Source organism: Acomys minous (genome assembly GCF_964271855.1).
Source record: "Acomys minous genome assembly, chromosome: 18".
Taxonomy (NCBI): domain Eukaryota; kingdom Metazoa; phylum Chordata; class Mammalia; order Rodentia; family Muridae; genus Acomys; species Acomys minous.
Genome location: NC_140501.1, coordinates 13,397,282 through 13,541,460, shown reverse-complemented (window position 1 = coordinate 13,541,460; position 144,179 = coordinate 13,397,282). Strand labels below are relative to the sequence as shown.

At 35.0% G+C, this 144,179-nt stretch overlaps 1 long non-coding RNA gene across 3 annotated transcripts; it reads left to right on the top strand.

Moving 5' to 3' along the window:
* Positions 1-59,259: 59,259 nt before the first annotated feature.
* On the top strand, positions 59,260-133,946 carry LOC311589351. 3 transcript variants are annotated; one of them, XR_014776515.1, is made up of 6 exons: positions 59,260-59,353; positions 60,947-61,018; positions 88,239-88,380; positions 89,573-89,814; positions 102,046-102,101; positions 119,174-119,235. It is a non-coding gene; the product is annotated as an uncharacterized lncRNA (long non-coding RNA). The 3 variants fall into 3 exon arrangements; XR_014776514.1 differs by lacking the exons at positions 60,947-61,018; positions 119,174-119,235 and adding an exon at positions 133,651-133,946 and having other exon boundaries at positions 59,262-59,353; XR_014776516.1 differs by lacking the exon at positions 60,947-61,018 and having other exon boundaries at positions 59,262-59,353.
* Positions 133,947-144,179: the final 10,233 nt, after the last annotated feature.

Genomic DNA, 144,179 nt, shown 5'->3' with positions numbered 1-144,179 from the left:
TACAGGTGGTAAACCTTAAACCCCTACCCAGATCTAGCCAATGGTCAGAACATTCTCCACAGTAGAGTGGAGAGTGGGATATGACTTTCTCACGTACTCTGGTGCCTCACCTTTGACCATGTCCCCTGGAGGGGGAAACCTGGTGGTACTCAGAGGAAGGACAACAGGTTACCAAGAAGAGACTTGATACCCTATGAGCATATACAGGGGGAGATAATCCCCCTCAGGAACAGTCATAGGGAAAGGGAATAAGGGGAAAATGGGAGGGAGGGAAGAATGGGAGGATACAAGGGATGGGATAACCATTGAGATGTAACAAGAATAAATTAATAAAAAAAATGAAAAAAAAGAAAAAAATTAAAGATTTATAATTTGAAAATAAATATAATCAGACAGTTGTAAGCTACCCTCCTAAAATTCTTGAGAATATCACCATTGTGAGCATATATTCTGTTTATTGGTGTTCTTTGTTGTAGCTTTTGTACAACAGATGCCATCATTTGAGTAAAGTAAAGGCTTACAGAGTGGGAAAATGTAGTCCTTACCAGCTCTTTGTCCAACAGATGGTATCTAGACTCCACATGTGACTCAAAACTGCTAAAAACCAGGAAAATAAACAGCCCAGGAAGAGTGGCTAGTGTAATACAACAACAAATTATGATAAACACTGGCATGGATATGGGAAAAGTGATCACTTGTTCAATGTTATTTGGAGCTCACATTGTGCAGTTACTATGGAAAATAGTGCTGAGGTTCCTCAAAAAGCTAGAAATTGATCTACCATATAATCCAGGTATTCAACTCCTGGGTTTATTTCCAAAGAACTCTATACCTTACTGCAGAGATACTTACTACTGTTCATTGTTGTTTTATTTACAATAACAACAAAATAGATATAGTCTCACACATGTAGACGATGGACTATTATTATGCTGTAAAGAAATAATGAGATGGAAAAAAAAAAGGAAAGAAAGAAAAAGCGGCTGGAGAAATGCCTCAGTGGTTAAGAGCACTTTCTGTCCTTCTAGAGGACCTGGGTTCAATTCCCAGCATCTAAATGGCAGCTCACAAGTGTCTGTAACTCCAAGATATGACAACCTTACACAGACATACATGCAGGAAAAACTACACTAAAAATAAATAAATTATTTTAAAATATAATGTATGGTAGTGCAAGCCTTTAATCCAAATACTTGGAAGGTAGAGACAAGCAGACTCTGTGGGTTCAAGGTCAGCCTGGTTTACAAAATGAATCTTTGACAACCAAGGCTACACAGAGAAACTCTGTCTCAAAAAGAGAAATGAAAATAAAAATAAATAAAAGGAGACAAAGAAGAAAAAGAAGGAGGAGGAGGGGGAGGAGGAGGAGGAGGAAGAAGAAGAAGAAAAGAAATCATGATATCATTAGACAAACAAGAAAACTAGAAATAATCATTGTCTGTGAGGTAATAAAAATCAGAAATAACAATAACATACATTCTCTCTAATATACCATTGGATATATTTGTCTAAATTGCAGTATCCATATGCGGAGGGATATGGTGGTGATTTCAATGTAAGAAGAATACAAAGTATGTGATTTGAAGATAAAAAAATAATAATTACCAGGAAGAATTAGATAAAGTAGGGATGGCAGGGTAGAACAGAGGAGTAAGACAGGAAGGCTAACTCTGAAAGCCTTTGAAAATGCATATGAAAAACTGAAAACTTAACAACATAAATGCTTCCTAAAAATATGTAAATGGAAATTAGATGAAATTATCCTGTAAGAGATATGTTGCTTTCACCAGATGATATGCACTTTCAAACAACAAGTCCGGTGTGAGGTATGTTTGAACATATTTTGAATGGTTGATCAGTTCAAATGTCCCCAGAGACCTACAAACATCATGGGACATCTCCAAGGTAAAAGTGACAGAGCTGCTATATTGTTTGTTTCTAAAATTTCCTCTTAAAATACAATCATCAGATAGGTATTTCCCTGTGATAATGGTAATATTTTAAAATGATAACTAGTAAAGTTATAATTATTAAATCTATTTTAAATACAATAGTCAATTGACATTCTTAAATATGTTAAATATTTTTACAGTTTTAAGTTTTAGGAAAATTTTATACATCTTTATTAAATTATCTGTAATAGCACTGATATTCAAATACAGATTAGAAGTACTGAACCATGGTTTCACTTGTTAAAATATGTTTAATATGTTTTTATAAAATCCAGGAATCTTAATTGATTATATCAGCCACTTAGTAGTTTACTGAATATCATAAAAACCATTCATTACTTAAAATGGTAAAATAATGCAAAATACAGAATTATTCTTTCAAATGTCATCTAAATGAAATCATTTATAGAATTATTTTGATCATATTGTGATATAATTAACAAATAAAGAACACCTATGTATTCTATAACAACATTCTCTTTAGAGCAAACAATATTTGATATTAAGATAGTGTTATAATCTGTACAAATGTATACATTTTACAAAATTAAGAGATTACATAAGTAAATAAAAATTCAAAGAATTTTATTATACTCCCCAAAATACACAACAATTAAAGAGGTCACAATTTGGAAAACATTTTGCATATTAGAAAGTCCATGGGATAAGGAAAAAAGTATTCTCAACATCTCCTGGACCTAGAATCAATAAAGCCTCAGAAAAATCTGGCTTTGTTATATTCTGCTTCTGACTAACAAAAGCAATCTGTAGACCGAGACGAAATTGTGGTGCATTGGCTGCCTAAACAAATTGCAGAGGAAATAATCCAAGGTTCGCTTTTGGAAATGTTGGTGCTTTGTCTGAAGTTAAATGCAGTGAAACCTATTGCATTTTTGTCTTATTAAGTAGCTTCAAATGTGGCTATAAGGCACTTTGTTCTCACTTTATGGGGTCCCCTGGAGATATTCTATTGTTGCAAACTGATCTGTCTATGTAATGTTGTTCAGTAAATTTCCACTTACTACGATGAGGTGGGGGGGAGGGAGATTTTTGAAGTGTGCTTAGGAAGAAGGAAAGCAATTGTATTGTGCTTGATTTCTGTAATAAAGCAATAAAAATGACCCACTAAGTAATTGTTACATTTAATTTTGTACTTGGTCATTGGGGAATTAAAACTGGTTACCTGGAATTAAGATAAAAACTCTAAATTTTCTGAGGCTCTAAATTTGCTTCTAATATTCCAATAATTAGTTTAAATACCAATAATCATTTAAAATTACTTAAATTGAAAACTATAGATCCATTAATTGGACTTAACATCTAAAAGACGTATTTTAATTGAATAACAAGGATAGCAAGAGAATAGAAAAGTTGAGGGAAATTCCTGGGAAAAGAAGAGAAATAGTGTAAATGTCTCAAACTAAAGAATGGGAGACAAACTAAGCCCTGTGTGTTCGTTTTTTAATAAGGATCAGATGTTATTATTGTTGCTGAGACACTGTTTTCCTGTATAGATCTGATTAGTCTCAAATGAATATTATCCTGCTCCCACCTTCCTACTGAAACTATATGAGCTGTGTGAGCTGTGCTGCAACTGTAGCATGAACGTTCACACACAGGGTCACGGAAGTGAGAACTGAATCTTAGACTTTGTATATTCTGAACAAGTAATATTGTATGTCCTATCCCAACTTTACTCAGGCATATTCTACAAAATGACTCATTGGAGAACTCTATCATTCATAGTATTAGTAAAGAAAAGTCTGCTTTTTATACATTAAACCAATGAATGAATAAATGTTTGCAATTTATGTCTCACTGATCCATGTTTACTTGTAATTCCAATAATAACATCTCAACTAATATCCATATAAATGTGTGTGGTTCATTGAACTGCTTTATGCTTTTATATGCACCAAGTGAAGGTACACTAAGTAAGCAAAACGAAACAAATAAACAAAATACAAAAGAAAACATTATGTTAATTATCCCAAGTACTATTGCTTAAGAAATGATAGACACTGTCTTGGTCACGACCTCCTCACAGAATAGCTAAATTATTAAATACAAGAGACATGAATGTCCTTTCCTTTCCTCACAAACACAGTTAGTGGACAAACAGCCACTAGTACCCAAGCTCCTAGAGCATGATCCTTTGGAATATTATTCTTGGAGTTCTCTACTACCCTATTTGAACCTCTTTTCTCAGTGGGAACAAATACAAAAAGGAAGAATGAATTTGATTGAGAAATAATTTCAGTTACTAACCCAGGGACCAAGACTTTGAGAACTGCTTCCGTGGATGTTCTCTTGAGTAATGATATGTTATTTTGTTCTTTTTTGAATTATTGGAGTTCCAGTGTACAATACTCAAGGGCTTAGTCTGAAAATCCTAATGTAGTCATAATTATAATAAAAAATGATAAGAAACGGGGCTTTATACAACTAGTCTGGGAAGCAATGTGAAGAAAAATTAATGCTGTTGCATTTTTATTTTTAACCTTCTAGATATTATAAAAGAAAAAGAGAAACACATTCAGGAAAAGAATAGAGAGACATTCTAACAGTATGTTAAGGAATAATAATGGCAGAAGACATCCACAAGAAAACTGAGCTTAAAATCTACTTTATTGCCTGATTAATAAAAATAAATGCAATAGTTATCACTTTATGGAAATATTTACGAAAGTGATAAATTGGTGATAATAACTACCTTCTGAATTTTTATAGTTGCTTCCTATTTTATTTTTTTATTATTTCTCTACTTATTGATTTATTTATTTATAATCACTTTACAGTTTGATTCAAGCCCCTTGCCTCCTCTTTTCTCAGTCCTCCTTCATGCCTCCTTATTCTCCTCTCTCTTTCTTCTAAGAAATTTGGAGGTCCACAAGGAGTACCAACCCACCTGGGCACCTCAAGTCACTGCAGGCCTAAGTACATCCTCTTCCATTAAGGTCCGACACGGCAGCCCATCTAGGAGAAGGGTTTCCAGAGTAAGACAACAGAGGGGAGATAGGAAAGATTGTAGGTCAGGGGGATGGAAGACACCAGAAGAACACGAAACTGTGAGCCAAATAAGCAGGGAACATCAGTTCGTAGAGACCAAACACAGGGCCTGCAAGGGTCCACCCCAGCTCTTTAGTGTATGTGTTATTAGTTTTGTGTTTTTGTGGTACTCCTAAAAACAGGAATGGATTTATCTGTCACATTTTATCTGTTCGGGGGACTTTTTTCTCCTACTCTGTTGTCTTGTCTAGAGTGGATTCTGGGTTATTGCCATGTCTTATCATCTCTTGTTTTGTCATCTTTGGTTGTTGTTCCTGGAGATCTATTCTTTCCTGATGGGAAACAGATGGGGGTTGAATATGGAAAGCAATGGAGGTGGGGTGTAGGGTTTAGAAGGAGAAGGGAGGGGCCTGAAGGGAAAACTGTGATTCAGATGAGAGAAGAATTTATTTTGAATTAAAAAGAAGATAACATAGTAGAGCATATGTCCCTGTGGTGTGCTGATACATCTTCTGGGTATATTCCAAGGAGTGGAATAGCTGGGTCTTTAGGAAGCCCTGTTCCCAGTTTTCTGAGATAGCGCCAAATAGATTTCCAAAGAGGTTGTACTAGTTTGCATTTCTGCCAGCAATGAAGGAGTGTTCATCTCTCTCAACATCCTCACCAGCATGTGGTGTCACTTGAATTTTTTATCTTATACATTCTGAGGGGTGTAAGATAGAATACCAGAGTCATTTTTTTTTTTTCATTTCTCTGATAGCTAAAGAAGTTGAGCATTTCTTTAAGTGTTTCTCAGCCATTCGATATTTCTCTTTTGAGAAGTCTCTGTGTAGTTCTGAGACCCATTTCTCAATTGGGTTATTTGGTTTGGTGGTGTTTAATTTCTTACGTTCTTTATACAGTTTAGATATTAGACCTTTTTCAGATGAGGGGTTGGTAAAGATCTTTTCTCAGTCTGTAGGCTATTGCTTTGTATCTTGACAGTGTCTCCTGCCTTACAGAAACTTCTAGGTTTATGAGGTCCCATGTATTAATTGCTGACCTTAAGGCCTGGGCTGTTGGTGTTCTGTTCAGGAAGATGTCTCCTGTGCCAGTGTGTTCCAGGCTCTTCCCCCAAGTTTCCCTCTAAATGATTTAATCTCTCTGGTTTTATATTGAGGCCTTTAATCCACTTCAACTTGAGTTTTTTGCATGGTGACAAATAGGGATCTAATTGCATTTTTCCACATGTAGACATCCAGTTAGACCAGCACCATTTGTTGAAGATGCTATCATTTTTCCATTGAATAGATTTGGCTTCTTTGTGAAAAATCAAGTGACCAAGTGTGTGTGGATTCATGTCTAGGTCTTCAGTTTGAATCCATTGATCAACCAGCCTATTGCTGTGCCAGTACCATGTTGTTTTAATTACTATTGCTCTATAATACAGCTTGAGATTGGGTATGGAGATTCCTCCAGAGGATCTTTTATTGTACAAGATTGTTTTAGCTATTCTGGGTTTTTTGTTTTTCCATATAAAGTTGAGAATTGGCCTTTCAATGTCTTTAAAAAATTGTGTAGGTATTTTGAAAGGGATGGCATTGAATCTGTAAATTGCTTTTGGTAAGGTGGCCATTTTTACTATGTTAATTCTTCCAAATCATGAACAAAGGAAATCCCTCCATCTTCTCAAGTCATCCTCAATCTCTTTCTTCAGGGACTAAAAGTTTTTTGGAAACAAGTCCTTCACTTGCTTGGTTAGAGTAACTCCTGGATATTTTATATTGCTGTGGCTAACATGAAGGGTCTTCATAGGGGCCTTACTCATAATAGCCTGAATATGGAAACAGCCTAAGAGTCCCTCAGTATATGATTGGATAAAGAAACTGTGGTACATTTACACTATGGAATACTACTCAGCTACTGAAAACAAGGAATTTCCGAAATTTGCGGACAAATGGATTGAACTAGAAATGATCATAATGAGTGAGTTAACCCAGACAGAGAGAATCAAATGGTATATACTCATTTAATCTGGACACAAGGGGCATGTCCCATGAAAGTCTTCACTTATCAGGAAAATTGGGTAGAGGGGAGAACATCCTATTGGGACTGTAGACGAGAGAAAGATGGGAGAATGAGGAAATAGAAGGATCCAAATGGTCCTAAAAACCTATAAGAAGAACATTATGATGGGCAGATCTGGGCCCAGGAGTCCTGCCTAAACAATGGCACCAGCAAAGACTATTTGTGCGGTAAACATCGAACCCCATTCCAGATCTAGCCAATGGACAGGACATTCTCCACTGTTGAGTGGAGAGTGGGACTGACTTTCACACTAACTCTGGTGCTCCATATTTGACCACATCCCCTTCATAGTGAGGCCTAGTGACACTCAGAGGAAGGATAGCAGGCTACCAAGGAGAGACTTGATACCCTATGAGCATATACAGGAGGAGGTAATCCCCCTCAGTCACAGTCATAGGGGCGGGGAGTAAGGGGAAAATGGGAGGGAGGGAGGAATGGGAGGATACAAGGGATCGGATAACAATTGAGATGTAATATGAATGAATTAAAAATTTTTAAAATTAAAATTAAAAAAGATAACAATGGAAAATTGAGAAGAAACCTAGGTAGGAGTGAGTAGGCAAGATAACTGTAAAAGATCTGTAATGTCTGGATTCATATTTGTTTCATAAGATACTTATTTTCATTCTCAATATTTCATAGTTCACTATTAAAGCATTGAATGTAGTCTGAATGAAATCTGTCACCTCATTTACAAATAAAATAATTATGTAAGTGCATATTTATAAACTAAAAGTAAATATTATCTACTTATATATCTAAACATTATTTACTAAATAAGTTCTCTAATATTATTAGATAAAATATTTTATATTTGTGCATAATAAAATTGAGTATGAATGAACATATAGTCAAAATTATTTTTATTTGGTGGTGTATCTGTAAACTTCACACATATTGAGAAAATCATAATTTGAAATTTAGGTTTGACTATATACTCCAACTTGAAATCCTATTCTATCTTTTAGTGCATTATGAGGGAAGCTAGCATTCATTATAAGCCACTCTGTATTTTCAAGCTGTAAATATACATAAAAAGTATAGTGTTTAAGTATATGAGTGTTCATATTTTTAAAACTGCCTAGGAATATAAAAATTAGCATAATTTTCTAAAGCAATATTAATGCCTATCAGCTCTCATGATGATTTTATATAGACATATAGTTGATAAATTTGCATTGTGCTGCCATTAGACATTTCCTAGCTAAGAAGCCTGATAATTGTACTTTAATAATTTGTGTTATGTTTGGTACTATTTCAATTGTGCATCATATGGGAAGCCTGCTCTTTAGAATGAACACAGCTTTTCCCCTAAAGTCATTTGAATTAATGATGCACTGTGAGCTGTTTACACAGGTGTTTGTTTTCACAATTTAAATTTTGCAAAGGAAAGAAGCATACTGATCAATGCAAAGTAACAATCTGCAGTTGCGTCCGATATTTGTATTTCTACCATAACCATGGGCTTTGGGAGTCATTCTTCTATTTCTGGCCATCTGCATACCCTACTTAGGGTCATAAGCAGGTGTTTTACATCTCCTAAAATAATTCCTTTCTTTCCAGAAATACAAACCCAATAAATGTTAAGAAATAAGAACACAACACCACCTGCCTTTAAATATATCTGATTTGACCACAATCTATTTCCAAAAAACTTGGAAAAGGTTCTTTCAGTATGAGTGAGTGGGTTTTCCACTCAAGGTATTTCACATGCAACTGCATAAAAAGATTTTGCTCTTGTTTTGTTTTTTTGGATGTTACTATAAGCTACTACGGAGATGAAAATACAGGACCCCACTGAAGAAGAATAAGAAAGGCAGTTTTCTATTATTCATCACATGGTGACACTAACTTTCATAGTACTGTCAGGGCTGTCTGCTGTGAAATCTCTTTGTCTGGTTTGAGGTGAGATATTGTGTCCTGTCTTGCACTGGAATGGTCATAGTTACTTTGTTGGATCAAACTCAAGTTATTTGAAATACATCATATAACTCTTGTACTATAATGTCTTATACTGAAATTAGTGCATATAAATATCTCAAGTGTACTGAAGTAAAGCCAAGTAGTTAAATAAAAATATTTGAATAACTTTATTTAAGTAACATATATATTAAGTTTACCATAAAACTTCAAACTTCCTTTAACAAGTAATTTACCTTACTTTTTGAATCTGTATTTTCAATGAAAAATGGTTGTTAGTAAATTCTAATTTTATTTTATTGGTTGAAGATCTAAGGAAATGAGATACCTGATTTATATGGGGAGGCATTCCAGGAATTCCAGGTGCTTGCTGAACGGGTTCTTATTGTTGGTAAGAGAGTTGGACCTGTAATTGCCTGTATTCGTCAAGAAGAGGGTATGGATGTCCAGAACTCCAGGCAGAGAAGAGGAAGCCTTGCTTACAAAAGGAGTCCTCCATATTATTCCTAGGTCAGGGCTTTCTGGTTATGGTGATCATGATGTTCATCAATCTATCTGCTTTCCACCAAAGGGTACAAAGATAATAGAATGGTTGAAAATTGATGACCTTTCTACCACATGTTGCTTTATCTGTGATAAAAATACAATAGGTTATACATTGTCAAAATATGTTTTTCTTTTACCATTTCTTATTTGACAAAGAGGATGATGTTTTGTGAATTTCTTTCTCTTATAAAAATAAGAAAAGTTACTTTTTTTCTGTTTGTTTAGTTTTTGTTTTTCACATATGATTGGCTACATTCAGGCTTCTTCCTTTTTACACAAGATTATGGAATTACAAACCACCATAACTCTGTTAGAGAATTGTTAATCAGTAATTTTTATTGATTTTTATATAACATATAAATGAATGAATTCAGCATCATACTGACTGTATTTTATGCTGGTTTACAGTCTCAAGAGAACCATAACATACCTTCTAATGCATTCAAAAATAGACATTTGCTTCTGAATATTTTATAGCATTAGCTCCTTGTTATGGAGCAGAAGTACATTGAAGCTGCCATACTAGATTATCCAACACTTCATCTATTGAATCTCCAGAATAATCATATTCAAAGTTTTTAGGTTTTAGCCTTAAATTACATTTCTTCTAGCAAAGTAGAAAAATAATGTTTTCAAAATCGGACAATAGAAAATTGCATAGTTGGGATTATTTTAATACAATTTTTTTCAATTTTAAAGATTTTTATAACTTCTCTCGTATACTATGTCTGGACCACTTTCCCCTCCATTTCCTTTCGCCACCCTCAGATCCATTCTTTCTCATCTTTTCTTCAGAAAAGTGCAGGCCTTCCAGGGATATCAACCACACATGACATAACTAGTCACAATAATAGTCACATACTCTTGTAGCAAGGCCGAATGAGGCAACCTAGTAAGAGAAGAAGGGTCTCAAAAGCAGGAAAAAGAGCCAGAGACAGCCTCTGCTTCAAATATTAGAAGTCCCATAAGAACACCTAGCTGCACAACCATTACAAACATGTAGATGTCATATGTCAGACCCATGTGAGCTCCCTGTTTGTTGGTTCAGACTCTGAGAGCAACTATAGGCCGAGATTCAGTGAGCTGTGTTCTTGTGGTGTCCTTTCCCAATGTAGCTCCTACAATTCCTTTTTGCTTTTTTCCAAGGATTCCCTGGTCTATGTCTTATTTTTGGTTGTTGGTCTCTGCATCTGCTCTTATTGTTTGTTCGATGCAGCCTCTCTGATGATGATTAGGCTTTATTCTGTCATATAGCAGTGTGTGAATAGGAATCATTTTAGAGGTGGTTGTTGTTGTTGTTGTTGTTGTTGTTGTTGTTATTATTATTATTATTATTATTATTATTATTATTATTATTATTATTATTATTATATTTTGGCAGTTGTGTGTAGTTCTATCCAAGGTCTCTGGGCTATCCAGTCTCAGGTTCCTGGTCATTCAAGCCATGACAAGTGTGGCATCCTTCTCATGGGATGTGTCTCAAATTGGAGATACTATGCCACTTTTCCTGGAAGCTTTTCTTGTGGACAAGAGAAATCTTAGGCCAAAGGTTTTGTGGTTATGTGTTTTCCCAGGCCCACCACTGCAAGCCCTGACAGGTTAAAGAAGAAGGCTGGTTCATGCTCCATTCCTCATCACTAAGAGTCTCCCTTATGGTTAACCACATAGAGTCTAGGAAGTTTCAATTGCACTAGATTTCTCCATAGCCCCTGAATTGCTCCCTAATTCCAGTCTCTCCCAGTACCCTCTCCTCCACCCTCCTCCAACCTGATCATTCCTGTTCCTATGCTCACCAGCCCTAAGTCTATCTGAGAAATCTATTCTATTTTCCCTTCGCAGGGAGATCCATACCTTTCCCCCTTGAGACCTCCTCATTACATAGCCTTTCTCAGTCTGTGGATTATAGCATATGCATCCATTACATCTAACGTCTACTCATAAATGAGTATATATTATGTTTCTCTTTATGCATGTGAATTACCTAAGAATTATTTTTTGCCTGCAAATTTTATGATGTAATTTTTTAACAGCTGAATGATACTTCATTGTATAAATGTACCATATTTCTTTATTCATCCTTTGATTGAGAGACATCTAGGTTGTTTTCAGTTTCCTTCTATTATGAATAAAGGTGATATGAACATAGTTGATTAAGTGTCCTTATGGAAGAATAGAGTGTGCCTTGGGTATACGTCACCGAGTTGTATAGCTGAGTCTTGAGGTATATTCATTCCCAATTTTCTGAGAAACTGCCATTTTGATTTCCAAAGTGGCTGTACAAGTTTTCAGCAATGGAGTATTATTACTCTTGTGTGGTATTCTGGTCAGCATGAGCGGCTGCTTGTGGTTTTGTTCTTATCCATTCTGACAATTGGAAATAGGCTGTGGATGCTGAATAGTTTTTTAGATGTTTCACAACCATTTGATATTCCCCTGCTGAGAATTCTCTGTTTAGGTCTGTACTCAATATTTTACTTTTTTTTGCCTTTTTTCTTCCTTTCTTTTTATTAATTTATTCTTGTTACATTTCAATGGTTATCCCATCCCTTGTATCCTCCCATTCTTCCCTCCCTCCCATTTTCCCCTTATTTCCCTCCCCTATGTCAAGTTTCTTGAGTTTCTTTATATATTTTGGCTGTTGGCTGACATTCAGATGTGAATTTTGGGAAAATATTTTCCCAGTGTGTAGGCTGCCATTTGTTCTACTGACAGTGTCCTTTGCCTTATAGAAACTTTTAAGTTTTTTGAAGTTTCGTTTATTAATTGTCCATCTTACTGTCTCTCCCATTGCTCTTCTATTCAGGAAGTTCCATTCTTCGTCAATGTGTTTTAGACTATTTCCCACTTTCTCTCCTATCATGTTCAAAGTATATAGTTTTATATTAATATCTTTGATCCACTTGAACTTGAGTTTTGTGAGGTGTGATAGATATGGATCTAGTTTCATTCTTTAAGAGTCAGCACGTAAATGATTTTTTTTTACACTAAGAAAATAAGGAAATGCGTTTGTAGTTTCAGTTACATATTAATGAAAGCAGTTCATCTTCTTTTGTTTAACATTATTATTTTGGTTTTTTGATGTTTTAACAATATTATGATTTATTTATAGTATTATATACATACCATAAAATCCTTTAGTAAGTAAGCACTACCTAAAGAATCAAAGAAAAATAAATAGTATAGAATATCTTTCAACTTATTAGTCTATCAATTAATCTACCTACTAGCCATCTAAGTATATATCTTATATATTCATTTTCTGCATTTGATTTTATCATTGATTATTTGTTTCATATTGAAATAATAACAACATTAAGAATATGCTTCATTAACCAAAGGCTGAAAGTTGTCTATTCTTATATTGTAATAACTGATTTGTGTTTGGAAGATTTAGTACTAAAAGCAAATGTGTGAAAGATTACGTTTTTATGCTTCAGAATGAGAAAGATAACATAATAAATGGTGTGTATAAAGTAGCATAATTTAGATTGTGATCTTTTCCTTTTTAATGATTGTATATTCATACAATGTTTTAGTTACATAAAGATATTTTCTTTTAAGTGTATCTTGCACATTGTACATATTCACAGACGTTTCCTGGAATATAGAATCATTATATTGACTTATAGGCTATAATTTTTGCTAATTCTGTCTCATTGGACTTCATTACTACAAGATTATAAATTTCCAAAGGAATCATGTTGCCTTAAGTTTTTATTATTTGTTTTTATTGTAATGGGATGTACATTTTGTTTATCAAATGTATTCTTAAACCCTATATTTGTGTCATATTAATTTGGAATTAGTTAGGTTTCTGTATGGATGAGGTATGATTTCCTACCACTGAATTAGTAGGGTTTATTATCTGTGTAAGTCTCAGTAAATGTCTTACAGTATCAAAGGCTTGATCTCTATTACACTGAAAGTCTAATAGTGTTTGCAAAAGCATTAACAACTAATGGATTGACTGCCTATGAAAACTCAGTAAAAAAGCAATAAAAATAATTGCTTATTGTGAATAAAGCTGCTATGACCATAGTTGAGCAAGTGTCCTTGTAGTATCATGTAGCATCTTGAGTATATGTCAAGGAATGGTATAGCTGGGGCTTGAGGTTGAACTATTTCTAATTTTCTGAGAAACTACAAGATTAATTTCCAAAATAGTTGTACAAGTTTGCACTCCCACCAGAAATGGAGGACTGTTCCCCTTGTACCACATCCTTGCCAGCTTGTGATATCCCTTGAGGGTTTTTTTTTTCATTTCTTTATCCATTCTTCAGTTGAGGGTCATATACTGTGTTTCCACTCTACCTAACACCTGTCAGAATGGCTAAAATAAAAATAAAAACAATCAAATAAACAAACAAAAAAACCAGCACTTTGGAATACTACTCAGCCTTTCAAAACAAAGACATCATACAATTTGCAGGTAATGGATGGACTTACAAAATACCATCCTGAGTGAAGTAATTCTTACTCAGAAAGATATTAGCCATAAAGTACATGATAGCCAACCAAAACCTACAAATGTAACTAATGGAACACATAGGGGTTCATAGAGGCTGAACCACCAATGAGAGAGCATTTATGGGATGGGTGTAGTTCCACTACATATATGTAAAAGGCTTACAGATTGGTCCTCACACAGCACCTTTCACAGTAGGAGCAGAGACTATATCTGACTCTGTAATTTACCTTTGGGTCTCCTTCCCTTAACTGGACTGCCTTGTCTGGCTTTGAGGAGAAAAGGAGAGGGCATGGAGGGAGGGCAATGGTGGGGGAGTGATTGCAAGGAAAGGAGAAAGGGAAAGTTCTGATCAGCTAATAAAGTAAAAAAAATTAATTAATGAAAAGAAATAAAAAAGAGAAATCATCATTTAAAATAAATAACTTGGACGAAGGAAGGAACAATGATGACATGGTATATAAGAGATTATCATTAAAGAAAGTGAGCAGACTAAGAGACCATTGTTGGAAGAAAGGATGAGATAAAGAGTGAAATAAACAGGAGAAAAAAAGAAATTCAAATGAATGAAATGAGGTTGTTGCAATTAAAGGTAGAATGCAAAGACAAGGAGGCAAATTCAATCCAATCATCTAAATTCCTTTCATCACTCAGGTGGCTGAACATGCCAGGCCTCAATTTCAATCCAACCTAGGTTCTTTCATAAAAGCAATGGAAGAATAGATTAGAGCAGAAGAAAGCTCACACAATAAACTGAAATTAAATGTTAAATAAGGGAAAGTTTAAAATTTAAGAGAAGTTGGCCAGGAATATATCACATATTTCCTTACCTGGGCATGGAGAAAAGACCTATTTCTGTACAGCCTTATGTGCACAGAACATGAGTATGAGCCTGGCCATGTATGGCTCCTTGCTGGAGTAAGGCATTGATGCCTGTCCCGTTACTATGTGGTTCTGAGGGGAGGGTGGTTTGTAAGAATGCTACTTCAGTTCTAGTTGAAAGAGAGAGTGTCAGTCCAGAATCTGTCTCTAAGATTCTTCATGTGAGTGAGATTCCATTGCCAAATAATTTCCTGTGCTGTCTATTGAAGGGGGAGACATAATTGTATGCTCTGCCTTTGTGTTGTTCCTCACAGGAGTAGGACACGGGAACAAGGTCTATCCCTCTGTAATTGCCCATTGGGGCTAGAATGGGTAGCAGTCTATCTCTACGAGGTCTGCTCCTGTCTATGGTTTATATTTGCATCTGAGTGTATCCTGTGTGATTCATACTAAAAATTTCTCAATCTTTTCAGTAATATTCTGCAGAATATATCTGAGTATAGCTCAATGGCATATTCACTAGGGTCTCATTGTAAGACTTACCTAGTATATGGAGTTTGAACTGACATGATCATACATTTACAAGAGATTCACTAAGGCATTACAAATGATGACATGAACATGTTTCCTTGCCTCCAAACCATCTAGCTACTGCTTAAGAAGATTTTAGTTTGTTTGCCACTGTTTGTAATTAACTTTCATGCCTATGGTCCATGTAAATTAGAAGAAATAGTTTTTCCTAATAAAAGCCTTTCCTCATGAAGCTGGCGATGCTCCTATACATAATTTTTATTACCTACCCCTTTCTATGTTTCTATGCACCTGTCTATGTTTGTTTATTAAGTATCTATTAGTGAAATGACACTGGACTACTTCTCTATGAAACGATAGTTTCAACATTCTGAAGTTGCTTTGGCATTCAGAGAATAAATCTCCTACAATGAGGTTGACTTCTTAACAGACTTTTCCATGTCTAGCGTTTCTTTCATTTCATTGCTAATGAAGGAAAGTTCTCTTACCATCACCCTTGTAGAGTGATCTATTTCCAGGGCTCATAACATTTTAAAAATTGACTTCCTTTTCCAGAAACTATCAAATTCTGATAACGTTTTAGATGAGGGTGAGAATATGAGCCACCTCCCCTGTGCTGGGATCTGGTCTTTCTTGAGCTTTCCCAGGTGTTGCAGATGTTTTCACAATTACTGTGAGTTCACATATGCATGTCTCATTCTCAATGGAGTACACAGTTTCCTTGTAGATATCCATCATCTGTAGTTATTAAATTTTTTATGTCACCTTCTGATGCCTAAGTCTTGAGGGAAAGGTGTGATATAAACTTAATATTTAGGGTTAAACACTTTTATTTTATGGCATATTGACCAACTGTTTCTCTAATACATTATCATCTATCTAGTGCAAGAAGAAACTCCTTGGATTAGTGTGGAAAGGATTGGAACTTCAGGGTTTTTATTACTTTAGTATGTCTATTGTTGTCCTTGGTCAGCTCACATTTAGGCTGTCTTTTTGGCAAGTCTTTATAGGGGTAGCTTCTTTAATTCACAGGAGAAACAGTTACACACTAATGTCATGATCCTCTGGCTTTTATAGTCTTTCTTCATCCTGCTCTGCAATGATCCTTGAGCTTTACGTGTGGGAGTTGTTCCATATATGTATCTATTTAGGACTGAGCTACATAAGTGTGCACTTTGGTTGATTGTATTTTATTTCTAGTGTGCTCTCTGTTGAAAGGAGAAGTTTCCTTGATGAAGGGTGAAGCCTTCACTTATCTATGCTGCATTAAATCTGTCTACTTAGCAGAATGATAGCAATAGGTTTTTCCTTAGGACATGTAACCCATTTAGTCACACATTCTTGGCCTCATTGTCCTTGTACTGTATGAGTTTCAGTTCATAAAGCAGGCTTCAAATCCAATAAAAATTGATTAATTACCCTCTTAACATTTTACTCCTACTTTACATTTGTACATGCATATATTTTAGAAAACAAATTTTAACTGATATATGAAGGTATGAGATGTAATATGTTGAGATGCAATATACTTGTTGCATAATATTTAAGTAGGATTAAATATACATATTAAAACATCTATAATTTACTTATCAAATAATAATTAAAACTCTTTTATTCTGCTTTGATGAGATACACATTTCATAAATTTACTGCAATATCAATCAAATGAGAAAGTCAACTATATATTTATAACAATGAGATTTTGTGTTTATTATTTCTGAGGGAAATTTGGTATTGTCAGAAAATTACAAACTTAAGGCAATAAATATACACAGATGAGTTATTTTATGTTTAGATTTGCTCTAGGGGTATTATGGATGGTAAAGTATTATTCATTGAAAATATTTTCTCACATAAAGTTAATCATATTTTCACTGGGCTGTTCTTTCTCTCTATTTGACTTTTGTTAACAGAAAATGAAAAAATGCAATGATAATTTTTACCTTGTAGTCTAAATTCTTTGTTTATAGAAAAAAAGAACACTTTTTAGCATTGCCAATAGAAAGACATACTGAAAAAGCAATTCAAGTGGCTCTGTGATTCATGCTTCACATGACAGGAATCCCCTTTTTCTTATAGTGTAATGTCATAAAGAGTGAATGAGAAATATTTTAAGGTGACGAAAATTTTTTTCTTGGAGATAGGTATTTTATATATTATAAGTAGTACGTGTCATTGTAAAACTTACTTATCAAATGGAGTTTGAACTTGCCTTATAGTCCTTTTACATTTAGGACAAAGGATTCACTGAAGCTCGACAAATGATGACATGAGCATGTAGCATAGTTAATAAAACAAAAAATATAATATGTATGCTCTTATTTCAACAGGAAACAAAAAGATATGTATTCCAACCATATTGTTGGAAATAAGATTTGACAGGTGAGATCGCCTGAAGATTTTGGTTACACACAAAAGGAAAGAAATAAAGATGACCAAGCAAGACACGTAACAAAATTAGCTTGTCCATTCCCATGGGAACTGATTGAGATATATTGAGACATAAAAATGTCTCCATCCAGGACTTCAGCTATGATGGTCAATTAATATTTGTCTATTGAATCCCCAGGACTTATCATGCTATTCTTTTAAAAGGAATAATAAAAATTAATTTTTCATACAATCATCTTAACCAAACTGTTTTCTGCATAACCTACACATATATTAATACAAAATGAATACTACCTTTGAAAGTTTATATTGTTTTCAGAGTAAGAGGACCCAGATATTCCTATGGGGGGTGTTGGTTGTTTTTTGGTCATTCTACAGGTGATAGATGCTTGTTATTGTTTTAAAGGAGCTGGCTATAGGAATGACAAGTAAACATTAGATTATAGAATCTAATGTTAGACCAAAGAGTATTTATAAACCAAAGATATTACATTGGTAATCTCCTGTCTTAATGTTGTATAAACACTGCTCCCCAATTTTCCCCTGATATGCCAACAAAGCAGCTCATAGCCAAATGCTCGACAGTAGCATGAAGAGATCTGGACTTCCTACTGCTAGTCAGGAGAGGAAGAGTTAGAGGAGAAAAAAAGGGGATTCAGGCAAAGGAGATGCCCAGTAGACACCAGGAAAGAGAACAAGAACAGAAAAAAAAACTACAAAGTGCAAGTATCTCTGGGATCTAAGCTGGGAAATTAGCTTAGAAAGTTAAGAATAGAAAAAAAAACCTGCCCAATTCTTCTGCTGTACAGCTTGTTAACATAATAAAGTCTCAATTTGTGTGATAGTCAGTATAAGAGAGAAACTGAGAAATATACACAGTTTTTATAAAAATAACATTAACCTAAACCAAATTGGCTTCTCTTCATTTCTGACTGAATTTTTCTGCATGGCTTCAAACTATTTCTGGAAATAATTTTTAATAATTTTCTGGCTCCTCCTCATTCTCCGGCTCATTCTGTCCTTACCTTTCTCTATCTTGTTTTCTCTATAGCCTATCTTTGTACACTCTTTCTTGTATAAATGCTTAATAAAAACTCTCTTCTCCCTCTATACACTGCTATTGTGTAGTCTTTCTTTTGTATGCTACTCTAATAAGAAGTGGGCGTATAGCCAGAAAATACGTGGATATGATCTCTTTCCAGAGCACCCATGGTGCTAGACTGAAATTTCTGTATAATTGTTCTGAGTTTCCAGAGTAGTGTTCTCTATTTGTTGTAGCTCCATCAGAATGCATGCTATCACGTAGCCCCAGATTTTCTAGATAGATATCTGTGTCTCTGTCTTTTTTCCATTATATTGACACCCTTGTGAAGTTTACAGGACAAAGCCATAAACAGCAGTTCTAATTTATTCATTTGATAAGACTATTTTGCATCATAATGTTAAATTATACCTTTGAAACCTCCTATAAACTACAAGATATAATCACCAAATATTAATCAAATTTCACATAGAAAATATTACCATGTTAAGAAGTTATTGTAGCTGATGCAGTTGGAAACCTTTATAAGATGTGTTTAACTGAATACTACTTTTACAGAATATACTTTTATATTATATTTATAAATAATTTCATCAAAACGAATTATGTTTTATCTTCTGAAATAGATTGTGAGTAGCAGTTTAACAAAATGACAATTTATGAACAATAAGAATAGTCATTTCCCTCCATCCCCTAGACCTAGGTTTTGATTATATTAAAGTAACAGGCATGAATTAATTCCTGTGGAACTGACTTCAAATCTAATAAAGAGAGTGCCAGTTACCAGTCCTGCCACTGTTGCATCAGGGCCCATATCTTGCCTTACATGTTTATGTATGGCCAGGATGGGCCCAGGAGTAGTTGACTAACACAGAAGAATCTCGGTAAAGTGGGGATTGCTTTTATTTTTATTGTTGTTGTTTGGGAATATTTTGTCTTACATTAGGTTTGTTCTGCTTTTCATTTTGTTTTCTTAAATTAATTAATTTTTATTCACTTTACAACTTGACCATGTCACCAGCCTTCCTCTCCTCCTGGTTCCAACCTTCCTCCCTCCTCCCCCTGTCACCTCCTCTCCTACTCCTCAGAAAAGGAGAGTGCCATTCCCACCAACCTACCCCTGCACTTCAAGAGGCATCATGACTGAACATTTCCACTTCTCCTGTGTCCTGGCAAAGCAACCCCACCATGGGGAAGTGGTCAAGAAGATAGAGCACAGATTCAGGGAATGTTCAACCAATGCCTGGTCTTTTCCCTGATGCTATTAGTGATACTCTTCTAGGCTTTCAGAATGGAAACTAGCACAGCGGTACTCTAAGAGGCTCCACACAGTAGTGGATCAATACAGATGCTGAAAATCAAGGCCAAACATTGGTCAAATCACAGGGAATCTCTTGGAAATGTGGGGGAAAGATATAAGGACCTGGAGGGGAGAGGAGCTCCATAAGAAGACTAAGGGAACCAGCTAACCAGGGTCCAGAGCGGCTTGCTGAGACAGAAGCACCAGCCAACGACTATGCATGAATTTGAACGCTAGATAGTTTAGTCTTTCAATTAAGCTTGGTAGGTTAGGGGTTAAGATGTTTTTGAATCAAGATAGGTGTTTTAAGATAATAGTGATGAGATATGGTTGCTAGGAATCTCCATTCAGAAATTTAGACCCAACAAGATGGGAAAGATGTTTATTTCAAGTTTGAGAAATACAAATGGATTTGGCTTCTTTGTCGAAAATCAAGTGCCTATATGTGTGGATTCATATCTGGGTCTTCGATTCGATTCCACTGATCAACAGACAACTATGAATGTAACATTTATATAATTCCTGTTTATGTCGTGGTTATTCCTGCTGTCTTCAGTTTATTTTACTCATTTGTAACCATATAAATATATACATTAAAAAAGAAACATAGGAAAAAATTAAAGAACCAATTATTATCCTATTTTAAATGTCAAAATATTAATATAGATTTAAGATATTGACTATGCTGAGTAATATAGCCAGTAATGAATAAGCATTAAAATTATATGAAATATACATGATTTGTTTTTTCCCAAAAGAATGTTGGTGTGAAAATAATATAGATATTGCATGATAGTTAGTCTCAATGTAACAAGGGATTCCAGTATTGAATTTAACAACCTACAATTATGTGTCACATGTGATCAATAATGTAACACGTAGTATATGAGATATCACATATGTACTTTCACTATGGAATCTCTATCATTGAGTATTAACTCATAAAGAATATAGCAAGAACAGAAAATATTCCAATAGAAAATCTAGTGTTACAATGGAGTTAAAATATAAAATAATTGAATAGAAAATTGATTGATTTCATAAAAATTGTAGGTTCAAGAATTTATTGAAGAATAAAGCAAAGTAAAATTCATTATCAATACATGCTCTTATTGGAGGAATTACTCTAAATAGAGTAAATAATTTAAAAAATAACTTATATTTAAAGAATCATGATTGATTAAATATTAAAATATAAAAGTTCCTACAACTGCTTCAAGTTGTGAATGTAAGTATCAATCCTCATAACATTAACTTTATTAATGACATTGACTTTGAAATGATATATACGTTACTTGTCAAAACTATATGTTATTTAATTTTATCTTTTACATAAAATGGATACATATAAGTTTTGTAATGTGATGCATTTTCTGTTAAACAACTAAGTATTGCACATAATTCTGAACAGTTTAAAAAACAAGTCTTCTAATCTTTGGCATAGAGGAAAATATAGTTTATTTAATATAATCTAGTTACTCAAAACATATATAAATATACAAAATATTTACCCATAAACAGGTAAAGTAATTATGTTAGGTTTCTTAGTAAAATTTATGAGACTACACGAACCTTTGGTGTAGTATTTTGAAGTATTTATATTTATAGAGCCAAGATTTATGTAAGAGTTAACTCTATGAATCATTATTTAGTTCTACATTCTTTATTTGAAAGAACATAATTGTTTCTCTTGTGTAAATTGTTAGTTGTGGTACAAAATAAATTATATGAGTAAGGTGTGTCAATCATTAATAAATACCTATGTTGCTCTTGTACTAGGCTGGCTAAAACTGAATGACGTCTGTTGTCTTCAATAATATTATTAAACATTTGGAATTACTAAGATTAGCCATATACATTGACATTGAGTGATGGTCCATTATAAATGTGAAGAAAAACAACAACAACAACAAAATGAGGATGTCTTTAGCAGTTATTTAAATGAATTGAATGAACAATTCATATATAATTGAACAATTGCACAAATAAATTAAATAATGTAAGAAAAGATTTGTTTTGGCCATTACAAAGACATGCAAAAATCCTGCATATTTGGTTCTAATGTAGCAGTAAGATTAATGGATAATTTTCCAACATTTAAAAATGAGAAAAGAAAGCTCATTCATCACACACCATTCACTGTATATTTAAATATTATGTAAATTAGTAAAATCTGCTATATGACCAAACCCTAATATATTATGAATTAGGTGTTGGTAGTTGTATTTATAGAATGAGAATACTGCTGGAATACTTTTTACAATCCCTAGAAAACATGTCTTTTGAGCATGACTAGACAGTTTAATTTGCATTAATACTCCTGTAATTTAGGATAATTTCACCAATGATAATAAAAATTAAAATTCAAAATTATGATTAAAATTAAATCACAAAATATATGTGAGACCCATGTTATTACATAATTTTTTATAGTAATAATGGTCTTTTAATTATGAGCAAATTAATATCAAAAATACAGTATTTCTCTTAAGTGAAGGTACAATTATCAAACTTAAGTATAGAAAACTAATCATACTTTTGCATCACACAAAGAGTTATATAGGTAGTACATAAAAAAATTGTGGAATTACGACATTATTATCTTTTAACACTTACTAAAGTGCAATTCAACAAAACTGGCTTATGATACATTAGAATATATTAATTTATTTAAAGCTTGTGATTATATATAGTCATATATAATATTATTTATAATAATATATAATATAAAGTTTAAAATTAAAGATGACTGGCTGAAAAACAGCATCCTAAGAATGTAACTTCAGCATTCAGAATTTAGAGTAATAATAATTATTAGTTTGAGGTCACCTCAGCTGCACAGTGCGACCATATCTGAAATGACCAAGAAACTAAAAAATAAAAATGAAAGAGAATAATAAAAAAAAGAGAAATAGACAAATATGAAATAAAAAATAATGTGAGGTAGTAAGGCATACTAATTTTATAAGTAGTCAAGAAAATAATTCAGGAGTATTTCAAGGTAGAGATCCTGAGATATGATTTATTATTTACTTCATAACCTAAAATAATTTGTTTCATGTCAAAGTTTTTTGGTTTTGGTTAAATAATATTCTAATATGTTAGTAAGAATGCCATGTACTTTAATACCTTCTCAATGAAGTTCAATAGTAAATAAATATTTGTAGATTATATATAATAAGGTCAGTATGACACAGTATTAATTTATAAACATTATTCATTTTGCAATATATAATTTAATTTAACATTTCTACTTGATCATTATCTAATATGACCTGCAAAAATGTTCATTGAGGAAAGACATTTTGTAAAATAATGCATGTCAGTTGCCTATGAAATAAGGTATGCATTAATAATTTCTTACTATACAAACAAATGAAGTTTATAATTCTTTAAATAATAATAAAAAAGTTCGCTTCACTTAAACTATGTTATTAATCAGTCTGCAATATTTTTGAACCTTTAAATTTTATTTATTGTTTCTTTTTTCCAGTTTTGATAGCGTTTCAAGGTTACCCTGGAATCGAGCACATATTCCAGGCCAAATGCAAACTCATAGCAATCCAACAGCCCTGACTTCACAAGTAATTGTATGACAGATATGAGCCAAAACATCAGGCGTTAAAATAGTTACATTTAAAAACACAGCCCAAATGCAGGGCACAATGGTACAGGCCTGTAATCCTAGCACTCACGGACGCAGGGGCATGTGAATTTCTTTTACATCAAGGCAGCCCGGTTTACAAAACAAGTGTAGGACAGCCAAGGTTACACAGAGATACACTGTCTCGAAAAACCAAACCAAAACAAAACCAGGAAGACAACCAACCAATCAACCAACCAAACAACAACAAAAAAACAAAAACAAAAACAACTGCAGCCCCAAAAAATCTCCAAGAGAGAAAGATAGTTATAATTAATATTTTTAAAAACCACCTTTATATACATAGAGGTATATTCTCAAAAATGATTTAAGTCCATATAGGTTGCCTCAAATGATATCAATAAGATAAAAATGTCCAAATATTTATATTTACAGTATATTGATCCTACACAAATCTCTTATTACATTTGTTAATCATTATAGGTTTATTTTTTTACATGAAGGATACAATATATCTATATATGCTTGCAATATGCATGTGTAAGTATACACTACATGCATTTACAGCTTACATTGCTTCTGTTTTACATTATTATTTCATAAACAGCAAGTATGAATATGAGAGTGACGTAAGGGACTGCATAATGGGCAGTATTTTATCATATAATTAGTCTACATGGAAACATTCTTTCCCACTGCTTTTGTATTTTTTAATTGTCAAAATAAAAATACATCATTTTGTTGTTCCCTAGAGGACCAAAAGAGTAAGAAAATTATTTCTTAAAATGAGTTGGAGAGAATTGGGATGATCTTAATTAGTTTTATTTTAATAGCTACCAATTAAGGATACACTAACGCTCAGTAAATTCACATGGAAGGTTAATGGCAGGAGAAATGATTCGATTTATTTCCTAATTCAAACTCAGAAGTCACAGAAACTTTTCCTGTCTTCCGCTGATTGATGATGCAAATGCTTCAGTGACAATTCTTCCAGCCCATTAATGAAAAAAATGAGTTGACAGTATTTTATGTCATCTTAAAATTGCATCTAGAATGTTGTCATGTTTAACAATCATTAATATTTCAACATGAAAACATTTGCGTTTGAGTCATACTCATAAGCATTTTATTACAGCAGAGCCCATCAAGTTGCTCTACAAGAACAAATGAATGTAAAAGTCCTATTTGCCTAATATGTGTTCTTCTTTCTTCCTTAGTTAAAAAAAAAAAACCTACAGGATTTTCAGGCAAGAATGTATTCTCAAGGACATCTCTTAAATGTTATCATCCCAGCATCTCTATATTCTCCATATGGTTTTGGTAAATTTAGTAAGAGAATTGCAATTCAAAATATGATTTCTAGGAGGCAGCTTGCAACAGACACCTGTTATACAGTCTACTAATAGTAACATTGCTCTTGATGCTCACATGACTCACACTTATTCCTACAGATATTTGATCAAACATTTTTGTTATTTGTTTGTTTGTTTTTGTTGGTTTGTTTTCTGAAGCAGTCACAGATCCTTAGTATTATTGTGGGTTTATAAAAGTTTCTTTCCATAATGTTTTTAGAATCATGAAAATATCCTACATGCTATTTCTCAAGCTTTGTTGCTATAAGTGTGTTCAGGGAATTTCAAAGCTTGCAATGTTAAGCATTATCAGGTAGAGAGGATACTTAAATACTGACAGCAAAGAATCTAGTTGATTGATTCCAAATAAGAGCCAGTCTTTGGGTTGCACTGACGTGATATGCTCCATAGTCAGAAAAGTTGGGGAGTGTAATATCGATTTTAGAAATCAACTGGAAAATGTAGATTAAATAAGGTTAGAAACAGCCTCTACATCTTAACGCTATTAAAATAAAAACACAATCCCCAAACTTTTAAGGAATAGGAACACATAATCTCTAGGTCAGATATTCAGGTATAAATTTACTGAATTCTTAAGTGGTTTCAGAATTGTAGTCAAGAAGCCAAAGATGTCGATTTCATGTGTGGAAGGTTTGATAAAAACACCTTTTTCATGATATTCATACTGTTGGCACAATTCAATTACTGGTGTAATACACATTGATGACATTTATTTCCTTACTGCCTGTGATCTGAGAACTGCTTTCAGCTTTTAGTAGTTACCATATTTTTCAGACCCTAAAAGTGTGAGGGGAATAGGGTACACCTTATGGTCCAATTGCTGTCCATTCAGCATCAACAAAGAGATCACTTACCGATGTCCTCAGTGTGCCAGCCAAGGAAGAAAAGGTTCAGTGTATCCTTGGGAAGAGGAAGAGGCATGGACGATATTCCTGAAATCCCTTCTCACAAAAAGCTGGGTCTTCAACTGTGCCTGTCATCTTGCTTCAGGGAGCTGGGCAGGGGGAGTACAGTAAAATCCGTAGCAATAAGTAAGCACTAGCTATCACTTGTCCCTCCTTGATTCCAGTGGGGCCACGTTGCTATAAAGAAATTCTTATTGGGCATATGGGAGAAGACAGAATTGTTTATTCTGCATATATGAAAAGACAGATGGATTGAAAACGTATGGTTCAAATGTCCTGGAGGGCCTCTGAAAAAAATCTGCTTTATTAGTGCTTCACCAGTTCAGAGCACATAGTAGTGAAACAACAAAAAACAGATTTAAAGAGGTGAAGACTCATCTGGCTGTAATTCCTGTGAGGGTCTTACCAGCCAGTTGCAACCTCTCGATGTTTCAATCAACAAATCATTTAAAGTCTTTATGAGAAAACAGTGTAACAAATCAATAGCTTCTTGGCATCGTGATCTGACTCCAACAGGATGATTGAAGAGGCCCACTATCACTCAAGGTTGTGAATGGGTTAAAACATCATGGCAGTCATTGAAGGAGGAAATCGTTGTAAGATCATTCAAAAAATGTGGAATTAGCAATGCCTTTGGTGGAACTGAAGATAATATCATATATGGAGATAGCGAAGAAAGAGATACAAGTGATTGTTAGCAACTGAGCTTTCTAAATTCTTCTACTAGTGATGAGTTTTTAGGGTTTCCAGAAAGCTAGAAATGTGATAATGTCTCTAAGTTTCCTCCTGTTGAGTTAACACTGTTTAATATTAACATATTCTACTTTATTAAATATTTTATTATGCCAGTACTAATTTAGTTCAGAATATATTTTTCTTCTTTTACTGCTCTAAAAGCTGGGTGCATCTTATGGTCAGATGCATTTTATGGTTCAAAAATATGGTACCAAATTATATATTGCATAATACCTTTATTCTTGTAGGCAGCAGGCTATTGTTTTCCTTTTGTGTCAAACCTCTTTCATGCTTTTACCTGTAAGGTTAAAATCTTTAAGGTAAAGAAGAATTTATGCCATGGTTATAGTGTATTAAGTAGTCTGTGGCATTGTTGAAGTATATATTGTAAGGACAGGGTCTTTTGTGCCACTCTTTTAAAGCCTAAAACAGAAGAATGTTACATAGTGATGCACACAAGCACACAAGTTTTGAATCTAAGCATGTTTACGATTTTTTGTATATATACAGTGTTGTAAAATGTCAAACAACTGCATTTACTCTAAGTGTTTTTAATGTTTTGAGTATTTTAATTAACATATTTTTATGAAAATTAATGGGGGAAAGGTCATGAGATATTCAGATGCATCAAGATTAATGGAAATTAATATGGTCCATGTGCATCATTTTAATTAATGTGAGGGGATCAAACTACTGCTAATTCTGATGAGAAATCTGGTCTTCATGAGATTTTTTATTCATAAAAAGTTATAAATATTGTTTAGCAATGATGTGGAAAAATTTCATGTGAAAGAAATCAAAAGGATCTCTTTAAGAATGAGTATAAAAATTAAGATATACAAGTAAAGTTGTAACAATTGGGTTACAATAAATATACTAACAAAATTCTAGTGCTAGCCATTGGAAATATGCACACAACTACATTCACCCAAACTATATCACCCAAACACACTCAGTGACAATTTGTTTCTTAAACAAATTGTCTTAAGTAGTCTAAGTATTAAACATATATAAGAGACGTGAAAATGTCAATTTCTTCAGAAAGTCATTAGATGCTACAATATTTATTTGGTGACAAAAAAGATCTGAAATTACTTTCACTGTTATTAAAGTCTAAACATATCTTTTATTGGCAAAAACATGTATAAAAATGCATAGTTTTGTTTATTCCAGTTTTTGTGAAAGTAGCTTTACAATACTGCTTCTTTCACATTCATGGCAAAAAACAAAACAAAACAAAACAAACAACAACAACTAAAAAACAAAAGCCTGAGACTTACATGATCCCAAGGGTGCTGTCATCCAAAAACTGCATTCAGGCTTTCCATACAGAAAAGGGAAAACACATTATATTTGAAAGAGAATGCATTTTCTTTAATAAAGAGAAATGTGAAGGGCAGTGAGGCAGAGAGGAACAAATATGGTGCATTATCAAGCAGGGAACAGGGCAACAAGGATGATCTGAAGAAGAATAAGAAGAAAGAAATCAGATGGTATGCATATTAAAATTTTTTAAAAATAGCTTTTATTATTCTCTTGTTTATAGTTACATACACACAGTTCAGTTTATGAAGGACTGCAATTGTATTACAATCTTGAAATGTGGTGAAATAGGGTGGAACATATAAACAGTGGGGAATCATTAAGTTCTATCTTTTTAAACAAATCTGAATATAATCCTATGTAGTTGATAAAATATATCTTTCTTTTTTTCTTTCGTTCATTATTTCTGTTTTATTTTTTGGAGTTATCTAAGCAAGACTGAGGCTGAGACAAGCTCATTGCAAAGAATCAGCAAATCTTTCTTAGCCTCAGATATTATAGAGATTTAATAAGTGATTATTTGTGTCAATACTTTTAATACCGTTAGATGACTTTAAAGATATTCCAATTGCAATAGAAATAAAATATATTCATTTATATAGTATGCAGTTTTATATCTATATTATATTACTGTGCAAATGTAAAATTATTGTAATATTTTGAAATTTGTATGTTTTTAGAGAAAAGTTAGGGTGCTATTAAATACTTTTCATCAAATCTAATGCAGCCTCTAAATTGAATGACTCATTGTCCTCCTGTCCAGGAGAGGGGAAAATAAATGAGTCACCTTGTTTCAATATGTGAAGAAGTATCATCTCTGCTATTATTAGTCTCCATATTGTGATAGGAAAGCTGATTTTATGCACTGGAGCAAAACCCATGGCTCATAAACTCAACAGAGGTGAGTGAATTATGACAGTCTGGAAACACATTAATGAAATTCTGCAAACATCAGTATGGTACATTAGTCTTCATCACATTTGCCTTTATTAAATACATAGATAGATGAGTCCCTGTCATGTATGTCAATTGTTTTTCATTTTCAAAATAACCCAAGGAAATACAAAGGCACTGTGGCTTTTTAATCTATTTTAACAGCATATATGAATGATAGCATTTCATAGTTTAATGATGTAAAGAATATTCAGGATGTATTACCATGGCAATTTAACACTCAACACGGACCAATACCATGGAATGTACCAGAAAAAACAAAAACAGACACAGCCAAAAAAGTTCTCTGCCCTTAATTTGTGTTGGTTGATTACATTAAAGCCTGATGAAATTAAAAGGTCCTTTTCTTGTACACATTTTGGTTAGTGTTGTTTATTTGTTTTGAGACAGTCTCATTATGGAGTCCTGGCCAGCCTGTAACTCATGTTGTAGAACACCTGGCCTCAAACATACAGAAGTCTTCCTGTCTCTGCGTCATAAGTGCTGGAATTAAAAGTATGAGCCATCTCATCTAGTCAAACATGTTTTGAGACTGAGTTACCCATCAGATACCATGTAACTTAAGACTTCAGGAAATGCAAAGTTGGTAGTCTTTCTGAATGGCAAAATCCATGTCAACATTTGTGTATTAGAGGCATGGTCCTGAACTACTTATTGAGGTTATGAAAGTTTTGTGAATGGGTCCCAGATGAAGAAAATGGATCACTTGGGGCAAATTTGAATTTACTGTTGTTTATCTATTGCATTCTCTATCTCTCATATTTATCATAAATATGATGTCTGCTCTACTACTATATCATACACTCATCACCATGAGGATCCAAATTATATAAATTGTTATACTGTATTATATATCTTCTTGCTGACATTGTGTGAAATCTACTAGTATCAGTTTCAAAATCCCTTTCTTGGAAAAATACATGAAATAACTTAAAGGGGAAGTATTTTGCTAAAATTCTAAGAAGTCATTCAATTATAGTGGAGAAGTAATAACAGTAGAAGTAGCTCCTTTTAGGTTGTTGGAGGCAGATGTTTGCTCACATCTCAGGAGACTGGAAGCAGTGATATCAAGAGACACTAGAACAGAACAGTCTTCTGAAGTCCATTCACTATGACTCACTTTACCAAATAATCTGTGAATCCTAACAGTACATAAACTTTTCAAAACAGCACCAGCAGGTAGAGTTGGTTGTTAAGCATAAAAGATGGAGGTGGATTTTTCACATTCAGTGCAAAATGCATTTTACTTCCTGTTTCATTTCATTCATACAAGATCACTTTCATTTCCCTAGGCTTGCCAGCTTCATGGGTAATATGTTCAACTTACCAAATAGGTTTGTCCGTGAAGTGGGCTGACAAACACTTCAGAGGAATCTGACTTCAAGGGTGGCCACCTCACAGAATAATGAATTTAACTATAGGTTTGAGGATGTCAGGACACATACTGACAGAGATAGTGTGAGTAGTAGTAAAAGTATTCCTGTTTCAATATAGAGAGAAGCTGAGTTTCTTTATAAAATCACAAATAAAACTCTTTCTTGTCCTCAGACTACATACAAAATCATTTCTAGACAGTTAAGAAAAAGGTAAAACTTACAGTAAAATCTATAATATATTTCGTAAAGAAATAAAAAAGATAATTTGGTTAAAGGAGTTATTGCTTTAAATAAAAGTTTAAATGGATAATAAAGGTATAAAAGTAAAAGTTTAAGTATATACCATTTATAGTCATCTATTGACAAAAGATTAAATAAAATGAATGAAATAATATTACAGCCTAGAAAAATTATGTTAGTCATATAAAGAACACAGAGACATAATATTGATGATAAATGTCAATGTAGAATATAAAACAAAATATAGCATATTATTAAGGAGAATGTGAATGAATTGAAAGCATGTACAAGCATTATTAGATAGCAGCAATATTTGAAATTTTAGTAAGTATTAAAAATATTATATACATTACCATTCAGGAGGTAGTAACTAACAAATAGGATCAAGAAAGTATGAATCAATGGAAGGAAAAAATTTCTTAAATTACAGCAAACAAACAGGCAGACAGACAAAAGTACAACAATGCTGAAGGGATTACAATTCTAGTTATTAACATACATACATTAGAGACCAATGATACTCAAAATAATATATTGTTTATGCAAAAATCACATATGTAGACCAATGAAATGAAATTGAGTCTCAAACAGGATTATGCATAACCATAGCCATTAATAATGAATAAAGGTCCCAAAACATACTGGGTAAGGAAAAGGCCATGCCCAGATGTAAAGATATAAGATTAGATTTAATTTTCCTTTTTTAAAAAAATTATTAATTTATTCAGATTACAATTCAATGTTTATCCCATCACTTGTGTCCTCCATTACTCCCTCCATCCCTCCTTCCCTCCCCCTTTCACCCTATTCCCCTGCCCTAGGTCTATGACCTACAGGGATTTCCTCCCCCACTATATGGTAATAGGCTATCAAGTCTCATGTTGGTAGCTTGCTTATTCTTTCTTTGAGTGTCATCTAGCCTCCTCACTAAGGGGAGGTGGTCAAATATGGATCACCAGAGTTCATGACAAAGTCAGTCCCTGCTCTCCACATAACTGTGGAGAATATCCTGTCCATTGGTTAGATCAGAGTAGGGATTCGATGTTTACTATTGTAATGTCCTTGGTTAGTGCAATGGTTTGAGCAGAACCCTCTGGTTTTTGATCCACCTATCACGATGTTTTTCTTGTAGGTTTCTAGGAGCCTCTGGGTCCTTCTATTTTGCCATCTCCTATATTTCTCTTACCTAGAGTCTCAGTAGGATGTCCTCACATCTATCCCAATCTCCTGATAACTGAGGACTTTTGTGGGATGTGCCTTTTGGGCTAGTGCCCAATTATAAGTAAATATACACCATGTGAGTCTTTCTGCTTCTGGGTTAACTAATTCATGATCATTTCTAGTCCCGTCCGTTTGTCCACAAATTTTGGGATGTTCATAGCAGCCTTATTTATAATAGCCAGAAACTGGAAACAGCCTAAATGCCCTTCAGTTGGATAATAGATTAAAAAAAAACTGTGGTACATTTACACTATGGAATACTACTCAGCTATTAATAAAATAGGATTAGATTTGTATCTATCACCTAGAATAAGAAATAAGTGCAAGTGCAAGTTCTCCTCTCTCTCTCTCTCTCTCTCTCTCTCTCTCTCTCTCTCCCTCTCTCTCTTTCTCAGTTCCACCAGACCCAATCCTCCAGTATTATTATCAGCATTGAAACAAAATACCACCAGTTGCTTTTCATCATCCTGGCTCATGTTTTCTGTTTATTCCACAAAATGTGCAAAATTCTAAATGAAATTGACAATTTTCTTGATAGATACAACTTAACCAATGTTAAATCAATATCTCATAAACAATTTAAATGGAGCTATACCCCCTAAGGAAATAGAAGTATTCATTATATCAAAAGTTGATCCCCCTCAAACACCACACACACACACACACACACACACACACACACACACACACACACACAGCACAGGGCCAGAAGGTTTCAGCACAGCATTCTCTATCAATATGCTTCAAATTGCTCCAGAAACTTAAACACTGGAAACATTATTAAATTCATTTCATGAGGTCAAAGTCAGACTGAAACCCAAGCCAGAGACGTCAAAACATCACTATTTACAGATGATATAACAGTATACAAAAGTGACCCACAAAATTTTACCAGGGCACTTCTATAGTTCAGAAATGCCTTCAGCACAGTGGCTTTATACAAGATAACAAAAAAAAAGTATCCCTCCTATATAAAAATGAAAATAGCCACGAATAATAGAACATATCTTGGGAAAACTCTAACCAAACAAGTAAAGGACCTTATCAGACCACCATGGATTAAAGCATGAACTCAACAACAGAAACAAAAGAAAGCCTACAAACTAATGGAAACTGAAGAAAACTCTAATCAATGACGTCTGGGTAAGGGATGGAATTAAAAAAAAATTTAAAGACTTCCTAGAATTCAATGAAAATAAAGACACAGCATAAAGAAACTTATTGGACACAATGAAAGAAGTGGTAAGAGGAAAGTTCTCATCACTAAGAGCTTCATAAAGAAACTGGAGACATCCCATACTAGCAATTTGAAAGCTCAGTAACAAAAAGAAGACAGCACAACAAAGAGGAGTAGATGACAGGAAATCATGAAACTCAGGGCTGAAATCTATAAATTAGAAACAAAGACAATAATTCAAACACTCTTGATGAAACCAAGACCTGTTTTGTTTTGCTTTGTTTTGTTTTTGTTTTTTTGTTTTTGTTTTTGTTTTTGAGAAAATCAATAAGATAAGCAAGCCCTTAGCAAATCTGACTAAAAGGCAGAGGGAGCTTATTCAAATCAGCCAATCAGAAATGAAAAGGAAGTCATACCAACAGCAAGGGAATCCAAAGAACCATTAGGTCTTACTTCAAAAGCCTGTATGCCGGTAGGATTTGCTGAAGGAGGCAGAGGTAGGAGGATCTGGAATTCGAGGCCAGCCTGGGATACACAATTAAAAAAAGAAAAGAAAAAAAAGCCTGTATGCCACAAAAATATGAAAATAAAAATAAAATGTACAATTTTATTAAAACTTTTCATTTACCAAAATTCAACCAAGATCAGGTAAATAAATTAAATATTCCTATACATCTTGTGGAAATACAAGCAGTCATCAAAAGTCTCCTAACTAAAAAGAAAGCCAGGAACGGAGGGATTCAGCACAGAATTCTACCAGACATTCAAGAAGAACTAATACCAACTCTCTTCTAACTAGTCTGCAAAATAGAAACAGAAGGCACGTTACCAAACTCGTTCTATGAGGCCATGATCACTTTCATTCATAAACCACAGAAAGACCCAACAGTGAAGGAAATTTTCAGATCAATTTCCCTTATGTACCTTGATTCCAAATATCCAATAAAATACTTGTAAGAACACCTAAAAATTTTCCACCATGGCCAAGTAGGCTTTATCCCAGCTATGGAGCAGTGGTTCAATATATGGAAATCCATCAACGTAATATACCATATGACCAAACTGAAAAAAAAACCCACATGATCATCTCTTTAGATGCTGAAAAATCATTTGATAAAATATAATACCCATTCATGTTAAAAAGTCTTGGAGAGATCGGGGATCTAATGCAAAAACCTAAACACAGTAAAGGCAATATATAGCAAGCTTACGTACAACATCCAATTATTGGAGAGAAACTGAAGTCAATTCCAATGAAATCAGGGACACAATAAGGCTGTCAGCTCTTTCCATATCTCTTCAATATAGTACTTGACGTCTAACTAGAGTAATAAGACAACCAAAGGGCTAAGGATATACAAACTGGATAGGATGAAGTCAAAGTACAACTATTTACAGGTTATATGATAGTATACAAAAGTGACCCCAAAAATTCTACTAAGGAATGTCTATAGATCATAGATAACTTGAACAAAGTGGCTGGATACAAAATCAACTAAAAAAAATGAGTAGCCCTCCTGTAAACAAAAGACAAACTGTCTGAGAAAGAAACTAGGGAAACAACATGCTTCACAATAGACATTTTTTTAAAAAAAGTATTTTGTTGTAACTCAAATCAAGCAAGTGAAAGACTTTTATGAAAAAAAAAACTTCAAGTCTCTGCAGAAAGAAATTGAAGAAGATATCAGTAGATAGAAACATCTCTCATGTTCATTGATCAGTTGGATTAACATAATAAACATGGTAATCTTGCCAAAAAGTAAGCTACAGATTCAATGCATTCACTGTAAAATGCTAACATAATTCTTTAAAAACATTGAAAGAACAAAGTTCAACCTTATATGGAAAAGAAAAAAAACAAATATATAAGATAATTCTGTACAATAAAGGATCTTCTGGAGGTTTTTCCTTCCCTGATCTCATGCTGTACTATAGAGCAAGGGCAATAAAAACTGTATGGTACTGCCATAGAAACAGACTGATGGATCAATAAAATAAAACTCAAAACCCAGAAATAAACCCACTCACTAATGGCACTTGATTTTTGACAAAAAAGTCAAAACCATGCAATGGAAAAAAGATAGCATTTTAGACAAATAGTGGTGGTCTAACTGGATCTCTACAAACACAAACTCCCCCTCTCTTTTTACTACCAAATCTGAAGCTTCACTATTTTTTAAAATTTATTTAACAAATCACTTTAAATTAGGGGAAGCAAGGTTTACACAGGAACAAAAGGTATAAGTGAGGCTGTGCCAATCTGGTAAGCAAACAGATATTGGGGACTAGCAGTTACCATCAGAATGCATAGCACTAGACTAACCTTCAACAGTATATACCAACTTACATGCAGAAATTAGCGATATAGAACAGAATACCAAACAACATTTCATTGATCCAAAGGAGATAAGAAACTAGGAACCAAGAAAAGATGTTAAATATCACTCAGAATAGAAAATAGAGTGTCCAGTGGAAGCAGCTGAAGAGATGGATCCACTCTCAAAGCAGGAGAGTGAGCATGGAGAGTGTGGTGAGAAATGAGTGTTTAGATCAGATGTGGGGAGAGGGGCAGGAGAGCAGAGGGCTTCTGCAGAGAAGGGAAAATGTGAGCTGGTGCATCTCTGAGACAAACTATAGACATATAATTTGTAGGCTTTTGGGAAGGTATGGGGGTGACTCTAGCTCAGAATCCTAATAGCAGGGGTCATGGAGACTGAACAGACCACCATCTAACTTGACAGAACTCCCAGTAGAGGGAGAGGAACCCTACTACCCCCCATACAAAAACTTCAACCTCAAATTTACCCTACCCTAAAGATGGGCAAGGATAAAGATAGAGCAGAGATTGCGGGAATGTCCAACCAGTGCTTGACCCAACCCCAGACCTTTGACACTGAGAGCCAACCCTTGACACTGTTAATGACAGAAGCATACTATAGCTGTTCTCTGAGAGGCTCCACCTAGCAGTGGATACAAACAGATGCTGAGACTCACAGCCAAACTTTGTGCAGAGTTCAGGCGGCCTTGTGGAGGAGTGGAAGAAATAATCAAAGGATTTGGACAGGACAGGAGCTCCACAAGAACACCAACTGAGCCAACTAACATGGGCCAGTGAGGCCTATGGAGACTGATGTACCAACCAAGAATCAAGCATAAACTCAATCTAGGCCCCTTACACATATACTGCTGATGGATATAGTTTAGCCATCATGTGGGTCCCCTAGAAAAGGTAGAGGGTGTTGTCTCTGTCATGGACTCTGATGCCTGCTTTTAGATAACTTTCCCCTGGTGGGGGCTGTTGCATCAGGCCACACTGGAAGATATATTCAGTCCTGATGGTACTTGATATGCTGGTGTGGGTTGGTGGGGGGGGGGTTCCCCTAATCTGACAAGTAGAGCAGGAGGGATAAGGCAGAGAGGGAGAGACAGTGGTACTGGGACGAGGGGAAAGAAGGCATATGACTTAGATGTAAAGGGAATAAATAAAATATAAGTAAATAAAAAGAAATTTAAAAAAATAAATTGTACTATTATACCCTCTCAAAAAAGAGTCAGTAGTCAAATGATACTTTCAAAATGGTCAGTGATTCTGACCAGAGAGTACTAAAAAAAAAATAAATAAATATAAATAAATAAATAAATAATAAATAAATAAATGGTAATAAGATTCTCACTTTTTGTTCCTGTTTTTCACTAATTAATTAATTTGCTTTACAACTGAATTACAGCTGTCCCTCTTGCCTCTCCTCCAAAAACCTCCATCACACTTCTCCTTCCTCAACCCCTTCATTTCTCAGAGAAGGGGAGGTTCCCCATGGATGTCAAGCAACCTTGGCAAATCAAGTTTCAGTCGGATGAGGCACACTTCCTATAGCGGTAGAAGAGGCATTCCAGTAGGAGTAAAGGCTCACAAAGGCAGGTAACTGAGTCAGAGACATCTTCTGATCCAGTTGTTAAGGGGAAGATATGAACTCTAAGCAGCACCTCTGTTACAGATGTGATGGGGGGGCTAAGTTTGTCCCATGCTCTTTGATTGGTGGTTCAGTATCTGTGAGCACCTATCAGCCCAGCTTAGTTGATTCTAAAGGTTTTCTGTAGTGTCCTCGACATCTCTAGCTCCTTCAACCTTTCCTCCCCATCTTCCACAAGGTTCCCCAAGCTCTCCTTAATGTTTGGGTGTGGGCCATTGTATCTGTTTCCATTGGTTTATAAGTGAAGCATCTCAGAGTACAGTTGCGCTATGTTCCTGTCTGCAATCACAGCAGAGAGTCTTTAATAGTTTCAGGGGTTATCTCTCTCTCATGAGATGGGTCTAAATTTGGACCATCCCTTTCTTGGCGATTTCCTCACTTTCTGCTCCATCTTTACTCCCACACCTCATATAGAGAGGAAATATTTCAGGTTGAAGGTTTTGTTGGTGCATTTGAGTTTCCATATTTCCTCTGCAAGTCTTCCATGGAGACAGGAGGTGTCCATTTCAAGTTTTATATCCCTTATTGTTAGGATTCTTTACAAGAGTCACCCTCATATCTCAAAAGGTATTCATTGTCCATAACAATTATGAAAAAGTAAATGAAGTAGACTTCGGGGGTTTTATTTCACCCCAGTCATAATACTAAAGATAAACAAAAAATGATGAAAAACCAACACTCCCCAGTTTGTAGAATCTTCAAAAGAGTAAAAATTGTTATATGATATGACTCAGCTATACCAGTTCTAAAAATATGCTCAAAGAACTGGGCATGCTACTCCATACTTGTTCACTCATGTTTTTTCCTGTTCTATTCATTACAGGTGTGTAATGAAAACAATCTAAATCTCCTTCACCTTGTGAATAAAGAATAAAAATGTGGTATGTACATAATATCTAATAATGAAATCTGCAGGTATGTGAATGGAATTAGAAAAGATGATACTGGTAAGATAACCCAGATCCAGAGACAAATGTCATAAGATCTTGCTCATCTTGTATTTTTATCATCAAATCTTTATATGTGAGTACCTAAAATATATTAACCAGAAATGTAGTGAAGACTGTTTGAAATATTGGAAGAAGCATTAGTGAAGGAAATAGGATGGTATAAAGTTTGTGTGAAGTTGGGAATTTGAAGCTGAGAGATAGGCTTTAATTATAGAAAAAGAATGAAGTTATTGTAGAAGAAGGGATGGGATAATAAACAGAAAAGAGTGTCTTTAAATTCATAATTAACCATACTTAACTATCTACCTATAAATATTTATGTGTATATATATATATATATATATATATATATGCATATATATGCTATTCCCCACCCCCCCCAAGAGTCATAGATTGAGGAAAAACTCCAATACCAATATGATGAGCTGACTTTTCAGTTGTTGTTCAGGATTGCTCAAGAGAAAAATAATCATAACCTATTGTAATTACCCACGAATTTGCCCTTTCCCAGACTTAGAAGGAAATTCTATATTATTGAACAGACCTTGCACTTCAGGAGAAGGTGCAGAGCATGCTTGTTGAATTTGCCCTGAAAACCTCTTACATGACAATTTCTTTTTGTGGTAGTAGAAGGCTCAGTTCGGGCTTCCAAAGGGAAGAAAGTAGACAATAGTTCTATTCAGCTATGATTCCTGTGTACCAGGATAACAAACAGAATTTCTTGAAAATAATAATGATCCAATAGTAGCAGGCTTAACTTGATTGCAACCAATATCTGTATAATTAGACAGAAAACCCACTGTGGAGATTCGAATGAACATGGCCCACATGCACCTGTACAAAGCAGCAATATTAGGAGGTGTGATATTGTTGGAGTGGGTGTGGTCTTATTGAAGAAAGTGGGTCATTGAAGGTGGACTTTGAAGGTGGTCAAACCAGGAACAGTGTCACTCTCTCTTCCTTCTGCCTGCCAATCCAGATGGATAACTCTAAGCTATGTGTCCAGCACTATATCTGTCCACCTACTGCTATTACTTTCCCTATGATGATAAAGGATTAAACCTCTGAATTTCAAGCTATACACAGCATTTCACAGCAGCATAAAACCTGAGACAGAAGTTGCTACCCGCAACTAGGGCATTTCTGTTACAGGCTGAACAATTTCATTTGTTTGCTTGTTTTATTGAAGAATATGGATCATTTTGGGACTTTGGACTAGAAAAGCAATTGAACATTTTAAGTGGAGCTTAATGGGCCATAATAGGAGCATGGAGAATGGTGGTTCTGCGGGTGATTTAAACTGTGGGGCACTGACTCAAGAAACCTCAGAGAAGAAGAATATGTCGCCTAGAGATCTTTCTTACAATATTAGGGCAAAGAATGTGAATGTTTTTTGACCTTGTCCAAAAAGTCTGCCTCAGACTGAATTGAAGAGTTTTGCATTAGTTGAGTTTGCAGAGGAGATCTCAAAACCTCCCAAGTATTGACTCTGTTTTGTGATGAGTGACAAGGTCTTATGCAGATCTATAATGAAAAAGAGCAAGTTGAGCAAGGAAGAAATAAAAAATGTACAGTTTGAGGATGAAATGAACCCAGAATTTCTAAGGAGTTTTTTAAAAAGAGAGAGAGAAAAAAAGCTTTATGCTTAGTGGAGTGAAGGTGGTGGTGAGCTCAGAGCAAAATTCCCTCCAAGCTAAGCTTCCAACTTATAAAAAAAGAATGAAAGAAAAGGATCGGGGAGGCCATAGTGGCATACATCTTTCATCCTAGCATTCTGGAGGCATAGGAAAAAGGATCTCTGAGCTGGAGGCCAGCCTGCTCTGCAGATTGTGTTCCAGGACATCCATGAAACCATGAAAACAGAACCATGAAAAACAGAAAGCTAGTTAAAAATATATGTGAAAAATGAGCCATGTTAAAACCAAGCATGCATCAGAAGTTGGCAGCTTTGGCCACATTTTAGCTCTGGCTTTCAAGTCAAGGAGATTAGGAAGGGATTATGGAGTCTCTCTCTATTACTAAGAAAATCCCCTGAGGTCAGTCATATATGACGGGTGTCCCTTCATGGAGGCCAAGAGATGCAATTCTGTGATTCCTGGATTTCCTTAGAACCTCAAACTGTTGGAGATGCCAAAGTCATAGGATATATGCCCAGGAGAGCTTCTAATAGGGAGTGGAACCAGCCCAAGAGAGAAGTGTGTTGTAGTCACTAAAAATAAAAGGAATTGAAAATATAAAGAGTGCTTTGACATCAGACATGGAGATGCAGAATTTGAAGGTTTCCCTGCTGGTTTCTGGTGTTACTTTGGTCCAATATTTCCTCATTATGTTCCCTTTCCTCCATTTTGGAATGGGAATGAATATCTAGTTCCATTATACATTGCCAATATATCATCTGCTGTTTCATTTTGATTTTATAGATGATTTTATTTAAGAGATTGAATAAGTCTCAGAAAAGCCTCAGAATTTGGGCTTTTAAACAGTAGTATGGTGATAAACTTTGGAGACTTTGAATTTAAACTACAGGCATTCTGTATTATTATATGAATACAAACCTATGGGGGCCAGGAAGTGGAATGTGGTAGTTTGAATAGAAATAGAACCTATAGGTCAATAGGGAGTGGTGTTATAAGAAGGAATGGAGGTCTTGTTGGAGTAGTTGTGGCCGTGTTGCAGGAAGATGGTCCCTGGGAATAGGCTTTGAATTCAGATGCTCAAGCCACTCTCTGTTCCTGCTGCCCTCTGATCCAGGCGTAGAACTCTCAGATACCTTCCCAGTAGTATGACTGCCTGTATGCCACCATGAAGATAATAAAGTAATCTTCTGACTGTAAACCCACCCCATTTAATATTTTATAATAGGGGTTTCTATGGTCAGGGTGTCTCTTCGAAGCAATAGAAATCCTAACCAAGAGTATCCACTAGAAAAGAGAGAAAACATGTCTGGCACTAGAAACCCAGCCATCTATTCAGGGAAAGCAAAGAAATGGGTGTTGGAGGAGACCCTACAAATGCCAATTTACTAAACAAGCTTACTACACCTCTAACACACAGTCTTTGCACCCCTGCCTCAGAAATCATTAAAAGTGAAAAAGAGTAGAAAGATTGTAATGGCCAAAGAAACAAGGAGTTTGTTGTGAAATGTCAGAGGAGCTACAGCCATGAAGTATTACGCCAACAAGACAACCTAGATAGAAGGAGAACAGGAATGGCAAGAACGGAAACAGTAACATGGAGGGGAAAAGCTAATGATGTTTCAGCCATTGCAAAAAAGACCCATAGACAACTGAAAAATGGTAAGAACAGGAGAACTAGTCATTTTTAGGGAAGAGAACGTCAATTGTTATCCAATACCAAATGGCAAGCCCTGATACCTGAAGACTTACATGCAATATTATATGAACTGAACAGGTTGTACTTACTTAGACACACACACACACACACACACACACACACACACACACACTGCATATAAAACATAAAAATAATAAAGTAAAATAGCCCAATATGAGCAGGAGGGATCAGTTCATTGGTGCGGTTGAAATGAAGAAGAAAAAAAATGTGGAAATTATATAATGCATTATTACTAACTAACTAATGAAATGAATAAAATAAGGCAAGTGTTGGTTGTGCACCCCATTAGTCTCAGCACTCAGGAGGCAGAGACAAGTGGATCTCTGTGAGTTGGAGGTCAGCCTGTTCTACAGAACTAGTGCTTGGACAGCCACAAGTACACAAATATCCTGGGTTTGAAACCAACAAAAAACAAACAAACAAAAAAGAAACAAACTTTTAAAAATATTCAACCAACTAAGGAAAACAGTAAACATTTCTGACTGTATAAAAATCATATCATCCTTTTAAGTACTCAGATAATTGTATTTTCATTATTTAAAATGAAGATAACACAGAAAGATATCTACTATCATCTCTTATTCTTAGCAATGCCTTTTGTTTTCTATGATGAGCTTTATAAGCTGTTCATAAAGAGAAAGAAATGTTAAGATAGAAACAAATGCAAAATAATTATCTTCATTTATAGTCAATATGAGAAACAATTTGATTTCACTCCAATGTAAAATGATGAAAATCATAAGGTCAGTAAAGTCTTAGGTATGAAAATTGATTCACCCAAATAAATTAGACTTGCTTGCAAGAGTTATAATCAACTAAAAGGTAAGCAATTTAAAAGATAATTAAATCTGTCAACAAAAACATAAATTATATTCAGAGATATTTAAAGTACATTTAGCAGCAAGGTTATTAAACCCACTAAACCCAAAAGCTGAAGGTTAGAATAAATGGACGTATTAAGCATACAATTCAGTGGTGAAAGCAATATTTCAAAGATGAGGATTAATTTAAAATAATCTATAAATTATTTAATATATATTCAGGTATACTTAAATCATTTAAGAGTAGATAATGTGAGAGAAACTGTACAGGAAATTTGCATACATTAGCCATGTGTGAAAGGACAAGTCTCAAAGGAATGAGTAGAACATCTCAGTGTGTGTCTATGTTTCTGCATTTATTTTAGCATGAATAAGGTTAAAGAAATCAATGTATAAAACAAAGTTTTCTCAATCCATGGAAAGAATAATTTGAAAATCTGACTTGTAGTTTCAACTGCACTAAATGTGAGCAAAACAATTGAGATCAGAGTGCATAGTTCAAGAATTCAAAGAAGAGCATTGGAGAAAAAACCATGGAAAAAAAAAGAACTGGCACTGGAATATATAAGCCCCATATACAGCCCTACACACATGTTAATATACAGATATATAATATGTAAAAGTCAATCATAACCTGTAGAATTGAAAGTAATTAAAACTAAAGCAGTAAACAAATTATTAACATGGATACATAACTGTTATTAACAGTACAAAAACCAATTGAATTCCACCTGAGAGTTGTAAGTCAAACAACAGCAAAATAAAAGAAAGTGTAATGTTTAATAAAATAAAGAGTATTTTAGAGATAAGATGTTACTAATGTAAAAACAGAAATATGGATCATTAATAGATATTTGGCTAGTAATGATAGTGGTTAAACTGGCATCCTCAATCATGAACACCTGGCAATACATCTCTTCCCAGACTATAATGCAAAATATAAATGCAAAGAGTATACATAAAACAAAATTACCTGAAACATGTTTTAGAAATATTATCTTAATTCGTATATAACTATCTATATCTAGAAAAAAACAAATATTAATTTAATCATCTAAATATATTGTACCTGCCATATCAATAGCTCAATGTCATAGCTTATGACATATGAACAAATTTAGAAAAGAAATTTTTGCTGCTCATTTGTGTACACATTAAAGAAATATGTTCCTCAACTAAAGATTTTGAAATATATATTTCTGTAATTACTGTAATTATTAAAGATAGGTTTCATATGACCATAAATGGTTCAAAAAACAGGCTGTTGTCTGAAAAATAAAATGACAATGAGGGAAGAGTTAGAATATTCCTTACAGGATAATTTTTGCAATCCAAATATATTAATATTGAAGGTGGATAAAAAAAATGAGCAAAACGAGTAAATAATTGGTGACCTGTTTTCCTACAGATGGAACTCAAAGCTCCCCCAAAACCCAATTGATCAAGAAAGCAAATGCTACAGGTAACACAGCCTGAAAATATTTTCGTCTTAGTCAAGTGAAGTCTATGTTGTGCCTCTCACCTACAGAACTGCAGTGTAATAATTTGTGTTGCTTTGCATCAGCAACCCTGTGGCACACTGTTGTGGTTTCAATAGACTCCTTAACACACTGCAGAAGCTAAGCGAAGCAAGACACAGGAATAGAATGTTCAATGTTGGAGGGAAAATTCGGGTTTCAGTTGGCTACCAAGGGCATTTCTGATTGAAAATATTCATCTTTTGTCAAATATTTTAAAATAAAGACAGTAAACTTCATTCTAATTTCTAGGGGAGATCAATTAGGAAGATGGGCAAATTAAAGGTCCCAGGTAGAACAGTACTTAGCACATCCAGTGATTTAAAAGTAGATTAATGTGTACAACCAATAGTAACAAAAGCCACGGAGGGAAATTGAGAAAATATTTGTTTCCCCCTGCTTTACTGAAATGCTGGGCACGTATTTGTTCTCAATAACATATGAAATTAATTCATATACAAACATTTATGTGTTAAGCATAAATCTGAATAAAATATGTCCCTACTCTAACTTCTCTGTGGTCAGATACCACACAAGTAGGGTAAGATTTTAGTCAATAGAACTAGTGCCCCATATTTGACCATGTCCCCTGGATAGGGAGGCCTGGAGGCACTCAAAGGAAGGATAGCAGGCTACCAAGAAAGGACTTGATACCCTATGAGCATATACAGGGGGAGGAGGTCCCCCTCAGTCATAGTCATAGGGGAGGGGAGTAAGGGGAAAATGGGAGGGAGGGAGGAATGGGAGGATACAAGGGATGGAGTAATAATTGAGATGTAATATAAATAAATTAATAAAATATATTTAAAAAGAAGCTTGGAATTAAAAAAGGTTTAGCTGTTAAAAAAAAGAACTAGAAAATATATAAGTTATCTAACCCATCCAGACTTGCTTGGCATATGTAAATCAATGTTTCCACATTTTCAAGTTGTTCTTATTCTGCCCTTAGGAGCAAGCACATTTGAGGGAGTGAATCAAATTTCTGCTTTTGTGGTTGCAAGTAAGAAAGTTCTGGGTTTTATGTATCTGAGTATCATTAAAATCTCAGTACTGCATCTTGTCACAGGAATCTTTATATCTTTTTTAAATTTTATTAATTTATTCATATTACATCTCTTTTTTAAAATTTTTATTAATTTATTCATATTACATCTCAGTTGTTAGCTCATCCCTTGTATCCTCCCATTCCTCCCTTCCTCCCACTTCCCCCCTACTCCCCTCCCCTATACAGGGGGAGGAAGTCCCCCTCAGTCACAGAATCTTTATATCTTATAAAATACATTTGAGAAATTGTGTTATTGAGAAAAGAACTGGAGTGATAGAAAATTTTCATTAATATTAGTTTTTATCACTGTTTATTACAGCTGGCAAAGTCTGTAGTGTATGTAGTTTAATAGGTACAATATAATGAAGGGACCATTGCTTGCTGAGATAAAGCGAAGACCATTGCCTGACTAGTGTACATTTATAATCCATCCATACTGCGTGATGGATAGAAGAGCAGAAGTCAGAAAAGTTTCAGTAAAATTGTTACATCTAGAGTTGAAGCAACAAAAAAATCCTTGGTGACAGTAATATTAAGCTTATGCCACGATTTCAGTGCATATACGGTCCCAGGAGAACACATTTCAGCAAAAACACAGTGAAAACTTCAAAACATTAATGTGTTTTGCTATGGATCAAGGAGTTCCCTCCAGAGTGTGAAAATTTGGCTTACTTTCATTACATTAAAAAAAAAATGCTTCAGAAAATTGCTGAGCTCTACACTTCTCCATGGAAATTAGCCAATTTAAACAAACAAAACCAGTGAAATGTGATTCACTCACTTACAATTAAGACTGGCTCAGTATGTTCAGAATCTTCATGGCATTTTTCCTTTGGACTACCATTGTCCCAAGAGAATTCAGTAGCAGTATAAAGGTCAGGCTTAATCAATTATTAAGTATCCTACTGGTATCTTGTTGGCACTTCTGAGTAGAATTGCAGCAATGAGGAATGTTTGAGTGTTTGAAATTGTGAATATGTTTGCAGCTTATACAGTTATAAAATACTTGTATTAAAAAATGCACCCTCTAATTTATTCATTGCAAACTTTAGTTCAGCATTGCATGTGTAAATAACCAAACTCAGATTTTTATTATGCATGTTTCATGCATGTTTTATATTCTTTGGTGTGGAGATGATAAATGTTTATTTGAATTCTCTTGCATCAAAATCATAAACGTCTGACTGATTTCATTGGTTAATGCACAACTTAATATACATTCTTTTTAAATATTTTTTATTTTTTATTAATCTATTCAGATTACATCTAAATTATTATCCCTTCACTTGTATCCTCCCATTCCACCCTCCCTCCCTCATGATAATTATTTTCAACATTTAAAGGAGTTTAAAATAGTGAATTATCATTTTGTCTTATAAAAATTATAGATATTTTTAGGGAGGGGAGTAAGGGGAAAATGGGAGAGAGGGAAGAATGGGAGGATACAAGGGATGGGATAACGATTGAGATGTAACGAGAACAAATTAATAAAATAATATATATCTTGGAAAAAATCTGTCCCACAAGACATAGATAATCTATGTCAGGTATTTTTTTTAAATATTTTATATTTCTATTTCTGAAAATGGAGGGGGAGACCTGGTGGCACTCAGAGGAAGGATAGCAGGTTACCAAGAAGAGACTTGATACCCTATGAGCATATACAGGGGGAGGTAATCCCCCTCAGGAACAGTCATAGGGGAGGGGAATAAGGGGAAAATCAGAGGGAGGGAAGAATGGGAGGATACAAGGGATGGGATAACCATTGAGATGTAACAAGAATAAATTAATAAAGAAAAAAATGCAAAAAAAGAAAATAAGTTTTATATTTAGAAATATATAAAATATTAGACTATGATATTACCATTTAATTTGTGGATATATAAAATCATTGGATAATCCTTAATTGATGATAGATGCCCTCACCTTTTAATATAGTCATTATTTCCTTGTAATCAAAAGTTTGAAGTCTTTTCCTCCAACTTTTTGTTACTTTTTTCTATCTTTCTTTAATCACTTTAAATCTTGATCCCATGCCCCTCTCTCTTCTCCTCCCAGCCCCATCCTAATGTTCCCTACCCATACTCCCTTTCCTTCTTCTCAAAGAAGGTAACAGCCCCCAATGGGTACCAACCCATACTGTTATCTCAAGTCTTAGTAGGACTACAGGTATCCTCTATCACTGAGGCCTGATAAGGCAGCACAACTAAAGAAATAGATCCAAAGATAAGCCCCAGAGTCAGAGACAGCCTCTACTCCCATTGTTAGAGGGCCTACATGTTGAACACTTTGCACATCTACAACATGTGTGTAAGTGTTCAGTCCAATACCTGCATGCTGTTTGATTGTTAGTTCAGTCTCTGTGATTCCCCCATGGACCAAGGTTACTTTACTCTATTGGTCTTGTAGTAAGGATAGAGGCAGCCGGATGGGTCAAAGACACATTTTTTTAACTACATGACTCATTATTGTTATTGAGAGCTACACTACTGAGCAATATCATACCAGAAAATCTTACTCTTAAGAGTGAAATATTGTATGTTTGGATCTTAGCTTTATGGTAAAAGCACACAGTCAGATGCTGCAGTGCTTTTTATGAGGCCCTGGATCCTTTGGGATCAAAAATATTGAGGTTATGTGGATTTTGTCCATGATCGATTTGTTGAGGCTATGACTACTCTATCATTATCTCTTTCTTTTATAGGCATGACAAGTGAAATAAAATGGTGTCATAAACATAGTTAATGTGAAAGTATACATTGTTAAGTACATTTTCAGTAGTTATATATTTTCCCAGAAAATGTGGTATAATAGACAATGACTTTGAAACTATTTCATAATAGTTTAGAATATTTTCAATGTTTTATATGTGTATGTTTAACTTTTGGTATAGTAAGGGAAAAATCCACTCAACCGATAATAAAAAAATCTTATGTATATGCTTGTGTTTCATTTTTATTTTATTAAAAGTTGACTATGCACTGCTTGGGACATGACATTCTGATCAGGCTGGCTTGGAGATTTTCTTTCTGCCTAGTTCCTTGAAATAGCAAGAACTACCAGCCTGAGAACAGGCTGTCATGCTTTGTTAAAATATGCATTCGAAACTGAAAGACTTAAAAGTTGGATTGATGAGGGAAAGCGGTTGTAAAAGATACTTCTGTTTTGTTACGCTTTATCAATGATGACTAAACTAATGACGAAGAGGAAGTTAAAACATGTGTCCAGGGACAAAAAAAGATCTGTTCTATGCTGTCTCTGCCTCCGCCTCCGGAGTGCTGGGATTAAAGATGTGCACCACCACACCCAGCCATGTTCTATGTTTTGGAACAGTATGCTTCTATCCCTGCTTACTGAGTTCTGCATGAATGCACAAACACTCTGCTGGACAGTCTGTCAGGATATAAAACTCTCTCAATCCCCTATGCCACATGCCTGATTCATTCCTCCCTCACCAACTCTGCATCGCCTCTTAGTGTGCTGGCCATAGCTGGGGCTGGCCTCTTGTGTAAACGAGTGATAAGTGACAAGGAGAGCCAGAGCCAGAGTGTCTTCTGAATGTGACAAAACTGCTCTGATTATGAACCCACATCATTGCTAGTTGCCTGTTTTTATCAAGCTGGCAACCATTTTTCTTGGAAGAGGGAGCCTCACAGGAGAAGCCACTCCTAAGAGAGATTCTATGATAGTTAATGGCTTCTGGGGCAGGGATAGGCAGTTTTCATCAATGGGGTCACCTTTGACTAATGATGCTTCAGGATGGCCACACACCCATGGCTCTAACAGGAAAACAAATAGGACGTAGTTGGATATTTAAAATGTATACATAAAAGAGTGATAGTGGAAGTGTAGTTGGATCTGGAGAAGTTACAGAGACGACTGTGGGTAAATTTGATCAAGGTAAATTTTATAAACATCACAAATAATTAATAAATATAATATCTAATAAATTATACAATATGGAAATCAAAAAGGCAAAATACCTGTCTGGAATTATTTCCTTGATAAGCCAGAAATATTTGAAACTTCAAAATTAACCGGAGTTTTAAAACAATGGTGGAAAACATGCATGACTTGCACTAAGAACCATCACCTGTGTAATACTTCAGAATCTGATCCGATTGTATATGACTTTGGTAGCTGTCTGTAAAAACTAACTCAAATAACTAACACTATGGATGTTTTATATATTTTAATTTTTACCTGAACGTGTATTCTTCTCTCATACATTATACCATGACCAGTTTCCTCGGCCTCCACTCCTCCCAGATCTCTCCACACCTTCCCTTTACCCCAGATCCTGTGCTCCCTGCATTTCCTTTCAAAAGAAAAAAATGTAGGCCTCCAAGAGAGAAAAAGCAAACACAACAAAACAAGACACAATAAGGAGAGGCAAAACCCTCTTACTGAGACAACCCAATAAGAGGAAGAGCTCCACGATCAGTCAAAATAGCCAGAGAAACACCTGATCCCACTGCTAAAGTTCTTCACACTATACCACCCTGTCAGCCATACCACACGCAGAGAACCTCATGCAGACATTTACAGCCCTATTCTTGTTGCTTCCCTCTCTGTAAGTTCATATAAGCCTGTTTAGTTGATTCACTGGTCTATGCTTCTACTGTACCCCATATCCTCTGACTTTTACAATCTTTTGTGCCTCTTTGGCAGAGTTCTTGGATCTCCCAATGGAAATATTTGACAAAAACCTTCAATTTAGACTCTGATATTCTCTCTCTGACTCTCTCTCTCTCTCTCTCTCTCTCTCTCTCTCTCTCTCTCTCTCTCTCTCCCTCCCTCTCTCTCTCCCTCTCTCTCTTACTCCCTCTCTCTTTCCTACCTCCCTTTCTTCCTTCCACTTTCCACTTTCCAGTCTCCTTCTTTTATGACAATCACTGGCCAGTCATATTTCATTCTTACCCAAGTCTCTGAGATATTCCGTCCCTATGTCTTGGTCATTCAAGCACTGTCTGTTATGTACTTCTTCTAGTGGAGTGGGCCTCAAGCTAAATTGGACATTGATAGATCTTTCCAGAAGTTCTGCCCCACTATTAATTCAGCACTTCTTTCAGTCTTGTAAAAAGAAACAATATTTGAAGGATACGTAAAGGTAAAAGAATATACATTAATGACATTGAATATTCATATTTGCCCCAAAGAATGAGTAAACAGCTAGTTCTTCACAAGGCATATGAGCCAACTTCATAAGTAAAATTACTTTATTCATGATTATTATGTTAATTTCTAACTTTTCTTGTATTTCCACCAATTTCTGCCTCTATTCTAGTTATTGGCTCCTTTAAGTCCCTCCAGATCCTTCCCTCTTCCCTAAATCTACATATTTTGTCTCTCATTAAAAATAAAAATAGCCACCTAAAAATAACAATAATAAAGTAAAATAAGATTTAAATGTTATATATAAATATTCCCATAAAAATAGGATCACACACACACACACACACACACACACACACACACACACACACACGGCCATTCAAGCATTATCTGTTATAGGCTTCCTCTCCCAGAATATATATATATATATATATATATATATATATATATATATGTATTCTATCTCATATCTGTATATATATTCTATCTCATATATATTATATGCATATATATATATATGCATATATATGAGATAGAATGAGAAAGATAAAGCAAGAGCGCTTTCCAACGTGATCACAGGTAGCCGGCAGAGAGTGGGGAACATCAGTTCAAGCATGGGCTTTTAAAACCTCAAAACTCATTCCAGTGACATATTCTTCCCAAGAGACACAGGTTCTAACCCTTCAATACAGTTCATCATCTGGGGATTAGTCATGCAAATATAGGAGCCCATGGGTGACATTTGCATCCCAACCACCACAGCTAGCTATCATCGTGCCAGCAGTGGTTATATACAATGCAGGGTGAGGAAAGTCATGGAAAGTTTAACACAGCTTTGAGCTACATCCCTGTGTGCTATGGTAGAGACCTGACTATCCTGCTGTGACAAGCTGTTCAGTTAGTGGCATGCATATGTTGATGTACAACAATCATATGATTGTATTTAATATCTACCTCACAGGAATAAATTCATGCCTGGTACTGTAAATCTTTCAGTGGTTGGAGAAGTCATAATCCCCAGAGAAGTATCTGCTACTATCATTTTGCTAAATGAGAATAAATTATAAAATTTCTCAGTAAATGCTTACATTAATACAGATAGATTGATTCTTCTTTCTGCAATAGACAAATTTCATTATAACATCTATCTAGACCTAAAAACATCTTAACCTCTAAACAAGTAAGTTTAATTGCAAAACTAAATTATCTGGTCTTCAATTAAATCAGAGACGAGAGAAGGAATAAAATTGATTATCTGAGTGAGTATACAGAGATTGTGGGTTAGCAGCTTCCCTAATGCGAAGATGACAGAGACAGTGTGCTGCCTGAACAGTCACCCAAAATTCTCTATAACATCAGAACAGCATTTTCAGACTTCTGGACCAATACATCTGACAGACATATTTGTGAGGCAGGAACTATTGAGGACTTGCTTACCGTGTCTTGGCCAAGCAGAGAAAGAGTCTCAATTGTTCTGTGTATCCTGCACACATTGTACATGTGTAATTTTAGGAATGTATATTGCTTGTGAGAAATTATATGTTTTCAGAACAAAAGAACCGAACACTGATGCTGGATCAGACGTGGCAGGATTCATTCCTCTCACCATGCTGGACACTAACATCCTTCATCCTTCATGTTCCAGCACCAAGTGCTTCAGGTGCTGTTCCTCATCAGGGCAGGGCAGCGTCAAAGAAAGATTCCAATCTCAGTTGGTCCAGCATTCCAGACTCTCCTACACAGGACTCTAATTAAGCCTGGAATTTCTCAATATTTAGAAACAGGACCAGAAATGTAATTCCTAGATTTTTAACCATTTTCCCCAATTTCAATTGGGCCCTTGCAAAGGTATTATTCATCCCAAATCAGCCAGAAGAAACCTTAAGAGAATGATGCTTCATTTCCCTTAAGGGGGTTCAGGTAGTTATTTGGTTGTTTTCTTGAGTGATAGATGTTTATTTTCATTGGGAGTTGGTTATAAGTTATTATTGGTCTTATTTACAAAGAGAACAAAGTTGGGTTAAGGGATGTCTCTCTTTTCCTTTAATTTTCACTGTTAGGTTTGGAGATATGGCTTCAAAAGAAAGAAGGGGGAATATAGTAATTAAAGGGATAATAGGACAAAAAATAGATTCCTGAATCTACTCCTCAATGTTATACAATAATTGCTATTCACAAGGTTATTTTTAATTAACTGGTATAGAATTTTGCATATAGGTGAAAAATAAGTTTAATTTTATATAGGTTGGTATTTTAAAAACACAGGTATTAAAATGATTGCAAAGTAGACATGCACATGAAAATAAATCTTAAATGAAATTTAAAAAAAGCAGTAGTGTTGTAATATTTTTGTATCAAAAACTGTATTAAGTTTGTGTTATTTACCTGACAGTTTTATAATTTTTTAAATTAATTGGCCAATAAAATGATGAGGCTTATCCAGGCTTCACTTTCAGCTTGCAGTCTGTAGAAGGAGTCAGTTGTAGAAGAAATCCCCACAGATACAGTGTTTCCTTGATAAGCAGTCATTGTGCTTCCTTGTGTGATGAGAATGGTAAAGCTTCTTGTTCCCCTTGTCTGATAAATGTTCTTGTTCCGTGAAGTTACCACAGCTATTATTAAATCTCTACTGTTTCTCAACCTGAAAATATTCACTATATATCCTACTTTATATTTAAGGTTTGTGCTAGTAGTACTGCCCATGTTCAACTAAAAACTATTATTCAGAAGTCATGGAATTTCTGAGTTTCATATTGTGTCTCTTATTTTGAAAAATGTTACCTTGAAGAAAATAGAAACATTTAATTTGAATTCTAGTTCCAGCTCTGAGTTATAGGAAGCATTACGGGAAGAGCTCGGGCCATTCATTTTCTGCTGAATTAAAAGATGACCAAAGCGAAAGCAGCATCAAATCTTCTGAAGCCAGTGTTCTCTATGCAGGTGCAGAGGGATGCACAGCTGTTACAAATTACTGGGAAGGACTACAGGGAGTAACGCCTCTTTACACTGCTAATCAAGTACACTCTCATAGTATGACATTTGAAAGAAATACAAGTAAAAGTACATCGAGGAGCATATAATAAATACTACATACCTAATTTACTTCTGTCCACAGATTTACTTATATTCAAATGAATAGTCTTCTTGCCATATTTCACTAACATTTACAGAGATCACTGTATTTTTTTTATTTCTCTTTAACTTTGAGAATTTTATACATATACACCAAGAAAGAGCCATCACACATATGCCCATTTCTTTCTCCAGCTCCTGCCACGTTCTCCATAACAGGCTGAACTGACAACTTCCTATAGCTTTTTGTTTGTTTTGGTAGGGTACCATGTCAGTGATTGCCACTAACATGAGTGGTTGTAGGACCACCACTGGAGCATAGGAAGAACAGCAATGGCTTTATCCTAGAAAATTAATAATTCTCTCCACCACAGCAACTATGCACTGGTATTAGTTCTTCAGTGAGTTCTGCGGACTAGAGACCCTGTGTACTGTAGTCATTCATTAACAGCACCTGTGGCCACATGCACCTGGCATGTGCAAGATCAATCTACAGAATGTCTCACAATACATAGTATAAAAAATAAATAATAACAATAGTAATAATGATGATGATAATAAATACAGATATTAAAGGAATGAAATAAGACTAAACAAGCTAAAAACTATAAAGAATCAAAGCAATGAAAGCAATCAAAGCAATCATTTTTCTAAAATTGTTAATATGTTAGACAAACCTAAACCAAATTTGCCACAAATTAACCAAAAGAAAGAAAAAAGGAAATGCAAATTAATAAAATTAGAGATGAAAAGGCACATACTTAATACTGAGTAAATTCAGAGAATCATAGTGACATGTCTTAAACATTTACATTTGGATAAGTCAGAAAACATAAAATTAATATGTATTTTTGCCTGTGCATAACCTGTTATTCTGATTTTTATCCATGAGACAAGCCTGTTTTTACTAGTAAAAAGGAACTCAGTTGAGAAAATGTTTCCTTCAGATTGCTTGTAAACAAGCCAATAGGGACCGTTTTGATTAATGATTGACGCAAGTGGTCCCAACCCAAAGAGGGCAGTGACAAACTTTTTAAGGTGGTCCTGATGTACATGAAGCAACTTCAAGGAAGCCATTGTGGGCAGATCAGCAAGCAAGCACAGTTCCTCCAGACGCTTTTCTTCGGATCCTACCTCAATGTTCCTGCCTTGAGCTTTTGCTTTGAATACCAAATTGAATCTCCTACACTGCACAATTCAGAAACGATGGTGTGTGCTGTAAGCACACCATATAGGAAGGTGGAAGCAAGAAGATCAGAGAGGTACAAGGCCATCCTCACTTACAAACAAGTCTTAGACTAGCTTGAGATTGCATCACAAATGTGGGAGCAAGGGCTTGATTCATTCTCCATTTTTAAGCACGTTTTCAATGGAAAATCTCTAGTAGTAATTCTGTTTTACTAAAGTTGTTTCGAAGAGATTCCATTATTGCATTTCCTTTGCACTCTAACATATTTATATAGAGGGATAATCAAGAACCAAGAGTCAGTCCTTCAGCAACAGGCCAGTGTGTACATTTAAGCTACACTTATATCCAGTCTAAGTCTCTCTCTCTCTCTCTCTCTCTCTCTCTCTCTCTCTCTCTCTCTCTCTCTCTCTCTCTCTCTCTCTCCCTCTCTCTCTCCCTCTCTCCCTCTCCCTCTCCCTCTCTCTCTCTCTCTCTCTCTCTCTCTCTCTCTCTCTCTCCCTCTCTCCCTCTCTCTCTCCCTCTCTCTCTCTCTCTCCCTCTCTCTCTCTTTCTCTCTCTCTCTCTCTCTCTCCCTCTCTCTCTCTCTCTCTCTCTCCCTCTCTCCCTCTCTCTCTCTCTCTCTCTCTCTCTCCCTCTCTCCCTCTCTCTCTCTCTCTCTCCCTCTCTCTCTCTCTCTCTCTCTCTCTCTCTCTCTCTCTCTCGCCTTTCTCCCCCTCTCTCTCCCCCTCTCTCTTTTCCTCCCCCTTCTCTCTTGCTCTTTCTTCCTCCTTTATATCCAATTATCCTTACCGTCTCTATGTCTCTTCCCTCTCCCACTCCCATCCTGACCTTTCCTATAATTTTTTTTCTTTCTCTTCAACCATTATTCTGTGTTTTCTATATTCATCCTGTTTGTAAGCCATTCACTTTAAAAATAATTTTCACATTTTTTCCTGTGAAATTACTGCCTGTTCTCTGAAGGATTTTGATATTGACAAGATACCCAAAAGATTAAGCATTACAGCAACTGAAGTCCTATGCATCATTTTACTTTCCTTTAAATTATTCTCCCATTTTGTTATGTATTTATCACCTATTAATTTCACATTATGGATCCCTCTTCATCTCTGTTAATAGAAAATACAAGCCTGAGGTGGTGGCACATGCCTGTAATCCCAGCACTTGGGAGCAGAGTCGGGCAGATCACAGTGAGTTCAAGGCCAGCCTGGTTTACAAAGTGAATCCAAAACAACCAAGGCTACAAAAAGAAACCCTGTCTTGAAAAAAGAAAAAAAGAAAACTACATACTGCTGTTTAATAGGCCACTTATGGCTTTTAAAAATAATATATCCTTATTCATTCTCCCCTATAGCTTGTAAGAGAACCCCCAGAGTAGTGGATCACATGAACAGTTTTGAACTAGTACTAATATTGAGGGTGTTCTGAAGGCATTAGAAACTCAGAATGTAAAATGGCAGAAACTTTCGTAACTCAAAACTTATTGCCAAAACAATGCTTTTATAGAAAATAGACTTACCAAGTAGACTCGCAGATCATTTTCCCAATACTTTATTTTACATTAAAGCCCCAATGATGTTAAGACACTCAACAGGCTAAGAAGGAGAGTGGAGGAAAACCTGAACTGGGTGTAATTGTACTGTAAGTACAGGCAAGTGAAACTAGAGACTCACGGCAAAGATGTGGTATGGGGTTAACACACTGTAAAAGTTTACAACAAATGCAATAGCTACATGGGGCCTTTTAGCTACATCACCCTAGCAGAATTCCGGGATAGGACATGCCAAGGTCATTTTCGACACTTTTGCAGGGTGAAAGGATTCATCCTGATCCCAATAGGAAATATGTTTAGACATCAAAACTGGAGAAATGTCACCAAAATTACTTAGTGTATTCTTTTTAGAAACGTAAATTCATTTTGAATGTATTATTAATTTTAATGGTTACAAAAACCTAAAATTATTCATTTCACAGCATTTTCAGATAATGAGAGGGTTTTTTTTGGCACATATTCATTCAAGTTAGGATGAATTTGTGTGTTCCTACATTTAGTATTTCTTCACTATGTATCAGTTAAAGTGATTCCTTGAAGCTTTTGAAATGTTCAATGAACTATTGTAAATCTGAAAACATCAACATATTTCACAAATGTAGTAAGTAAAAGATTTTAAAATTCACTAAAATTAGAACAGGCAAAAACTGTATGTACTTAACTGACCTCTTTGATATATGTTGAAGAGTTTGCTGCATAATGAACTAACTATGTGCACTATGTGCAATTTCTTTTCCCTAATCTTTCCTGACCTAATGGCTTAGCAAGTGTAAGAAACTAATAACAATTGATTAGACATCTATTTGTTTACTTCAGTGATGAAGTTTAACATTTCATTTTCTTTTCTGCCCTTAATTCCTTACTGGGAATTAAAATCCCCCTGCCACTGTAACTTATAGACTGAAAAATATTTTTTTGAAAATGTTGCCATTATTTGCATGTAGTTACTTCTGAATGTTTATAAAGTCTAGCTAATCCAGTATTATGTGTCCAATGCCAAAACATTAATTTGAAGCCGTTGTGTATCTCTGCAAATGACCACACAGGGGAGCTCTAACCCTGCAGGAAAAAAAAAAAAAAAAAAAAAAAAAAAAAAAAAAAAAGCAATCCGTCTGTTAAACAGAAATGAATGTGTGTTAATATGTAAACATATGCATTATTTTTATTTTCCACAATAAAACTGAAGCAACATTTTAGTCATTTTAAAATTATTCTAATTACATCTTTTTCCAGGGGTCTGTTTTCCCAATGACTGTAGGAATCACATTAAAAATAACTTCTCAAAAAGGCATTTTTCCTCTCCAACTAACGAGTGTCACATTCTATATTAGCATGCAATTGCATTTCAAAGACAAGAGATTTCACTTCAAAGCAATTGTGTTTAATCAAAATGACTGCAAATTCAAGTGGCAGTGATCGTACACTGCAGTGAAGATGAAGGGAATGACTCTTAAAAGCTGTAAAGATGAAAGTGTCTCGAAGTGTTGGGCAAATCCTTAACAATGCATGGCTAATTGCTTTGGTCAGAATTACATTTTTCACCTCTCTGCTTTCAATGAAATTTATCTTTCATTATTTCCTGCCTGGACATTATGTTTGACTGAAAATATGATTTGTTTTTATTTGCTTCATAAAAATAAGTGGAAAGTGGAATCATCATTTTATACTTAAGTCATTTGCTACATATTAGAAATTGTCTCTTTCTTATTTTGAGATTATAATATATTTACAAATTTCTCCTTTTGTTTTTGTCCCATTAGATCCTCTCCCAGTGATCTCTCTTTCAAATTACAATCATTAGTGAATGATTTTTTTTTCATTTCATTTTCTAAATAGTTCAAATATTTCTCGTGACAAGGGAGATATTTATTACTATTATTTATTTTGATGTTTCAAGATAAGGTTTTGCTGTGCAGTCTCAGCTGTCCCGGACTCACATTGTACACCAGGCTGGCCTCAACCTGCTTCAGCTTGCAAGAATGCTGGTATTAAAAATATGTGCCACCACTCCCCTCTATATTTTTAATTTTTTTTATTGAAAATAGATTCATTTCTTACCAAATCTATCCTGATTGTGCCTTTCCTCACTTTATTCCCCCCAGTTCTTTCCTGTATCTCCTCCAATCTGAATCCATGCCCTTTCTTCTCTCATTAGAATATTTAAGTAATATTTATATTCCTTGTTATAAGCTACTAATTTCACCAATAGAACTTCACCTTTTATAATTTATATTGCTACAGCTTCTATTCCTCCATACATGCTCATATTATATAGTTACATTCACAGAATACCAGTAAAACATAACTTTTCTTGTCAGAATTGTATGTAATCATGACAAAATTGTATGTGCTTAGTATAATTTACCTTGATACATACAAAATATATGAAGCACATACATAATAATACTAAGTGAAAGTATTGATCCCAAATAGAAATGTGGCAAAATTTGAATATATATACAATTTCACTTTAATTAAGCACACTGAATCAGACACGGGAAATATCAGACATGACAGATGTGATTATAATCTAAGCACTCTTGATTTGGGATAAGGAAGGTCAGAGTTATTTGGGTGAACAATGAGTTCAAGGGCATTCTGAGGCACACAAGATGCCCCTTCTCAAATGAATTCAATAAATATGAAGAATACACATGAGGATAAAACTCAGGTTATAGGATTATCAAACTTTTAAAAGAATAAAGTTCATAATAAGAAATGCCCTTTTCATAAGGTCCCATTTGTTAATTGTTGATCTTATAGCCTGAGTTGTTGATGAAAGTTGTCTCCTGCGCCAATGAGCTCAAGGCTCTTCCCCACTTTTTCTTCTAATAGATTTAGTGTGTCTGGTTTCATATTGAGGTACTTAATCCATTTGTAGTTCAGTTTTTGCAGGATGATAGGTATGGGTCTAACTGCATATTTCTATAGGTGGCCATCCAGTTAGACTAGCACCATTTGTTGAAGATGCTATCTATTTCCCATTGTATGGATTTGACTTCTTTGTCAAAAATCAAGTTCCCATAGGTATGTGGGTTTCTGGGTGTTTGATTTAATTCATTGATCAACCAGCCTATTCCTATGCCAGTACCATGCTGCTTTTATTACTATTGATCTATAATACAGCTTGAGATCCAGGAGGATGATTCGTCCACAAGATCTTTTATTGTATAGGATTGTTTTACTGACTGTTGGGTTTTTTTTTCACATGAAGCTGAGAATTGATCTTTCTTTTTTAAATAAATATCGTTATTAAATTTTTACATATACATTTATATTATTACACATATATACAAGAAACAACTTATAGATTTCAAGGTTAGTAAAGAATTGTGTAGGTATTTTGATATTACATTGAATCTATAGATTGTTTTTGGTAAGATGACCATAAGTAAGGAAAAGGACACTTTCAACACAACAAAACAACAGCCTACAGACTGGGAAAAGATCTTTACCAACCCGATATCTGACAAAGGTTTAATATCAAAAATATATCAATAACTAAGAAATTAAACACCACCAAACCAAATAATCCAATTGAAAAGGGAGTGCAGAAAAAAAAAATAAATAAAAAATAAAAATTAAAAAAAAAAAAAAAAAAGAAAAGGGAGTGCAGAACTAAACAGATAATTCTGAACAGAGGAATATGATATGGAATGGCGGAGAAACACTCATCATTCCTAGTTATCAGGGAAACGCAAATCAAAACAACTCTGGAATTCCATCTTACACTTATCTGAATAGCAAAGATCTAAACCTAAATTGAAGGCAAATGCTGGCTAGGATGTGGAGAAAAGAGAACACTCCTCCACTGCAGGTATGAGTACAAACTTGTGAAACCACTTTGGAAATCAATTTGGTGCTTTCTCAGGAAACTGGGAATAATTTTACCTCAAGATCCAGCCATAACATTCTGGACATATAACTGAAAGATGCTTCACCATACAAGAAGGAAATTGGCTCAATTAATTTCATAGGAGATTTATTTATAATAGCCAGAATCTGGAAACAACCTAGAATCCCTCAACTGAAGGATGGATAAAGAAACTGTGGTGCATTTACACAATGGAATATTACTCAGGTATTAAAAACAAGTAAATCTAAAAACTGGCAGGCCAGTGAAGGGAACTAGAAAAGATCATCCTGAGTGAGCTAACCAAGACCCATAAATACAAGTGTGGCATGTTCACTCATAAGTGGATATTAACCACATAATACAGGAAAACCACACTATAATACAGAGATTGATGCAACAACCAAAGGCCATGTATGAGGTGGTCCAAGATCCTCTGCTCAGATGTATTAGAGAGGCAGCACAGTATCCTTGAGGGTTCCACAATATGAGGTGTAGAGACTATTTCTAACATTGACTCTGGCCCCCAAACTTTGATCACTTCCCCCTAGCAGGGCAGCCTTGCCTGGCTGTAGAAGAAGAGCTTACAGGTAGTACAGATGAGACTTGATAGGCTGAGGTCAGATGTTAGGGGAGGAGGACTCTCCTTTCTGAGGAATAGCAGAATCAGGGAGAGAGTATGAGCAAGGGAGGAGGATTCGGACAGGAAGAGAAAGGGGGCTATATTGGGATGTTAAGAATTCAAACTGCAGAACAAGCAGGTAACTTATATTGCTAATCCCGCTACATGGGAATAGCTCTCAGACTGGCTGAGTCATGACTGCCTTTGCATAGACAAGGCTTCTTGTCGGCTACAGAATCCTTGTGATTTATTATTAGATGCCATTCTTCATATGATATGAAGATTTACAGATGTCTTGGTTTTTTTGCTCATATAAAAAGCAGAAAGCCAGTTTTAATTATTTTGTGCATCACTAACACTTTATACACTTATCATTTTAGGACTGTATAATGCTTGTGAGAAATTATGTTTTCAGAATACAAAAAATAGACACTGATGCTGGATCAGATCTAACAAGAATCATTCTTCTCAGCATGCTGGAAACTGACATCCTGCATCCTTCATGTTCCAGTACCAAGTGCTTCAGGTGCTGTTGCTCATCAGAACAGGACAGCTCCCAGGACAGCTTCAAAGAAAGCTTCCAATCCCAATTAATCAAGCATTTCAGACTGTCCAACACAGGACTATAATTTACCCTGTAATTTCTCAGCATTTATTAACTGGACCAGAAATACTATTCCTAGCTTGTTTATCCATTTTCCCCAATTTTATTTGGGCCCCTACAAAGTTATTAGTCACTCAAAACTAGCCAGAAGAAACCTTAAGAGAACAACACCCCATTTCTCTTCAAGGGGTTTGAGTAGGATTTTGGTTGCATTCTTAGGTGATGCTTATTTTTCACTGGAAGTTATCTATAAGGTAGTATTGGTCTTATTTAGATAGAAAACTACATTGGATCAAGGATGTCTCTCTTTTCCTTTATCTTACATTCTTAGATTTGGAGATGGCGATTGAAAAGAAAGAATGGGGAATGTAGAAATATATAGGGAAGATAGAAAAGAAAGTAGGTAAGTGAATCTACTCCTCAGCATAAGGCCTCAATTGTCACTCATAAGGTTATTTTTAATTCACTGGTATAGAATTTTGTATATAGATGAAAAATAAGTTTAATTTTAGATACATTGGTATAGAATTCAAATTTAAGATTATTCTTCAAATAATATATATATTATTTGAATATATATTCAAAATATATCCAAATATATATATTCAATATTTGAATATATATATATTTAATTATATATATATATATTTAATTATATATATATATATATATCTTGCTACTGTAATATGTGGTATTGTACCCATACAACTGAAGGTTTACTTCCAATTCTTTAAAAGTGCTGTTGCATGATGTTTAGTATAAGTAGGAAATACAAGATAATTGTTATTTGTTTAACTCATGGTCATATCAATTACTAGTCTAGAATATAAATCCTAGGTGTAACAGATAGATATGATTCTATAGAAAGATTAGGTAAAATAGTTAGGTATGGCCTTCGAAACTCTAAGAGACATACAGAATATGGCATTTAAAGTTGCTTTTATTATTTTAAAGATGCATTGATAATGAGACAGGTTAACTCCTATCAACACCCAGCCTACCCCAAACAAGATGATGAGCATCAAAGAACTTCGTTAATGAGATCGATTCAAAGATGGCAAATGAGCCACTTGGGCAAAATGTCCTCGTTTCTACCATAGACATAATTCTGCCTGAAAATGAGCAAGCTTAGATGAGGCAGAGTTGACAGCAAACACTGCCAAGACAGAATAAGCAAGTCCGCAATAGTTCCTGCCTCACAAATATGTCTGTCAGATATATTGGGCGAGAAGGCTGAAGATGATGCTCCAACATTATAGAGAGTTCTGGATTACTGTTCAGGCAACAAACTGTCTCTGTCTTCTCATTTGGGAAGCTACTAACCTGCATTCCCTGTATACTCAAGGTAATTAATTTTATTCTTCTCAAGTCTCTGATGGGGTTGAAGACCAGATTGTTCAGTCTCACCATTAAGCTTAGTTGTTTAGGGCTTAACATGTTTTAGGTCTAGATAAATGTTTTAAATTTATAATGACAAGATATGATAGGTATTGATTTATATTTAGAATTTTAGACTCACCATTTTAGGAAAGATGTTTTCTTCAAGATTGCAAAAGAGAAATAGCCAAAACACTATGAATGCAATATTTATATAATTCCTCATTGTTTTTTGTTTCTTTTTGCTGTAGGTAGTTTATTGTATATATGTGTGCTAATAAAAGTGTATATGTAAAAAATTAAAAATATTCAAAAAAGGAAAAAGAAATATTCTTTTTTGATAGCCTTCAATGTTTAAAGCACATAGGTTAGGACATATTTTCAATCTTATGTATGTTGAATAGATATATTGAACTGACCATTAGAAGCAAATTTTTGAACAATTATGTTTACAAACATTGATGATTTAAATTGTACTTTAAATTGTTAGTATTGTCATGAATGAATAAATGGTTTGAGAACCATCAGTATGGATCTATATTTAGTAGATCCAGCTAAGTTAATTAGCTTTGTTAGGTCTATTGAGATAAAGGTGATTTATTATTACATTTATATTTTGAGACCACAATAATGTTAGTTAAAGAAATGTTAATTGCTAATTTGAAAAATAAAATGCCCATATTATGAATTTCTAAAGTCAAAGAAATTGTTATTTAAGAAGCTACTTAATAATAATTTAGACAACTGTAATACTAATGAGGAATTACATATCAGAAACCTGTTTTTAGAATATTTCTATATTGGTTCATAAAATGAAAGACATGCACATCATTTTATATGAGTCTGACTTAGGCATCTGCAATCAAGATAAAAATTATGATGTGCCACTTTCTTCATAAAATTAAACAATGTTTATAATGAATGGTTTTCTGTGGGTACCAAAAGCCCTGTTTTAATGTGAGAGTACAGAACACTGGCTTTGCTAAGGTACATAATGAATCAAGAAAACATTTTACCTATAACATTTTGTGAGTCATGGACTCCAACTCTCACAATGACATAAAATCACTGAAACAAAAATGCTTACTATCCTGCAATAGCAATAGAGAATGCATTTACTATGGACCAATAGATCCAGTATTTTGTAACCTAGGGATGTAAAAAAGAGATGAATTGAGTCGGCAACACTCCTTAGTCTAACTTCTTGGGTCCCTTTCCAACTGAGGTGGTATCTGTTATATCAGGACAAGACAAAACCAGAATTTTATCTTTGTTAGTCAGTCACACTTCAAGGTCTTTTGTAGCCAGACTACAAGAAACAACCTATCATATGCAATGTTCCTTGGAACATGTCACCTGAATATGAAACAAATATTCAGTCAATCGTTAAGCAATTCAAATATCTGTTTAAGAACAAATTATTCATTTAGCATAAATTTTTATGCATTGATTTTTGAATATATATTGTTAAAATAAAATTTTTGAATACACACACACACACACACACACACACACACACACACACACACAGAGAGAGAGAGAGAAAGAAAGAGAGAGAGAGAGAGAATGTTCCAAGTAACATTTGCTTAATGTGGTGACAAATTTCAGTGAAAATGTTACCATAAAACTTTTATAAACCAAAATTAGATTGAGGTTTGCTGAGCCATATAGGCAAAATTCAGATTTGGATTAAATAAAAGTACGATTTGGAAACCAGGATAATTTAAATATGAACTATGACATCTCCAGTAAAGTTTGCTTATTGACAAAAATGAGACTTTGTTGCTAGTGCCTTGTATATGTCAGGATTAAAGGAACAAAGATTGAGTTTACAGAAAGGATGTGGTAGATAAGAGACGTCTAGCTTTTTGACAGTAATAACAAAGTTGGTTTCTGCCAGAATTGCATGAATTGGTTTCTGCTAGAATTGCTGAAACCTCAGTGTGTACATGTGACGAGTTGCTGAAGCAGTCGTCCTTGTTTTCATAACTCTAAGGTCATGTGAGTCCTACCCTTTTGTCATGCTAACTGCTGGTCAGTGCTATTATATTTCAACTGAATGGGTTTTTGTATTTATCAACGAAGGTGAGGATACACAAGGTAGAAAGTTATTATTTGATATGCATGCATGAAAACATGCAACAAAGGTCCTAGTTGAATCTGAGTATTAAAACACTGTCTAAATGAATTCATGAACAAACTGAGACAGAAGCATGTTTTATATTCTTTTAACAAACATATTTTACATTTCCACCTTGCTTAATATTTAATGTTATATCCTTGCAATCTTTAACTTTAAATGATTGATAAATCCTTCCTTTACCCTTTAAGTAAATTTATTATAGACAGAATACATTTACCCCACACTTTATATTCTCATTTGCCCAAACCTCTTTTGACCTTTTCACTGATGATCTTATGCTGTACATATTTAAAATAATACCATTTGTTTCCTTTTTATTCTATTTTACATAATTAGGTACAAACGCTACAATGTTGTTTTGTGATAGATAACAGAAGAATGCATATTTTTAATTTCAGATCCTCACATTTGATAGTACTAAAGAATTTATTGTCAAATGTTTTGCCTTTGAAAGCTTAATTTCAAATATTTAGATGTTATTATGTATATATGCTATATACATAGCACATACTTATATATTTTACTGTATAAGTAAACATTTGTGTCAAATGGTCTGTTCAGCTTCCTTCTATGTTACATCTTATTTATCATCAGTCACAAGTTCTACTGATGTCATATGAGTGCACATATGTCGTGTCTGACATACAAAAAGCCCATTTCTTATCTGGTCCGTATATCTACAGCTAGCAAATACTTAAGCTTTACTTTCTAATCTAGTGATGGTCATGATATGGTGGTGGTAGGTTTAACTTTCCCAAATACCTTCCTATTTTAGACATGAAAATTCTGGATTTTTTGCTTTTCTTTTTTTTTTTAATTTTTTTCTCTTTTATTAATTTATTCTTGTTACATCTCAATGGTTATCCCATCCCTTGTATCCTCCCATTCTTCCCTCCCTCTGATTTTCCCCTTATTCCCCTCCCCTATGACTGTTCCTGAGGGGGATTACCTCCCCCTGTATATGTTCATAGGGTATCAAGTCTCTTCTTGGTAACCTGCTGTCCTTCCTCTGAGTGCCACCAGGTCTCCCCCTCCAGGGGACATGGTCAAAGGTGAGGCACCAGAGTATGTGAGAAAGTCATATCCCATTTGAGTCTTTCTGCTTCTGGGTTAACTCACTCATTATGATCATTTCTAGCTCAATCCATTTATCCACAAATTTCGGGAATTTCTTGTTTTTAATAGCTGAATAGTATTCCATAGTGTATATGTCCCACAGTTTCTTTATCCATTCTTCTATTGAAGGACACTTAGGCTGTCAGATTCAATGCAATCCCTATCAAAATACCTACACAATTTTTTAAAAAACATTGAAAGTTCAATTCTGAACTTCATATGGAAAAACAAAAAACCCAGAATAGCTAAAACAATCTTGTACAATAAAAGGTACTTCGGAGGAGTCTCCATACCTGATCTCAAACTGTACTATAAAGCAATAGTAATTAAAACAGCATGGTACTGGCACAGCAACAGGCTGGTTGATCAGTGGAATCGAATCGAAGACCCAGATATGAATCCACACACATATGGTCACTTGATTTTCGACAAAGAAGCCAAATCCATTTGATGGAAAGGGATAGCATCTTCAACAAATGGTGCTGGTCTAACTGGATGTCTATGTGTAAAAAAATGCAACTGGACCCATATTTGTCACCTTGTACAAAACTCAAATCCAAGTGGATTAAAGACCTCAACATAAAACCAGAGACACTAAGTACCTTAGAAGAAAAAGTGGGGAAGAGCCTGGAACATATTGGCACAGGAGATAACTTCCTGAACAGAACACCAACAGCCCAGACATTAATGTCAACAATTAATAAATGGGACCTCATGAGGCTGAGAAGCTTCTGTAAGACAAGAGACACTATCAAGAGAACAAAGCCACAGCCTACAGACTGGGAAAAGATCTTCACCAACCCTACATCTGACAAAGGTCTAATATCCAAAATACATAAAGAACTCAAGAAATTAAACACCACCAAACCAAACCAAATAACCCAATTGAGAAATGGGGCTTGGAACTAAACAGAGAATTCTCAACAGAGGAAAATCAAATGGCTGAGAAACACTTAAAGAAATGCTCAACCTCCTTAATCATCAGGGAAATGCAAATCAAAACAACTCTGAGATTCCATCTTACACCCATCAGAATGGCTAAGATCAAAAATTCAAGTGACACTACATGCTGGCGAGGATGTGGGGAGAGAGGAACACTCCTTCATTGCTAGTGGAAATGCAAACTAGTACAACCACTTTGGAAATCTATCCGGTGCTATCTCAGAAAACTGGGACTAGGGCTTCCTCAAGACCCAGCTATTCCACTCCTTGGAATATACCCAGAAGATGCTCCAGCACACAACAAGAAAATTTGCTCAACCATGTTGACAGCAGCCTTATTCATAATAGCCAGAACATGGGTGCAGCCTAAGTGTTGCTTTTCTTTTTTATGATACATCCATCTACACTTTTTTATTTTTCATGGTTTTGTTTGATTGTTTTCTTTTAATTTTGTTTTTTTTTTGTTTTTTAGACGAAAGTCTTTCTGTGCTGTCCTGCCTGGCTTGGAACTCACTGTGTTGACAAGGTAACCTTAATCCCATATGCAATCCTCCTGCCTTTGCTTCCTGGTGCAGAGATTAGAGGCCTGAATCTCACATGTAGGACTTGTGATGAATCAGTGCTTATCTGTTTTATGCTCCCTGTTGTCCTGAGCTTCTTCTCGTGTGCCTGGATGACATGAATCAATATAATTGGCTTTGTGCATTGAATGGCTTCTGAACTCAGGTGTGAGGTCTTTCTACTTGTCTCATTATTTAAAGTTGAAGTGATAGCCACAATTGCAACTCTGATTTATACATAATTACCTGATTTGAAATGGTTCATGACACGGACTGATTCTGTGTTCATTGTTATGATCTGCTATTTGGCTGACGCATCAAGATATTTGTATTTACAACCAGTACATTCAACAACCCTTTAAAATAATTATATTTTGGTTCCAAATTTTAGAGTACACTTTTGCATTTAAAATATCATTTTGATTTTTCACTCTATTGCTTACCTCTTGGTTAAGTTATACATGGAACCGTGGAGTTGACTTGGCCTAACTTTCAGGAAAGACAGCATGCTTCATAGGTTTTTAAGGTTAGATCCCAGTGAGCTTTCCAGTTCCTGAAAAACCAATGCACTCCCTCAAGAAATGAAGCATTCAGGCCAAATTGTGTTTCTATGTATTTTCCTTTAGTATTCAGTAAAGCATGAAAGCCTGACAGAAAAATTGGTCTTAGTCTTTTGTACCATATATAACCTGCAAATGTCTTTGTTTCCTGGCAATAACAAATGTATTGATCCTGGCAGTTGTGATTATATTCTCTTTCTGATAAAGTTATAAATTGTCTGATTGCTCCCAATAAAAATTCACAGTCTCTGTTGTGCTGTGGACTCTCCAACTGCTCTGCTTTTATCTCTCACAGACACATCAGGTGACCTTGGCCCAGTAAGTAAGCATAGGTATTTACATGACTGAATATTCTACATTTTTCTGTTTGTTTTCTCACATTCATGTTCATATTTTCCTCTAATTCAATAGTTTTCAAGGGGAACATTAATTTCTTGACAGTCTCCATAAATGCATTAAACATATTGCCCTGTAGGTGAGATAAAAATACTAAATTAAGCTTGCTGTAACTAGAAAAAAGGTATACATTTGTAATTGCAAAACGAAGCATGATTTATGATACCTCCAAATGGCTTCACCATAAGCTTACACTTTTTATTTATTTATTTTTGGATGCATTTATCATCTTAGTAACTTCCTACAGAAGAGTTAAAGTAAGAAATGATTAAAAATGCAGAGACTCAATAGTCTTTATGTTCTTGGTTACTCATCCTAGTTATAGGGCTGTGCATTCTTAATATTATCCTGCCTTGACTATTTGTACCAATGGATCTGAAAGACTTAAAGAATGTAAGATCTGATCCAGGGGTCTATTATGAGCCAGAGAGAAAGATAAGAAAAACTTTTGACATTTTATTTATACTGCTCGTTCAAAGGGATCGCTTTCTGAATACAATCTATTATATCAAAAATGGAAGTTAGTTGTTGTAAGTAATCCTGAACACATGCAATTCATTCAACTTTCTGTTTTGATTTGCTTGATACATGATCTCCTTGAGTAGTGCCTGTCCTGAAAAACCACAATGTAGTTCCATTCTGGGCACTTAAATCTTTTTTAGACATTTAGATCCTGACTCTCAAGATATGACAAAATGTAGACCAGAGGAGAAATTTGATAACTTATTGTCCAAAAATTCCACAGCAATATAGTTCTTATTTCCTGTCATGATACAAAACTGCACTTAGTGAGATGAACTGAGATTCAGAGACTCTCTAGTACCATGGTTTCCAGGTATTTGAACCTCATCTAAGTCTAATTTTTTTCCACAGTTTATTCAGCAGCTGAAAGCAGTCATCCATCTATATTTACTTCTGTCTTATTCTAGCAGCCATTTTAGTTTTAAGAAAATCAAGAAATATATAAAAAATGTTTACATTTGTCAGTTGATTCTAAGAATGAAATCATAGTCTCTGAATTTATATCACACATGAGTGATGAACGGCTGCATTTCTCATAAGTTCTCATTGTTCCTTGTTCCTCTAAGGAACAAGAACAGGTGCCTTAGCCACTGTTTCACACTGTCCACTGACTGTAAAACTTCTTTTTTCTATTTTTAAAAAAATAATATTATTAATTTATTCTTGTTACATCTCAATGGTTATTCCATCCCTTGTATCCTCCCATTCTTTCCTCCCTCCCATTTTCCCCTTATTCCCCTCCCCTATGACTGTTCCTGAGGGGGATTACCTTCCCCTGTATATGCTCATAGGGTATCAAGTCTCTTCTTGGTAACTTGCTGTCCTTCCTCTGATTGCCACCAGGTCTCCCCATCCAGGGGACGTGGTCAAATATGAGGCACCAGAGTACGTGAGAAAGTCACATCCCACTCTCCACTCAAGTGTGGAGACTTTGGCAAAATACATTAGAAGAAGTTTAGTTATGAAAATAATAGTTCATGAATTGCACAACACTCACAAACAGGACAGACTGATCTATGTCGAGGGATATGAGCAATGAGCTCTCACCAGCTGAAAAATGGGATGAAAGTGAGAAATGACTGAGCATGGCCTGATGGGAAGTCCCCATTGAAGTAATTATTGTCTATGAGGAGTTGCCTGAAACTTGGAGTTTTGTTTGTTTAGAGGGTTATTTTTGGAGATTTTTTCAAGCAAGAAAGAATGTTTCTTAATTTGTTTGTTTTTTTTTTTAAAGAGCTCCGAACATAAAAATACCTGTGTTTGCATGGCCTCCTATTTCTTGTGGTTTAACAATGATCTAAAATTTCTTAGGACCCTATCTAATACCAAAATTTAATTTCAAAGTTCAAATTTATGGAAGTAATAAAAAATTGAAAGTGTTGACTTTTTAAAAGTTAAAAAAAACTTCTTTTTTTTCTTCTCCTTTACCTAAATGCATAGCTCTATGTTTTTCTTCCCCATTCTGCTTCCACAAGTCTGTTTCCAGGGGACAAACTTCACACACCCTGACACAAGTCTGTCTTACATCCCACACTTGTGATGAAAAAACATTTTTACTTCCACAACATACTATACCATGCTTTTAAATCAGTATAACACAAATTAATGATCCAAAGTTGTAAAATGTAACCTCAAAATCTACAATGAATATAAAGTATATGAAATATTATGAAAACTAAAGTATCAAAAGCACATATCACCAGTAATATATGTATGTATATACATATATACATAAAGTAAATAAAACATCTTATACATCTATTGAATGCTAATCATATTTAATACTGTTTATTTGCTCCTTTTTACTAAGGGATCATAAGTCTTTTAAACTGCAGAATCAATCAGAAATCCTAAAAAGTGGATAGAAATAAGTAATTAGTATTTAATTAAAAATCATACAAATGAATAAATTTATATTAGTGAAAATAATGAAGACAGAATGAAATGTTATTTATTATTCATCATTGAAATGAATAAATAGTAAAAATTTATCTTGAGTTTATACAAAAGAAAAAATTATTTCACTTCAACTCTATTAAGGAACACTTTGCATAAGTTTTTGCTGTGTGGCTTTTTGAATAGATTTGCAAATGAAAGATAATAGTTTTCCTTGCAAAAGTTGATTTTTGGAATTATAGTCAAGTATCTTTGTTTGTAATGGTTTTAAAGTAAATATATTTGCTTTAGTTTTACTGCTTAATATAATAAAAGGTACTGAGTAGTTTAAAAGAGTAATAGAACAATCAAGCAGCCTCACTCTGAACTATGAGTGGAAATTGTTCTGATCACTGAATGGCAGAGAATGCAATTGCTGAAACATTAACAATCAGAGAGCAGCTCAGAAAATGATGACAGAGAGCAGTCATGAATGCATTTCCAGCCCATTAGACAATGACACTTGCAGGCACAGTTTAGCAGATGTTCAAAAATCATGTAAAATATTAAAATGCCCTTTAATTCAATCACAGGATTTCAACCGAAGGAGCAGTATGATTTATTTCACCTTCACTGCTGACACCAAAGCTCCATTGAAGGAATCTTTAATGCACATAAAGAATGGGACTGCATTGCTTATTTGGCTAAGGGCCAGTGTCCACAACCTTACCATTTAGTGCTATTGCAAAGAAAAAAAAAAGTCAAGCCAACACTGCATTTGAATTAATATATTGGAAAAGGAGCAAGAAGTGCAACACACTTGACCACATGTGTTCACACAAATATTCATATTGTAGAAAAATAATTTTACTTTCAATTCTTGACTAAATATTGAAATAATTTAACAAATGGAGGAGTGGATGTAAACATGTATTTGTTTTGATCCCAAGTGTAGGATGCGAAGTAGTCTTGTTAGGGCATGCAGTGTTTTTCCTCTGAAAATGGACTTGTGAAACAACAGGTGATGTTTGTCCATTGGAAGAAGAATGGTCTCTTGCAGAGGCATGGCCTTTGCCAGTGATAAACAAGGTCTCTGAGAGAATATACATACACATACACACACACACACACACACACACACACACACACACACACACACACACACACACATATATATATATATATATATATATATATATATATATATATATATATCCTAAAAAAGAGGTGGGGCTTTTTGGTCTTGGCTGTACATCAGTCCAATTCCAGCAGCCGTGTTTGCAGTAACCACTGCTGAAATGCTGGTGTGCTGTTTAACTGGTCCTTTGGAATCCTGATGACCATGCCAGTGAAATTGCTCCAAAGAACAGAGTCTAAAAATGTCTATTTCTTCTGTTACTATTAACCTCTTTTCTATCTTATCTAGAGTAGGTGCATTAGAAGGGAGGTATAAGCATTAGAAGCATATAAGAAGGAGGTATAAGAACCACAAATTAAATAGGTTTGAAAAAGTTCAAAGCCTAAATTTGGATGTTATGATTTAGTTTTTGAAAACTTTATAAGAAAAATAAGATATATTTCTATTAAAAAACCATAGGTCCTAAAAAATATGATGAGAAGTTGCTCATTGGCTTTTTTAAATTTTTCCTTTGTGTTTTGTATAGATATATTTAGATTTTAGTCCTGTTTGCCAAAGACTCCCAGCTTTTCATAGCCTTGGACTATGTGTCTCTGTTCTTCTGAAGTAAGGAATGTTTTGGCAGTCTTTATACTTCAATAAGAGATAATTCTCTGCAGCACAATGAAAAACTATGTTATTTTCCCATTTCTTACTTCTGCCATGGTATTCTGAAAAGCATAGTCCTCTATTGAGTGCAACTTAAATTCATCGAAGGTAGCAGCAAAGGCACAAAAAAGGGCAAGAGTTGCTTTCAGTAAATATAACTGATAACTACTCTCTTTCTGAGTAATTTGACAAACAGTGACCCTGGTTTTGAATTCTCCTCTTCTCTTCCCATGCTGTCAGTTTGTCTGTAGGTTGTGGTTTTTGGGTTGTCTATAGTCTGTCTTTCATGCATTTGATATGCATGATATGCCTATGTCCTTATTTTTACTTGTGGAGAGCCACAGAGCCCTTTGCGGACCTTGCCCCAAGATGGCACCTGGCATGCAGCCAGAGCTGCCTCGGTGGAGGTAAACAAATCCTTATTTGGAAGACGCCCACTGCTTGCATTAGCTCCGCCTCTATGAGCCTATCAGCGTGTGAGATGTGGCTTAGTGTGATTAGCTGTTTGGGTGGTATACATGAGCATGGCAGGAGTGGCTCGTGGGATTCTCCTGGAAACAAAGCCTGAGTAAAACCGTTTGAGAGAAGAACTGGTGGTCGTGTCTTTCTTGCTGGTCAAGCAAGGCGCGGCAAGTGGTGGCCCGTATGGGGACCCGACTTCCCCACCGTCAAGTTCAGAACTCCAAGTGGTCAGGGATTGCCAGTGGGTAAGTTCCTGGTAAATGGAGCTTACGGCCCCTGGGGAAGAGGAAAGTCCTCGGGAGGGAGGCTATCCTTAGGTCTCCGGAAGGGAGCTAATTCTTAGGTCTCCAGAAGGGAGCTAATTCTTAAGTCTCCGGAAGGGAGCTAATTCTTAAGTCTCCGGAAGGGAGCCAATATGAGAGGTTTATCGCAGAAAAGAAAGTGAAAATATGGGTGTGTCACAGTCTCATCCGGTTTTCGCGGCTCTTCAAGAGCTGTTAAAATCAAAGGGAATCAAGTTAAAGAGTAAAACCTTGGAAACCTTTTTGTCAGAATGTGATACCGTAGCCCCCTGGTTTGCTGTATCAGGTCAACTAACCTCCCGATACCGTCCAATCCTTTTAATAATTGGCTCCTTTGTGGGGTCAATGGCAACTGTACTGATCTGACGCCAATGACCATGATTAATGGAGGAGCATTTGGTAATACTACTTTCAGCTGGAATACATCTGCCCTTTTTGAAACTTCTAATGCTTTAGTGGCTACAGGACGCAATGTTTCTTTTGGCCCTACTCCTGTATGCGTTTGGCCACCGCCTTAGAGGTTCAGACCAACATAAATGCACACTTGAAAGGTGGCATCATGATTTTAAATCAACGCGTTGATCTGGTACAATAACAAGTAGATATCCTGTTACAGGTGGTTCAGCTTGGATGTGAATGGAAATGTCAGGGTTATGCATTACATCTGTGCCAGATAACAATTTTACACGAGCTGCGTATTTGTCTAAGAGTCTTTCACCTTATCTCCAGGGGAACTGGTCTGCAGAGTTTGAACATACCCTAAGAGATCTGCGCCTCGACATTGTCACTGTGAATTCAACGCGAGTGGATCCTCCCATGGCATTGGGCTTCTCCCCCTGGATGTCGGTGGCTATGAACCACCTGAAAAAATGGGCGGGAATAGGAGCCCTGGGGTTCTTGATGCTTGCAGTACGTGTGGTATGCTTTTGGTGTATTTGTTGTTTACGTGTGTCTCAGATGCGTACTCAAATCATGATGGCTCAGGCATTTGCAGCAGTTGAGGCGGGGCAATCTCCACAAGTGTGGTTGTCGGTCTTGAAGAATTGATCACCTCGTCATGCTCAGGGTGCAAGGCAAAGCACTGCACAGGAGGTACATTGTTAGCAATTAATGGCCTCCTAGGGAGCAAGTGTGATTGCATGTGGGTTGGTACCCCAGACCCCACCTCCAGAAAAAAGGTACAGGACGGGTCCAGTGCTGAGTCAAGTGAAGGGCTTTGGCTGAGTACTGTTGTACATCAGTGTCCATTCGACAGGACGGGTTCAGCACTCAATCTGGTGGAGGGCTTAGATTGTGGGCTGTTATACATCAGTGTCCTCCTAGAGATCAGACCTCTACTCTCACCTGTTGTGTCAGCGCTAATAAAACAAAAAGGAGGAACTGTGGAGAGCCACAGAGCCCTTTGTGGACCTCGACCCAAGATGGCACCTGACATGAAACCAGAGCTGCCTCGGTGGAGGTAAACAAATCCTTATTTGGAAGACGCCCACTGCTTGCATTAGCTCCGCCTCTACGAGCCTATCAGCGTGTGAGACGTGGCTTAGTGTGATTGGCTGTTTGGGTGGTATAAATGAGCGTGACAGGAGTGGCTCGTGGGATTCTCCTGGAAACAAAGCCTGAGTAAAACCGCTTGAGAGAAGAACTGGTGGTCGTGTCTTTCTTGCTGGTCGAGCGAGGCGCGACATTTACTTATGTTCCTAGATCTTGGACTGAAATAATTCCTACATCCCTCGATTTTATATTGAAACAATGATTAGTATGCTTTTAGAAAATATATGAAATAAAATAAGGTGTTAATAAAAATATGCCTTGTCATTGGCAAATGATTCTAGAGACTAAATATTTATTTTCACAAGAAAAATTACTGTATATAAACAATTAATACAAATACTTGCCTCTTGAGATATAATTGAGTCCACAAAACACTGACTGGATAATCCATGTTGAAAATATCAGAACATAAATCTAAATCATGGACTCAAGAGCTACCAATCCCATTGTATGAAGCTTCCTCATGAAGTCTAAGACTAAGACCATGAGACAGAGCTAGATAATTTATGCTACAATTAGATCAGGTGTTGTATAACAGCTGCACTGCAAAGTTTTGTTTGCTACTTCTAAAATGCCCTGTTGTTAAAACATGAAGAAGCTAACAGAATGTTTTAGGCCACCTGCTAGGATTCAGAATTTGTTTCAGAAATTCAAATGCTATAGCCACTTAGAAGATTGTAAAGGAGACAATCATACAAGAAAGGAAAAAAATTAGTCAAGTTTCTAATTAAAATTAAACTTCCATTTAGGAAGTTTTAAAAGGAAATTTTTGTGAATAAATAACACTTGTACAGCTACTTTGAAAATCATTCTATCACTTTATCAGAAAACTTGGAATAGTTCTACCTCAAGTCCCCGATATACCAATCCTGGGCATATACCTGAAAGATGCTTCACCATACAACAAGGATGTTTGCTCAACTATGTTCGTGGTACTTTACTCATAATAGCCATCATCCAGAATCAACCTAGATGTCCCTGAATTGAAGAATGTACAAGAAAACTGGAGAACATTTACACAATGGAATACTACTCAGCTATTACACACAACAAAATCTTGAAATTTGCAGGCAAATGTATTGAACCAGAAATGATCATTCTGTGTGAGGTAACCCAGACCCCAATAGACACACAAGGTATATACTCACTACTGGATATTAGCCACATAATACAACATAACCACACTATAAAATACACAGACCCAAAGAAGATAAATAACAGGGAAGACCCTAGGGAGGATGCTTAATTCTCATTCAGAAGGGCAAATAGAATAGATACTAGAAATTGCTGAAGAGAAGGAACAGGATGGGAGTCAATCATAGAGGTCCTCTGAAAGACTGCACGCAGAGAGGGATTGAAGGAGATTCTGAGATTCACAATGAAACTTTGGGTTGAAGCACAGGGAGCCTTCTGGAAGAGTTAGGGAATAGAAGGACCTGGAAGGGACAGGAGCTCCACAAGGAAATCAATGGAGACAACAAATCCAGGAGGTGTGTGTGTTTGGGGGGGGCAGGTTGCTGTAGAGACTGATGCACCAACCAAGGACCATGCATGGTAAGTTCATCAGACCCTCTGCTCAGATGTAGTGTATAGTTAGCATAGTCTCCTTGTGGGTCCCATAATATGAGGACCAGTCCAGATGAGACTTGATAGGCTGAGGTCAGATGATAGAGGAGGAGGGCTCCCCCTTTCTGAAGGAGGGGATGCATGAGAGAGGAAGGATAAGACTGGGAGGAAATGAGAGAGGGGCTACAATCTGCATGTAAAGTGAACAAATTATATAAAAAATATACACTGCTTTTCTGATTTATTTTCTTTAAAAAATCAGAAAGTCAGATGATGGTGATCTGTTTGGGGGTATTAATTAACTAAAGAAAAAGCAGGGTGGATTATTTCATGCTAAAATGCTGTGGTTACTAGAGAAGAGAATAATTGTGTGGAATGACAATTCAACAAAATGATGTCTCATTAAGCTTGTGTTGTTAGAAACATCTTGGCTTCATCAGTCCCTGCTCTGTCTTCCATGCAATCGCAGAGAAATCTAAACATTAATAGTAGTTCTGTGCTCCTTTACTAAAGCTAAAATTTTAAGTATAATAAGACACTGCATAGAAGAAATGTTTCATATCAAAGAAGCAATAAAGTGTTTCAGATTATTTTCCTTTTCTCTATATATGTAACAGGTAAGACAAAAATCTCTTTGTTTTGTTTTATTTTATTTTTGCTTTAGTTTTCTCTTCTAATGTATAAATGAATGAGCTCCATTATATTTTAGAACATCATCTCTCTCACACACATCACACACACACACACACACACACACACACACACACACACACACGTCAACATCCTTGTTTTTATTTGTTTCTATATAGTATATCATCTCTATTTTCCACTTGTCCTGGGAATTTCTGCCTTCCAAACAGTTCTCTTCTTTCCTCTGTTTTCTGGTTTAAAAATTCCATTTCTTTCTATCCTATTTGATGGAGACATGATGCTTTAGGTCTTTGCTCTTTTGTTTCTGTGCTGGTATTTTCACAACAGAAGTAGTTTGATACTTGTATATATCTTTTTATTTCTTTCCAAATAACCTTTCGTCTTACAGTACAAGCAGGTGTAATTTCAGGGACTTGGTTAAAAGGGTGCTGTGACCTTATTTTTTTTTCTTCTGATTTTGGACTCATATTTAAAGCTATAGATTCTATTCTTCTATTTTTCTTCTTTTTTAAAATTTGAGACTATAATATAATGACATTATTCTATTTCTTTTTTTTTTCACTGAAAATCCCTACCCCATAACTCTTCCTTTTTCTTTCCCCAATCCATGCCCTCTCCTCTCATCAGTTGCTTTCACTTGCAACATGTATAAGCATATACAAAAACACCTCTGAATATATTCTGCTCCATCTGTACAATGCTACCTGCATTACTGCTTAATAGATTACTCTTTGGTACTAGATAACCAATGACATGCTCTTGGCTGGGGAATCCTTCCTCTCCCATTCACTGTGTTTTACTTTCTTTTAGTTCTTTGAGTATGGTTGAGATACAAAGATTTTCTATAAACATTATGACATGTTCCTTTTTGTCTTTTTAAAGCTTATGCTTAGAAAATCAAGGCTTAGCTTCAGGTATTACTAGGAGACATTGACTCAAAGCAATATTTTAAAAGTGCTATTGCATCTTTCGGGTATATTCCCAGGAGTAGAATGGCTGGGTCCTGAGGAAGAATTATTCACAATTTCCTGAGAAAACACCAGTTTGATTTCCAAGGTCATTGTACAAGTTTGCACTCCCAACAGCAATGGAGGGTTCGCCTTTCTCCACATCCTCACCAGCATGTGCTATCACCTGAATATTTTATCTTCATCATTCGGATAAGTGTAAGATGGAATCTCGGAGTCATTTTGCTTTGCATTTCCCTCATAACTAGGGATGTTGAATATTTCTTTAAGTGTTTCTCTGCCATTCAATATTCCTTTGTTGAGAATTCTCTGTTTAGTTCATTACCCCATTTTTAACTGGATTATTTCATTTGGCGCTGCTTATTTCCAGAGTTCTTTAGATAATTTGGGTATTAGACCTCTGTCAGACATAGGGTTGATGAAGACCATTTCTCAGTCTGTAGGATGTCATATTTTTCTGTTGACAGTGTCCTTTGCCTTACACAAGAGTGTTGGGTGGCTGTTTAGGCAGTAAACAGCCTCAGTCATTTTTTTCATTTTGGAAGCTGCCAACCAGCAATACCGGTTCACTCAGGGATTTAAGATTTATTCTTTCTCAAGTTTCTGAGGGGAGTTGAAGACCAGATAACAAGATTGGAAAGATGTTTTCTTCAAGTTTGACAAATTCAAATAGCCAAAAGCAGCATGAATGGAACATTTATATAACTCATGATTATCTCATGATTCTTCTTGCTATATGTAGTTTGTTTTATTCACGTGTAATAAAAAATTGTAAAAAAAAGAAAGTGCAACTGCAGGTTGTATAGGATAAACAAGTTATACAAGACTATATATATTAGGTGCAACAGATAGATATGATTCTATACAAAGATAAAGTAAAATAATTAGAGAAGGTTTTCAAAAACCTCAGAGACATACAGAATAAGGCATTTAAAATGTTTTTATTATTTTAAAGATTCACTGACAATGAGACAGGTTAACTCCTGGCAACTCCCAGCCTACCTCAAAGAGCATGATAAACAAAGAACCTTCTTATGGAGATGGCTTCAAATGTGGCAAACAGGGCACTGAGCAAAATGTCCTCATTTAAATTACAGACAGAATTCTCCTTAAAAAAGGGCAAGATTAGATGCAGGCAGAGTCAATGGCCAAACTTGCAAAGGCAGACATAATGGCCAGAAGGCTGAAGATAATGCTCCAAATATTGTAGAGAATTTTGGGTGACTGCTCAGGTAGAAAACTGTCTCTGTCATCTTATCATTTGGGAAGCTACTAACCTGCACCCTCTGTATAATCAATTAATTAATTTTATTCCTTCTCAAGCCTGTGATGTAGTTGAAGGCCAGATAGTTTAGTTTTACAATAAACCTTAGTTGTTTAGAGGTTAAGATGCTTTTCAGTCTAGATAGATATTTTAAGTTGATAATAACAAGATATGATAGATATTGATTTACATTCAGAATTTTAGACTTAACAATATAGGAAAGATGTTTTCTTCAAGTCTGCCAAATACAAATGGCCAAAACACTATGAATGTAATATGTTTATATATATATATATATATATATATATATATATATATATATATATATATATATATATATATATATATAATTCCTGATTGTTTCATGGTTCTTCTTGCTGTAGTTTATTATATATATATATATATATTATATATATGTAAAGAATAAAATAATATTTAATAATAAGTAATAAACAAAAAGAAAGGAATAAGAGAAGGAAAAAGGAAAAGCAAAGAACATTTTCATTCATTTACTTACAAGGAAAAAACTATATAGGAATATTTTAAAATTGACAGAATTATTTTTAAAACACTTATTTATTAAGTAGTTCTAAAAAATACTGTCAGTTTTGACTGTGTAGTTTTTCAATTGTAAAATTTATAGCATGCAGAACAATAGAATCATGGTTTAAATGTCTTTAGTGTTATACAATACATTGAGGATATCTAAATTCTATGTAATTATTTCCTTATAAAAGATATTATTGAAGAAATTTGTTTAGATAAACCTGCTACCTAAAATTCTAATATGTGGTCTTTAAAAAAATGTAAACTTCTGTCAACAATTGCTTACATATAGTTCATTAAACTATGCATTACAGTTTATGATTATCTAGTTAGTGAAGAAATAGAATTAATACAGAGATCAATCATGCTTAAAATACTTCATTGAAGCTAGCTGGATCTTGACTATGCTTTACAAATGAGAAAAATATTAATGTCATTTGTATGAAGTCAAATATCATCAAAACAATACTCTCCTAACACGGAACATATTCTTCAAGAGACCATTAATATTTTCACTTCCTTTAGCTGTTCAGGAAGCAGAAATGGTAAGAAAAATAAAATGTTATACTACCTAAAATTATCTTCATTTTTATAGTATGTTACTTTAGGCACTGTTGATCAAGAGTATGAATATAAATATGATATTTTTCCATAGTGTCTGAGTATAAATTTGATACAGACTCTCACCTGTTTTCAACTGAGGCATTTTCTATTAACACTGTAATTACATAAACAGTATGTGGTGTACTTCTTATTCTGTAATTATTATATTCATGTTAATGTCATTGAAAATGATTTTAACTTTTACCATATCAAAACAGTTCTAAATATGGTATTTAGTAATTTACATTCCTATATGTACTTATTTTATGCTATATTTCAGCTATAGGTCTAACTTTTTTTAAAAAATTGATATTAATATCTTCAAGTATTTGCTTTTGGTATATCATAAGGATTGAGTCCTCAACAGCAATTCGTTTCAGTAAATAAGAGCAAAGTCATGGTCTTTGCATACAAACTTTAATAAAGTGCAGATTATTTATTAAGAAGCAAAACTTTCTTCTAATATATTACCTAAAAATAATATAATCACAGATTATTATAACTAGTTAAACAGATTATATGGAAAAGTCAAAAATAAGTTTCATTTTAATGACAAATAAAATTATTATTATTTTCTGCTTAGTATTTTGTGTTCTTATTTTAAATTTAATCAGATAAACAATTATAATTCTGCATTGTCTTTACTTTACAAAGGGAGAGAGATAAAAATAAAGAGATAGAGGAATGAGTAGTGTCTGCCAAAGGTGAATGTATTTAAGTTGATTTTTGTGTACAAAGCTGTTGTTCAGTAAATATAATGTTCTCTGGTATTCTATTATATAGCATGATATCTATAGTTAATGATACTGCATTTTATATTTTAATATTGCTAAAACGGTTTGTTGTGGTGTTAATGGTTAAGATGGGGTTTCTCTGTATAGATATTTTTTTTTCGAGACTGAGTTTCTTTGTGAAGCCTTGACTATCCTGGACTCTCTTTGTAGACCAACCTGGCCTTGAACTCACAGTGATTCGCCTGCCTCTGTCTCCTAAGTGCTAGGATGAGAGGCTCTGTGTATTCTTGGAAGTACTGGAATTCCTCTGCAGAGCTGCATGGCCTTGAACTCAGAGGTCTGCCTGTCTTTTCTGTCTGAGTACTGGGATAAAAGCCCAGTACCACACATGTCTGAAAAGGCTAATATTGTAGTGTGCTCACCACAAAGGGCTGATAGGTATTTAAGGTGATGAGAATACGTATTACCCCATTTCACAGTGTTACTTGTTGACCATAGAGCCTGAGCTTTTGGTGTTCAATTCAGGAAGTTGTCTCCTGTGCCAGTGAGTTCAAGGCTCTTCTCCATTTTTCTTTTAACAGATTTAATGTATCTAGTTTTATGTTGAGGTCTTTAATACACTTGGACCTTAGTGTTGTGCTAGTGAGAACAGTAACATTTGTTGAAGATGCTATTTTTTTCTATTGTATAGATTTGGCTTCTTTGTCAAAAATCAAGTGTCTGTAGGTGTATGGATTTATTTCTGGGTCTTTGATTCAATTGCATTGATCCACCTATCCGTTTCAGTGCCAGTACCATGCAGTCTTTATTACTGTTGCTCTATACTACAGCTTGAGACCAGGGATGAAGATACCTAAAGAAGACATTAATTCCATCTCTGGTAACTACATGATGGAATCAAGAACTACATCCTGAAAGCTGTCCTGTGATACTCACATGTGCCACATACCTTGTACAAATCCTCCAAAGTGTGTCACACACAATCACAGAGACAGACAGACAGACAGACACACACACACACACACACACACACACACTCACACACACAATTAGGAAGTTACAGTCAGTCCCCATTCTCCATTAAACTGTGGACAATGTCCTGTCCATTGGCTAGATCTGGGTTGGAGTTTGATGTTTATTGCATGGATTGTCCTTGGCTGGTGCCATAGCTTGAGCAGGACCTATGGGCCCAGATCCACCCCTCATAATGTTCTTCTTGTAGGTTTCTAAGACCCTCTGGATCCTTCTATTTCCTCATTCTCCCATACTTCTCTCACTTAGAGTTCCAATAGGAAGTCCTCCCCTCTGTCACACTTTCTTGGTAAGTAAATTCTTTCATGGGACATGGTACTTGGGCTAGTGTCGAGATATACGTGAGTATATACCATGTGAGTCTTTCTGCTTCTGGGTTCACTCACTCATTATGATAATTTATAGTTCAATCCATTTGTCCACAAATTTCAGGAATTCCTTGTTTTTAATGGATGAGTAGTATTTCATAGTGTAAATGTACCACAGTTTATCCATTCTTCTACTGAGGGACACTTAGGCTGTTTCCAGGTTATGGCTATTATGAATAAGGCTGCTATGAACATGGTTGAGAAAATGTTCTTGCTGTGTCCTGAAACATCTTCTGGTTATATTCGAAGGAGTGGAATAGCTGGGTCTTGAGGAAATCCTATTGCCAGTTTTCTGAGATAGCACCAGATAGATTTCCAAATTGGTTGTACTAGTTTGCATTCCCACCATATTTGGCCATGTCTCCTGGATGGGGAGACATGGGGGCACTCAGAGGAAGGATAGCAAGGTACCAAGAAGATACGTGATACCCTATGAGCATATACAGGGGGAGGAGGTTCCCCTCAGTCACTGTCATAGCGGAGAGGAGTAAGGGGAAACTGGAAGGGAGGGAGGAATGGGAGGATGAAAGGGATGGGATAACAATTGAGATGTAATATGAATAAGTTAATAAAATATAATAAAATATATTAAAACAATTAGGAAGTTACATGTCTAAGTGAATAAACACAAGTTTGCAATAAAACCAGTATTTTTACTCATAATTGTATGTCAATTGAAATAGAAATAATTGTTAAATGGTTAAGTTTTCATTTATCTCTCTATTCCTATTTTTTTATTCAATTAATTTATTCTGATTACATCTCAATTGTTATCATACACTTTGTATCCTCCCGTTCCTCCCTCCCTCTTGTTTTCACCCTATTCCCCTGCCCTAGGTCTAAGACTGAGGGGGACTTCTTCTGCCAATATATGGTGATAGGCTATCAAGTCTCATCTTGGTAGCCTGCTTTTTTCTTTGAGTGCCATAAGCCCTCCCCACAAAGGAGAGGTAGTCTAATATGGGGCACCAGAGGCCATGCCAGATTCAATCCCCACTCTCCACTTAACTGTGGAGAATGTCTTGTCCATTGGAGTGATCAGAGTAGGGTTTCGATGTTCACTATTTGTATTGTACTTAGTTAGTGCAATAGTTTGAGCAGAACCCCTAGGCCCTGATTGCCTAATATAATTAATATAAGCTTAACTGACTTCAAATATAAATATATATATATATATATGAAAGTTATTAAGTTTACTTCATATTTTAAAGCATGATAAAATATTTAGCATTCTAAGTCTTATTGCAAGTCATTATATTTTGATGTCTCTGATGATACAGTGTCCAAATTATTCTTCATAATTAAGTAATTTTGTTTGCATGAATATTATAACATAAATCAAAGTAACTTAATATCAAGTTTTAGAGAGTGAGATAGAAAAAAATCACTCAATATTACACAACTCATCTTCATTTAGCCTTTGAGTGTTGTTCCAAATGCAAACAAGTCTGACACTCTGGACTGGGTCCTAATCTACAAGTTATTTTTATCTTTCCTTTCCCATGACATGTTTCTTCTCACCTTTGTCTCCTCTAACCACAAACACATTCAGAAATGATAGAGACAGACTTATATGTATACTGGATAAAAGCATTTATTATTTCCTTTTAGTCAAAAAACAAATTTTTTTAATGCATACTTTTCTATAAGCAATAATTAAATACAGGGACAGTGATGAAATGAAGTGAACAGAATTAATTAAAATGAAAGAAATATAAAAATAAATGCATAACAAATTTGTAAAAAAAAATCATCTAGAAATATTCAAAATTTTAATCTATTGAAGTATTCCTGTCACTATGTTTCTGAATGAAAACTTCTCCTATTCCAACATTTTCCAGCAGATGGAACCACAACCTCACTGTTTAAACTTAACATTGTAAGTCTAAACAAAAGCAAAAAGAAAAATCGACAAGAGTATACAGAAAGTGGAATGAGAGGATCAAATGGAGAAAGGGAGTGAAGAGGAAGAAGAGGGAGCAAATTATAGGAAAGACATAAAAAATTAATGGCCATTTGAAGGGAAGTATGAAAACCTAATACAGGAGAAACCTCTTAAAATACATGCATATGTGAAGGTGATCTAAATAAACTACCAAATAATATGTGCAACAGAGCACCAAATGGCCATCTCGTCACAAAATGAAACTTTCAGTGCCTGGGAAGGTTTACAAATATTTGAGTTGTTGGCCAAAATGGTGTCATGGGAACTCCCAAACAACATACACCATTGCGAAAAACAAAGATATAGGATGTTCCCCACAAATGGATGATAGGGTCACATTGGTGTGGACAATACATAAACAACTCATTTAACATGGAGAAGTCAAGCTGGTATTTCATAAAGCGATCATCCTTGCATACTAGCATGTTTAATACAGTAAAACACATTGTACTCTACCAAATAAAAAATGTAAACAACAACCCAGCCACAAACCCACAATAATTTCCTGTATTCAAGCTGTGCTAGGGCAGTACAAAGCTGTAGGGATAAGCAAACCATATCTGTTTTGCCTTAAGGACAACGCTACAAGATAGAATGCATACTGACACTGCTTGCATGAACAAGATCCAGAGACTAGATAGCCACTAACCTCAAGTAAAACCGAATTTACAGTTCTACTCAAAGAACATAGCAATAAAATGGCTAATGATGACACTGTGTTAGACCCCCAAATCAGTGACTTGCTCAGCAATATTCAAAATAGCTTCCTTCTTCATCAGATTAGAACAAATACAGAATCCACAGACAGACAATATACAGAGAGTGCAAAACCTAGAAACACTAACCCTTAATGGGATATCTTCATCAAATACCCCCCTCTAAGGCCTTAAGGGATCTGGTGGAAGAGGAGGCAGAAAGACTGGTAGAGCCAGAAGAAATGGAAGAGACCAAGAAAAAAATATCCTATAAACCAACATGATCAACATTCTACAAACACAGAGATACTGCATCAGTATGCATGGGTCTGCAGCACTTCTGTTCTAGAACTGAAAGAAGTAGACACATGTCCCCATCCTAACCAAAAAGCAATCTTCAACAGCCAATCACTTGCATATAAAAACTAACATTCTTCAAAGGAAGTCTTACTGGGAAAACTACTCTTGAGGGTAAGCTGCAAGCCCAAGAGTAGTTGGCCAAAGGAATGTTAATTCAATGAGATTTTTGGAGGTTCCTTTTCTCATAATATTGTGTTAGGGATCATTATCTTTAAAAATTATTTTATCTTATCCTTTTAGTTTATTTTATTTGTTTAGATACTTTTTTCGTGCTATACAGGTCATTTACATTATAAGAGTACTCCCAATTTAGTGTTTATGGGATTCTGGGTCTGTGAACAATCGAGTGCCTGATTCTTGGGCCTTCGTTAGGGCTATTTTCTTCTGTTTTTTTGCTTGTTTGTTTGTTTGTTTGTGGAGGAGGTATTTGTTTTTTAATTCTTGTATTTTAGCTTTTATTTTTCTTATTATATTTTATTTTACTATTAAAAAAGGAATGTGCAAAACCAGAATATTTAGAAACATTTTCAGGGGAGTCAAGCATCTTCATGAAAAAATATCAAAGCAAAATGTAATCTTTTCTCAATTGTAATTTACATTTAAATACAGAAAAAATAAGTTTCTAGATTATGGTTAGTTACACTTAAAATGAAATATCCAGTGGGTTGAAATAGTATCTCTTTGAGATACTTTGAAAATACTCTTTGAAAATCTACTTGCCTTATGCAGTGTAACAGGTAGTGTGGATGATCATAAAGATTCTTCTGTATAATTATCCTAAGGAAGAAAATATATCATTCAAAACTGTTTTAAAAATGCAGCTTTTGTTAAGACCTGAACAAGAAAATCCAAACTTGGTTTTCCCGTTTTGTCCTAATTTAATGATATAACAGTTCTAAGGGTTTTGTCACTTTGGTAAATTCACTTTTTTTCCCCACTATGAACATTTCTCTTTTCCTCATTCTGTGCATCAACTCTTGTTCTATCTTACCAGTCCTATCACTTAAATATGTATAGAATCTGTCCAGTCTTTTCTATTCCCCTGTCACTTCATCGGACTTGGGTAGCATTTCACCTCTGTAACCTAATAGCTTCATAAAGCAGCTAGTGCTTCAGAATTACCCTGTAAATTGCATCAGAGTGAGAACAATAGGATACCCAATTTGTGACATGACAAGCTCTTTTAAAATTCATTTAAAGGTTTCCAGTAATGTTGAAATCCATTTAAAAATCCTTATTTGCTTAATTAAGAAAATTTTGTTAAGTATGTGAAAATAAGTAACGAATAAAATAAAATTCTCTCAAATTTTATTTCTAGGGTAAATGTTCTAGGGTAAATGAATAGTGAATATATATAAAATAAAAAAAATAACTTAAGTGTTTTTTAAGTACAAAATAGTACAGGAAAATAAAATAAAAAGAGATGGTTAAAAGGTCAGCCTGAAAATGATTTGTAAATTAAAGAATGGTCAACAGTCTCAAACTATAGTGATATAGCCTATATGACTATGGTGAAACAATAATTAAGATGTCACATAATCCTCAGTGAATACTCACACAATCACATAAAACCTATGATGTAAAAACTTCATCATCAAAAGCCATTGATGAAAATTCCATATTTTGTTGGCAATATTTGAAATTTTCATACTCTACATTAAGATCATGACAATGTTGGGAGTAAGGGAGGAAATGAGAGAGCCATTATTACCAATATGAAGGAAGATTGGCCAATATGTTGATTTTACATATTAGTAATGAGTACCTAGTGATATTATACTTGACTATGGCACATAATATTGGATAAAGTTCTGGTATTCATGACCAAGCCTGTAACCTGATTTAAGAGAGGGAGCAATAAGCTATGGATGGCTACAGTGAGAGAGCAGTATGTTTAGAATACACATTTCAAGAAATAAAGTTCCTACCCTAGACCCTCCCCACGGGGTGCTCTACATTCCATCTCCTACGGCTCCATCCCCACCTGCAATCATGGAGATCAGCTGGAAGTCAGCAGCCAACAGGGAACAACAGAGCCTGCCAGTAAAAGTGAAGTCTGCCCCAGGCCATCTGTGCCAGCTTGCCCCTTCCCCACAACCACCACTGTGTTTACTCTCCATCTTTGGGTATGCTTCTTTTCTTAGGACTAATCCCCACCCACATCCTGGAGATCAGCAGCCATGGGTAGAGGCAGGAGAAGAGCCAGACAGCAGAGGCCTGGTCTTCCCCAAGACCTCCAAGCTCTATCCCCACGGCAAGCTTCACACTCCAACTGCCAGTCTCATTCCATTTCCTGAATTCCAATCCCCTTCTGAAATCCTAGAGACCTGCAGCCATCAGGGAACAGCAGCAACCATTAGGGAACAGCAGAGACAAAAACATCAGAGTCCAACAGCTCTTGTCTGAGTGACACATTTCCTGGACCTCATCTCCACCTGCAATCCCAGACAAAAGCACCCATTAGGGACTACCTGTTCTTCCCTGTATGTCAGAGGCTTGCTGTCTCCCAGGAAACCAGAAGACTGCTGCCATCCAGGACCACCAGATCTACCCACAGTCCTAGAGGCCTACTACCACCAGGCACCACCAGACTTGCTAACACCAGGGTCAACCAGATGGTTAGACGTCAGCATAACAACAAAAGCAAAACAAAACAAACAATAAAAAAAAACCAGCGCCATATGGCACCTTCAGAACCTAGCTACCCTGCTTCAGTGAGCCCTGAATACAGTAACACAACTGAAGTGAAAAAAAATGATATAAAACATGTTATTATGAAAATGATAGATGCACTGAAAGAGAAAAATAAATCCATCGAAAATACATGAGGATACAACCAAACAGGTGAAGGAATTGTATAAGAACCTTAAAGAAATACAGGAAAATGGGAGAAGGAAATGAATAAAACTGATGAAGACATGAAAATGGAAATAGAAGCAACAAAGAAAACACCATCTGAAGCGATTCTGCAGGTGGAAAACCTAGGGAAGAGAACAGGCATAAGCATCACCAACAGAATACAAGAGAGAGATGAGAGAATCTCAGGTGTAGCACATATAACTGAAGAAATTGATACACCAGTAAAGAAAATGTTAAATATTAAAAGTTTCTGACAGATGCTAGTGTTTGTTTGGTTGAAAGATGTCCACAATATTTTTTTGTTTATTGTTTGGGATTTTGATACATGATTATATCAGACTTTCATCGAATCCATCCTTTTACCCTTCTCCTTCTTATCTTTCTTTACTTCTTTGTCACTTTTCATCTCACTTTTGTGTTCTTTGATTTTATATTCATAGATTTCCTTACAGTACTGCCATTATGTGTAGAGTTACACACCCATCTGTAGAAACATAAGCTGCTTATAAGCTGTTGCTCTCAAAGGAAACTGACTCTCCCTTGCCCAGTAGCCATGAATTGGCAACAGCTTCTGAGATAGAGGTGAGCATTTAAAAACCTTTGTCCTTCCCCATATGGACTTGACTAGCTTGATTTTGCACATGTACTTAATTTGATTGTTTCAGATTTCTGTAATATCACCAAAAAAAGATTTGGTTGTGATTCACTCACAAAAATTGAAGCATATGCAAGACAGGTCCACAAGTAAAATTCATAATTTATTGTTACTTTCTTGAAATTTATAGTTTTATAAATTCACTAGATCAATGTCTAATCTTTTTGAGATTAAATATAAATATATTGTCAAAATATGTGGACAACCTTGAAGGAAACATCTTTCTGATCTTGGTGAGTCTAAATTTTTGAATGTAAATCAATATCTTTCATATCTCATCTCTAGTCACTTAAAACATCTATCTAGAGTTAAAAACTTCTTAACTCTTAAACAACTAAGCTTAATTGTAAAACTAAACTATCTGGTCTTCAATCCCATTAGAACTTGAGAAGGAATAAAAGTAATTACTTGAATAAACAGGACATGAAGGTTAGCAGTTTCCAAAATTAAAAAAAAAATGACATAGACAGATTTTTTTTTTTGCCTGAACAGTCACCATAAACTCTCTATAACATTGGACCATCATCTTCAGCATTCTGGCCCAGTATATCTGACAGACATATTTGTGAGGCAATAACTTTTGAAGATTTGCTTACTGTGTCTTGGAAGGGTTTGGCTGTAGACTCAGCCTGCATGCAAAAAAATCTGTACAGATAACTTTTTAAAACTTTTTTAAAACTTTTTTTAAACTTTTTTAAAACTTTTAAAATTTTATATAAAATATCATATTAATATAATACAGTGATTTAATCAGACACAATCATATGTCTTTCTGTAACCACAGGCTATTTGTGAATAAGATTAGAGCCCACATATGCTTGTTTCTTAGAAGAGATTTAGGAAACATTTCTTTTCTTTCCTATCTTACTCTCTACCTTTTCTTTTTTTCAACGTGGAACTCAGTTTTTACATACAGCCTCTTGGTGTGTTTGCTTACTTCCTTCTTTGTTTTGTATTTCTTAGTGTTACAAGAGCTTAATTCATCTTTTTACCCTGTTAAACTCTTGGCTACATATCTGTGTAAAGCAAATCGTTAGTATAATTAGTCACTGTGGCATTGTGCCTATTTTTGCTTCATTTGATATTTAAGTTCACATTGCTTATGCTTACATTTCACAGATTTTATTTTGAAAAATCACACAGGACATCCAGTGAGTGCTAGTCACTGAGAAGGTGTTGAAGCTACATTATCCACCTTACGTCCACTTAGGCTTCATCCAAGGAGGAGTAGGAGGAAGCATAAGGCAATGGGCTCTTCTGGAGTTCTTGCTCTAAGATATGTTCACAAAGGAGGACCAAGGGATGATGCTGTGGATAAAGCTCTTGTCATCGATGCTTAAGTAAGGAGGTTGCAATTCTGGGTGAGTGAAGAAGTCTTTCAGTGACCCCTGCCCTGGATATTTTTCTTTTCTACCCAGCACCGTAGCCATTTTTGTATTCACCGCTAAAATTGGTCATGATAATGTTAGTGTAGAATGTTCGTCAAGTGGCTCATTTGACCTGGAATCATTCTAAATGTATCTTCAATGTGTAAGAACAGCATTTATTCTCCTGACAGTCTGTCAATTACTCCTGCCTAGTTATCCCTAGGCACAGGGACTCTAAACTTGCCAGTATACAATGCTCATGTAAGTTAACTAGAAGGCTTGCAGTGCCCCATGCTTAAATGGGATGCTCTGTAGGATGCAAAATCATACGTATCAATTCTGTAGCAAGAATCTAGTGTGCAGTACTAACTATAGTAATGTTATTGGATTAAACCAATGTGGGAAATAATGAGATGGTGTTCTTCTCATCTTTTAAGTGCTCTACTTTAAAGTCCTCTGTAAATAGATGCCAAGATCAATGAAATGTGATTGAACCTGACAGAATTTCATTAGCAAAAGTGCCCATGAGAAAAATGGAGAGAGATTAGTTTTGAGACTGCCTGGACCACGGTTTTAAAGATTGGTGGCAGAGCCCTAGAATAAAGTCCAAGTCAGTCATGTTGGCACCTATCTGTAACCCCATTAGTTGTAAGGCACAGGCAGGAAGATCAGGAGTCAAGGCAAGTCATGGTCACACAATTATCTCAAAGCTAGACTGGGATGTGCAGTCTAAAAATAAAATATTAAATCAAATATATAAATAAATGAGTAAGTATATAAGTAAATCATGCAAGCCGTAAAATGTGAAAATGGAAAGCTACAAGCAGTTCTAATTAAGAAGGATACCCAGAAAGTATGGCAGAGTTTCTGTCCATATGGCCCTTAGTCATTGTCTCAGGAGATTGTGAAGATAATATTTTGGAACAAACATGGAGATGGACTTTAGAACACACCTGAGTTTCTGGTCAAGTGTGCTCTCTTGTTGAAAGGTCATCTAGTGTATTCTTATCACGGGTAACCCTCTCTTTGTCTTTGTGCAATGAGTATACATGTTCTGTGCGGGAAAGTGCATGTATGTGTGAGAGTGTACTTGGACTTGTGTGCATTGTACGTGTTGTAGAGAAGTAAGCCTTTAGTATTATTTTCCAGGAGCCATCTGTTTTGTTATCAGAGACAGAGTCTCTTTTTTCCCTGCTGGGATTGAGACTCACCAATTAGGCTAAGCTGGGTGGGTTTTGAGGCCCAGTTTTGACGCTCATGCTTTCATTCTGAGTACTTCACTGAGCTGTCCCTTGAGTCACACATGACTCTCCATACTCATTAATTGAATGGTAGATTATTGATAATGATTTAATTAATAAAAATATAATAATTGGAAATTGTTACATTTTTGTGTAGAATTTCTTTGTAGTTGTAGAGCTTTTAAAATTCTTGTTGAAATTGAGGAGTCTGCATATTAAAAGCAAGGCAGTTCTATAATTTATCTTATAATAACACTATTTTAAAATTTTATTAGGATGCCATTCTTTATTCTTTTATTAAAAAGGTTCATTCTCACATATTTCATCCTGATTATTATTATTCTCTCTCTTCCCCTCCAACTTGCTCCACATCTTACTTTCAATCAAGATCCACTCCTGTTCTGTCTCCTATTATAAAACAAATAGGCTATTAGTTGTTAATAATAAAATAAAGTAATACGTAACAAAATAAATTTTAATCAGATAAAACAAAAGCTAACACATTGGAATTATACAACACACACACACACACACACACACACACACACACACACGAACCTAAGGGAAGGCACAAGTATCAGGATTCCACTCATTTGCACACAAATACCACTAAACTGGAAGTCATAGTATACACACAAAAGACATTGTCCAGAGTCATGCATATCTCGTGCATGTTGCATCAGTCTCTGTTAGTTTAAATGGGTTTTGATCATGTTGGTAAGAAGAACCTCATTTTCTTGATAGCCTCTATCTTATCTGGTTCTTAAACTCTTTCTCCTTCCTCTTCTGTGGGGTTCCCAGAGCCCTGGATGGAGAGATTTGCTAGACTTCTTACTTAGGGATAAATGTGTTCCAAAGTCCCTTACTCTTTGAATAATGTCTGAAGATACAATTTTTAAAATTTATGTATTGGTTTTAATATTTTGTCATGTTTTGATGAAATGTTTGGATATAAATTTTTAATTGGTAAATTTCAAATCAATTATAAACAACTTGTGCTAACATAGAAATGTAAACACTGTATGTACATGAATCCTAGATATTAATTTATAAAGAGTTGGAGGAATGTTCAGACAAGACTGTGTTTGTGGCCAGGCGTGGTGGTACACGCCTTTAATCCCAGCACTCGGGAGGCAGAGGCAGGCAGATCGCTGTGAGTTCGAGGCCAACCTGGTCTACAAAGTGAGTTCAGGACAGTCAAGGCTACACAGAGGAACCCTGTCTGTGGTCAAAAAACCAAAAAAAAAAAAAAAAAAGACTGTGTTTGTGAACATTATTTCACTTTTAATATTCAATAGTTTTTTGTTTTTTTTTTTTACTTTTTTGGGTTTTTTGTTGTTGTTGTTGTTTTGTTTTAACTTTTTCAGTGTGGTGACACATGCCTTTAATCCCAGAATTTAGGAGGCAGAGGCAGATGGATCACTGTGAGTTTGAGGCCAGCATTGTCTACAAAGTGAGTCCAGGACAACCAAAGCTACACAGAGAAAATCTGTCTCAAAAAACCAAAAAGAATGAAACAGAAACATAGAAAGAAAGTAGACCTAATATTTAATAGTTTTATAACAGGAAGAAATATTGTGTACTAAATCACTAAATATTTAAATCAAATTAAGGGTCATGACCCTTGAACCTCTGTTTTTACCTAAAGATCACTTTTTATTATTATTATTATAAAAGTTTAAGACAGTTTTGAATTAATAATCTTTTAGGGTGTTCATCATTCATTTATGTGTATGCATGTATGTCTGTGAATCTGTGTGCAGATGTTACCTGTGCATCCATGTAGGCCAGAAGAGCTTGTCATAACTCTCAGATGGGAACAGCATTCTGGTCCTCGGAAAGCGCAACAAGTACTGCTGGCTGCCAGGCCACCTCTAGAAATCTCCAAATAAAAAGGCAATAGCTGTTATTGAAAACGGGAGATCAGGAGTTCGAAAACGTATGGGAGGGGCACAGTGGAAAGTTCTGATGGAGAAAATGGAAGGAAAATGTTATAATGTATTATAATCATAATATCAAAAATAAAAACAAATGCAAAAAATGAATCTTGAAGATGGTAATTACACTGATCACTTGTTGCTTTACTTGAAGTAAAACAAACTACATGCATACCTTTATTTTCAATGTTGTCATTGAGTTATAGTATATATTATCATATTAATATTAAATAAATTATCAAAAAATAATAAATGTCTTCTTACAATTACAAATATGACTTTATAGAAAGAGAAGCTGGTTTTAGAAACAGTAATACAAATTAAATTTGAAAACTTTAACATAACATCTAAGTATCTATCTATGAATATTTCTGCAGAAATCTGTATCTTACTTGTTAATTGTGAAATATTTATGAGAAAATAAAACGTACAATGAATTCAGATTCAAATTCTAAGATGTGTAAAAGCAGTTGCCACATATCACACAGTTCCCTCCAATTTCACTAGATGGTGCTACGGATTAAAGTTAATACACTTTGGGCTTCTACCCAATACTTCACCATGAACTGCTTCTATTTATGATCTTTTTATTATGATTTTGATAATAAAACAGGAAATCACTATTTTATGATTGGTAAGGCTATATATACATATGGATGTCATTTACAGACATCCCTACTAAGCACAAGTGATGAGAATGTAAAGACCAGAAAGGACCAACATATCTCTCCTAACACAGATATTGAGATTGCTTAATGATACATAGCATCTTATCAAATTGATAAAGGTTAAATCTTACCTTTTAACTTATCACTGAATTTTAGTGGTTAATCAAATTATAATTGGCAAATTTGACTTGAAATTTCATTTCAAGAACTTGCAATAATTATTGATGCACACAAATTTACCATGGAGAATAAACCTGTATGAAAAAGAGAGAGAGAGAGAGAGAGAGACAGGGAGAGAGAGAGAGAGCAGATTCTTATTTTCATCTTCTTTCTCAGAAGCCGGAGAAATGACTCAGGAGCTAAAAGAGCTTCAAACTCTTCTGGCCTCCATATGCCTAAGCGCGCGCACACACACACACACACACACACACACACACACACACACACACACACAAACACAGCACATATAGATAATCAGCCATACATAGCATAACTAAAATTGAAAAATGGAATTACATGTAACCAAAGTATACAAGCAATATAACAGATCTCTGTCAAAGGTCAAATGGAAAAAATTAAAACCCTGGAAAGTTAGACTACATGTCAAAATAGTTTATTATACAGTAAATTTCCAAAATCATTATTGTAAGATATTTCACAGATATTTTTAAATTCTGTCTAAAATGTCACTACATAGCATAAAATTATATGAGTACTTCAACACTGCTGGTTTCTGAGATAGAGTATTTTTTAAATATCCAAGAAAATCATCAAGAACAACTGTGAGAAAAAAGCAGGGCCCTGCAGTCACAGAGAAAATTAGCTTCATTTTGCTTATAAATTAGATACAGAAAGCATTTTCAGTTAATATATTAAGGACCCCATCTTTGTCGTTCATTCTGTCCTCATTTGATCCTGATATCGAACCTCACTTGACTCTAACCAATCAGACCGGAACATACAATAGCTTGACAGTACCCAGGGTCACCTTCTTCCTTGCCCTAGGCTTCCCCTTGGGCTCACTGCACCCACTGATGCTGGGTTCCACAGGCATAGCCTCCTTTCATATGCTCCTTCTCACCTCCATCCTTTCTCCTCTATCCAGCCAAACTCCTTCTTAGAGGAAGTCTGTGAAAGCATCTGTTCCTTAGTATATCCTCCTATATTTCTTCACTTTTTACAAATTCATGCAGAGTGATAAATATGTGTCTATTTTCATTTTTCTACAATTGACCATCCAGTTAGCACATCACAATTTATTGAAGATGCTATCTTTTTTCCATTGTGTGAATTTGGCATCTTTGCCAAAAAAAAAATCCCATTTTACCAAGAGCAATCTACAAATTCAATGCAATTTCCTGACCAAATTCCTATACAATTCCTTATAGACATTGAAAGATCAATTCTCAACTTCATCTGGAAAAACAAGAATCCCAGATTAGCTAAAAACCATTATGTATGATAAAAGATCTTCTGGAAGATTCTCCATCCTGGATCTCAAGCTAGACTGTAGAGCAACAATAACAACACAAACAGTACTGGCATAGAAATAGGCTGGTTGATCAGTGAAATAGAATCGAAGACCCAGAAATAAACCACACACTTATGGACACTTGATTTTTGACAAATATCTTTATAAAATATAAATGGATTAAATTCCTCATCATAAAATCTGACACACTAAATATGTTAGAAGGAAAAGTAGGGGAAGTGGATTGAACACATAGGCATAGGAGGCAACTTCATGAAGAGAACACCAACAGCTCAGGCTCTACAATCACAGATTAATAAATGGAACCTTATGCCACTGTAAAGCTTCTATAAGGCAAAGGCCACTGTCAACAAAAGAAAATGGCTGGGAAAAGATCTTCACCAACTCTACATCAGACAAAGGGCTAATAATGAAAATATGTAAAAAACTCAAGAAAGTAAATACTACCAAACCAAATAACCCAATTAAAAAATTGGAAACAGAGATAAACAGAGAATTCCTTTTTCCACTTTTTATTATGTTTTTTAACATATACATTTATATTATTACACATGAATAAAATAAACTACATATAGCAGGAAGAACCATGAAACAATCAGGAATTATATTAATGTTACATTCATAGTGATTTGGCTATTTGTATTTTGCAAACTTGAAGTAAACATCTTTCTTATCTTGTTGGGTCTAAATTTCTGAGTGAAAAGCAATATCTATCATATCTCAAATCTACTAACTGAAAACATCTATCTTGATCTAAAAATAGCGTAACTCCTAACAAACTAAGCTTAATTGTAAGACTAAACTATTTGGTCTTCAACCCCACCATGACTTGAGAAGGAATACAAATTAAATACCTGAGTGAATCAGAAGTACAGGTTAGCAGCTTTCAAAATGAAAAAAAAAAATGATTGATACAATTTACAGCCTGAACAGTCACCCAATACTCTCTATAACATTGGATCATCATCTTTGCTCTTCTAGCCCAATATATCTCACAGCCATATTTCCTAGACAGGAATTATTGAGGACTTCCATACCCTGTCTTGGCAGAGTTTAGCTGTTGACTCTGTCTGCAACTAAGCTTGCCAATTTTTAGGCAGAATTCTGTCTGTGGCAGAAAAGAGAACATTTTACCCAATGTCTTGTTTGCCACATTTGAAGCTAATTCCATAAAGTGGTTCTTTGATGCTTATCATTATCTTTGAGGTAGGCTGGCTGTTGCCAGTAGTTAACTTGTCTTGTTGTCAAAGAATATTTAAAGCACATATTCTGTAGGTCTCAAAGAGAGAACTCTTAACAGAGGAATATCAAATGGCTGAGAAACACTTAAAGAAATGCTCAACATCTGTCGTCATCAGGGAAATGCAAATCAAAACAACTCTGAGATTCCATCTTACCCCTACCCAAATGGTTAAGATAAAGGTCTCAAGTGACAGCACATGCTGGTGAGAATGTGGAGAAAGGCTAATACTCCTCCATTGCTGGTAGGAGTAAAAACTTGTACAAGCATTTGAAAATCAATCTGTTGCTTTCTCAGGAAATTGGGAATAATTCCACCTTAAGCCCAAGCCATATCACCCTTGGACATATACACTAAAGATGCTCCACCACATAACAGGGATATTTACTCAACTATGTTCATAGTAGCTTTATTTTTAATAGCTAGAATGTGGAAACAACCTAAATGTCCCCCAACTGAAGAATGGATAAAGAAACTAGTACATTTACACAATAGATTACTACTCAGGTATTAAAAGCAAGAGAATCTTGAAATTTGCAGGCAAATGTATAGAACTAGAAAATATTATCCTGAGTGAGCTAACCCAGACCCAGAAATACATGCATGGTGTACTCTCCCTCATAAGTGGATATTAGCCACACAATACAGGATAACCACACTACAATACAGAGATGAATGCAACAACCAAAGACCATGTATGATGTGGACCTAGACTCTCTGCTCAGATGTAGTAGATAGGTCAAACAGTTTCCTCACGTGTCCGACAATATGCAGAGTAAGGATGACTTCTGACATGGACACTGACCCCCAAACATAGCTCACTTCCCCATGGCAGGGCGGCCTTGCCAAGCCACAGAGGAAGAGGATACAGGTAGTACAGATAAGCTTTGGTTGAGTGAAGTCAGATGTTAGAAGAAGGGAGCTCCCTTTCTGCAGACTTTTGGAGGGAGGGAGAGGGGATGAAGGAGGGAGGTTGTGAACAGGAGGCAGTGAGGAAAGGGGCCTACAATAGGGATGTAAAGAATTCAAACTGCAGAGCAATCAGGTGATTTTTATTCCTAATCCCATTACATAGGAATAGCTCTGAGACTGGCTGGGACATGAATGTCTATGCATAGACAATGCTGCTCATTAGTTACAGAATCCCTGTGACTTATGATTTGATGCCATTCTTCCCAGGTCAAGATTTACAGATGTCTTTCTTCTGCTCTTACAAAGAACCGAGAACCAGCCTTAATTGTTCGGTGCATCCTTCACACCACATACATTTATAATTTTATGACTATATGATGATTGTGAGAAATCATATGTTTTCAGAACAAAAGAACCAGATATTGGTGCTGGATCAGACCTGAAAGAATGTGTTCCTCTCAGCCTGCTGGACACTGACATCCTGTATCCTTCATTTTCCACCACCAAGCGCTTCAGTTGCTGTACCTCATCAGAACATGACAGCTCCCAGAACACCTTTGAAGATAGCTTCCAATCCCAATTGGTCCAGATTTCAGACTGTCCCACACAGGACTTTTATTAAGCCTGGAATTTCTCAAAATTTAGTACCTAGGCCACAAATGCTATTGCTTAATCATTTTCTCCAAATTAATTTGTGCCTCTATAAAGGTATTATTCATACCACCCTCACACCACGTCTTTGCTCTCTTTTAAATTCTTGGCCTATTTTTCTTTACATATACATGGAAATACATAAATACAGTCTGTTCAGTCCATGTTTGTTATTGGCACATATGTTTTTAGGGTTGACCTGTTGGTATTGTATAAACAGTTAGTGTTCATCCCTGGGGAAGATTATTTCTACTACATGCAGTATCCTTATTTACCTGTAGTTGTTTGGTTTTTTTGTTTTTGTTTTTGTTTTTTTGGGGTTTTTTTTTTGTTTTTTTGTTTTTTGTTTTGTTTTCACTTTACATCCCTATTTTAGCCTCTTCCCTTGTTGCCACCCAGTGCCACCCTCACTCATCTCCTCTTCCCTGTCCCCTAGTCCTCAGCAAGGGTGACACCTTCTCGCCTATCACCAACCTCAGCCTTCCAAGTCTCATCTGAACCGGCTGTATTCTCTTCCTCTGTGGCCTGGTAAAGCTGCCAGGCCAAGAGGAAGTGATTGAAGTGTGAGTATCAGAATCCATGTCAGAAGTTGTCCCTACTCCTTGTATTATGGGACCCACAAGGACATGGTGTTGCCTATCGATTACATCTAAGCAGAGGGTCTAGGTCCCCACCAGGCATGGTCCTTGGTTGGTCCACTCTCTGAATACTCTCCTCCTTGGAAAGCATTTATTGGATCCGTTGATCTCCATATGGGACTCCTGTCCCCTTCAGGTCCTTTTATCCTTCATCTCTTCTTTTGAATACTGTGACAAGCTCTGGAACCATGGAAGAACCCCAGAGATATGAAGAGTTTATTATCAATTCTCTATGCATGCATTATGAAGACAATATGCGAGATCCAGAGGTTGACTCCCACAATCCTTTCCTTGCTATTTAGAACAAAACATTAAACCCATGTCATTTATCTGGTCTTTGACTATCACACTTTCCTTCCCATAAAACATGAACTTAGTCTTGAACTTTCAAAATGGTAATCAGCTCATCCATTGTGAATATTCTAAGAGACACAGATCTACAATCCCTGCTTTCCTCTTGCAATTTGCTCATCTAACACATTGTTTATAAACATCTTGAAGATCTTTTAAAACATCCTGTTCTGTGTTTGCTACAGGAAAATTGGATGAAGGATAAAGTTTACTCAGTGTGTTAGATATAAAACCCTAGCATTTCAGCAAATGTATTTTAACAGCATTTATTTACCATGATAACTCAGGAGTTTCTTTGTTTCAACATAAATAAGCATTGACTTTTGTACATAGATGTAATGTAAATATTTTGCATTGGTGACAATAATGTAATACTGATCTTAATCCAGAAATTTCAACTCTACATCTGAATGATTTTATAGACTAGTGATTTCTTATATAAAGTTGAATTATATTTCTAGATTTTTTTCATAGCAGTTGCCTCAAGGAAACAACACTGCCTGCATATATATGGCAATCAAAAGGTAACCAGTAAAAGTTTTCTTATGTATATAGTACCTAAAACCGTAAAGTTTGAGTGGTTCTCAACTATACTAATGTTGTGACCCATTAATACGATTACTCATATTATGGTAACTCTTCAACCATAACTTATTTTTGATGCTGGTTCATAAATACTGATTTTTCTACTGTTATCAATTATAAGGTAAAAACCTCATATGCAGGATATCTGATATGTGAGCGCTGTGAAAGGGCCGTGACCTACAAGTTGAGAATCACTAGAAAACATGGGATATTTGTCCTCCTGGCAGTGCCTTTGGTTGCCCAAGGAGGCCATCATATGCCCTGAGACTGCAGTTACAATAGCCACCACATAAATGCTAGAATCATCCTCCGGATGAGCAGCTCCTGCTTTTGACCATTGATCCTTCACTCCAGCCCTGGGATTTCTATGCTTATTCCTCTTTAAAATTAAATAAAATATAAGAAAATTAATACATTGATTTTAGTTAATACTTGGAAGCTTGCTTAGCAACTACATTTACCTAGCTTCTCATACAGTGAACAAATTATCTTAAAGAGTGCAGGTTCCTGGCTCGGAGGATTAGATTATTGTCCATATGCATCCATTCTCTGATCTCAGCAGCTCACACCTTGTGGCCAATTAAAAAAACACCAACAAAGGAGCCTTTACACATCAATGTTTCACCTGAACTAACCTTCATAAGGAAGACAACAGCTTTTAAGTATTTGTCGAGAGACAGAGCAAGTCATGATAGTGCAGGAGAATAAGGACCTAGAAACATAGAAACTCTCCTCCTGATTTATTGAATTAGTAAACAAACGATTCACAGATATCAAGACAGCAATTGGATTACAAATTCACATTTACTGTCATTAACTAGGAGCTTTACAAGGACTCTCTTCCTTACAGTATTTATTGACTTATGATGTGAAACTTTACTGTGAAGTGATAGATTTGTTTTATCATAGTCTATTTTATTTTATTATACTTAAAAAAATAAATAATGGATTTATTATTAATATAAATCATAATCAGTAAAAAATAAAATTTGACCATATATACTTTAGCTAACATATTGACTTTATATTTGTATTTTGATAGCATATTGTTATTATATTCATAATTAATGGTCATTTCTACTTAAGTATATTTTTTAAATTATAACATCATGAATGTTTGATTTTATTTTACAAAATTTAGCCTCATAAAAATTTAGAAAACCCAATTTATATGTTTCAATGATTTTCTCTTAATGTTTTTTTTATTTATTTAGTGGGCATCACTGTTTTGTCTGTAACTATGTCTGTGTAAGGATGTCAGGCCCCTGGGAACTGCAGTTATAGACAGCTGTGTGCTGCCATGTGTGTGCTGGGAATTTAACCCAGGTCATCTTGAAGAGCAGGCAATGATCTTAACTAATGAGCCATCTCTCCAGCCCGAGGTGTAAATTCTTAACCATATAGTCTTCTCTAATCTGTAAAGATCCAAAATGATTTATGAACACAGTAAAGTTTTTAGTGTATTTATATTAATTTTTCTTGTCAACTACCATAGAAAATTGAAAAATAATATGTCCTGTGAAACAATTCATGGTAATAAAAATATGGAAACAAAATCTAGGAACAATAAATGACCTGATAAATGAAACATTATCATTTACTACCTAGTTTCACTTCTTGATACAAATAACCTCAATTCATAAACATCTGTCTCTAAGGAGATACACAAACTCAGTTATGGCAGTTACAAAGCTGATATGCAAATATGCATTCCAATTATAATTGATGAACACTAGAGACTGAAAGTCTGACTTCAAAACTTCTTGATAATATGGCATCATAGTCACAACTTCCAGAGGTTTGCGCTGAAACTTCTGCATACAGCAGATTGAACACACATTTTATCAATGAATCATCAGTGGCTATACATGAGAGTTCATAAATCACCACAGATTTATGTGGTAGAAAGAAAGATGACAAATGAAGTTTATAATCTTATAAACTGTAATATCACGTACCTTGTATTGTAAAAGCCTTGTGTTGATATCGGTTTGTGGACTACGTGATGTAAGCTTAGTGCCTGCAAGTACTGGTACTATGTGAACAATTGTTTTCATGTAATTACCTTTCAGTAGCATGCCGCATCTCTGATTGTAATAGTTGATTGCTAGTTTTTTTTTGTTAAAGAAACAATCGGTTTGTTTTTAAAATCTTGACAAAATAATATACTGCTTCCAAGGGGTTGGCAACTTACATTTTAATTATTTACCATTTAACTGCACAGTTTTTTTTTTCTAAAATTGGGATTCTATCGCAACAGAAGGTGAGTAAAAGGAAGGCACAAAGGTTACCTGATGGGCAGTAATGGCAGGGTCCGAAAGCAGGAACAAAGCTTTTTAAAAATCAACCTGACAGACTTCAAAGATATTGTATTCTTAAGTACTTATTATGTAGATTACTGTAATTTCTGTGGAATTAAGTTTTAAAAATTGAAATTTAGTGCCATTGTATTTATAGAGCTTTCTAGGATTTGAGAAAGTATTTAAGAAATTATATTTCTTCCTTTTTAGTGCTCACTTGGAATTGTTTATTTTTTTAAAAATCAAGAAGAAAGAAACAAAGGAAGGTGAGAGCTCCCTTTTTAAATATGTGAATCCCTTTCTTTCATCCCTCTGTATTAATGCATTGCCTGGCTGAAGTGGAATATGATGTTATGTTATATTTATGTTAACATAATAAATATTATGTTAAACTATACATGACAAAAATAATTTCTGTTTATATAGGTTACAGAGGAAAAGTAAAATACACACACACACACACAAATACATACACAACTCACATATACACACAAATCTAAAAATCAATTTAATGACTTGAGAGAAGACTTAGGTTATCATTTCCATAGTCTAGAGGTAAGGAGAGTTCTACAAAAGAAAAATCAAAATCAATAACATATTTTTGATTAATGAGATTCTTCAGTGAATAAAATGTTTGCTATACCAGTGCAGACCTAGAGACAGTGAGACAGAGACTAGAAAGGCTGGGGAAAGCTAGCTTATTATAATAGCTAGAATAGTAACTCTGGGTTGAATAAGATATTCTGTTAAAGAAGACAGAGTTGTCAAGGGATATACCTAACATCAACTTTGGACCTCTTTATTCACACAATATTTCATAATGGTAGATGTGCATACACATGTGCTGCTGCTGCTGCTACTACTACTACTACTACTCACACACACACACACAGATACAGGCACACAATCACACAAAATAAACAAGTCTATTTTGTTTTAAATTTAACATTATTTTAACCCCATTAGTGCAATCAATGCAGTAACTGAAACTGTCTGAGGCAAAGATGATTGCTCAGTCAAAAAGTATCTATTGTGAAAACATGAGGATTCAAATTTGGGTCCCTGTCATCCAGGTAAAAGTCTGGCAGTGACACAGCATGCAATCTCAGCACTTGAGAAGGGAGAAAAGTGGATTGCTTTGAGTTCGGGGCCAGTCTGATCTACAAAGGGACGCCAGGATAGCCAAGGCTACACAGAGAAGCCCTGTCTCAAAAAACAAAACAAAACAAAACAAAACAAAAAAACAAAAAACAAAAAACAAAAAGAAAAACAAAAAGATTAAGCTAAAGCCTAAAGTTATCACACATAACTGTAAGTCTCTGTCTCATTATTCAAAGCTGGTGTGGGCACATAAAATCCATATGACTTAGAGCATAGAACATATAATTTGGAACTGAGTACTCCAATGCCTTCAATCTGCACATTGTTAAGTTGTGCATCTCTATGTTAATGGTTACTAATTGTAAAGCAAAGCTTCTCTAATTATGAGTGAGTAAGATACTCATTTTCAGATCCAACCATGTATTATTAGGCATAATTTTATTGCTATTATCTTTTCATAAAATTATAGTTGTAGAATTCCCTTTATGGAACGTGAACTTTCAAGTCTTAGGTTCTGGAGTACTTTAGTCATGTTTGACATGCTTTAGACATGTTTAGTCATGTTTCTATGTCATGCAGTAGAACTAAAATCCAATTAAAAAAACTCAATTTGTTATTACAGTGATATTTTTGCTACTAATGTATTCTTAAACAGTTTAAGGCCATTGGTGGTGGCCCATGCCTTTAATCCAGTACTTGGAAGGCAGAGGCAAGTGGATTTCTGTGAGTTTGAGGGCAGCTTTGTCTAGAAGAGTTAGCTATAAGACAGCCAGGGCTACACATGTAAACCCTTACTCAAAAAATTAAAAGAACCCCCCAAAAAAAACAATCCCACCAACATCAAAAGTTTATTCAATTAATTTTTAAATGCCTTATAATGTCACATTTACAAATAATGTGTTTTGGTACAGTTTTAATTGTACAAGCATAAACATTGTCTAATATATTTGAATATTTTATATACCATAAATGAAATTAGACACACATAATTAATCACCAGCCATTTCTTAGCCATTACTTTTGTTACTATTACTTAGTATCTCTCAATCATTTCTTTGTCTTTTTAAAACTACGTCATAGATCTTTCATAAAAACATGTTCAAATAATAACTGCTTGCACAATATTTGGCTTCTGACACAAGTGATCTTTAAGCTCTTTCCATGTTGTGACATATATTGATAACTCATAATACCAAGTACTACCCTATCATAAGGCTATGGTAAAACAAGTTTCTTTTGCTTCTCAGTTTCTGGAATCATTTAGTCTACATCTTAAATTGTAGGCATTTGTGGAGGGTGGGAGTGTGTGTTTACACATGTGTGTTCTGTGAGAGCTAGAAAACAACTACATGTACAGTGATTTAGGAATCTTTTATTTAAAAATGGAAGATAAGTGTTCTCACCTTTCATCAAAGAGTTTACAACACACAAAGACCGTGGCAGGCAGAAGTCTGAAAAAATTCAGAGAACACCAGCTCCTTCAGTGTTCAAACCCAAATCCGACACTCATCTCAGGAAATATATGTGAAACCAGGAAGTCTGTAAAAACGATGGGTGTAACTGGCTATCTACTGCTAGGTATTGTCTTAAATATATGTCAGGGAATTATGCCCATGAATCTCAATAATATGGTTCTCTAAATAAGGGCTTCACAACATCAGCTGAAGTGACAAAGTAGATGGAATAAATTCCTAAGACTTCAACCGTAGATCAAAATCTATAAGCAACTGATGGTTCTTGAGTCAGGAAAAATCAGTCTTCTTTAAGTAAAAGGCCTTGGTAGGTTATCCAATTCCAAGTGGCCATTTTTAAACACACAGACAATGTAGTGTGTATATACATACTGAAACACCATTACTAGGTAGTTTAATCTTAAAAGACCTCTGTGATATGCACGGTATTGTGTTGACTAAAGCATCATTGTGCTGTATATGAATGTATTTTTAATTTAATATTTTAACCGCTATTAAGAAGAAACACACTTAAGGGTAATTGAGTATCAAGAGAAGTTGCTACAGATCTGCTTGCTTAAATATGTTTTATTTCAAACACCTTCTTGGTGCTATGGATTATTATACAAAGTTCAGTCCTTAGTGAAATTGATTACCAGTGGATAAAGTACAAATATGCAGCTACCTTAAGTGAAATATATCCACAATGAAAGAACATAGGATAAAAGAAAATGTGTGTTTTACCTTACATATCACACACATACACACACACACACACACACACACACACACACACACACACACACACACAAACATGCACCAGTGAATTTCCATAAATGAAGTCATTGGAAGAATAGAATTCATTGCATCTTATTTAAATTTATCAGTCACGTGAACATTTCTTGGCTTCCTTTCATCTTTGAGACACTTCAGGAACATAATTTATTTTGTTTTTGCTCAGGCATGATGTACCATTGCATTGTCCCAGGTTTTTCCAAACATGTGCATCAATATTTCTATCTAAATTTCTGTTTCCCACTTCAAGACTTGATCTAGTTTGTGTGTGTGTAACTACTTTTATAGAAACACTCGAACAGCAGCATATTTTCAGATAACTCCTATCACAGCCTTGCTCATGTTTAACACAGAAAACTGTAAGTTAGCTTTATTTCACTTTTATATTTGGTATTTCAAGTGAGAATTATATATCTGAATCATTAGTGGTTTCTACAACTGTCTTTTCTCCTGTCACATTTCCTCTGAATTTCTCCACTTTAAACTTTATTGGAGTATTTTATATATGTGTGTCAATTTCTGCTCCTTCAATTTCATAAATAAAAATCTATATTTGTAATATTTCAATATTTTTATAGTTTAGTTTTTATGTTGTAGCTAGGTTCCAAAATGATTTTTCAAAATTTCTTATTACCTTATCTTTCCATGGTGTTTTCTGCTCCAGTTGCTCAGAGCCACTGGCTCTATGTCCTACTTAAATGTCCAAAACATTCCATTTTTTTGCAAAATGAAATATTCAATGTGATGCTTTTGATATAATTATGTAAGGTGGTTACACCTCTTCTTTTTTCTGCAATGCTTTCTGGTGATCAGTTCTCAGTGTTCATTTTATTTCACCACTCCACAGGTTTTGACATTCTAGATCACTTCAACTTCGTGCTGCATTATTTCAAGTTGAATTTTGTTACTTTACATGAAAATCACTTCAACACTCCTGTTCAGATGTCTAGGGCTCTCTCTCTCTCTCTCTCTCTCTCTCTCTCTCTCTCTCTCTCTCTCTCTGTGTGTGTGTGTGTGTGTGTGTGTGTGATTATATGTGTATTCTCTTTCACATTCCCCTCTGATTGGTTATCTTGATATAGATGCCTGGCTGTGCTCTTCTCTGGTCTTCCTGCCTCTGCCTCCCAAGAATTGAACATCCCGACAATTACCACCACTGATGCGCTAGCTCTTCCTCTTTCAGATACTTGGAAATGTTCAAATTTCCCAAGAGTCTAAATAGTAAACTCACAGGCTTCAATAAACCAGCTTCTATTTTCTATCCCTTCCATAACCAGTTTTTGTTTTGTTTTGTTGAGACAGGGTTTCTTTATGTAATAGCCTCGGCTGTCCTAGACTCACTTTGTAGGCTAGGCTGGCCTCGAATTAACAGTCATCCTCCTGCTTCTACCTTCCAACTGCTGGGATTAAAGATGCGCACTACCACTGCCCGGCCATATGCAGTTTTTTAAAAACATCCTTTCGTTTTATGTTTTCTGTATTTTTCTGTCTACCCTTTATTTTCTATTACCTTGAGTATTTCATCAATCTCTCTACAGTGAAGTTTAAGAGAAAAATTTACACATAAGACACTTTATAAGAAAACACTGCCATGAGTAGTGTAAAAACACATAGTAATAAATGAGAGAAAAGCAGAAAGAAACCCAGCAAGTAGAGGAATCACACCAGGGAATGATCACAGAAAGTAAATTAGAAAGCTAGTTTTACTTGAATAACAGAAGGTTGACAATTGATGTTCTACTTTGATTGCCTGAAAAAAAGTCAGAGCTTCCGATAAGGCAAAGAGCAACAAATAATTAGGAATAAGAAACAGTGAAAGTTATTCATGCAACGGCTGCATATACAGAATCACATATACAGTGAAAACTAAGACTTTTCATGCTGTCTCAGCATTACTGATTACATATGAGACGTTCTGATATCTTCCAGACAGATTGTGTCAATTAAAAATGTTGGGGGATGGAATATTCTTACTCTTCACCCTTTCTTCTCATGTTATAGTCGACAATGTTTTTCTCTAATACAAGTGGTCTAACCTCATACCCAGTTGTCCAGCCTTCTAAGCTACAGGAAATATTTTGGATTTGCTTATTATTTTATCAAGCACTTGATGAGATCTACCACTAACTCATGAAACTTGCTGACTGTCACTGTATTTTATGATTTGAATGGGAAAAATATAAACATCATAAAAATATACTATTTTCTCTTTATCTATAAAGTTTTATTTTTTGTTTCTTGGTCCTGATCATATATAACACAAAAATAAAAATGCCAAATAGTAAAAGCAAAATATAAAACTGTAGATAAATATTTTCAATGTAGGTAGCTAGGAATTTCAGTGTCTTCAAAGAGAACATAGTTGTCACCACATCATGAAATAAAGATTTGCAAGAAGAAAATATGAGTATTTAAGGTTCTGTATTGATAATGACCATAAATTATACTCAGAGTTTCAGTATCTCTATTTTAATATTTTCCTGGATTAGCTCTTCAGAGATATCAAAGAAAGAGTTATGATGGGAGAATTCTCAAATCAATGTATGCAGGGTTTTTTTGTTTCAGAACTATAAACATTTCATATTCAATTTATTGAACTGTTGTATACCAGAAATAACTTTTCTTACATTAAAGTGTTTCAATAGATTTTTAATAGTTCTGCTAATATGTGAATAAAAATATTCAGCTTGATAGAGGTTTTCTAATTCACTGTCTGACTCTCACTGATAAAATTGCTCAATTTTACAAGTCTTTTATTTAGAGAATTAATTACTATATAATAAAATAAGTGGCTATTTATATATGTGAAAATGGAAAGAGTATGTGTATCAAGTATGACTGTATGACATATTCATTCTTAAAACGTGTAATTTTTTTAAACAGAGAACAAAAAAGTGTATGGCTTCTTTTCTCAGTTCTGATTTTCGCATTCTTGGGAAGTAGGACAGACCACTTTCCTAAGACTCTTTCTCACATTTTTCAAAGTAACCTATTTATATTTAATGATTTGGTATTTTACCTTCACTGCCTTTTACAAGGTTATGTTACTTTTACTTTTATATTACTAAAAATAATGTTCAACTTAACATAGTAAGGTCTCAGGAGCTGCACATAGAAGCAGAATTAATGACTTGCAGACTTTGCCCTTCATTTTCTATATCTGAATGCAAAGGGAAGTTTTCTGCTTTTAAGGGTTGCTATCATGGGGTCTCTGCACATCTTTGCTCCTTGGGAGATCTCAGCAGGATAAAAGAAACTATGTTCTTTGCTGAAAATTTAATGTTATTTAAGCATGTTAACATAAAGTCCAGCAATGAACAGCATTTCTATTCTTCACAGAATAGAAACCTTTTTTTTTTAAAATAAGAGAACCTATCAAAAGACCAGCATTATACAGGAATATAATCTTCCTCCAAGCTAAAATTTAATAAATAAATATATTGGATAATTAGGTATTTGTAGTATCACATCCACCTGTAACACAAGCAGCAGCACAGAGTCACCTTGACATGCTTAGCATGAGAAGTACAGAGATCACACTTAAGATTCTCAAGAACAGTATTCTTTCTACCTAAGTAACCTCAAGATATATTATGCAGAAAATCACAAGGGCGTCATCTTTATGTGAAAGAGGCAGTTATAATTATTTCGTGATATCTCATCTTTATTCTGAAAAGGATATAACGTTATTAAAAGTTATTTTTCAAATGCTTATCTAGATTATAATTCCTCTTCATTATATTCTATTTCTTTGTAACACACAAATGTGTACAAGATAGGTAATGTTCATCATTAAGTGAAGTATTCTCAGGATATACATCCAAACAAGACCATATGCACACTTATAGGTACTATAAGTGTTCCCAAGTGTATAGTGCTTTAAGTGTTCCTATATTCTCTGGGACAGATAACTACTCCTAAGAGATTTCATGTCCAGTTGATTGGCAGCCTCATCTCTATTAACTCTTAACAGAGGGACAGCTAAGTTTCCCTCTAGATATTTCCAACTAGTTTCCAACTGGGACAATTTCCAACTAGATATTGATCTTAAGTTCTGTAGTACCGCTCAAAATGCCATATGTCAGAGATGCTATGGCAAAAGAGTAAATTGAATTGAGAAATACACCACAATTTATATATGTTCCTATTGGTGGGAACATTGAGAGCTACATGAAATGCACAAAGCATGCTGCCACAAAGCCAGAAGAGGGTGGCACTATGAAAATGACCCACAAAGTGCCAAAGGCTACTGTATCCTGATCTTTCTCTTAATCTGGTTCTTAAAGTGTTCAATGTGAACCAGATTAAGAGAAAGACCAGGATACAAGTCTGTGTCTTGCCTCCAGGCAGTGATAGTTATTTTTTTATTTTAATGTTTTTATTTTATTTTATTTTTATTTATTTATTTTTAACTTATACATTTATTTTAAATACACAAAGAAAATAAATAACATACAGCATGGAGAACCATGAGACAATCATAAATTATGTAAATGTTACATTCATAGTGATTTGGTTATTTGTATTTGTCAAACTTGAAGAGAACATCTTTCTTATCTTGTTGGGTCTAAATTTCTGAATGAAATTCAATATCTATCATATCTCATCTCTTTTCCTTAAATCCTTTATATTGATCTAAGCTTGCCCATTTTCAGGCAGAATCCTTTCTGTGGCATAAATGAGGACATTTTGCGCAGTGGCTGGTTTGCCACAATTGAAGCCAGCTCCATAAGGAGGTTCTTTGATGCTCATCATCTTCTTTGAGGCAGGCGGGTATTGTCAGGAGTTAACTTGTCTTATTGTCAAAGAATCTCTTGAATAATAAAAACATCTTTAAATGCCATATTCTGTGGATCTCTGAGGCTTTTGAAGACCTATTTCATTATTTTACCTTATATATCTATAAAATCATATCTATCTGTAAGACTTAGTATATATATTCTTGTGCTAAATCAGACTAGTATTTGATATGACCATGATTTGCATCAATATACAAAATTCTATACCAATGACTTAGAGATAACTTTCTTTATCAGTAACATTAAGGCCTCAAGTTAAAGAAACAGTTCAATAATCTAACTTTTGTTCTAACCTCCCTCTGTATTTCTATATCTCCCTTTTGTTCTTTTCAGCTCCTATCTCCTTACTTATGGGTGAAAGATAAAGGAAAAAAGAGACATCCCTGAGTTCATCCTTGTTTTCTCTGTATAAGACCAATAATTACTTATAGCCATTATTTTGATCTATAATCATAATCCTAACATTTTGGTTCCTGATTTGACACTCTGCTTATCATGAGAAGAGTCTTTTTCCTCATGTTTGTTAGTACTCAATAAAAGTTCATGGGGCTCAAGCTGATGTCACATTCACTACATAGCTAGAGTACCCTTGAGTTCCTGATCCTCTCAGATCTACTTCCCAGGTGCTCACAATTCAGGCCCATGATATCATTGTGGTATGCATGTTCGTATGCAATGTTAGAAATGAGAGTGATTACTAGGTGTAATATTTCCCTGACAGGAATAGGACTATCCAAAGCTGGCACTCTGCCATTTCTTTTTTTTTTAATTCTTTGTTTTAATTTTATTAATTTATTCAGATTACAACTCAATTGTTATATCATCACTTGTATCCTCCCATTCCTCCCTCTCTCCCACTTTTACCCTATTCCCCTACCCTAGGTCTACGAGTGAAGGGGACCTCCTACGCCACTATATGGTCATAGGCTATCAAGTCTATTCTCTCTTTCAGTGCCACACGGCCTCCCCACCAAGGGGAGGTGGTCAAATATGGAGCACCAGAGTTCAGGTCAAAGTTAGTCCCCACTCTCCACCAAACTGTGGAGAATGTCCTGTCCACTGGGCAAATCAGATTGGGGTTTGATGTTTACTGCTTGTATTGTCCTTGGTTAGTGCAATAGTTTGAGCAGATCTCCCTGGGCCCTGATCCACCCATCACAACGTTCTTCTTGTAGGTTTCTAGGACCTTCTGTGTCCTTCTATTTACCCATCTCCTATATTTCTCTTATCTAGAGACCCAATGTGATGTCCTCACATTTATCCCAATTTCCTGGTAAGTAAAGACATTCGTAGGACATACGTTTTGGGCTAGTACCAAGTTATAAGTGAATATATACCATGTGAGTCTTTCTGCTTCTGGGTTAACTCAGTCGTTATGATCCTTTCTAGTTCCATCCATTTGTCCACGAATTTCTGGATTTCCTTGTTTTTAATAGCTGAGTAGTATTCCATAGTGTAAATGTGCCACAGTTTCTTTATCTGTTCTTCAACTGAGGGGCATTTAGGCTGTTTCCTGTTTCTGGTTATTATGAATAAGGCCGCTATGAACATGGTTGAGCATATATATGTCTTTGTTGTTAGCTGGAGCATCTTCTGGGTATATTCTAAGGACTGGAATAGCTGAGTCTTGAGGAAGTCCTATTCCAAATTTTCTGAGAGAGTGCCAGATAAGTTTTCAAAGTGGTTTTACAAGTTTGCATTCCTACCAGCAATAAAGGAGTGTTCTTCTTTCTCCACATCCTTGCCAGCATGTGTTGCCACTTAAATTTTGATGTTGTCCATTCTGATGGGTGTAAGATGGATACTCAGACTTGTTTTGATTTGCATTTACCTGATGACTAAAGACCTTGAGCATTTATTTAAGTGTTTCTCAACCATTCGATATTCCTCTGTTGAGAATTCTGTTTAGCTCTGAGCCCCATTTCTCAATTGGATTTTCTGGTTTGGTGGTATCTAATTTCTTGAGTTCTTTATAAAGTTTGGATATTAGACCTTTGTCAGATCCAAGGTTGGTGAAGATCATTTCCCAGTCTGAAGGCTGTGGCTTGGTTCTGTTGACAGTGTCTTCTGCTTTACAGAAGCTTCTCAGCCTCATGAGCCTCATGAGGTCCCATTTATTAATTGTTGACCTTAAGGCATTTCTTAAGCATCAGATTATTGAAAACTGTGCCATAAAGAATTTAATTAAAATGAAGGAAGAGGGGTAGAATGAAACTGGGGTAGCTACTGGAGGAACTTGCCTCCTAGAGAGTTGTCACACCTTTCTCTTAACATGGAAATGGAAATTTGCAACTCTCTCTCTCTCTCTCTCTCTCTCTCTCTCTCTCTCTCTCTCTCTCTCTCTCTCTTTCTCTCTTTGTGAAATTATAACAACTGCTACAGTAATGTGCAGCAGAACTCAGAGTCTCCTTGGTTCCCATATTAACCAAACTATAAATATATTTTTCTTTGTTATTTAGTGTTTATATATCTGTGTATTTACTTATTTATCCACTTAGCTGGTTATATTTAGGCATGCCTGATGTATGCCATTCTGTTCTCCAGGTTTCTGTGTCTTTAAGGATAAATTTAACCTGTTAATCTTCCCCTTACCTCTTAAGAACTTGAATTATTGTCCTACACCAACATGCCTGGCTTTAAAATGTGCTTACCCAGTACATGTTTTTTAAATAGCAAGTTTATTACCTAAAAGTTTACTGTAACATTCAGATTTTAATATGTTAAATTTTAATTTCCAATATGATATTCTTATAAAATGAACTCTTTAAAAGGTAACTAAGCAATGAGAGCTGCTTCCTCTTTAATGATGTTAAACACGTCTTTCTAGTACTACTACAAAGAGATCATTGTTTATTGGTAAAAATATAATGTAGTTATTTCTCTGTGGTTGACATTACCATCTCTATCATGAAGTAGAGTTACTCTGGTTACCCATAGAAAGCCTGGGCCTGTAGTCATGACAATGAAATAAGCAGAACAATACAGCTCATAACTGGTTCTCAGATGAAGAGATTAAGGCTACTTACATTTGCAGCAGGAAGGAGAGGAGAGGCTTAGAAAACTCCCTCCTGTGTCATCTGCATGCAGTTTTGGGGAACTAGAGTACATCAGAGGTCAAAGCCTACCCACGGATTGAGGATTGTTACAATGGCAAGTGAGGCAGACAAGCTTTCAGATGTCATATTTTCCTGTAAGAAACTTAGATAAGTTCAATAGTTCACTTCTCTGAACTTGGATGGACTCCTTATTTGTGTCTGTTACTACCTAGCATGAATATTCAGGAAATATCGTGCAATGAAATTATTATTCATACAGTATAACCATTGAAAAATATATTTTGAAGCAAATAAAGATTAGGTTAAGAGCCATAAGCATACCAGGATATCACTCGGAGTTTCTCTTGCTTTCTAGTCCTTTTATCGTCTTAAATTAATTCACATGGAACATAAAACAGAAGGTAGCTATTACAGGTCAGAGTTTAATGGCCTGGATGGATGACATTGGTTAATAAATAAAGAGACAAAAACAAAAAAATCCACTCTCATTATGTGAAGGTAAGTAACAGCAAATGGCCTTTATTTCATCCTACATGTTTTAAGTAATCTATATTCTATTTTCCAAAGTCTCCGAAATATGTGTCTTTCCTTCATATGTTTTCCTAAGGAAAATGACTGGCCCACATAGATTAATACTTAAAAGGTTAAAAATATCTGTCTCACTTACATTTTCAAATGTAAAGGAAGTATTTTCTCATGTTTGATTGTTATCTTTATCCTTATTATCTCTAAATAAGAAATAAGCTCAATGAATAAGAACTTGGTGAGTTGCTCATTTTATGTTGTTATCTTGATTATCTATTTCCTGAAGAGAAATATTACATTCTAAGTAGGTATTGTTGGAGTAAAATAATAATCATCTACCTGTTTTATGTTTGATAAATATAATGCATTAATACTTATTCACTTTTAGTAAATGTACATTTAAGTTAATGATCCAAAACCTTAACAAGTTCATTCAAACTTGTGAATTCAAAAAGAGAACTGACATCCTATTACTTTGAACAAAAAGCAGTAAAAAGTAAAAAAGTTGATGTGAAATACAGAAACAGATACAGTGCATTTATTAAATTAGCTAGGCTTTCCCAAAAGGAATTCTCTTCCCTTATCCAAAATTAAAATAGACAATTGCTAAAATTTATTTAATGAAAATTTGGAATCATGATAGTTCCAGTAAGGAAGTCAATAAAGCCAATTTTAATTACACCCTCATTTGTTCCATATCATATTTCAATCTCAAGGAGGGACAATTATGAGTCATTCTCATCACATTCAGAGAGTATTTTAAATTTGGGGAAGAAATCTGATTCTTCACAATTACTTAGAATTCATGTCACTGGGGACTCAGGAGCTCATGTGAGGTAGAATGAATGTGAGGCAGGGTTCCATCTTAGTGATCTTCAATGTGCTATCTTCTACCCACCTGTCTGACACAGTATGCATTTTGAGAGCATCCACACAGGATACAGGTAATCTTACATTCATTTTTTATTCACAATTTCTATACAGGGGAAGGTTCTAGATGTTATGATGATGTAATGTGTGGATACCCAAAATTAAAAATACTAGAAATTGTCAATTTCTTTCAAGAAAAATTGGAAACACAATAACTTTCAATAATATCAGCCCAAGTACGAAGAAATACTTCTAAGAAATTATGCCCCTCAGAGTGTCTTTAAATATCCACCTGAAACATAATTAAACTGGTCTGTTGACATGGTGTTTTTGAGTGTAAAAGCAATAATATATATTTAAAATATGTTTATGTGAGTCTGTGACGGTGGTGTTTATTTAGGTGGTTTATTTATCTATGTATACGTGTTCACAACTGTGTGTGTATCCAGAGGCCAATGTAGGACGACAAATGTCCTTAACCTTGACTGAAGCAGAAAGCCAGCAATGACCAGATAACCTGTAGGCTCTGCCTTTGACAGAATTGGGGTAATAAGCAACTTGGATCCGTCTATCATATGTGAGTGCTGGGTCCAATCTCAGGATCCATGCTGGCAAAGTAAAGATGCCTACCTACTGACCCATTCCACCAGACTTAAACACATTTCTAATACTGAATTAATGCAAAAGTGAACTTAGAAACCAAGATGTTTCACAATTGTAGACTGGATAAAAGTAGATTCTTTCTACTTCTGGGTTAACTCACTCATTATGATCATTTCTAGCTCAATCCATTTGTCCACAAATTTTGGGAATTCCTTGTTTTTAATAGCTGAGTAGTATTCCATAGTGTATATGTACCACAGTTTCTTTATCCATTCTTCTACTGAGGGACACTTAGGCTGTTTCCATGTTCTGGCTATTATGTTCCCTGGAGGGGGAGACCTGGTGGCACTCAGAGGAAGGATAGCCGGTTACTAAGAAGAGACTCTTGATACCCTATGAGCATATACAGGGGGAGGTAATCCCCCTCAGGAACAGTCATAGGGGAGGGGAGTAAGGGGAAAATGGGAGGGAGGGAAGAATGGGAGGATACAAGGGATGGGATAACCATTGAGATTTAACAAGAATAAATTAATAAAAAAATGTACTCTGGAAAAAAAAAGTAGAATCTTACATTGGTTCAGTTTAGTTGTTGTATTTTTATGCCATCAGCTGACCTTACTACACCTTTAATTTCTTTTCTAGTTCACTGATACTGAAGAATAGATAGTAATCTTATGAACATATATTCTTCAGTCTACACCTGTTCCAGTGATTATAGACAAGTGATTAATGTGATAGATGCAGCTCAATCAAATTTCTAATTTTAAAATACACTTAGAAACTGAGATAGTTCATAATTTCAGACTTGATAAAAGTAGAAGATGACTATTCCAGCCTAGCTGGTAGTTTCTATGGCATAAGGTGACCTCACTACAATTTTAATTTCTTTTCTAGTTTACTGATAATGAAGAGCAAATAGTGATTTTATTAGCATATATTCATCAGTCTACACCTGTTCTAGTGATTATAAACAAGTGATTAATGAGATAGAGGCAGCTCACTTTATGGGAGAATGTCATTGTCACTCTCTCTGACACTTCATTGTGCCAGTCATCTCCAAACATAAGGTCACAGCTGTTCGGTGACATTTTTACACAATGGAAAAATCAGACTGTTCCATAGAGAAATAAAAAGGAAATTTAATAACCTGACATTTGAATGAAGAAATAAGCCATTTCAAATACAGGCAATTTTACATGGATCTTAGGTGATGTTTGAGAAATAGAACAGGCTGTTTTCTTGGGCTACTTATAATACACAGACCTAACAAAGCCATCATTGTTAGCTGGCTTTTTGTCCCCAGTGTGAAACATGAATAAGCTTATGAAATCTTTGTGGCATCTTAAAGTCACACGTCTGCTTTGATTTTTTAATATATATGTAGAATCACTGTTCATTTACACATTGACAACTCTTTATCAGTTGTTTATATTCATCTTAATATAGAATTAACATATAGGCAGTTCTCTAGAAAGCTACAGATGTTATTGAAGATGTTATATTAGGAATATGTTTGTATTATTAGTACAAAAAGAGGCCATGTATTTGAAGGAGAATGGGAAGGAAATACAAAAGAATCTTAAGGCAGGAAAGGGAGGGGAGAAATATTGAAATGAAATTATATTCTCAAAAAAAAAAAAAGAGAATAGTATGACATTGTTGGATATGCTTCTGTCTTCTACTTTTAGTACATGAATTGGTTTATTCCATGTGTCATTCTCTTTGTCTTATATTTTATTGTCTTACATTGCACCTCATTCATAGTAAATTTATTTTACTTATATCCATTATTTATATATTATTATTTTTAGAGTTCTTTATACAGTAATAAAACATCAAGTTATGTAAGCCTACATATACCCACATTTTATAATTATTTATGTTGTCTCACCCTAAGCCAAACATTTCCTTCTTAAATTGTAGTTCCTCAGATAAATGGGAAACAAGTGTGAAATTATTTTTTATATTTATGTGCTTATTTTTTGTCTGATATGGCTTCTAGTGAAGGACAATTATCCCCGTTTCTATTTAACACTCAAGTGTCTTATTTTTTATTTTTCAACATAAACATTTAAAAGCAGCATTTATGACTCATTAATCATTTTGCCTTGTATGAGAATGCTCAAAATCTGTCACTATTTCGTGTGTGTGTGTGTGTGTGTGTTTATGATATGATCCAGGTTAGTATTCCTAAAGTTTTTTAAACCTATATATGTTACGGACTAGGTTTGCAGAACTGGTCCACATCAAGTTATACTACAATGAATTTACATATGTAATTGAATATTTAATCTTTAAAATCTTTTTTTCTTAAACACGATTTCATTCATCTCCTACATAATATATCCCTAACACTATTAAATAAAAAGATATGGGAGTAGAAAGGTGTGGGAATCACTCTTTGGTAATTTGATTTTGACCAATGTTTCCACAACCAATCAGCAGAAAGTTGTTTGTACCTGAAGCTACAGAAACTATTGCATTGACTTATATTATGAAATATATGAAATAATTACATAATTTACAAATGAATCATGATAACTAACCTTGAAATAATATCTATCATATTACAAGCTATATTTTCTTTGTAGTAAAGTGGGATAGAAAGGCAAGGGAAACTGGGAACAGAGCAAGGCAAGGAATGCATGTTCCTAGAGTCTGGTTGAAGCCTCTAGGAACTGAGAAGCAAGAATGCTAGCACAATTGACATATATGGCAAATGTTATATCTGATAAAGGTATAATAGTCTGGTCTTGTGTATATCTTTCACAATTAAATAGAAAAACTTTAGACTGGAATGTCTGTGTCCCAGGTTGTCTCATGTCTTGCTGCATACATTCTGTGAGTGTCACAAAAAAAAACCAAACAAACAAACAAACAAAAAAAACCGACTAACTTTGTTTACAGCGAAGATATAATGGCTTCCTACGTTCTGCACTTTATAGCTTTGCAATATCGGTTGGTTTCCTGCCAGTACTCCTCAGAAACCAGTCGCTGTCTCCTTTGTGCTTCCTAGTTATCCTTGAACAAATAGCTCCAAAACACAGTAAAGCCTATATATTACTATTGTAAAAACAATAGGGTAGAGCTCCCTTTGAGAAGCAAACACACATGCTACAGGGTATGTCTCATTTCCAAGTGCCTCTTTTTCACTCAGAAATTTTACTAAAATGGTTTCAATAAATTCCAATTCTGCACATACTGGCTACTTTTTATGCATTGAAATCTCTGCGTTAAAGCAAAAAACACAGTTTTTAGCGTATCAGTGGTCCCTAAAAATCAATAAGATTCATCATGCTCCAAGATGTCGATATTGCCCATTAACCCTTGATAACACTACTGGTTATCATGTGAAATATTCAAATTTTTATAACATAGTAACATTTTCATTAGTGACAATATTTCAAACTTTGGTTTCCAATATAGTTCTCTGAATATGTGTCATGTTATAAAAATTAAACCAACACAAATAATTAAACATATTACAAGCTTACCTTGCACTATTCCATTGAGGTACAAGAAAGCTTGCAGTAGACATTTTTGATGTGGAAAGTCAGGGAAGCTCAACCAAAACAAAGGATTCTCAAAACGTGACTAACACAGTTGACTGAAGAAAGAGTTTATTTGGTTGTAGAGTCCCAGAGACTCATAGTGCAGTGATGGAATTGAGAAGGCACACTGGGAGAAGCATGAAGCTGATGGCTCATGTTTTAATCTGCAAGCAAGAAGCAGAGAGAGTGCTTGATCTTTAAACTCTTAGAGCCTCCCCCCAGTGAAGTACTTATTTCAGAAAAGGCACAACTCCAAACATTCAAGTCCTCAAGATTTATGGGGTGCACTTATCCAAAACAATGCAATGTCCACCTAAAAAATCATGTAAGCAGATTCTTATGTAAGATTGATATTTAGATGTGTGGCCGTTGAGAGAATAAAAATGAAATTATTAAAGGCATTAAGATATATATATATATATATATATATATATATATATATATATATATATATATATATATATATATATCTGAGCTGATGTGCTAGCATTCAGAAGCAATATGGCATTAATGAGCCATCCAGATACATTGACATTAATGTGCTTTAGTAAGTTTACAAGGAAATAAGCAGAAAATTATATTGACAGGTAATCGAAGATGTCTTACACATGAGCCTGTGGAAAGAATGGTCCTGCACCTCATCATATCAGAGCAAGTAGCAGTTAAATTTCCCTTCCTGATTAAAATTACTGTAAAGCAAGAAGCATCAGTTCTCAGGCATTTGACAGGTTTATGCCTTTATGAGAAGAAAAATACTCCTTGATAGTGATTATCAAGCTGTAATTCCCTGATATTAGACTGGTCTTCGTGGGAAGACAGAGTACAGGGAGTGATACCCCATGTCACTGAAGGGTTTGCTGAGTTTGGAGGCTGTGTAAGCCATTGGCATCATAGTATAATGAGTAGAATTCTTGAGAAAGATGTGGGCACAGAAGAGAGGTCCACCCATCACTTTACAGGGCCATATCTATTTATCTAAAATATGCCCTTTCCAAATACAGATTTTTAAAAAATATTTCAATGTACTCAGTGGGTTACATTTTCAGTTGTATGTGTGGTATCAGGTATTCTGTCTGGACTCAGAATTATATCCATCCCTGAAGACCTCTTAACTTAGATTGTGTGATCAATTTTGATTCAGCGGATGAAAATACAATTAATTCCTTCTATTTATTCTGTTTTAAGGATACTTGTTTATTGGGTTTTAAGATTGTCTGACTGTACTTTGTTTTTCAGATACTTTGCACATTTTATTCTAGAGGATTTTCATACATTTTTTTCTACTTATGTTCTCTGTGTTGGATGGATACAAACCATCTCTTAGAAACGAGAACTGAAACAAAGCTGGTTCATGCTGGCCACCCCTCGAGTACACCCCGTGCCTTCCTCCTCACACACAATTTGTCTTCTTTCTCGCTTTCCTTGTGCCTTTTTAAAAAAAAGGCTTTTGTTCTGTTCCTGGCCTTTTGTCAGTCTATAACTTCTGTAAAACTTTCTTTTCTTTGGTTATAAATTGCTATGATCCTGCTGCAGCTTCCCCTCACAGTCACTGCAGGTGGGTTTTCTGTGAAAGAAAAACGTATCTTTTATTTGACATAGTTATTGATGTGCTCTCTTGCTTAAAATGTTAAATAATATATTTGAAATAAAGCTGGTTATGATATGAAAAAGATATCAAATGTTTCTGCATAAATAGTATTGGCAGAAATTAATGTTTTTTAAGATAGCTAATTGGAATTTTCTTTCTGGTGTAAGGATCTAGTGAAGATATCTCAGTTCTGAGCCTATGAAAAAGAGAGAAGAGACAGGTATGGAGAAAAAAATATCTTTTAGTCTATTAAAGTCTCCAAAGAGAGAAAAAGAATCACACACACACACACACACACACACACACACACACACACACACACACACACACACACACAAAGACCATTTGTAGGAAATAGATGATTGAGCATTCTCCATTTTAAAAACAATGTTATGGGCCGAAAAAAGTATTTGTGACTTGTTAGCATATGTTCTGATTAGTTAGTTGGTAGGTACTAGTTAGTTTGTTTTATTTTTATTATTTTAAAAAGATTTTTATGTACCCAGGTTCAGTGTATTATTAAGGTTGACTTTAAACTCTAAACCACCTCAGTAGACTTGGGTACAAAGATTACAGATACGCTACACCAAGCTGAGATTCTGCTGTATTGGCGAACCAAACCAGAGATTTCTGCACACTCTAGAAGGATTTCCCAGCTGAACACCACAAAACCACCAGACTCTAGTGGCTGTTTAATGATAGGTTACAGATGGGATTAAAAATGGCCAATGTCATTGAGAATCGCTACAAGAAAAATGCCTTGTGGTGAAGTTTCCAAGACTCGGTATCCTTTCCAGATGAGATTCAAAAAACAACTCATTGACTTGCACAGTCCTTCTGAGACTGTTAAGCAGATGACTTCCATCAGTATTGAGCCAGGAGTGAAGGGTGAACTCACCATTCTAGATCCCTAAGTTAACAATTTTAATAAACTGACTTAATTAGGAATGCATGGCCAATGTGTGTGTGTATGACAGAGATCCAATATATTTTTTTCTTTTTTAATTCATTCATATTACATCTCAATTCTTATCTCAATCCTTGTATCCTCCCATTCCTCCCTCCCTCCCACTTTCACCCTATTCCCCTCCCCTATGACTATGACTGAGGGGGACTTCCTACCCCTGTATGTGCTCATAGGGTATCAAGTCTCTTCTTGGTATCCTCTTATTCTTCCCCTGAGTGCCACCAGGCCTCCCCATCAAGGAGACATGGTCAAATATAGGGCATCAGAGTTCACATGAAAGTCAGTCCCCACTCTTCACCCACAGTGGGGAATGTCCTGTCCATTGGCTAGATCTGGGTAGGGGTTCTATGTTACTGCACTTATTGTCCTTGGTTGGTACCATAGTTTGAGCAGAATCCCTGGGCCTAGATCTGCCCATCATAATGTTCTTCTTGTAGGTTTCAGGGTCCTCTGGATCCTTCTATTTCCCCATTCTCCCATACTTCTCTTATCTAGAGTCCCAATAGGATGTCCTTACCTCTATCCCAATTTCCTGGTAGGTGAAGACTGTCATGGGACATGTCCCTTGGGCTAGTGTCCAGTTATAAGTGAGTATGTACCATTTGAGTCTTTTTAGCTTGTTACCATGAAGATAATCAAAGAAGGCTATAAGCAAGTATAAAGAAAAAACATTTAATGATGAAAGGGGCACCTTTTTTGTTGCTTGAAGAAAATTGTTTCAGAGTGTTAAGTTCAATCAGGTAAATTAATAACTAAACACAGGGGTTGACAAAGAATAGGGACAATGACAATATCAGTACTAACATGTGTGAAAAACTCTAGAAAAGGAGATATGGAGGGATCTTTTAAAAGCATTGCATATGGCATTCTCTCTGTCAAGAAAGTAGACTCTAATTTTTTCTATTTATTTGATGGAAGATACTATAGTATGAACTTATTACAAAGGCTTCTTTTTCACATTTACTATAATGCTTTTTGTATATAATGCTTCATATATAATATAAAGTATATGAGATATGCATATATTTATATGAAACATAAATATATTTTATATAAAATAAATATATATAAATATGTACTTTATAGGCATATACATATATATTTTAAAAGGTATGTTTTTATTCTAGCATATGCACTTACACATAAGTTTGCTTGCTATTACCTTTTTCAGTTCCTTTCCCTCATATTTTTCTTGGTCTCCTTTTTCTCCATCTTGCGATTTGTGTTTGTTTCATTTGTAGATTTAGGTCTGGACATAATGGAAGGAAGATGATGTGTTGGTGTTTCCATTTTTGCCATGTGGTCTTCATCTTATGAAAAAAAAGACAACATTTTAATTTAACTTCCAACAACATCCCATTCTACTGAAGCTTTTGTAAATATAGATATCTTATACATAAAAGCCCAGATCTATTCTATCTGAGTACAACTAAAGTAGATTGTTTTTTGGTTTGGTTTGGTTTTGGTTTGTTTTTACCAAAGGAGCAATGCCTGTACTGTTTCATGAAAGACTGTATATTAAATAATCTAGAAACCAACTGAACAACTTTCTTGCATCAACATTGTTTTCTATTATTAGGACATTTCACCTTTTTTCATTGTTACTAATATTTAATACATCTAATATCTAAATTGCCTAGTTCAATATTAATAAAAACACTCAAGTTTTCACATCTTATGTTGGCTACAATAAAAATACTATTACCACCTTGTTTTATTGTTTGTTTGTTTTGATTTCATTTTTGCTTTATTAATCTATACTACAAACACAGACTTTGATTAAGCTGCTCATTTGCTTAAGGTCTGTGGGTAATGAAATTTGTGTTTCCATAAATGTTCCTGTATAATATGAAGCTGTAGCAATGAATCAAGCTACCTTCAAGCTCCATCACATTATTAGAAAATTCCATCTCCTTATACAGAGCTTTATAAATTAGGTTTGTGTCCATTTGTAAATTTATATAAATATGTATATAGATATATAGATATAGATATAGATAAAGACTCTTGTTGCACAGACAGTAACAACTATCTAATTTAACTACTGCAGAAATATATATTTGACATGTTAATCCGGGTGGAACCAAATAATGGGAGTCTCGACCTATAAGGACCTGGATTATACATAACCAGGAGGAGTCAGTGCACATATCATAACCCTAATTTGATTGGATTAGTTTGGACCAGAACAAAATAACTGTAGCAGTTACTTTGTCATGTAAGGATGTAGAGGAATTTTAATTTAGCAGCAAGGCGGCTCTGTCAAGGGATCACATCCAAGGACTTCTAGATCTAAGTGATCTAACTGGAATGCAGCAAAACCTTTAGCTGCTTTAATCCCAAACACACCTTTACTCCCTAACAAAGACAATAAATTTAGTTTATAGGAGGAGGAAGCCAGGTGTGAAAGTGAGAGGCAGAATATGTGTCAAACAGAAGGATTTGACAACATGAGTCAGAGATAAAATATGCCCAATCCTCATGAGAACAGACAGGAAAGGGACAATTTAAAAGAGCTGTGCAGGACTTGCTAAACCACAGAGGAAGAGGAAACAGGTAGTAGAGATGAGACTTCATAGGCTGAGGTGAGATATAAAGGGAGGAGTGCTCCTCTTTCTGAGGACTAGAAGAGAGGGAGAGGGGATGATGGAGGGAGGTTGGGATTGAGAGATGGTGTGGGAGGGGACTATAATGGGGATGTAAAGTATTCAAACTGCAGAATACCACGTAATTAATATTGCTAAAAGCCACTACATGCGAATATCTCTGAGACTGGCTGAGACATGAATGTCTATGCATAGACAATGCTTACAGTTGGTCACAGAATCCCTTTGAATTATTAGTAGATGCCATTCTTCATATGACACGAATGAAGATATACAAATGTCTTTCTTCTGTTCATACAAAGAGCAGAAAACTAGCCTTAATTGTTCTGTGCATCCTGTACATCTAATATATTTATAATTTTAGGACTGTATAACATTTGTGAGATATTATAGGTTTCTAAAACAAAAGAACAGGACACTGATGCAGGATCAGACCTGACAGGATTCATTCATCCCAGCATGCTAGATGCTGGCATCCTCCACCCTTTATGTTTCTGCACTCAGCTTCTGTTCCTCATCAGAACAGGACAGCTTCAAAAAAAGCTTCCAATCCCAATTTGTCCAGCATTTCAGATTGTCCCACACAGGACTTATATTAAGTCTGGAATTAGTCAGCATCTAGAAACTGGAGCACAAATGCTATTCCTAGGATGGTTTTTTTTTTATCATTTTTTCCAATTTTATTTGGTCCCCTACAAAAGTATTTTTCATCTCAAATCAGCTGAAAAGAACCTTAAGAGAATGACACCCCATTTCCATTAAAGGGGTGAGGTAGGTTTTTTTGTTGCTTTCTTGGCTATAGATATTTATTTTCAGTGGGAGATAGTTATAAGTTACTATTGGTCTTATTTGGAAAGAAAACCAGGCTACACTCATGGATGCTTCTTTTTCCTTTATCTTTATTTGTTAGTTTTGAGACGGGTTGAAGGAAAGAAGGGGGAATATAGCAATATAAAGGGATGATAGAACAAAAAGAAGATTATTGAGTCAATTCTTCAACTTAATTGTTACAATGTTATCTTTAATTAATTGCTACAGTATTTTGTAAACTGAGCAAAATAAGTTTAATTTTGATACATTGGTATAGAATTCAAATTTAAGATTATTCTTCACATAAATTATATATATTTCTACTGTAATATGAGATATTGTATCCATACAACTCAAGTAGAATACAAGATTTACCTCCAAAATTTGAAAGTGCTATTGCAAGCTGTTTAAGATAAGTAAGTTATACAAGTTAACTGTTAGTTGATCAAATCATGGTCATATCAGTTACTAGTCTATTTTTATCACAAAGATTTATATCCTAAGTCTAACAGATAGATACAATTCTATAGATAGATAAGGTAAAATAGATAGATAAGATCTTCAAAAACCTCAGAGACCTACATAAGATGGCATTTAAAGATGATTTTACTATCTTAAAGATTCATTAACTAAAAAACTGGATAATGCCTGGTAACACCCTGTCTACCTCAAGGAAGATGATGAGCATCAAAGAACCTCCCTATGGAGATGTTGTCAAATGTGACAAACTAGCCACTGGACAAATTGTCCTCATTTTGGCCACTGACAGAATTCTGCCCTAAAGTGAGAAAGCTTAGATGCAGGAAGAACGGACTGCTAACCCTTGCCAAGACAGGGTAAGCAAGTTCTCAGTAGTTCCTGACTCACAAGTATGTCTTTCAGATATATTGGCCAGAAGGCTGAAGATGATACTCCAGTGATATAGAGAATTTTGGATGACTGTTCAGCCAGCAAACAGTCTCTCTCATATTTTTTTTTTTACTTTGGAAGCTGCTAACCTGCCCTTCCTCTTTACTCATGTAATTAATTTTATTCCTTCTCAAGTCTCTGAGTTGAAAACCAGACAGTTTAGTTCTACAAATAAGCTTAGTTGTTTAGAGATCAAGATGTTTTAATTTCTAGATATGCTGTTTTAAGTTGATAAAGATGATATATGATAAATATTAATTTACATTCAGAATTTAGACTCACCAATATAGGAAAGATGTTTTCGTCAAAGTTGCCAAATACAAATAGCCAAAATACTATGAATTAAATTAATATAATTACTGGTTGTTTTGTGGTTCTTCTCATTGTATGTAGTTTATTTTAAATAGTGAAATAATACAAATAAATAAACACACACACATATATAATTTAAAATAGAGCAGTGTAGAAAAGCAAGTTAGTTCAATAAGTTGGGGGTTAGTTGAGAGACAGTGGAGTGCAGTTGAGTTTGGGCAGTTAAATTCTTGGAGTTCAGTAGCAGTTTTTTGAAACAGAACAACTCACTCTTAAGGTGAGCAAAGCCTGTTTGAATCAGTCAGCATAGAGAAGAGATTTTATCCGGAACAGCTGAAGTGAACCAGACAGCCAGACTTCAGAAAAAACTAGAAAAAAGGCCAGTTATTCAGTATTCGGCCACTGACATGACAATTACATCTGGAAAATAAAAGATACGTTTACATGAGGGGATTTATTTTATCTTTTTGTTCTCTAACTATTTAATACTGGGCTGAAAATACAGAGATGAACTTTCATCTCACCATATCTACAGCAGGGAACTAAGACTAATAGTATATATCAGGATTATGATGGTAAATATAAATGAATAAAATGGAAAAATAAATGGTAGTCTATAGTAAGTCTACTGATATCTGCTATTAAAGGTTATTTTCCTTTTAAAATATGTTTACCATTATTAATAATTACATGTTATGTAGCTCAGGCTGATGTAAACTTGCAATGTTTTGGTCTCTACTTACAAGAATGGAACTCAGAAGAGACTTGATACCCTGTGAGCACTTTTATAAAGGGGGAGGAGATCCCCCTCATTCACAATCATAGGAGAGGGGAGTAAGGGGGAAATGGGAAGGAGAGAAGAATGGGAGGATACAAGGGATGGTATAACAATTGAGATGTAATATGAATAAATTAATAAAATATATTTTTAAAAAGGAAAAAAGGAATGGAACTCATAGGCATGTCATGCAATGTTCAGTTCCTGGAATTATTATAATAAGTACATGTTGCAATAAGTAAAAAATTAAATGCCATATTCCATAAAGTAATGAGATATGTTACTAAAATGACAATATGCATGTCTCTTCTTTTATAAAAATTAATTCAGTTATCTGAATTCTTACAAAAAATATTTGATCAGAACTACAAAAGCATGTTTTAGTAGCAATGTTTTATTAGCTATTTCATTCAGTATTATCTTTAAGTCTTTAGCATACTGTATTATATGTCAATTTCAATATCAATTAAGGGTTTCTAGAAATATACTAAGAGTGATATGGTTCTGTTATATATAAGGTAACTCCTCACAGATTTTCACATATGATTTATGTGTGGGTTTTAGAAAGCCATTATGTCTTTCCTGTGTCAAATAATGGGACTTGACCATTCAATGCTGTGTAATGTTTACTCTTTCCCTGGCATCTAGAAAGGCAATCTTCTTGCTATAATTTGTTTTTTGACAATTTCTTTTCTTTAATGTGTTCTACACTATGTCACTACAAGTATATTTTGTGCCATTTTCACTAAACTAGAATTTAGATCTCATAATATCTACCTAATTAGATGCAGAAATTGACTTAGCATAGTTTTAATAGAAATGAAAGTTGACTTTTATTTCATTTCTTAAGAGAAGTTATGCATTAAGGTGGCCAAATAATATATCATTTACATTACTCTTGTAGTCTTGAAGACATTTAAATTTAATAGTCTTTACTAGAGTAAAGTTCAGCTCTCTGGAACTATAAAGTCATATCATTAATGTCTGGATTACGTTGCCATAAAAATTAAGTAATGAGCTTTTCTTAAAGAAGAAAAATGATTCTGTTCCAATAGCCACAAAGTTACAAATGACTTCTTCAAAACAATGTACACATTATTTAGGTGGATTCTGGTAATATTTTGAAGGTATACTGTGGTGGTTTGAACAAGATTTCCACTATAGGTTCATATACCTGAGTAGTCATCATGGGCTAAAATTCTTTCATAGTATTACAATGACTAGAAGATGTGTCCTTGTAAAAGGAAATATACAACTTGGGGTATGGGGCTTAATGTTTAATAAAACCTACACCAGAACTAGTATTTCTCCCTTTTCTATCTAGGCCAAAAAGGCTCAGGTTGAAGTTCTTTGCTATTTCTCCTGCACTCAGCATGACTCCTCACAAAAATGCTCTCTCCACTGTGCTTCCTGTCATGATGAAAGTGGACTAAATCACTGAAGTATTAAGCAGACCACATTTAAAGATTTTCTTTTATACGTATTACCCTGTTCACAGTGTCTCATCACATCATTGCAACAATGAATAAGACATACAGGATACGTATGTTCAGACAAGTTGAAGGGACTAATATTTATAAATAAATATAAAACTAAAAGTGAGTCCTCCATTTTCCACCAAATTCAGCATTTTCCAGTAATGGTGGACAGAACAACATGATTTCACGGCAGCTCCCACCTTTAGGATTCCTTTAAGAACACCCTAGCTACGCAGCCATAACACATATTCAAAGAACCTAGGTCAGACCCTTATGAACTCCATGACCTTTGAGATCCCCAGTGAGTCCTTATCAGTTGATTGATGCTGTCTTTGTACCTTGTTCTTTTGTTGACCCTGACCCCTTTGATTCCTCAGATCCTTCCTCTTGCTCTGACGCAAGACTATTCAAGCTAATGTTTGGCTGTAGGATTCTGTATCTGCTCTCTTCAGTTGTTGGGTGATTTCTCCCTGACCCCTTGATGGCCATTACACTAGGCTCTGATCCCAGAACACTCTTCAGGGAGGATAAACTGTAGTTCAAAGGTTTTGTGGGTAGGTTGATATTCCACTCCCTCCACTTGAGATCTTGACTGGTTATAAAAGATGACCAGTCCAGGCTCTTGATAACCCATTACTATGAGAGTTTGCTGTGTATATTCCTGGAGATTCCATGGAGCTTCCCCTGTGCTAGTTTCCTTATGCAGACTATATTGGATGGTACTCTTTTTACTAACTCAATTCTTTTCCCCCCAACTTTTGTGTTAATAGTGCATATAATGAAGTGAAATAATTAGAAGATAATTAATAGAAAATGGTCACTAAAAGAAAATTAAGTGATAACTATTTCAAAAGAGAAGACCAGGGCACTTAAATATCAAAACAAACAAACAAACAAAAATCCATTCATATATGAAATCCAAAGACCAGCAGCTGTCTGAGTCCAACTCTTATAGCTCAATATTAAACATTAGGACCATTCTTATAACATGACTCACTGACTAAACTAATGTAGTTAACTCCTCAAGTAAGTTTTCTCCTCTCTTGGTTTTGTCATTTGACAGTTAAGACAATCAAGAATGATGTGAAAAATCATTATTACATTACAACATAAGATAGTTCTATTTGAGATAATTGTTTATTTATCCACTTGTCAACACTTGCCACTTATATTTTTTATCATTGCCTAAATGTTTCATTTTGCTAGAAACTTGTCACAAGCTATACTAATTTCTTTAACACGGCAAACAACTCCTTGAAGCATCAAGAACAAATATTTTATTAAAAAATTAAATGTTCAAATCAATATCATATCTCATTATTATCAACTTAAAACATCTATCTAGACCTAGAAATATCTTAACAGCTAAATAACTAAGCTTAATTGTAAAACTAAACTATCTGGTCTTCAACCAAATCAGAGCTCTGAGAAGGAGTAAAATTGATTACCTGAGTGAACCAGGAGCACAGGTTAGTGGATCTCTAAAGGCCAAGAGAAGGCAAGTGGTGGCCTCTCTGAGTGTTAATGATGTGATTGTGACCAAACAGTCGAGTAGAGGCCAGCATGCAGAAGGCAAGGTTCGGCTTCTAGCTGACCTCACTGGAGCCTTCGGGAAGACAACATTTGTTACTGGATGATATTTTGGTGTCTCTCTTTGGGGTCTAGAGGTTCTCCATGGTGGTAGACAGAGTGAAGGTCCTGAATGTGGACCCTGAAGACACAGGCCTCACCTGCAGCCTGGCCCCAACATCTTCTCTATTCTCCTCCCATCCTTCCCACGCAGCTCTGGGCTGAAAGGTGCAGCAACTCCTCACCGGGGACAACTTCAATGGAACTTGGACCATATTTCTCCAATAAACTATCAATTTGTGTCTTTAAGAAAATAGAAGTTAACATTTTTATATATAAAATCCTGAAGAGTACAGTATTAGATAGAGTCCCTTAAGAAATGTACTATGTTAGATCTTCAAGCAGACAGGACAACTTGCATGCAGCCAGAGGAATGATTATTTATATATGACAGTGCTACTTAATCTTCCTAATGCTGTGGCCATTTAATATAAGTCATCATGTTGTGGCGACCCACAAGCATAAAATTATTTTCATTACTACATCATAACTGTAATATTGTTATGAACTTTAATATATATATTTGGAGATAGAAGTTTGAGAAAGGGTCCAGAACCCACCAGTTGAGTACCACTGATGTATGAAATTATGTCTATTAAAAGGCTAATGTATCTATTCATTTTAGAAAGAGCATGTTAGTCTATGATTCATGAATAAATTCAGGTATATATCTAACGGCTGCAAGTGAAATCACTATCACAATATTTTGAGTCATTAGGATGCCAGTTATGGCTATATGATTTTGGCAAGTGGATGCTTAATAAAGAGGAACCTTCTCAAAAAAGAAAAAACAAAATATGTGACCATTGCTAATGGCATTCAAGTCATGACCACTCCAGGAATATGAGTGCTGTGAAGAATTCACTCGCTAAAAGCATAATGACACTGGAGTGACACTAGGTATCCAGAAAACAATATTGAAAACAAATGACCGAATATTGGTTTACACCTTTTGACCTAGTATGGGAAGAAAGAACATATTGTTGGAAATTTTTAAGGAACCATTTTATTTTCTTTAGTGAAAGGAAAGTCATTAGAAGATATTTTTAAAGTTTTTATGTCAGTCAGTGGAGAAGATATTCTGATAATGAAGAAGATTGAGTGAATCAGAAGATAGCATATGGTGAAAACTCTTGAGTTCAATTCATTTCTCTTGTTATCTGTGAGAAGAAAAGGTAAAGTGGCACATAGTCTTGGTAGTCATGGCAACGGTGATACTTTATTATATCAAGGAAGAAATATCAAAACATAAATTTCAAAATAATTTGAGTGGTTTATTGAGCAAAATTTACTGTTTTCTCCTAGAAAATACAAATGCAGATATGCATAATATAAAATATGGTTAATATTGAGCTTACTAAATGGAGAACATACTCTCTGTAGGTTATATTTAAAATAGATACAATTATTGTTAAAAGAATACATATTTTGTTTTTTATCAAGACAGAATTTCTCTATGTTGCCTAGGCTACCCTCAACTTGCTTTGTTGACCAAGCTGGCCATGAATTCACAGAGATTCTCCTGCCTTTGTCTCCACCAGTGTGGTTACTAAAGGTGTGTCACGCCACTCTTGGCTAAAATGATGCATTTCTTAGGATTAGAAGACAGAGAGTATTGTTTTATAAATTTTCACATTGTTTGAACTAAATTCTATGCAATGTTCTGCATTTATTCTCCCTCGTGAACACAGTTCTTGCTGTGGCAAGGCCAAGCTATACATGGTAACGTGACATGTTAGAAGTGAACATTTTACTTTTGGGTTTCTGCATCATTTTCCTGGGCATTGTTCATTTTTCCTGTTGTTTGAATAAAGCACATGCTACCCAACACAAGTCAGCACAGAGAAAATTATTCATACTTCATGTATGATTAGGAAAAAACATAATATGAGCTGTGTAACAAAACATAAAGATGGGAAACGAACAAGGATTTATTAGTTTAAGCTTTAAAAGCAGTACACTATAATTGTGCATATTTATTTGTATACAAAATGACATTTCATACATGTATGGCATAGAAACCATCATTTTCTATCATGTGAAAATCCTATAAATCAAAAGTTACTAATCTCTTCTATAAATTATGTACTATAATCTCTGAAATGCTTTACGGTAATGAAAAATTATGGGTAAATTTTCTTTGAATATTTTCATTTACATTATGTAATTAATCACTCAAGTTTCATGTAACTGCTTTTCAATCCAAACCTATAAATATAATGCATAAAAGCTGCCTGGAAATTAATACTTCTCACTGAATATTAGATCATGCTAACGAATAAATAATTAAATGGAAATGCCTGTCTAGAAAGTAGTCATGACTGCATGAGAAATATAACTTAAACTGATTAAAGATACCATAATGAACTTTGAAAAGTACTAATGGATTTTAACCACTAACAGACTTGTATATTAGCATGTTGAAAGAAATTCAATAGTTTAAAGAATGGTCTGGTAATAGTACAGTTAAGAAGACTGAAACCTTCTTTAAAAATAGTAGGCAATCTTTCAACTCCTTTCCAGCACCCATTCTGCCATATGCAACTGTGCTGACAATAGACTAAACCGCTGAACTGTACATCAGCCCCATTAAATTGCTTTCCTAAATAAGAGTTGCTGTGGTCTTGGTATCTCAGCAATATAAAACCCTAAGACAGAAATTGGTATCCAGGACTGATGCATTGCTGTGACAAGCAGACCATACTTCTGTTTGGGAGAATGTGGAACGCCTTGGGACTAGAGAATCATTTGAGTGATTAAGTTGAACTTAACGAGTGACACTAGTAGAAGCATGCAAGACAATGATGCTGAGGGCAATTTTCCCTATGGAGGCCTGGTCCAAGTGGTTCCAGAGGAGAAGGATATTAGTATGTGGCCGAGAGACCAATCCTGTAGTATTTTGACAAAGAATGTGGCAACTTTCTCCCCTTATCCAAATAATCTATTTGAGGCTAATTTGAAGAGTATGGATTATTGGATTCGGCAGAGGAGATTTCAAATAAGCCTAGTATTAGCTGTGGCATGTTGTTATTAGTGGCCAGTCTTATATAGATCTATAAAAAAATAAATAAATTGACACACAAAAAATATAAAGTATACACTTTGAGGTAAACCGGATCACTAGGAAAATGTTTAAAGAAAAGCCTAATCCAAAATGGAATACAGGGAATATTGTTGTCAGGGCAAGCCCTACTCAGCTAAATTTCCAACTAGGAAAAAAAAAAAAACGTTAAGGGCCTGCAATTTTGGTGCATGCCTCTAATTCCAGATCTGAGAATGCAGACGCTGGAAACCTCTAATTTCAAGACAAGTCTGGTCTACAGAGCCAAGTTACAGGGCAGCCAAGTTTAAGGACTGAAGGAAACCATCAAAACCACAAAGCTTCTGCAGATGTAATCAAAAGAGGGGGCCATGTTTCAATTCCAATAAGCAACAGAACTTAGCAGCTTTAGCTACATAATTGCTTTTAGAGTGCACAACATCTAGGGTGTCTGTGCATGAAGGCCTGTAAAAGCCATTATGTGAAGCTGTAAGGATGACACCTGGATGGCCTTGTAGACTATAAGACATTGGAGATGTCAAAGTTGTAAGATCTGCCAAGGAAAGGTGCTTAAAGGGAGTGGAACCACCTGAAAAGAAAAAATTATATTGTAGTAAACAGAGCTGAAAAGAGGTTGATATCTGACAGAGAGATACAGTCCATAATTTTCATTGTTGGTTTTCATCTTAATTTGCTACAGTATTTATTTTTACTGTGCTTCCTTTCCTCCAACTCTGCAATTTGTCATGGTTTTGTATATATATACTGTGCCTCTCTATGTTGAAGTTTTGGAATTTGCTTTTTTCACTTTGATTTTTACAGGGAATGGGGTTATAATTAAGAGAATACCATGGATATCAGACTTTGAACTGTGAACTTATATTGAGACTGTGACACACTATGGGACTTTCACATTTGAACTAAATGTATTCTTCATTATGATACAGCTGCAAGGCTATAAAGGCAGGACATCCTCTACCTTTTCATTGCTGGGATTGCTGGTGCTCACCCTCACATTTGGACTATATTGTGCTGGGATGTGATCCCACAGTTTGTCCCACACCAGGACACCACTCTACCAACTGAGGTACACCTCCAGTTTCCTCAAGAAGGCTTTAAGGAGAGTGGAGTGTGCCCCTAGGCAGAATAAAATCCAGCTTCAATGGGAAAGTGACCAAATCAAGCTTAGGTAGGGAAAGTTACCATGTGGACAGAGCCAACCATCTTTGCCTCAATCAAAAGAAAAATAGTAAGCATTTTATTCAACTTTATTGCATATTATTTCTTTTTTATCTTTATGTCAGATGTTTATTATATATTCATTTAAATCAATGTATTAAGATTTTTTTACATTTAGCATATTTATTAGTTCAGATTTTTAATATTTATTTATTCAGATTACATCTCAATAGTTCTTCAATCACTCATATCCTCCTGTTCCTCCTACCCTCCCACCCCCACCCTATTACCCTCCCTTAGGTCCATGTCCAAGGGGTACCTCCTCCCCCAATTTATGGTCGCAGGCTAGCAAGTCTCATCTTGGTAGTCTGCCTATTCTTTCTTTGAGTGCCACCAGGGCTCCTCACCAAGAGGAAGTCATCAAATATGGGCCACCAGAACTCATGTCAGAGTTAGTCCCTGCTCTCCACAGAACTATGGAGGATTTCCTGTCCATTTGCTAGGTCAGAGTAGGGGTTCAGTGTTTACTACTTGTACTGTCCATGGTTAGTGCAATAGTTTAAACAGACACCCCTGGGCTCTGATCCACCCATTACAATGTTCTTCTTATAGGTTTCTAAGATCCTCTGGATCCTTCTATTTCCCCATCTCCACTTTTTCCTCTAACCAATTTAATGTCTCTGGTTTTATGTTGAGGTCTTTAATCAACTTGGACTTGAATTTTTCTCCATGTAGACATATAATTAGACCAGCACCATTTATTGAAGATGCTATTGTTTTGCCATTGCATAGATTTGGCTTCTTCGTCACAAATCAAGTGACCATATGTGAGGATTCATTTCTGGGTCTTTGATTCTATTCCATTGATCAGCCAACCTATTGTTGTGCCAGTACCATACTGTTTTAATTCCTGTTGCTCTATAGTATAGCATGAGATCAGGAATGGAGATTTCTCTGGAGGATCTCTTATTGTATACGATTGTTTTAGCTACTAAGGGTTTTTTCTTTTTCTATATGAAGTAAAGGTTTGACCTTTCACAGCCTTTAAAATTTGTGTAGGTATTTTGATAGGGATTGCACTGAATCTGTACATTGCTTTTGGTAAGATGTCCATTTTTACTATGTTAATTCTCCCGATGCAAAAACAAGGGAGATCCTTCCATCTTCTCATGTCATCTTCAATCTCGTTCTTCAGGGATTTAAAGTTTTTTTCAAACAAGTCCTTCAATTGCTTAGTTAGAGTAACTCCTAGATATTTTATATTGCTTGTGGCTAATGTGAAGGGTGTCATTTTCCTAATGTCTTCCTTTGCATGATTGTCATTTGTATATAGAAAGGCCAATGACTTTTTTGAGTTAATTTTGTATCCAGCCAATTTGCTGAAGGTATTTATCAGCTGTAGGAGTTCTCTGGTGGAATTTTGTAGGTTACTTATGTACACTATCATATCATCTGCAAATAGGTATAATTTGATTTCCTCCTTTCCCATTTGCATCCCCTTGACCTCCTTTTGTTGTCTTATTGCTCTGGCTAGAACTTCAAGAACCATATTGAAGAGATATGGAGATAGTAGGCAGCCTTGTCTGGTCCCTGATTTTAGAGGAATTTCCTTGAGTATCTCTCCATTTAATTTGATGTTGGCTATTGGCTTGCTGTATATAGCCTTTATTATGTTTAGGTATGTGCTTTGTATCTATAGTTGTTTCTTCCCCATTTTGACTAAATCAAGATTAACCATGACAGTGCCTATCTGCAGTATCTGTGTCTTAAGTTTCTGTCTCATTTTTTAAAAACTAAATTTGGATATTTCAAACACTATACTCTGAGTGTATTGATTCTCTTCCTCAGCTTCTCCAAAATCCATTGCACACCTCTTTCTTTTACTATCATATTTGTATTTTTATGCACTTTTTTGTTTTTAACCTCACCAGATCCAGATTTGTTTCCTGTGTTATTTGATAATGTCGCCTTCCACTCAAGTATGGTAAGCCTATCTAGGACTACAGCCATAAAAAAAGTACTTTAACTCTCCCAGAAGACATTGTCAATAGCTTCTCAGCACAGGATGGGATTTCATGCCAACATCCATATCCATTTTAGGATTTTCATTTGGTTTAGGCTTCTGCATGTTTTTAAAATATTTTCTTAAACCATGGTGAGTACTTATGTTTAACTTCCTGCTTTGTCAGTAGATTACAATACCTTTGCAGTTACTACTTTAGGCTATTATATTCTTTCTGGCCTCTCTTTCACTATGATCCCTGAATCTCAGAAGGTAGAGTATAACAACTTCTCATTTAAAGGTAAGCATTACATAGTCTCCTATTTCTTATACTTTGACCAGTTTTGAGTCTCTGTGTTCATCATCTCCTAATGTAAAAAGAAGTTTTTCTAGTGAGGTTTGAGAAAACACATTAATCTATAAGTGTATAGATTATATACACTGTATACTTGGGTTTCAACTTAATACTATTTCTATTTAGTGTAGTAAACAGAATAGACTCTTCTCCCATGAGCTATATTGTCTTTAGTCACAAGTTCCTTATCCTGTTTTTGGAGTTTGGAAATAATTAAAACAAAAGGCTTTTGGGAAATGAGACATGGAAACTTAACTTACCAATAGCTTTCTATGATATATAAATATAAAAAATAAAGTATTATTTGAGTTGCATGATAGACTTTCAAGTCGAAAGCTAGTGACAGGAATGGGTAAACTATTTTGAAGTTGTAGTGCTGTTATAGTTGATGAATTCCCAAGTGTACTGTTTATTAGACTTGTCCCTGGTTCTACTCCAGAACTTGAAAGAGTATCCTTAATGCTGGTAACATCACATTCGTGGTTTGTGTAACATGGATAAATCAAGATGTGGAGTAAATTTCATAGTGCTGGAGAGTTATGTACATGGTACCACAAATTAAAAATAATCATAAAACTTGTTCATCTCTAAACCTTTCATGCAACAATAATGAATGACCTGAAAGGATATATCCACTTTTGTAGAAGAGTATTAATCCAGCAACATGGCTGCTCTGGCAAGGGAACACATACAAAGGCCTATTAAGTCTGTGTGATCCAGCTGGGAGGCAGACAACTCTGTAATAGAGCATGATCTGGGTGGAATTCAGATGTGAATTTAGTACACCATTTTAATCTCAAGAAATGAAGGTAAGGTTGATTTACAGAAGAAAACAGCCAGGTTTGAAAATGATGTCTAATTGAGGTGCAAATAGGTCTCTTTCTTTTTTCCTTTCTTTTTTGAGAGTCGATACCTAGGATATTTTTACATATACATGATGCAGTGAGAACAAGTGAGACAAAATTAAAGATAGGGCAAGCTAGAGAGCGAGAAGGAGCCAGAAGTTAAAAACAGATTGCCAGAATTATTTTGATGCCAGGAAGAACAATTCAGTCAGAAGTCAAGAGAAGCAAGTTTGTATCAGTCCCGCTTTAACAGGGGTATGGGCCTAAACAGCTGAGTTGAACCTGAGTTCAAAAAGAGGTAGAAGGGCTTGGCAAAGGTTCACATCTCATCTACTTCTCTTAGGCAATAGAAACATTACCTCTGTTGCCTAATGTGTTTGGAAAGAAAATCCAATGTGAGTGAAAAAGGAGAAAGCCCAACAATATTTCAGAAAACAAAGGACATCTGACAGAAATGTTGCAGAGGGAAGAAGACATCTTTAAAAAGGCCACACAGTAAATTTTACCTAGGATCATCTTCAAAGAAAGCACGACTTCTTTCACTTTGGGTGGAAGCCCCAAAAGACTTGAGAAGTCTTGGGACAAATAGAGCCTCTGAGACAAGGAATTACAGGAAGCCATCCCAAAAGATAATTTTAATTATATAGGCAGATTTTTCTGTGCTAAAAATGGGAAACTCCATGTCAGATATCTCAAGACTAAGTATAAGACTTGGGATAGAATTTTTATTAGAAAACACTACCAGAGTACTTATTGCAACTGTGGCCACAAGAGTAAACAGCTCCTGACTTTCAAATACAATCTCTATATATGTACTTTAAAGAGAGAGGGAAGATATAATTGAATAACAAGAAAAACAGTTGGGCAAGAAGAAAAACTAACAATACTACCAATGCGTATTTGCAGCTGGGTGATAGTGGTGCATGCCTGTAATCCAAGCACTCAGAAGGCAGAGGCTGATGAGTTTGTGTGTTCAAGTACTGCCTATTTTACAGAGTAAATCCCAGGGCAGTCACGGCTACATAGAGAAATCCTGTGGTACCTACTAAAATTAAAGATCAAGGTTGACAGCTCCTTGAAACTACAGCCAGAACCAGCCTTTAATGAAATTGAGGAATGGAGACCACTCCCACTGGCTTTCCCTATTACCTTGGAACAAATGCCAGAAAACAGGGAAAATTCGAAAGATGAACAACTAATCTGAAATCCTCATGAAAAATCCAAGACCTAACACATTTTAAAGAATCAATAGTAATTTATGAATGCACTCTCGCTATGTGAGACAAATGGGACATATCTGTGCTACACAAAACATGATTTTTCCGCAAGACTGAAAATACTTAGTAGCAGGTATAGTGGAAGCTGGTTCTGAATCACAGTGGCTGACATGATGGTGAGAAGAAGTTATATTTATGGATAATTTTAATAGGTCTAAAGGTGTTAATATTGTGAAAGATCAATTGCTAGGTGAAGGCCAGTATGCTAATTTAAGAAAGCAGATGGCATTTGATGACTCTATTATTATACAATGTAATTTATTAGCTTTAAGAGTCAGGGATAAAACGGAGGGACAAAGAAAAAGGTCTATGTTATTCACAATGATTATGCAAAGCCCCAGAGATGATTTTCCTTATTTCTTACAGAGATTGATATCAGTTATAAACAGGACAATATCAGATCCAGATGTGAGATAGGTATTAATTGAAACTTTAGATTACAAAAGTGCAAATGCAGTTGTAATATAGTTCTTAGACCTTTAAAAGCTTGAACATCAAATCAAATGCTGAGAATCACAGCCAAACATTAGGCATAGCTCAGGCAGTCCTATGAAATAGTGGAGGGGAAAAAAAAAACATTTGTAATGATCTTCCCTTTATCCTCTACTCTTGTTTTACACTTTCATTCAAATAAGCCTGTTCAAAAGTGAGAAAAATCACTAAAGAAAGTCATTCATTTTATTCTTTATTACAAGAATCAGTTCTCTACCATGCTGGGTTTAATTTACTTAGCTTAATCAATAACACTTTAATCACATTGGTTTTGTCTCATTAGACAGGCAGTTAATAGGATATTTTATTATTTTTTAGGCTAGAACTGCAATGCTATTTAGCAAAAATCATTTATGCATCCCTTCACATCTTTACAAGTGTACTTAAAGTATAGACTTAAAAATATAGTGTTCTGGGAAAAGGTGTGTGTGTGTGTGTGTGTGTGTGTGTGTGTGTGTGTGTGTGTTTGTACTGAATGAGATATAACTCCAGAAATAACAGAAACACACTACAGTTAAACTGAATGAATATTTATACCTCATCTGCTTTATGTACTTTTAAGTTTTTCACCATATTAAATGACTGTATCTTTTTTATTGTAACCACAAATCAAAACATCTTTTTTGACTTTGCTGGGAATTTTCACGTTTTACTGTATTTGTTTATTTGGTGTTCTTCTGTGTGTAGAACCCTAACCAAGCATGCATGTGTGTGTGTGTGTGTGTGTGTGTGTGTGTGTGTGTGTGTATCAGAACACAAGTTAGAGGCAATGACTCTCTCCCTTAATCATGTGGATTATAGGTATAGAACTGAGATTGTTAGAGTAGGAAGCAAGTATAACAACATCTATACCATTTGAAGAATCTCAGCAGAATGCATTTGTATAATATTTTATTATAGCAATGAAAAAATAACTAATACTGATGCTTAGAAGATACATCTCGGAGAGTTGGTAATAACTAGGTAAAAGTGAGTATTGGCTTTTGGAAAAATAAAGATTCTCATGATCCACAGATACCAGATACAGGAGAAATGAGTACAGTATTTTAATAAGCTCTAATTTCCAATCAATATATAATCAATAAACTAGTTATGTCTTCTTTCTCATATCTTTACATTTAAAAACATTTTTCTTTTATTCAGATGAAAGGATTTAAACAGGTGTGGAAGAAAGTTTACAAAAAAAAGGATTATAGACTGACAATGAAACTAAAGTTCATCATTTTTAAAGATTTCTTTACTTTATATTTTGGGTGATTTATATATTTAACATTGCAATTTTATCCTACTCATGTTAATGCAATGAATATATTCAAGAAAAGATATCTGTGAGGGTAGGTAGGTGTGTGTGTTTGTGGATCTGTGTAGAAAGCATTTTGAGGCCATTGTTCAAAATTGATTGTTATTCCTCAGGGAATGCCTAATTTATTGTTTGAGGAAAGGTCTCCTCCCATACCTGAAACTTGCCAAGCAGGATAGATTGGCTTCTCCTGGGACCCACAGAGGTCCATATGTCTCCACCCACATCCAAGGTTACATGTAAATTAACACATACTAGCATGGGTTCTAGAGATCAATCTGGATGAATTTTAATTCAGCAATATGGCTGCTCTTAACACATCCAAAGACCTTTTAGGTCTGTGTGATGCTCCTGGAATACAGAAACTTTCTAACTATACATCTTTAATACAAAGCAATGAAGATAAACATAGTTTGTAGAAGGAAGCATTCATGTTTGAAAGTTATGTTTCATTGAGAGTTAGATAAATTGATGAATCAGATAAAGATTTGAAAGAATAGGCTCTGCTCAACTAGCACAAGAATAGAGACAAAACAGAGGTGAAAGGATAAAGCAGCATAGAGGGATGGAGAGAGAGAAGCAGCAGCCTTTTTATCAGGAGAGTTTTACAGAGATTAGTTAAAGAGAAAACAAGCTAGACACAGGTGAAGAAGGATACAGAAGGACTGGAGAGATAGCTCAGTTGTTAAAGCTCGGCTCACAGCCAAAAATATAAGAGAAGGAGCCAGAATATCTGAGCAAATGGGTAAAATTAGCTTGAGGTCAAGCAAGGCAATTCTGTCAGAAGCAGGGAGAAGCCATATTAAATCAGTCAAAATGAAGAGGGGTTTTAGCTGGAATAGCTGAGTTGAACCAGCCAGCCAGAGTTCAGAAAGAACAAGGAAGGGTGAGATTATTCATCAGTAAGTCCCAGAGGCTGAAAAAATATATCTAGGCCTATATTAGATTATATGGAGTATATAAGCTTCCAGGACTAGGTTAACAGAAGTGGTGGTGGCAGAAGCCTCCAAGACAACAATTACATCAGTGAAATAAAAGTCACTTTTACATATCAAGCTTATGTCTTCAAACTCTCACAGCAAGCATTTTGAGTACTGAGTCAGGTCCAGGCCTAAGAAAAGCAGTTGTGCAATTAACTATCATGAGCTGTTAAAAGTGTTTCATTTAAGACACTGTAATTATGTGATTACACAAATCGTGGTTTGATTATGAGCTCAGCAGTAATTGAGGATGTCTGAAAAGCTCATGCTTTTATTGAGAAGTTGATTCAATTGTCAAAGGCATCACATAATTTTGTGGTAAGTTTTCTCTCCCTCCGCTCTCTGTCCCTTTCAGCCTCCCTCCACTTCATTGCTTTCACAGTCTAAAAATATGAAAACATAGAACTTTTTCTTAAACCTTTTGGAATATAAAATTTTATTCCTTGTTGAATAGGCATTCTCTTAGTATTTAAAAGCAAACTAAAAACAGTATAGAGCATAGAAATTAAATAAAAAGTTTAATGGTTTATATTATTGGTGTGAGAATTTGTACTGGTTTAGAACAAAGATCTTTTCAATGTACAAGAAAAATAGGAGATAAGCATTATGTAGATAAATCAACTCAATTCTGGCAATTATGAAAGGGGAAAAACAGAAAAATGTGAAGTTTCTTCAGAACCAAAAAAAGATTATATAAATACCTAATTCTTGTACTAATTTCTAATTTAAATTGAGATAGTTCTAATACGAGAGTCTACTAAAATGTTTATATTCTTAATTCATCTTCCTAATTTGTAGTAACATTAAATACTGAAACAAATGTTCGTATTTAGAATGGACCAGTTCACACATGGGAAACATTTATAGCCACATCCATGTGTGCAGCACTGGTCTATAAGTTGGATAGCAGGATTCAACATAAAGGAGAGGTCAATGGCAGACCAATATTGATCTTTCTGTGTTGTGACTTGGGATGCTTGTGGCACATTGCAAAGCACTCCAGCCATCATGGGCTCTCCACCATAATGAAAGGTATGGCCAAACCATGAACCAAAATAAGGTTTTCCTTTCCTTTAAAAAATGAAGAAAGTTGCCACAGTTTGCGGAGGACCCCAGGGCCCAGACTCGCCTGTAGTTTTCCAGGACCCACTGGATCCTTCCATTTCCTCTTTCTCCCAGGCTTCTCACACCTAAAGATTCAATAGGATGTCCTCCCCTCTTACCCATTATTCTGGTAGGTACAGTTTTTCATGGGGACGTACACCTTGGGCTAGTGTCTCGATATAAGTGAGTATATACCATTTAGCTCTTTAAAATATAGGCAGTAAAAACCTTGAACCCCTACCCGGACTAGCCGATGGACATTCTCCACTGTTGAGTGGAGAAGAAGATCTAACTCTCACACAAACTCTGGTGCCCCATATTTGATCATATCCCTTGGATGGAGATGCCTGGTGGCACTCAGAGGAAAGATAATAGGTCACCAAGGAGAGACTTGATACCGTATGAGCATATTCAGGGGGAGGAGATCCCCCTCAGACACAGACATAGGGGAGGGGAGTAGGGGGGGGAAGTGGGAGGAAGGGAGGGATGGGAGGATACATGGGATGGGCTAACAACTGAGATGTAATATGTATAAATTAATAAAAATGTATTAAAAAAAAAAAAAAAAAAAAAAAATGAAGAAAGTTAAAACAAATCTAAGCTGAGCAAAAGGAAATATATATATATATATATATATATATATATATATATATATATATATATATATATATATACACACACACACATACATACACACCTGCCATTATGAAGCACAACAGACAAAATGAAGGTTGTTAAGTGCTACTGACATAGATTTCCATCAATATAGGAAGAAAACAACCCATCCTACAGAGGTCTGTGAGGTCAGTTTGGAAGGGAATCAACAACCACCATTTTATTAAACTAGCGGAATCCCTAATCACATCATAAATATTATTTTATGAAACTACAAATAAGTGTAGTCCTCACCCCTTCTTCCAGGAAACTCTTCTTTGCAGTAGATAGACTATAAGAGAAAACTACAATTAATCAAAATGCAAAGTTGTAGAGTACAGTTCCAATAGATGCATCTATAATACAACTCCTGCATGTAAGGTTCAGTAATCATTCAGAAGGGGCAGAAAGATTTTAGAGACTAGAGTTGATATTTTCCTATGACCACTGGTTATTTCTGATATTATCTTCATTGGATTATAATTTTATATATTAGGCAACTGCTATTAAAATATAAAAATTAATGTCTTATACCTCTATTGAATAATATTAAACTGTACAATATGTGTTAAATGTATATTTGAGTTAAAAGAATATCAAGTACATCTTTATTGCTTACTAAATAAAATATTATTTTACTAATAGCTGTTGGTAGTGGGTCAGTTAATAAAGCTTCACCAGAAGCAAATACATATTTATCCAAATACACTTGAACAGATTATTTAAATGCATACATTTTCCTGAAATTTTATGAAAGTTATAAGCTATTTTTTTTATTTCTTGTTAAGATGATTACATATGAGATTGTATAGGTTTAAGGATTGTTCTCTTATTTTGTTTGTTTTCTTAATCTTTAGTTTCTTTGTTTAGTTATCATTCTTAAAGTTGTTTATACATGTTGAAATTTTCAGTGAAATGACTGGGAAAAAAACTTCTGTTCAAATACTCTGCATTTACTAGCCGATGGACAGGACATTCTCCACTGGTGAGGGGAGAAGGAGATCTAACTTTCACACAAACTCTGGTGCCCCATATTTGAACATGTCCCTTGGATGGAGATGCCTGGTGGCACTCAGAGGAAAGATAATAGGTCACCAAGGAGAGACTTGATACCCTATGAGCATATACAGGGGGAGGAGGTCCCCCTCAGACACAGACATAGGGGAGGGGAGGGGAGTAGGGTGGAAGTGGGAGGAAGGGAGGAATGAGAGGATACATGGGATGGGCTAACAACTGAGATGTAATATGAATAAATTAATTTTAAAAAGTAGAATGGAAAAAAATAAAG